This window comes from Elgaria multicarinata, chromosome 19 (genome assembly GCF_023053635.1).
Source record: "Elgaria multicarinata webbii isolate HBS135686 ecotype San Diego chromosome 19, rElgMul1.1.pri, whole genome shotgun sequence".
NCBI classification, from domain to species: domain Eukaryota; kingdom Metazoa; phylum Chordata; class Lepidosauria; order Squamata; family Anguidae; genus Elgaria; species Elgaria multicarinata.
In genome coordinates, this window is record NC_086189.1 from 5,903,020 (window position 1) to 6,044,019 (window position 141,000).

General features: G+C 52.2%; 1 protein-coding gene across 2 annotated transcripts; it reads left to right on the forward strand.

Moving 5' to 3' along the window:
- The first annotated feature begins 2,149 nt into the window (after positions 1 to 2,149).
- Positions 2,150 to 113,619, forward strand: NR6A1 (nuclear receptor subfamily 6 group A member 1). 2 transcript variants are annotated; one of them, XM_063144488.1, is made up of 11 exons: positions 2,150 to 2,172; positions 29,124 to 29,165; positions 36,384 to 36,440; positions 94,108 to 94,338; positions 100,867 to 100,922; positions 103,475 to 103,632; positions 103,799 to 104,029; positions 104,238 to 104,492; positions 109,456 to 109,577; positions 111,771 to 111,923; positions 113,203 to 113,619. In XM_063144488.1, exons 3-11 carry the CDS (start codon positions 36,401 to 36,403, stop codon positions 113,289 to 113,291), a joined length of 1,335 nt encoding a protein of 444 aa, XP_063000558.1. In that variant the 5' UTR covers positions 2,150 to 2,172; positions 29,124 to 29,165; positions 36,384 to 36,400; the 3' UTR covers positions 113,292 to 113,619. The 2 variants fall into 2 exon arrangements, with proteins under 2 accessions (XP_063000558.1, XP_063000559.1); XM_063144489.1 differs by having other exon boundaries at positions 103,802 to 104,029.
- Positions 113,620 to 141,000: the final 27,381 nt, after the last annotated feature.

Sequence of the window (141,000 nt, forward strand, 5' to 3'; positions counted from 1 at the left end):
CAATGAACAGGAATGTATTTTTTTTAAAAAAAGGAAGGGAAAATGACACATCACATTTTTTAAAAAAATAATATTTTGTTCCTTACAGAAAACATGTGTACTCTTCTCAGTAAGCTGCCTTGGTAGTATGATGGTATACTCAAGGGAAGGTTATTGAATGCTATAGATAAAAAGAAATAAAGCACCATTCTTTATAAGTCTACTCAAAGGGAAATCCCTTTTGAGTTCAATGGGGATTACTCCCAGGTAAGTGGGAAAAGGATTTCAGCTGAACAGTGCAATCGTATTCATGCTTACTCAGATGTATCATGGAGTTCAATGAGATTTACATCGGACTGAGCTCGACTTGACAGACTGAGAACGCAGCTCAATGAAAATGTCGACCCAGGGTGTGGCAGCTGTGAAAAAGCCAAATGCTGTGTCCTGTGTAATTAGGAGAGGAATTGAAAATAAAATGGCCAATACCGTACTGAGGGAAGGTTGCAACAGCTGGGATTGTTTAGCTTGGAAAAAGCTGAGCAAGGGGAGAATTAACAGAGGTGTACAAAATGATGCCTGGCGTGGAGAATGTGGTCAGGGAGACATTTTTCTCCCTCTCTCAAAATACTAGAACCCCAAAGGGGTCATATCCCATGAAGCTGATGGGTGGGAAATTCAGGACAGATCAAAGGAAGGACTTCTTCACACAGCGCAGAGTCAAACTAAGGAATTCACTTCCACAAGACCTAGTGATGGCCGTCAGGGTGGCTTTAAATGGGGTAAGACAAATTTCTGGAGGAGAAGGCTATCAATGGCTATTAGTCTGGATGGTTCTGTGCTACTGCCAGTATCAGAGGCAGTGTGCCTATGTACCCCAGTATCTGGGGAACATGGGTGGGATGGTACTTTTGCACTCCTGCCCTGATTGTGGGTTTCCTGTGGACCAGTATGCTGGATTATATGGAACCGTGGTCTGATCCAGCACGGCTCTTCTTATATTCTTCTTGCAGTCTAAGCAATAGGTTTAGATTGTGTCCTAAATGTATTGGGTCCTAAAAGTGTTAAATGGATGGTTGGTGATGTGAAATATCTTAAGTAAGTAACATTTGCAGGGGCGAATGGAACCAAATCAACCCGAAGAGCTTCCTAGAAGATGAAATGTTCTAAAGAAGCAATGATTGATAAATTGTTAGCCAAACGGGTGCTGAACCTATTTTGGGGATTGGGTTCAGCACCTTGGATAGCTCTTTTAGAGGTTCTGTTGGTTCTGGCTAAAACCCAGAATGGAATCACCACCCCACCACAATCGAAGCCACCAGCCGCCACTGACAGCGTCCCCCAGGACGAAACTCCCGCGCGGAAGAATATTCATGAGCAGCGGGCGATGAATATTCACGAAGGGGGCGCGGCCTTGTGGGGGAGCGTCGCTCGTCCCGCCTTGCGAGGGCGACGCTTGGGAGAGCCCATTGCCCTCCGTCGAAGGAGGGGGGGACAGATGGTGAAAAGAAGAACGCGGCGTTATTCCACAGCGGGACCCAGACTTGGCTGAGTGATGCAGCCATGCTGAAAAGTTCCTGAAGGTCGGTCGGTAGGAAGGAAGGAGGTACGACGGGCGTTTTGCCTTTCCTTTCCTTTCCCCCTCGCGGTCAGAGAGATGGTTCCTCCCTCGCCGCGGACTACGTTTCCCGGCATGCTAAGGAGGCGGGGAACATCTCCGCGCGTGCGCAGAGCAGGGGCAGCCGCGAGAGGGGCGTGAGGTGCGCTGCTCCTGCCGGCCGCTCAGTCAGTCAGTCAGTGCCGGCGGCGACGGCGGCAGCAGCAGCAGCAGCAGCAGCGGCGGGGCGAGCGGGCTTGGCGTGCGCCGTCGGTCCGTCGTGAGGGTCGCCTCAGCAGCGGACGCGCCGGCCGAGCGAGAGCGGCGGAGAAGGAGGCGAGGCGGCGGCGGCGGCGGCGATGGGCGCTCGGGGCGGCGGGCGCAGGGTGGTCCTGGCCGGGCCGCCGCCGCCACCGCTGCTGCCTTCGCCGCCCTCGTGACCGCCATGGAGCTGGAGCCCGAGCCGCCGCCCGGCACGGCAGGCGGAGGAGGGGGAGGAGGACGGAGGCCGCTCCCGCCGCCGCCGCCCCCCCCTCCCCCGCCGCCGCCGCCCCCCACGGGACACCCTCTGCCGCCCCCCCCACCGCCGCCCCTGAACGGTAGGTGGGCGCTTCTTCGCGGGGGGGGGAGTCAGCGACCACCACCCCATAACAAGATAGGAGACACCCCCCTCGCAACCCACCTCGGGGTGGGGGGCGGCGAGGAGGAAAAGGAGCTCCAACACCCCCCCTTTCCTGCCCCTCCTGCTATCTTCCTTTGTGGGGTTCAGCCTCGGAGCCCCCTGGAGTCGCCGCCCTGCTTCGGGGGGGGGGTGCAGAGCAGAGGAGAGCAGCTGCTCGGGGGTGGGGACCCTCCACCTTCCTCCCCTGGTTTCCCCCTCCCTCCTTCCCAAACCAGGGCTGGAGTCTCTCCCCCCCCCCACGCCTTGCCAGGGGTCCCTCCCCTTCTTCTCCCCTGCCTCTGGTGGGGTCCCCCTGCCGCCTCTCCTGCCTCTGCTAGAGGAGGTAACGGCGGTGGTGAAGACCCTTCCCCCCTCCAATTGCCGCCTTCCCCCCTCTCCCAATCTTGACTGGGAGCCCCCTCCCCACTTCCTTCTCTGTCAGCTGATGGAGCCGAAGACCCCCTTTTCCTTCCTTCATTCCTTCCCCCCCCCCCAAAGTCTTGGCTTGGATCCTTCTCCCCGCTTATTGCTCTGTCACCTGGTGGAGGCGGAAAGACCCCCTTTTCCTTCTATCGCTCCCCCCCAACTCTTGGCTGGAGATTTCGGCCCCCACTCTTGGCCGGGATCCCCCTCCCCACTTCTTCCTCTGTCAGCTGCTTGAGTTGGTAGGGGCAAAGACCCCCCTTTTCCCCTTCCTCCCCCCCACTCCAAATCTTGACTGGGACCCCCCTCCCGACCTTTCCTTTCTCTTGTCAGCATCTCAGAGACCCCTCTCTCGTCCCCCCCCTTTCCCCTCCTGCTGCTGCTTCTCCCCTTTTCAATTATGCAGGGTGTGGCGTGGGTGGGGGGTTATTCCACTGTAAATGGGGCTCCCCCACCCCTGCCCCATCCTTCCCTCCCTTTGAAGGCTCCTTCTTCCTCCTGGAGCCACTTCCTCTCCCAGCCGGCCAGTGATCAATCTCCCAGTCTCAATGGCGTTTTGAATATTTTATAACACCGGGATTCTTCGACTCTCCCTCTGCTTGAAAGGCAGGAGGGATCAATAAAAAATCCTCCATACAAATGCAAGGAGACCTATATTGTTATGGGAAACTTTGCTGGGAAACGGAAAGGAATAAATATCTCCCTCCCCAAACAAAACTACCCCTTTTACCACCCCTAGCTGCCTCCCTCCTTTCTTTTCTCTTCTTTCTCTTCCCTCTCCCCTTTCTAAAACCTCTTGTGGCGTGTTTTGCAACACAGATGAGCTCTTTCTTTTAAAATCCTGAGTTCTATTATCTGTGTTGTAATTCAACTCCAACTAGATTTTGAAGATTCCTCTCTGTCGCTCTCCCACTTAGGCTCTCTCACTTAGGTAATCGAAATCAACGAAGTTTAAACTTAAATCTGCTGCTCCACAGTTACCCCGATCCAAAACACCCACTATGCTTGTATCATTTTTTTTTCTTTTTCTGCAGTGGGACAGAGTAGTATTGAAAAGGAGCTTGTGATTTAGGTGATCAGGACTGTGCACGAAATAGTAGTGGTTGCTTGCTAGCCTAAACTGGGTGGGGGCTAGGGAGAGGCTACATTTGGTGCTAGCAAGAGGAAATGTGGTTTTCTGGCTTTTCCAGGAGAACTGGAACTCGCATGGCAGTTGCTTGTGCCGGCACTTTTTCCTACTGGCTTTTAATTGCACTTTCAGCCCAGTGCTGTGCATCTTTCTAGGGAGGTCAGCTTCGTTGTGGCCAGTGGGTCTCACTCCTTTGTAAGTGTGTTTAGGATTGCAGCCTTACTCTAGCTGTAAAGGTGCTTAAAATGGTTCCGTTGCACGTTGAGTTCTACAGCTACTTCAGCTGCTTCTGCGCTTTGGTTATACCCAGCATAATTCTGTCTTTGAAAGGTTGGCGTGCTTAATATTTTGCACTTGAATTATTGTAAACTGCCATAAATTAGACTACCTTTTAATGCTCTTTCACTGTCTAGGCATAAAGTTAATTGAAATGGTACAATGATGGTTAAAATGAGGACTTTTAAATTGACTCTTCAAGCTCCTAAGGCTTTAAGAGATGCATTTGTGCTGGCTGCACTTTCATTCACAATCTCCCAGTTTCCAACCTCAATGTTGTGTTTTCGGTTGAATTTTCTCGGGATGCCATGCAAAACAGTTCTTCCCCGCTCTTAAAGAATACATAAACTTGAGTATTTCTGGCGTCTTATTGAAGGACAAGGCGCCCATGTAACAGGGCCTTTCCCCTGACAAGTGCACTGTTTGGGGCAGGCATTCGATAGTATTTCAAAAGGATGATGTAACCACCTATTAGTTTGTTGCTTGCCCTAAAATGTGAAATGCTTGCAAAGTATTGAGACATGCATGGCTTGGTCTTCAGTCTTTCTAAAATCCTAACAGGAGGGGAGATATCCACTTGCCATAGGGACAGAACCAACATCAGTAGGCTCTTCAGCACTCAATAAAGGTGTTAGGCTAGGCTGGGGTGGAAGCAATTCCTGGCCTCAGATGCCAGCATGGAAGCCCAAAACCTGAACTGTAGCAGTTTTCCATAGCCTTTCCTATAAAACAGCCACTAAAGGTTCACTAAATAAGGTAACTTATGCGTTCCAGTTTGTCACCCTGCCACTCCCTGCCTGGGCTCACATGATGTTGGTTGCACTCTTGTTCCCTTAAATAAATGTCACCTTTGCAATGAGTCCCTTGATGGCTGGCTGGAACCATTTCTGTGTGTTGGTTCTTCACAAGAGCGGGATGCCTACGTGTAAGTTCCCATTTCCGAGTTGCACGTAGTTAGCAAGGCAATGCTCTCCGTTTCGCACAGGCCTCCATTCTCTTTGCTGCCTCCTGTTAAGAGTGCAAAGTTAAAGCTACTGTGCTGCTCACGGAGAGCATTCAAGGCCCAGTCTCCCGCCCTTCCCTTTTTTGGGTGAGTGTGTGTGGGGTGGTGGTGGTATTTTGCCACCGTAAATGTCAATTTCTCCACTCTCTGAATGTTGTCTCTTTAAGAATATGCTTGAACGCAGAGAGAGGGGAGGCCTAGGCTCAGAGGAGTTATATAACAAAATAGTTGGTTATCTTATGTATCTAGTCTCCTGTTTTAGGCGATATGTCGGATCAAAAGGCACATAAGGAACGTGGCTTTCGGCACAGGCTTCTGCCTCATAGCTGCTGCCGAGTAATTGACGGGCTGAAAGTGAAGGCCCTGCTCATGTTTTAGTGAGATTAAACCAATTTAGTACTGGTTTATCTGAAGCGCCTTTTATCGCCTTTTATTTACAGAAACATAACAATAACTTTGGTCATTTTGTGCTCTTGCATACTGCTTTTCTTCTTGCAAGCAATCATTGAGGTGGCTTGGAACAGTCAATGCAGTTGGGAAAGTTACCATTCGGAGAACGCTCGTTCTAGAATTTGCTATCACAAGCCTGACTGAAGCAGACATCTGGAAAATTATGTCCAAGCGAGGCTTCCTTTGGTCATACTGAGGGTCCATCTAGTCCAGCACTCCGTTCACACAGTGGCCCACTAGCTGTCGGCCAGGGACCAACAAAGCATGACATGGTGCGACAGCACTCTCCAACCCATGTTCCCCAGCAAGGTGTACACAGGCTTACTGCCTCAGATACTGGATGTAGCATATAACCATCAGGGCTAGTAGTAGCCCTTGATAGCCTTCTCCAGGAATTTATCCAACCCCCTTTTAAAGCCACCCAAATGGTCTACATCACTACATCTTGTGGTAGTGAATTCCATAATTTAACTATGCACTGTGTGCAGTTGTACATCCCTTTCTCTGTCCTAAATCTCCCACCAATCAGCTTCATGGGAGGACCCCTTTGGGTTCTAGTATTTTGAGACAGGGAAAAAAATGTCTCCCTATCCACATTCTCCACACCAGGCATAATTTTGTACACCTCTAGCAGATCTCCCCCTTAGCCTCCTTTTCCCCCAAGCTAATCCCAGCTGTAGCAACCTTCCTTCATAGGGGAGATGCTTCCTCCCCTGGATCACTTTAGTTGACCTTTTCTGCACTTTTTCCAGCTCTATAATATCCTTTTTTAGGTGTGGTGACCAGGACGGCACACCGTATTCTAAGTATGATCACACCATAGATTTGTGTAAAGGCAGTATACGATTCCTTTTCTTATAATGCCTGACATAGAGTTTGCTGTCTTTGCACCAGCCACACGCTGGGGTGGACATTTTCATCGAGCTGTTCACAGCAGTGGTGGGCAACTGGTTTCTCTCCAGATGCTTCGGCCTACAATTCCCGTTAGCCTGAGCCAGCACAGCCAATAGTGAGGAATCATGGGAATTGTAGGCCAAGGCTTCTAGAGGACCACGAATTGCCCACCCCTGCTCATAATATTTGGGTGATGCTATTCACAGGAATGTAAATATGGTGGTAGTTAATGTCTCGGGTTCAGAGATCCTGGCCCGGTTTGCATGATCACAGGGGTGGTTAACCAGTCCCCGTAGCTGATTAACCATCCTGTGTGTACTGGCTAATTTTATGGAATTACCCTCATCGGGCACAGGTTCGCATGTTTAAACCCGGTAAAAGTGGCTTGTTGGGGTGGATAACAAATGACCCAGAACCCATGGCCTGCGGTAGGGTTGTGGAGTGGTTTGTTAACCACCTCAACAAGCCACCCTTACTGGGTTCAGATGGCACGAAAAGCCATGGCAGTGGTGTGTCAGTTTGGTGCTTGTGGGTGATCACACGAACCAGTTCATTGTGTTCCGGCTGCTTGTTGCTTGTGCTCTTTCTCTCCCTTCGTTTTGCGCAGACAACTCTCCCATGTATAGGATTCTTCAGTTTGCACAGACCATAAGGGAGGTGCATCCCATGATCCCCAGTAGAGACCAGGAGGCTTCCGGCAGTTCCTCTGTGGGGTTGTTAAGCAATGTGTTCTGGGCACGTTCTTGTATGCCTGCAAGTTTTGTGACAGATTAGTGCGTTCTTGCTATGAAGTGTAAGCTATGAAATATACTGACCCTGTTAACCCTCCTGTCTGCTGGGTGGCTGCCCGAGGCACAGGAGCCCTGCCTGGAGGGACGAGCTGGTAACCTTACATGTTTTTTTTTTGTTTCTAGGGAGTGGTAGATCAGGATCTCCTTGCCATACTCTTGTATGATCTGGATTCAGCTGGCCTTAGAATAGGACTCTGAAGGGGCAGGCAGCAAAGACATCCCTGTGCTGCGAGGACTCTCCTTCCATCCCTTTGTGTATTAGAAACAGTGCATAAAGGGATTCTAACCTCTGCTTGCAACTGTGCCTGAGGACTTGCAAGAAGCAAGGTCATGGCTGGCTGTACCGCTGGGGTTGATGGGTTGGGGACGTTGTGGTGTTGCACATGTTGTGATGCAGGGTGGGTGGATGTCTTTGTCTGTGCTGAGGCCGTGTCTGCCGGCACAGTCCCCGATTGGAGGGCTTCCACGGTGGTATGAACATGCCTGCTTTTTTACACTGTTTTGGGATTTCTTCAAGTGATGTGTGTTCTTTTCTCCTCCTGGGCTGAGCATGTATAGGATAGAGTGGCTGTTCTGCTCGTGTGCCGGTCTATCTCCCCTTCTCCTTCCCTTTTTTGTGCATTTTGTGAGGGGAGGGGAAGGGCCTGCAATTTGTACAAATTTTGGCCAAACTTGCATAAATTGCGCAAATTTGGCTGTCGTTTGCACAAATTCCAGAATCTTCCGAAACAAAAATGCGCAAATGCCTGGTAAATCTGCAAACTGACCTGACTCCCTGCAGATCGAGTCGGACGTCACAGTGGGAACTAAACAAAATCCAGGTACAAAGCCTAGATGGATCCTGAATGGACATTCTCTGACATCCTGAATTGGAATATAGCATGGTTCAGCGGAAGGTCAATCTGGACCTACTAATACATCTCTGCATGATTTGCAAGAGATGGAGAAGGATTTTCCCAGTTTAAAACTAGCAACAATGCCTTTTACCACCTAGATTAAGCTGTTGAAATGAAGGTAAGCTTGGGGTAGCCAGAAATGGATGTTTGTGTGTGAGGCCTGTGAGCTCAGTTTTGTTCTGGTAGTGGAAACGAATCCCTAGGTTTAGAAGCACCCTGCTCTTGAATTCTGAGTCTACCTCTTCTGCACCTGGTTCTGGTTGGCTGTAAAAAGAAAACGTAGAGCCAGCAATAGTGAAGTCTCCCAACCTCTGGAATATGGGATTGCTCAGCCCATCTCTCCCACTTTGAAATCAGTGGGACTTAAAAGTGCTTAACGTGGACCTGATGCTGCCATTTTTACTTATTCCATGTATTGGCATTCTTGCATTTGGGACTGTCGTACTGATAACCGTAGAGCCCAGTCCAGCTCCTTAAGATCAATGGAGTCTTAACTTGGGCTTCAGCAGGGTGGTGATTTACCTGCTGTGCTCAGGCTGGTCCTAAATGATGTCTCCATCAAGCATTGTTTGACTTCTGAGGAGGGGGCTTGGTTTTGAAAAGTAGCTTTTGGAAGCCGTTTTATCTTGTGCAAACTGTGGAGAAGATTGTTTTCCTCTTTGTGTACAATGGGAATCCTCTAATTCTTAGGCTCAAAATCAGCTGCTGCTTGCATTCAAAGGAATATAAGAATCCTGCAGTGCAATCCTATGCAAATTTAGTCTGAAGACAGGCCCATTATGTTTAGTGGAACATGCATAAAATTGTATTCCTAGTTAATACTGCGCAGAGGGGAAAATTGCAGGTCTCGCTTACTTTCATTCATTCATTCGCTACACTTTTATACCGCCCAATAGCCGAAGCTCTCTGGGCGGTTCACAAAAATTAAAACCACAATAAAACTTCCAGTATATACATGTAACTATGTAACATACTCTGGTGGTTACATACAGAATGGTAAGCCAGGATTACTGGTGAATTCTGGCTTAACCAGAAATGGTTTTCTCTCTGTGTGTGGTCCAAACTTGGGATCTTGGCTTGTTGCTCCCAAGCAAGCCAGTGTTTCTTGGCTTATATAAATGCTGCCTTGTTTGGAAGCAACAAGCCAGGATCCTGGATTTGGACAACACATGCATAAAACCATTTCTTGGTTTTTAAGTCATGCATGCTAGTGGGAGAAGCCAAGTAGGTGCAAAATAATGTCTTGAGTCCATTCCATTTGGGGATTCACAGTATGGTGGGATTCATCAGCAATCGTGGCTGGCTTTTCCGTGCAACCATTGCTGTGGGTAGATGAGTATGCAAGGTAAGTAGACATCATAGGGGCAATTCTCCTGGAAATATTTTAGTTCAGTGCTTTTCCCTGGGGCAAAATGTGTATTTAATAGTTATGCTGTATCTCTGTAGTAAAGATAGATGGACTTTCCAGTTTATTCCACTACTGCTTTCAGTAGTTTTTCTTTTCTTTTCTGAATACTGGTGAAAAGGTGGACCAAGAAATGGAACACTGACATGTCATCTCAGGTGTTGTTGTTTTTTAAAAAAAAGAAAATTAAGAAAGCATATCAGTTTAATTTGGTTTCTTCTTGCGCTGAAAAAGGCATTAATTAGCTCTTGTCCGTGAAATGGAAGAATGACGCTTCACATTTTTTAAAGGCAAAGCTGATCCCTGATAAAATGGCCAAGGAGCCTCCCTTCATTGTCTGTCTTCCCAAATCTCCTTGTGGGGTTTGAGACAAGGAATTTTTCAAAAAGTACATTGGCTCTTTCAGGAGTGGGGGGAAAAAAGGCAAAAGTGTTCCCAACTTTGTGGGCATATTTGTGATTTGGTGGTCTGCTTGCATTGATAAGGTATGGGGATTTTTTTTTAATTTAAAAGTGGTTTTCAAGGGTGATCCTGTTGATAAACTGATTGTTCAGATAAAGGCTTTTAGAAGAGTAATTGCTAATTCTAATTAACATCCATTTGCATAAAGGGCAGGCTCAGGGGTTCATTCCGCCTGCAGCAGCTGAGCTGAAGTGAATTCTTTGCTTTCAGCTGTCCTAAAGTAGCCTTTTGAAACTCTGCTGGGACCCTTAAACCACAATGCCTCTTGCTTTGGGAGCTTTAATTGAGAATCCGTAGGTGGGACTCCCGAGGGTGGTTTTGTTGCTAGTAAGATAAAGGGAAAAGACAGTTCGCTGTGAACCTTTTCCATGTGGATCATGGTAGAGTTTCATCCACTATTGTTACATTTCTCTTTACTCTGCCTAATCTAGGTGTAGGGGGCAAGTTAAAATAGTTGGAAAGAGAAGCAGTTTGAAGCATGCAAAAGATGAACTCAGGACAGACAATTTGGCTCTCCCTTCACAGCACTGTGTGGGACCTCCTTGCTCACGTGCTTGTGGGGTGAACAGTTTTTTAGCTGTGTATATTTACTGTTTTTATACTGTATGCTTATTGATATAGAGATCTTGTTGATATAGGGCAGGATATAAATGTTTTAAATAAATGAATAAATAAATAAGGCTATTTCCTCCTGGGAAAGATCTGGGGGAAAACAAGGCCTGCCAAAAATGGCTCCATTTTGTATTTTGCAGTGAGCACGTGTCGCTGTAGAACCTTGTTTGGTGAATGCACTCCTACAGAATTTGGATAGAGGCACTTTGCTCTCCTGCTAATGCATGCTGCATTGGAGGGACCCTTGGGCCCAAATCAAGCCCCTCCAGTTGGGTGGAAACTGCAGATGGCAACGGAGAACGCTTTCCTTTTTTCTCTGGGTGGCTTGGAGTGTGACAGTTTCGTGGGGCTGGTAGAGCTGTGAGCTGGTATAATATTTCTGTAATTAAAAGCGCCTTGGCGGAGATAATTCTTTATGGGAAACTAATGCAGGTGTTTGCTTTCTTTGAATCTTGAACTAGCTAATACCCTGGAAGACAGAAACAAACTTCAAAGTGATCTTGATAGGCTGGAGTGCTGGGCTGAAAACAACAGAATGAAATTTAATAGCGATAAATGCCAAGTTCTACATTTAGGGAATAGAAACCAAACGCACAGTTACAAGATGGGGGACACTTGGCTCAGCGATACTATAAACGAGAAAGATCTTGGAATTGTTGTAGATCGCAAGCTGAATATGAGCCAACAGTGTGATGTGGCTGCAAGAAAGGCAAATGCTATTTTGGGCTGCATTAATAGAAGTATAGCTTCCAAATCACGTGAGGTACTGGTTCCTCTCTATTCGGCCCTGGTTAGGCCTCATCTAGAGTATTGCATCCAGTTCTGGGCTCCACAATTCAAGAAGGACGCAGCGTGTTCAGAGGAGGGCAACCAGGATGATCAGGGGTCTGGAAACAAAGCCCTATGAAGAGAGACTGAAAGAACTGGGCATGTTTAGCCTGGAGAAGAGAAGATTGAGGGGAGACGTGATAGCACTCTTCAAATACTTAAAAGGTTGTCACACAGAGGAGGGCCAGGATCTCTTCTCGATCCTCCCAGAGTGCAGGACACGGAATAACGGGCTCAAGTTAAAGGAAGCCAGATTCCAGCTGGACATCAGGAAAAACTTCCTGACTGTTAGAGCAGTGCGACAATGGAATCAGTTACCTAGGGAGGTGGTGGGCTCTCCCACACTAGAGGCCTTCAAGAGGCAGCTGGACACCCATCTATCAGGGATGCTTTAGGGTGGATTCCTGCATTGAGCAGGGGGTTGGACTTGATGGCCTTGTAGGCCCCTTCCAACTCTGCGATTCTATGATTCTATGCCTGCTGTCCATGTGAGTCTGAATGGTCTGAATGGTTTGTCTTTAGGGATCTTTTGCTTGCTAAACGCTCCCTAGGAGTCCCAGAGAAGGTTCTTACGACTCCTGTATCTGAAGAAGAAATCATCTGGTAGATTTATTTCAGTATTGCATAGCTGATTGTGGTGCTTAACTTTAAGAAAAGAAATATTCTTTTGCTGTTGCTACTGCTGCTTATAGGAATATATTACAACCTTTTCAGGATATGCTGATTTGGTCATGACACTTCTAAAGTTCTGTGACAAAGCTGTGTGTGCTTGTGTGGATGCTTTGTGGCTGCCTCTATGGTTATATGTTGGCATAATGATCCCACAGGGAAAGGGTCTGAGGAGATTTCCATAGTGTCCGTGTCGCATCTGATCATAGTTCTATCCAAGAAGGTTAATAAATCCATATAACTTAAGTGTACTTCATGAGTGAAATTGTGTTTCCCTCAGTGCTGACCAGGCTGTAGGGTTACTATTTATTTTCCTTCGCTGTAAAAGGATCCCAGAGTCAATTATAATACAAGTCAATAATAAGACAGCCCTTGCCTTTACAGTAACAATCTAAAAGATATAGCATGAAAGGAAAAGGGCCCGGCAGGGAGGAGGAAATAAGCAAGTTCGGGCACTAATTCTTAGTTGCAGCTTCTTTCTAGCAGAGACGAGGGACGCTCTCTCTCTAACTGTCCCTTCTCTGGCCCAATTGATGGGGACTGGTGGATCGTACCTTTATCATGAGGATCTACCTGGGAGACATGGGGAGCAGCCCTTCAGCTCTGCAGACCCCACCTCTGAGGTTAGATTATCTCAATGTCAATAGCATTAATACTGTGATTGGAGCAATGGGAAGATGAAATGTAAAACCATCCTATTACTGCAAAGTGGCTCTGCCATTATGTAGAGTTTCATGCAGCGGCCTGGTGAATTAAATGTGATGTGATCTAACAGAGATATTGTGTGTCAAAATAGAAGGTGTCATTACAAAGCCTTGGGGGCGTGGGAGAGAAAGAGAGAGATCAAAGCTGCCTTATGCATTTTGTGGGACCAGCCCTACAAGGTGGAGTGGAACCTTCCTCCCCCTCCCTCCCACAGTAGATTGCAGTTCTGTGCCCTAGAGACAAAATCTGTGCAGAAATTGTTGGTTAGGATTCTGCCAGCAAAATCCAGGCTCTCCAGACTCTGGGTGCATTGGAAAAGTGAATTAGTTGGCCAGAGGGGCTGAGGAACTTCAGGGCCTCTTTTTAGATTTCCTCACTGCTGGCAGCACTAACTCTTCTGGTTCCTGGACCTTCCCAAGGCACCTCTGTTCCCTAAAAGCCTGTCACTGTTCTGGGTGGGATCGGGGTGGGGGGAAGCTGTAGTTGTTGCATGGAGGGGGTTGCAGTTCACTACTTATGTGCCAGTCCCATGTGCGTGTGTACACACACAAGCAGTGTTATAAAGCAATGGTGGGCAGACATCAAGCTTACTAAATCTATTTTGGCTGTGTTCAGAAGACACCCTAAAACCATGGCTTTAACCACAAGTGGTTAAGCCAGAAAGCCGGGCTGTGTTCAGAAGACACCTTAAACCATGGATTTAACCATGGCGGTTAAGCCTTTTTGCCTTTTTCACCACGGTTAAAGCTATGGTTTAAGGTGTCTCCTGAACACAGCCTGGCTTTCTGGCTTAACCACCATGGTTAAAGCTGTGGTTTAAGGTGTCTTCTGAACAGGGCCTTCGTGTTTTGCTAGAACCGTGAGGTCTAACAACTAGTGCCACGTGAGCTCAGGGCTCCCAGCTACCTTTAGAATTAAAGTACAGGGTGCCTGTGAGCACATGCACAGCCCAGGGATTTGTTTTCAGTACCAGAACGGAACTCACTGTCCTTTCAAACACAAGTTTGATTTTATTAGAATGTAAGCCTATGCGGCAGGGTTTTGCTATTTTATTGTTTTACTCTGCACAGCACCACGTACACTGTTGGTGCTATATAAATAATAATAATAATAATAATAATAATAATAATAATAATAAGTCCTTTCCTAGTTTCCTTGCCAGCATCTTAATATCAGCAGCTTAACTATTTTTATAAACTATTTTTACCTATTTTTTTTTAGTTGTGGGTTGCTCTTGTTAAACCATACGAAGTCAAACTCTTGCCAATCTATTGCAGATCATCCAGGGATTTTCCAGGAGAGCCTGACTCCCCTTCTTATCACCCCTTTTTGTAAAAAAAGAAAAGAAAAAAGCGTAACCAGGAGCTCTTCCAAACTGCCAAAGGGCGTGGGGGGATTATGCTGATGGAAGGGGGGGGGTCTGAGTTTGCAGGGGTGTGTGTGTTCTCAGGGGCTCAGCAAGGGTGGTGTGACCCACAGGATGTAAGGATAGACCTTTGCTTGGGTGTGGGCCTATGTATGATATTGACCAGGCAGAAAGTACTGGAAAAACATTCTGGACAAGCTCCCCTTCTCCTTGTTTTGCAAGCCCGGACAGGCGAGGGTCTTATCGCTGGCCTCATTTGCAAACACAATAAAAGCTATTGGGACGTGACACGGAGGTATTTACTGCTCGGAGCCAGGAGTGAAACCAAAGCAATGTCCAGGATGCTGGAGCGGGCGAGGGAATTCCCTTGGTCAGTCTGTGTGGCCTCTTGTTCGAAGCCTGGGACCGGCGGCTTGGGGCTGCCTGACCTGTGATGTGTTTGGAACTTGGTTCTCCAGCAGCAGGACGGGTGCTCGATTCAGCCGCAGATTGCGGCGTGGCCGTTTCGGCCTACCTGAAAATACATTTAAACGCTGCGCAAAACGGACCAGAAAGATGCAGTTGTCTTCTCTGCTGAATTGACTTTGGGATAGTACAGAAAACAAAACCACGTCTTTCACAGGGCTTTTCGTACTTCTGGTTTTATCCCTGGCAAGTGGCAGGAAGGTAGGTAGCCCAGCCCTGAGTTTGGGCCAGGGTCGTTTTGGGTATTCCTGGCCTCCCACTCTCAATTCTACAGCTGGAGCTGTGCATGACAGAAGACCGCCGTCTCTTGCATATGGGGGCTGAGAGCCTGAAGAGTGATTGAAACAGAGGTGGAATGCAAGGCGCGATAAGGGTGAGGCCTGTGATTTGGGTTTTCCGGAAAAAAATTGCATTGGATTCCCCCCCCCCCCTGGAAAATTTTCATGCGGTCATTTGCATCAGAAGGTTTGCAGATGCCCTAGAGAGGCATTTAATTGAGCGTGTTTATTTTACTTATATTAGTAAACAACAGCATCCCCCATGTTAATCTTTGGTCCCAATAAACCTGATCATTTTAACCCGAAATAATTGAGAGAGAGAAATTAAACCACACTTAGGCTGCAATCCTATGCATGCTTAGACAAAGAAAAAGTTGTGCAACTCCCAGTATTCCCCAGACACTATGGAGAATCCTGGGAGTTGTAAGACATTTTTCTTGGCTAAACACAGATAGGATTATGCCTTAACGTGATTGAAATGTTGTATTATATAGGGATTTTTATTAGAAAATCTGTAAGAATTTAAATATAATAGCATGTACTTGCCTTACATTGTTTAAATTTAAGAGAACCCCCCTGCCAAGGTACTAAAACCTGTTGACTCACTAATAAGTTATAGCAACGCAAAGAACTCTGCATGAAATGCCAATAACCACTCATCTGTTTCAGTGGAGTTCAACTCTCTCAGACTAAGGTTTTTGGGGCGCCTTCAGTTTTGCTGTTGCTACTTATTGGTTCCATTTCGCACCGAGGCATACATGTATTTCAATGGCCTACATGTATCCCCTCACATACCTGCTAGGGATAATCATCTGAAAAGCATTAATTACAAGACTGTATTTGCAGCTGGCGGCCATTCATGGTTACTAATAAACTTACGTCATGGGCGTTTTTCTGTGGAAAAATAAAGCACCGGGGAAAATTCCTCCCCACATCACTGAATAAAGGCTGCTCTGTATGTTGCACATAAGGAAATTTATTCATTTATTACATTTTTATACCGCCCAATAGCCGAAATGTTGCCTCTCGGCACGGCGGTTGATGAGTAGCTTTGCTTCTCACCTGTGCAGATGCTCGGTGGATGATGAGGAAACAATTGAACCAGGTGTTGCTCTTTGAGTGTAAAGAGCAAACCCTGAATCATCATGAAAAGCCTCAGAATGGCCTTGAGCAAGAGCTGTCAGGAAGTGCGTTTATTGTTTTTGTTCTCCGGAGAAAAGAGTGAAGGAAGTAGAGGTTCCTGCTGCAGTAGGGAAAATCTAAAGAAGCAGCCTTGGGGTGAACCCTGGATCAGGAATGAGGGCCAGTTTTTCTGCTCCTCACTCCTCTGAGGGTGTCTTTGAGTTCGGTGTAGCCTGAGACACTGAGACCATATATATAGGAATTCTTGGGAGTTGAGTAAGACAGTGCTTGGGTCAAAAAGGTCTGGTGCTGGCAACGCCACAGCAGCGGTGCCTACCTGCGGCCAGTCCCTAAATGTGCATTGCTGGCTCTTGATGTGTGGTTGTGAAATATGACCAACTGCTGTGTTGGGCTGTGCAATGCACTCTCGGCGACTGAATCGCGTGTTTCGTGCATTGAGGAATTTCAAGTATCTTGCAGCCCTGGGAGAACTCACGGTAGTATAGAGAAGTGCTTGGTCCTTCCAAACTGGGAAGATGCCCTTCTAAACTCTCTTCCTTCCCCATCTCATCTCTAAGTGGCATTCTGAAGACGAGAGGCTTGTCGGCTCCTTCTCTGTGTAGCATCACTTTCGGAAGCTACAGAAGCCTTAATTCAGTACACAATGACTCTCTCTGAAATCAGGTGCTGTTACGGATTTGACCTTTCCTGAGTGTTTTCAATCGATAGTCCCAGTATTTAGGAAACTTTTGGCTGCCGTTTAAGTACTCAGACCTGATCAATACACTTCAAGCAAAATGTACACCCAAAATTGTTTTAGGAGGATCCAATTTTGGTTTGTACTAACAAGAACGAGTAAAGGAAAATCTTGAGCCATTTTTTGTTTTTATTAGAAATATACTTGTGGCATAACATCAAAAAGTAACTTGCATATAAAAACATTTTTTTTTTGCTGTTAAACAGCATCACTAAAGATCCTTAGATTTGAACAATTTAAAAAGGAGAGATCTCATTTTAAGTACCATGTTCTTCATTCAGTAGTAAATAGGCTGTTCAGCTGGCAGGTACATAGGACTTTTGAGCACCTAATAAGAAGCTCCATCATTTTCAAAACACATTTATACAATTTTGTGAAGAAGTTAGCTCAAAGCTCATATGCGTGTTCAGAGGAGGGCAACCAGGATGATCAGGGGTCTGGAAACAAAGCCCTATGAAGAGAGACTGAAACAACTGGGCATGTTTAGCCTGGAGAAGAGAAGATTGAGGGGAGACATGAGAGCACTCTTCAAATACTTGAAAGGTTGTCACCCAGAGGAGGGCCAGGATCTCTTCTCGATCCTCCCAGAGTGCAGGACACGGAATAACGGGCTCAAGTTAAAGGAAGCCAGATTCCAGCTGGACATCAGGAAAAACTTCCTGACTGTTAGAGCAGTACGACAATGGAATCAGTTACCTAGGGAGGTTGTGGGCTCTCCCACACTAGAGGCCTTCAAGAGGCAGCTGGACAGCCATCTGTCAGGGATGCTTTAGGGTGGATTCCTGCATTGAGCAGGGGGTTGGACTCGATGGCCTTGTAGACCCCTTCCGGCTCTGCTATTCTATGATCTACTGTCTCGTAAATTAGGGCTCACTGTCTTAATTTGATATTAAACGTTCCTAAAAAAAACTAGGCATACATGTACATCTTTCAGACTAGATAAGACCAATTTTGAATTCTACCCATGAGAAGATAACTCCTTACTCAAAATTTGCCGATTAAACCCAAGTCTATGCATTTTCTAGAAGTCTGTATATCAAGCTTTTTGATGTGTATAGCCTATGCAATATTTTTGGCTCGTTAATTGATAAGGGAAGTACACATTCAAGTACACCATGGACCCAGAACCATACATTTTCAACGCTGTTTGTTACTCAATGTTTTGGGTCAAGTGATAGGGCTTTAAGTCAATATTTTCTCTTTGGAATACCATCCAGGTCAACTTGACCATTGTTTTTTATGCTAGTTATCCAGAATTCATTTTGAACCTGCTTGTGAAACTCTTACCCTTCCTTTAATATAATCACTGCTTTTTACTTATTTACATTTTCAAATTCTTAATAATTATTGAACATTTGGCACTTCATAATAAGACATCACATTGTTTTTAAGAGATGTGGGTTAGCATTCCCCCCCCCCAATTATCTTCCCAGCAAGTCCAGTAAAACAAAACCAGCTATTTCCTAAAACCCAGGACTGAAGGGATTAGATTAGATTTTTATTATGTGGTCACAGACCCAATAAAAGCAATACCAAGGACTGAAGGGAGCAATTTTTCCTCTGGGAAATTTAAGTGGTTGAGGGAGGAAAATTCCAGTTGGAGGTCCTCACTATCTAGGGCAGACTTTGAGTGGAAATGCTTCAGACTGTCATTCCCTGAACTTGTTCCCAATGCCAGTGCTCAGCCTGGAGAACATGGGATAGGATCCAGAAGTCTTTGAGCATGTGCAGAGTATTTTCTTCACCCCTGATAGATCACAGTTAGCCTGCAGGTGTCTGGGATTAAGGGAAGGGTTTTCTGGATTGACAGAATGACTTCCTGGCTATCGAGTTGAGGATTCCTCACTTTAGAAATTGATCACTAACCTGCTCCTTCATGGCTTTGAACTGTTGCTCTATTGATGACCGGTAAGCTTGGAAAACTTGCTGTAATGATGGGGCTCGTCTGTCTTGCTTTGTAGACTGGGAGCAGCAGTAAAACTAAGCCAAGTGGAGCAGCCCACAATCTCACATGTTCTAGCTGTTCAGTCTCATCCGCTTATTAACTTAAATGAGTTTACCTTGTGCAGAAAATCAAACAGCGTGTCCCTGGCCCAATGTTGTGTTGATCCAGTGAAGTATGGGGTCATGGAACAATTCAGGAATTGGGCCTCTCTATTTTCAGCGATGCTTCCACTTACCTGCCCTACAAAAGACATCTTAAAAATGCTTTAGGACAGAAGTAGACAGCTTGGTGCCCTCCAGGTGTTGGGGACAGATCTGTTATCACATCCTATCCCCTTACCTTCCGACCACCATCTTCAGACCCCTGCCTGTGTCTCTGGCTTCGACTTTGGGGTTGGGTAGTTCCCTTCAGCTCTTGCGGTCTCAGCCATTGCACCCAGTCCTGACTGTGATCCCAGTAATTTTCTCTGAGTTTGCCTCTGCCCTAAGCTCAGCCCTGTTAAAACTCTGTTTCCCATGCCATTCTCGGTATTGGGATTGATTCCACTAGCGGTCCGTTCAATTTCTGTCTCTTCTATATCGACACTATCACAGCTGCTTTGGTTACCAACTCCATCTGGCCCTCGTCTTCAATATCAATGCTCTCAATCCAGACTCAAGCTGTATTGTGTTTACATCCTGCCTTGATGATGTTCGGCCTGCCGGCAGTAGTCCCAAGACCCTCAGCACCACCAACTATCAGTTCTTCAGGGAAACGGGCACAGAGGACACCTTCATCCTCAGGTGTGCTGGTAGGGGATCAAAGACCCTTATTTCCTACAGATGATGTTTTCCCTGACGCTGAACAGGTGTGTACGTCTGCGTTGCTCAAGTTGGATATGAAACAAGCCCTATCTGGTTGATGACCCTGTTTTCCAGGCTGGGCACTCAGGGGCAAATGCACCTGTAACCATCCCGCTGTTGCTTGTAGTCTGTGTGCAGTGAAAGGATCGTGGCAAAAGCCATTGTCAGTGCCACCCACCTCCCTTAAACCTGAAAAATTTGTTCTGGGTTCCCAAGGATCTGTGCAGTTTTCTCTTCTGCTATCCAGCACCGAGTTCCATGACTGTGGAGCCATCTTGGGAAATAGACCACAACAGACCAGGAGGGGTGGAAACTTGATTCCATCGGTAGGACGCTTTATTTCACACCATTGCTTTCTGTGTCTCAAGCTACCGGGCAGGTATGGCCTGCTACCAGTTATTCTTTTGGGACAGGAATACTTGGCAGTGCTGTTGACTGAACCTGGGACCTTCAGCATGCAAAGCAGGTGGTCTAGCACTGGGCCAAGTCTCTTCCTTTTCCATTGATCCCTCTGGTTCTTGGAGATCCCAAAGAGCTTTATGTGCAGCGTTGGGCTGTGCTTTCACTTGGCCTCTGCAGCATGTTGTCAAACCTGTCCTAAGCCAGCAGGGCAGTCTCCTTTGGAAGCGTAGTATAGTGGGAGAAGGGAACAGAGTGCCCGGGTAGGTTGAGCAAGATTAGGTCATCACTGCAAGCTGCATTCAAGCGGATTCCTACATTGTTCTGTTCTTCTGCATAGTCACTCCATGGCTGAAGACTAGCCTTAAAAACTTACCTGGTAGCCATAAGCAAGTAGGAATTCCGTGCAGGCAGCTCACTTGGTTGAATGGGTTTATTTTAACTAGCCTGCTGTTAGTCCCTTAGCAGGCTGATCTCTTCCAGGCATTGCCTTGCAAGGCTGCCAGTGTGATGTTCTCGCATGATTCTCGCAACTTTGTACCAGGGGACGTCCTCACGGGCACCCTCCTATCCCTGTTACTGTGCTACTCAGTGGGGATGGCCCCTTTGAGACTTTGGGTTGAGCTTCTAGGTGGCAGCTGTATAAGAATTGCAGCCTCAGGAAACCGAGCCACGTTGTCACCTTGGCTGTTGACTTGGAGCACAGCGTCTGCTCTATGTGGGACCCTGGACAAAAGTGTATTTGTTTCCCAGCTGTAACTCAAGCCTGTTTTCATTCTTGCAGGGCCCCTTTCAGGATAGCCACCAAGCCTTCCTCTGCTCTTGGTCTCTTTGCCCTGTGCAGTATCAAGCCTGCCTGTCTCATTCTCTCCCGAATGGGCCGGCCCATTGTGCCTTGTTCTTTCATTGTCATTGTTCAAAGGGGCAAAAGATGTTCTGTGTCTGAACACAGATTCTGGCCAGTGTGGGGGCAGCAGGACAGTTGGCCTGGCGCTCGGATGACAGGGGCAGGCCCTGCACTGCTGGCCAAGCGAAACTTGGGCCACCTGTGATGAGTGGAGGAAGCAAGAGCCCTCTGTTTTGACCTCTGGCAGGTAACCGAGGAAAAGATGCTGAGCAAAGGACGTTGCGTGTGAACATGAGCTGGCTCAGATGCATGGAAGTCCCTGGGATTAGAATTTTTCATTCCGCCCTCTTAGTTTTGAAAATAGTGGACAAAAACATTGGCACAGCTTGGCTACCCAGAAGTCAGTTCCACCGTCCTTTGCAGAGCTACCAATGGGTATAAACCAAGGCCAGGTGACGTGTTTGCCGGGGAGGGATGTATGGAAGGAGGCATTTCATGAGCCAGGGGAAACTGCTGCTGTTTTGGGTTGCACAACTCTGTGTGCGAAGCGAATGTTTGCGCACGCTTGCATAGATGTGCTGGAACGTCCAGCTGCCTACACTTGGCTTCCCTGTCGTGCTGACCGCTGTGCATTATTGCAGGTCTTTCAAAATAGTTGCCCTTGAAGATGCACGTAGGCCAGCTTGGGGGTGGGTGGGGGTGGGTTGGATTGGCGCTCACAGGAGGCTGCCCAGAATGAACCTGGGTTTGGTTTTATGGCTCTTATCAAAGGAAAACACAAGCCCTGCCCCGGCGCTTCGGGCGCTGCGTTCCGTTCCTGCTGGAATCTGTGCAGGCTTTTCAGGTTCGGGATCCCTTTGGATTGTTTCCCGGTGGGGCTGTGGGGGTCTTGGCTTTCTTGTCCCAAGAGCGCGTCCCGCTCCCTTGCTTTGGGCACTTGGCGTTTAATTAGGCCGCCTGGCTTCCCCTCCTATTCCTGCGGCTGCTGGCCGTGAGCGTGCAAGCCTGACCTGCAGGTCAGTTTTCAGCGGCGTGCTCAGGCCGCCTCGTAAAGAGGAAAGATTTGAATGATAGCCTGAGTGATGACTTAATCAGGCTTTCCACACTGTGTACGTGCGGGGACAGCAGCTGCAGCAATTCCGGACGGAGAGCAGCAGCCAGGCTCTCTGGGAAAGCCCTTTACTACTTACTTGATTTCTGGTTTTGACGTTTTTCTACTGCCTTTCCACAAAAATTGCCAAGGCGGTGTACTTAAAAAGCATAAAATTCAACAATGAATCTGTGCTAAAGCAGTTAAACCAATGTTAAACCCCCTGAAAGCAATTTAAAAAGCCAGATTCAAAAGAAGATATTTATTTGAAATACTTCTATACCTTTTTCCCCAAGGCAGTGTGCACCAAAGCACCTGAAATAGCAATATTAAAAGTAACTTGAAATCAACTCTTGCAAAAATGTTTGAAGATACCAGTAGGTGCCACAGCCAGAAAAGACCTCCCATTATTAATTACCGTATTTCTTCGATTGTAAGACGCCTTCGATTGTAAGACGCACACTAATTTCAGTACCACCAACAGAAAAAAAAACCCTAAGACTCACCCGCGATTCTAAGACGCACCCCATTTTTAGAGATGTTTATATGGGGAAAAAAGTGCCTCTTAGAATGGAAGAAATAGGGTATATAGATTTGTGAAGGCTTCCAAGGGCGATCTTAAAAGAATGACTTTGCAGATTCTGTATATTAAAACAAATAATAAAATAAAAAAACAAACCCCCACACTGTCAACTTGGTGGGTTTTATCTTAACTCCCCCCCCACCCCAAACATGCAACAATGGCTTCTAGAGTTCACCATGGCAAGTGTTTGAGAATGAGATACTCAACAATGAGGCCCTCAAGAGACATTGAAAATCTCAGATTGTGTCTGCTCAGCACAAAGGTGCCCGTGGGATTGTGACATTAAAATCCAGATTTTGTGCTTCAGGACTTGAGCTGTGTTGATGTACATTTCTAGGCTGTTGGCTGCCACCGTGACTGTGTCGGTGGGTTTTGCCTTAACTCTCCCCCTGCACCCACCCCAAACTCCCACAACAGCAGTGGTTGCTTGTGTTGGGCCGTTCGGAGTTTGTTGCTAGAAATGGAATGAGTCACGGCAGCAAGCGTGGTCTCCTCCGGTGTGAACGTGAGGTGGCGATAGCAGCTGACCGGGGTGGGGGGGAGAAGAAGACTTTTTTCTCCCCACCTGTGCCTAGGAAACATTGGAATTCCTCCCAAATCAAGCTCAGTTTGGTTTGGTTGCTGCCTTAACACTCTGATCTGCTCGTAAAGTTTGGGTAATCTCCCCAAAACAGAAGGCAAAATCTCTCTGAGGATTATGCCATGTGTCTGATTAACGAGTTGCGTTTCTGCCCCGAAATCTCTGGGGCGAAAGGTTGGAGAGGTGCCATCTTTGTTGTCACTCTATACCAACTTTCCCCAACTCTATGGTCTATGCCATAGAGTCTGTGAGCTTCTCTAAGTTCGGGCCATGGGGACGTTGCTTGAGACATTCACGTCTTGACTGGGACCCTTCGGGATCGATCCTTCGACTTTCTCAAACGTATGTGTCAGTGGTGTTTCTGCTACGAAAACAGCCATTTCGAAGAGAAATCTGAGTGAGCTATGCGACCACTGAGAAACCGCATGGTTTTGATGCTTCCTGGCCCTTTACTCGTCCCCATAGGTTGGTCACTGAGCAGAAGAAGGGCTGATAGTATGGGGGAGAAACAGCCTGGATTGCTTTGTCTCCTGTGCTTTCATCCACACCATCTCTTAAATCCATGGCATCTGATGGTCCCTAGTAGCTATTTTGCTGGTGAAGCTTTAGAGATTCAACCCAGAACTACTCCTTGGAGGGCCTGCTTCTGTTCTTTTGATCTGTGGATTCTTCCATTGCGCCTTACGGAACGTAACCACTGGCATTCCTTGGGCACCAGTTTCTCTGTTAGATTCTCTTGTTGGCTTTGCAGAGACACAGTGGCGCTTAAATGAGGCACACCCTCTTCACAAAAGGGCCAATTTCTGTTGTGTGCCAGTTTCTGCTCACGCAACGCTTGCATTCGTCTTTTAAGGTGCGAAAGGAGTCCTCGTTCTTGCTCCGACGGATGAGCACAGCTACGTTGCATTCTATGCACGCAGGCTAGGGTTTGCTGTTGGGGTCGCATGGCATTGTTTGCCCTGTTCCAGGAGCCAGGCCTGGCTTCAGAACGGTGCCGTTTAAAAAGCAGTGTTTTCCATTGAGGGTGCGGGGGTCCCATCCGAAGGGTGTTCCAGGTTTCCTTGCTACGTGGTGGCTGCAAAACTCCTGCTTCCTTCTTCTGTGGCTTTCCTCTTTATCAGCAGGCCCTTTGTAGACGAGTCCTCTAATAATCCAGGGATTTTCAAGGAGTGCTGAATAGGGGCAACAGAGCTTAGAAGCATATTTCCTGGGAGTCCATCCTGTGTACAGAGCAGAGACTGCCTGGCCGCTCTTAAGCACCTGAGACTCTGGGCACCTTCCCCAACTTGAAAGGTGCTGCCAATATGTCTTATCCAGCCTGTGTGCCAAATTGGACTTGCTGGTTCTGTGAATAGTGGGCTTTGGAGAAGTGCAAAACAAGCCTTGCAAATCCTTACTTCTGTAAGCTTATTTTATTTACCAGAGGTCTAGAAACAAAGCCCTATGAAGAGAGACTGAAAGAACTGGGCATGTTTAGCCTGGAGAATAGGAGATTGAGGGGAGACATGATAGCACTCTTCAAATACTTAAAAGGTTGTCACACAGAGGAGGGCCAGGATCTCTTCTCGATCCTCCCAGAGTGCAGGACACGGAATAACGGGATCAAGTTAAAGGAAGCCAGATTCCAGCTGGACATCAGGAAAAACTTCCTGACTGTTAGAGCAGTACGACAATGGAATCAGTTACCTAGGGAGGTTGTGGGCTGTCCCACACTGGAGGCCTTCAAGAGGCAGCTGGACAACCATCTGTCAGGGATGCTTTAGGGTGGATTCCTGCATTGAGCAGGGGGTTGGACTCGATGGCCTTGTAGGCCCCTTCCAACTCTGCTATTCTATGATTCTATGATTTATTGTAAGCCCTTTTACTCTGCTCTTCGGCGGAAAGGGCTCCTGCAAGGCTTGTGTAAGCTCAGTAGCAAACAAGACAGCCTTTGCCTTTCAGTCTAAAGACATGACTTGGAAAGGGAGAGGGAAACAGGCAAACTCAAACACTGGCTCTTAGTTTTACAAAGTTCTTAAAAATCACCATTAGGGAGAGGAGCCAGCCTGCTTCCTGTACCTACCTCTGCTTCGACCATGTGGAACGGCAGGTAAAAGAAGCCCCATAGCCCTGACGCACTGCTACTTTGCTGAACTTTTGGCGCGGCTTCTTCACGGCCTGATCCCACCTGACCTGGGATTGCATAGCGAACGTGATGATCTTGTCCTGGTGCCGTGTGCAGCCGGTTGGATTCAGCAGCGCAATAACTGTGTGAGGGCCAGCCGGGCCCTCGCGTTGGGCCTCACACTGAAGAGACCTTGTTGCCAGTGCTTGGCTCTTGACCCACTGGTGGCCCTGCATCTGCCGTTGCCCTTAGACAGCTGTGGTGGCACAATAGGCGTGGCTAGTAGTGGCCAAATCAGGATGCCCTTCTAAATGCACGTTCCTATCTCCATTCTCCCACCTCTAACCAACACAAGACTGGATCAGGACAAGGGGGTTACACCCACTTCTCCACCCACTCACTTGCAAACGCCAAAGAGGGTGCTTTCCCCGCCCCGGGGCAAACGGTTTAGCAAGGAGTGGACCCTCGCCAATTTTGGCTGAGCACTGCTGCCTAGCACGATCGTTGTCTGTGTTCCTAGCTTTGATGTCCTTCCCTCCTCTTTGCAGAAGACAGGCTTCCTGACGTGCCCTTTGCTCCTGCACGATCCATGGATTTGAAGGACTCTTTCCAAAAGCTCTTTAGGCCCTCTCCTGTTGTGCAGCGTCTTTGCAGAGCTCAGCTGCTCTCAGCCTTTCCCCCTGCTGAAGCATGTATGTGCCGTGTAGGATTTGGGTGATTAGTACTTAAGACCTGTCTGGATCAGGAGTGCTACAGAAGACGACATGTGTTTAGGTTGCGCGGGAGGTAGCAAGCAGCTGAAACAGGGTGTCTGTTCCGAGTGTTCATGAATGTTTTACTCTGTACAGCACCATGTACATTGATGGTGCTATATAAATAAATAAATAAATAATAATAATAATAGAATCATAGAACAGCAGAGTTGGAAGGGGCCTACAAGGCCATCCAGTCCAACCCCCCACTCAATGCAGGAATCCACCCTAAAGCATCCCTGACAGAGGGTTGTCCAGCTGCCTCTTGAAGGCCTCTAGTGTGGGAGAGGCCACAACCTCACCAGGCAACTGATTCCATTGTCGTACTGCTCTAACAGTCAGGAAGTTTTTCCTGATGTCCAGCTGGAATCTGGCTTCCTTTAACTTGAGCCCGTTATTCCGTGTCCTGCCCTATGGGAGGATCGAGAAGAGATCCTGGCCCTCCTCTGTGTGACAACCTTTTAAGTCCTTGAAGAGTGCTCTCATGTCTCCCCTCAATCTTCTCTTCTCCAGGCTAAACATGCCCTGTTCTTTCAGTCTCTCTTCATAGGGCTTTGTTTCCAGACCCCTGATCATCCTCGTTGCCCTCCATAATGAAGAAGGGCTGGATGCTGTTTGGCGTCTTGTGGAGCGGTTGGCAGCCCAGAATTATCACCATCAATTATTGCATTTCTAAAGCGCTCTGGGCGGTTTACCAAGATTAAAAACCATTAAAATACATTATGCAAAGTGTAAAACCATTTATATAAAAACATATTGACAGGCAGCACGTGTACAGACAACATATCTAAAATGATTTTATTTATTACATTTCTATACCGCCCAATAGCTGAAACTTTCTGGGCGGTTCGCAAAAATTAAAACCATGAAGAGCATAATAAAACAACCAACAATTTAAAAACACAAATACAAAATACAATATAAAAAGCACGACCAGGATAAAACCACACAGCAAAAATGGATATAGGTTAGAATATGAAATTAAAATAGCAGAGTTTAAATTTAAGTTAAATTAAGTGTTAAAATACTGAGAAAATAAAAAGGTCTTCAGCTGGTGCTGAAAGGAAAACAATGTAGGCGCCAGGCGAACCTCTCTGGGGAGCTCGTTCCACAGCCAGGATGCCACAGCAGAGAAAGCCCTCCTCCTAGTAGCCACCTTACTCACTTTCTTCGGATTTTGAACGATCAACCATAAGACAAATTCAGGACCTGCCTAGAAGCTCTTCCTATGCTGCCAAATGCTTGAGAGAAGAGAAAGGTCTTAATATGGTGCCGAAAATATGATGTAGGCGCCACACGGGTATTGTCAGGGGAGATCGTTCCATAATTGTGGGGCCACCACTGAGAAGCCCCCCCCCCTCTTGTTGCCATGTTCCAGGCTTCCCTCTGATGCTGAATGAAGTGTACGGGTAGATTCCTGTTGGGAGAGGCGGCCTGTCAGGAATTGGTGATCTGGCTGTCATTGCGGTAGACAAAGAAGAGGACCGCTTTGCCCCCAAAGTTGGCTCCAGAAATACACACCTCCTTTGTTGGCTTAAGCCCTTTTGGCAAGAGAGGCAGAAGAGGAGTGTAACTGATGGATGCTGCTGGGTCACCTTCCCCAGCCTGGTGGTGGCCTCCAGGTGTATTGGACTGCAGCTCCCAGAGTTCTTAGTCAGGATGGCCACTCTCCCTGTGTGTAGGTGAGTCCTTTCCCGTTTAGCTTGCCCTGCCGCCTTCCTGCAGTGGGGCAGCCGAAACGGAAGGGGACTTGCCCTTGTCCATTGGAGAAGCAAAGGGGACATGGCCATTTCTCTTTGGTGGGCCCTGTCTCTTTCCCCCATTGTGGGAAGGAGATGCCCCCCACCTCTGAAGATGGGGTGGAGCTGACCTAATCGCTGTTATTCTCCATCGGAGGAGTGGCTGGGGGTAGTTCCACACAGGTTCGCTGAATGCAAGGCCTCTTCCATCGGGACAGCCCACACACAGCGGAAGCTGGTCCCTGACTCTTCTCCAGGCAGAAGATCCACCAGCCTTTGGGCCAGGGAGCAAGTGACCATCAGGTGGCCATGGCTGCAGCCTGTGGTGGGCTGAGTGGTGGGTGGTGGTCATCTGAGCCCCCCACCCAAAAGTAGTTCTGCAAATAATGCCTGTCGTGGATAATTCTTGGCGCTTTGTGCCATTTGCGTTCTTGTCTGAAAGGCGGGTTTGGGAGTGCAGTGGCTGGTCTGGCAGCCTTAGGAGCCTAGTTTTTTGCCCCCTTAGCCTCACTAAGTGTGCTGAGCTCTTAAAATGAGTCCTGGAAGCTGCCTTATTCTGGGTCGGACCCTTGGTCTGTCTAGCCCAGTATTGTGGACACAGACTGGCAGCAGTGCCTCTCCAGGGTTTCAGGTGGGATTCTTTCCTTGCCCTACCTGGAGAAGCTGTGGATCAAACCTAGATCTTCTGCATGCCAAGGATGTGCTCTGTCACACTGAGCTACGGCCCGTCTCCTGCTTTGCCCTACAAGAGTGAAGGAAGCTTTGCGTGATATGGGAGCATCGGACCTGTGCCTTGCCTCACCCCCCCCCAAGCCCCACTGTGAGGATTAGGGTGCCATTTTCCAGAGTTGGGTTAGTACAGGGCTGCTTAGGAGCCTCGGCTTGAGCATCCAGATCAAACCCTCTCCTTTTGACCACAGTGCAGTGGCTGGCCATGGTTCTCACCTTTTACCTGCGTTGCTGAAAACTGCATCTAAACCACTTTGGGAGCAACGTGGATTCATGCACCGACCCGTTTTCAAAATGCCCAGCTGTTCTTTTAGGTTCAGTCCTCGGTAGGAAAGTAGGAAGTCCTCCACTGGGTGGGATTTGATGTTCTGGGCTGGCAGTTGCTAGTCCTGTTTTCCAGGAGAAGTGCCCGTGGGCATGCAGCCCTCTCTGTCGCCACATCCCCAGCTCCTCCTGTGGGTCCTTCTAGATGCTCTTCCCAATATGCCGCCTTCCTTTCTACACCCCTGCAACCCCACCCCACCCCACCCCCAATTTGCATTTCTCTTTCGCTGGATGCCGTCTCCATCAGCGCTGTTTTCAGTATGGGGGCAAGCAGAGAGCCTTGGGCAGCAGGTGTACACCTGAAATGATGGCAGCCATCGCTCACTTTGACACAGGGGAAGGAAAACAATGGCTTTTTACGCCGACGGCGAGGCAAGTAGTCTTCTTATCAGCACTTAGCAAGGCTGCCTTTCTTCTCTTTCAGGCTTCTGCCGCGAGCCTCCATCAGAGCACGATCTACCTTCCGGTAAGTGTGAACACACCCTTCTCCTTCCTCTTCCTCCTGTCCCTTTCTTTTAGTTTGGGAATTTGGGTTTGAATGGTATGGATGTCTGTGGGGAGCGACTTAAATGATTCACCCACCCACAGCAAAGCTGCTCTTTCCTCCTTGCTCTGTAAGGTGGAAGATCTCCCATTTCAAATTTCTTTCTTTCATAGAATCATAGAATAGTAGAGTTGGAAGGGGCCTATAAGGCCATTGAGTCCAGCCCCCTGCTCAATGCAGGAATCCTTTATTTATTTATTTATTTATTTATTTATTGTATTTCTAAAAACACAAATGTAAAAGTACAACCAGAATAAAACCACGCAGCAATGCAGAGCTTTAAAATACAGATTCAAAACAGCCAAGTTAAAAGACTAAGAAGGCAAAATGTTAAAATACTGGGAAAATAAAAAGAAGTCTTCGCCTGGTGTCAAAAACCTAGGCGCCAGGCGAATCTCTCTGGGGAGCTCATTCCACAGCCGAGGTGCCACAGCAGAGAAGGCCCTGCTCCTGGTAGCCCCCTGCCTCACTTTCTTTGGCAGGAGCTCATGGAGAAGGACCCCTGAAGATGACCTTAGGGTCCGTGCAGGTACATATGAGAAGAGGCGTTCCTTCAGATAGCCTGGCCCCAAGCTGTTTAGGGCTTTGAATATTAATACCAGCACTTTGAATTGGGTCTGGATCTGGACTGGCAGCCAGTGACCAAATGCCTGTCTATGCCATCCTTCCCCCAACCTGGTGGTCTTCCAGATGTGTCGAGGCTGCAATCCCCATCACCGCTGCCACAAGCTTTGGGCTGTGCTGGCTTGGAATGATGGGAGTTGGTGTAATCCCAGCACATCTGGAAGGGTCGTTTTTATCTCCCCCTCCCTCCCCCCCAGTTAGAAATAGCCTCCTGGACCTCTTATCTGCCTTGCTGATGCTATCGGGGCCCACTAAAGCTCCTTGCAATGCCTTCCTTGGCCAGATCCACTGATTACATTGTCTTCAGTTCAACAGAGAGATACGCCTGGAATTTCAAACGATCAGCAAACGTGAGCCACCCAGCCACCTCAGATCGCGGGGTGGGGGTGGCGCTTGGACCCTGGACCCTGAGATATCCCCGGGTGGGCCAAAGCCTGGCTCCAGCTGGAGCCTTCAAAGTCAACTGCTCTGTCACAGGTTCAGGCTAAGTTCATTTCTGTGGAGGGGCACCTCCATCACCCCCCCCTCCCATTAGCATAAGCCCAGGGACAAGGCCAGTCAAAGGTCAGCAGAAGTTCAGGCCAGGGCAACCTCTTCCACCCCTGGCGTGTTCCCAAATAGCCCCAATCCTGCAGTGCTGGCCCAACTTTTCTTCTCTGCCCGTGTTTACTATATAGCTGTAAACCTCAAAAGAGCAAGGCGTGACCCAAGGGGAGTTGGAGCTGCAGGGCCGGAGAAGAATAGGTGGCCATTGTGAACTTAAAAACAGGAGAAATAATTGATTTATGTTATGGTACCCAATTAGGCTGTAAAGTAGGAAGCTCTTTTAAAGCCACCCCGTGGCTTTGCGGCAGCGGAGAGGACTCACCCCAATAAAGGTCGCCAGCTCCACGGGCTAAATTATTAATTCCTTTCATGCCACTCAGGCCTTGTAAACAGTACATAATACAAGACAACAATTGACGCCGTTCACTTATTGGCCGGAGGAAAGGGCAAAGGGCAAAGAGCCACACTGGCAACAGCTGGTCTTCAGAGTCAAGCTGACTTTTGTTCTCTCTTTCTCTCTCTCTTTTTTACGGCCGGCCGTTTTCCCCGATTTTTGCAGACTCTAAATTTCTCCCTCTCGGGGCGGAAAGCACAGGGAACGCCCGCCTCGTGCGCGTTTAGGGCGGCTCGCGCATCGGCCCTGCGGAGGCCGCCGGGTTTTGAACGCCGGACACGTCCTGTGACGAACGGGCCGTGTGTGCCCTTGGGAGTTCAGTTCTGCTGCAAGGGAGAGTAAACGTGGTTTTGAAGCGCCGCTCTTGGAAGAGCTGAGCGTGCCGCCCCCGGCCAGTCGGCCCCCTCGGTGTTCGTCCCGTTTCCCTTTTCCCTTCAGGGAGCTTACATAGCGTGCAGCGGTTTTTGCTCAGTTTTCCTAGGAAGTCCACAGGTGTGTGTGACCGTTCCAAGTGGCTCGTCTTTCCCCATCTCATGTTGTGGATGGCTTTTTTTGGGGGGGGAGGGGGCAAAGTCTCTTCCTACCATCTGGCAGAATCCACCAGCAGCTGGCCCCTCTTCTTGCAAACAGCAGCAGGTAACCTCTGGAGGGCCATCTGTTGACCGATGTTATTGGGGCTTCTTTGAAGGCCGGCAGAGTTGACCCTGTGCCAACTCCAACATTGGGATGGGGCCATTGGGCCTCGGCTGCCCCTGCAAACCCGAGTGAGCCCTTCCGTGCTGCAAATAAAGCGGTTGTACGAAGACGGCTGCATGGAGCCCGAGGACCTCTTGAACCACAAAACCTTTACGCTTTTTAGGAGGCAAACGTTGCCGAGCCCCCAAGAGCCCACGCCTTAAGTTGCACTCCAGGATATGTTCTGGAAATGCATCCGTTTCAGAGCCGCTTTCCGGTTGGCTTGGCTCCAAGCATCACCCACCCTGAGCAATAATAATAATAATAATAATAATAATTATTATTTATGGAGCGCTTTATTACAAAGCGTTGTACGTAAAATACAGGCCAGCGGGGCACTTTTTTTGTCAACAGTTTATAATTTTTTTTAAAAAAAATACAATAAATGCAACAATTCCAATTGAATCAAAGAATATAACAAAAACTTAAAAGCCCGTACAAAATATGTAGTGGCCACCACAAGGGCCATCAGCATGCTCTACCTCAGGAACAGCCAACCCACCTCCTCTGTTCAAAAAGGAAGGTTTTGAAACAATTCTTCAATGCCTCCAGCTAACCGCAGTGCCAGGGGGAGTGAATTCCACAGCTGTGGGACAAGGTCCTAGAATGCCCGATACCAGGACACCACGATCCATGAGGTAGAACAGGTCAGGAGGGCCTGACCCATGGATCTGGTGGCCCGTCCCAGGACAAAAGGGTGGAAAGGTAAACTGGGCAGTGCCAACATGGGGACTTAAAGGCCAGGATCAAGATCTTAAATCTTTGTGGGCTGTAGGGTTACTCAAATGAGTGAGGGACTAGAGGTGTCAAGTGGCTATTGTGGCCAGTAGAGAGGGACCAGTAGCTTAGTCAACAGCTGGCCCAGATTTCATACCTGCAGCACATAAGATATAGCAGGAAGTGAGGCGTGTTGTGTTCTCTGCCCCTTGGAGAGCTTCTTTAGAGTTCTGGCTGAAACCTGGAGCGGATTTGCCGCCCCACTGACATCGGAGCCCCCAGTGGAGGGAGGGGCAATTTCTTCCCAGCAGTAGCACGACACTTTCTCCATTCGTGGAAGCGCTTTTTTCCTTGTGTCTTCAACTGAATGGGGACTGCGGAATGGCGGTGCTTGGAGATTAAAGTGTCTGCCCGTCTGTCTCTTTAACGCCGAAAAGAACCCCAAGTTTGGTGAGGCTTGGTTTCCGGGCACCTGCCCCCGGTTAAATAATGCCAGCGCAATTCTTGCGTAGCACATTTTGGGCCTTTGCGGCCAGTTATTTTATCATAACTTGGTTCTGAAGCTGAGGCACGATCTCCTATGGTTCGGAAAGGAAAGCATGGACAGCTACTGTTAATCTTTTTGCTGCGGGGCTCTTCAGCTAGGTAGAACTGCAAATGGGCCTGTGCGAGATCCGGAGTTCCCCTAATGCCCAGCAGGACCTCGCTTTCTCTTTCCAGTGGGGATAGCCATGGCAGCCTGTTGCAGCAAAAACAACCGAGTCCTGTCGCTCCTTACAGGTGCATTTATTGCACCATGGGTTTTTGTGGACAGAGTCCACTTCATCGGATGTAACTTCCCTTCGAACGTTCATCACTTCCTCTTGAAAAGGCGCGTGCAGGGGGGCGGCAGGGGGGCTCTTGGCTCAGCTGAGCTCGTGTTCTCAGCTCCATGGCTCCGTCTTCAGTTGTTTGTACTGGGGACTTCCTTCTGATAAGGTTCTTCTGAAGGCGGCTCCAGGCCAGCGGGGCCCATGCCCTTCTTGATCTGCTTGTGCCATCTTCTGCGGGAGGATCAGTCATTTCGCAAGACTGGGGTTGAGGGATTCTGTGCAGACTGCAAGATGTGGCTACGTGCGTGAACTTAAACAGACCCTTTCCCTCTCCCGGTCGAAACTAAACCCTCAGGACCAGGATGGGATAATTGTGGGCAATAAAAATTAGATTGAGAAAAGGGGATAAAATCAGTGGAAGATAAAGCTTGAGCGAGATACTAATTATCTGTTAAAGCAGCAGGAAAAATGTTGTGATTAACTTCAAAAAAAGCACATTTCGGAGGTTCACCAGCTTGTGCCGTTCTAGAGGCAGCATGAGAACCTTTTGTTTCCACTATAGGCCAATTGCAGCGTGGATTTCAGTCCATATCTTTATGCTCCAGTGGGTGCCTTTTACCTGTGCTGAGCCTTCACAAGAAGAGGACCAGCTGCCAGAGTGTCTAGGAGTGCGTTAGGGAACATTTGTGGCAATAATTTAATATAGTCCAACCTATATGAATTGCCCTCAAGATCATAGAATCATAGAATAGCAGAGTTGGAAGGGGCCTATAAGGCCATTGAGGCCAACCCCCCTGCTCATTGCAGGAATCTACCTTAAAGCATACCTGACAGATGGTCATCCAGCTGCCTCTTGAATGCCTTTAGTGTGGGAGAGCCCACAACCTCCCTAGGCAATTGGTTCCATTGTTGTACTGCTCTGACAGGAAGTTTTTCCTGATGTCCAGCCAGAATCTGGCTTCCTGTAGCTTGAACCCACTATACCGTATCCTACACTCTGGGAGGATCGAGAAGAGATCCTGGCCCTCCTCTGTGTGACAACCTTTTAAGTATTTGAAGAGTGCTCTCATGTCTCCCCTTCATCTTCTCTTCTCCAGGCTCAACATGCCCAGTTCTTTCAGTCTCTCTTCATAGGGCTTTGTTTCTAGACCTCTGAGCATCCTGGTTGCCCTCTTCTGAACACACTCCAGCTTGTCTGCGTCCTTCTTGAATTGTGGAGCCCAGAACTGGATGCAATACTCTAGATGAGGCCTAACCAGGGCCGAATAGAGGGGAACCAGTACCTCACGTGATTTGGAAGCTATATTTCTATTAATGCAGCGCAAAATAGCACTTGCTTTTTTTGCAGCTACATCCACTGTTGAGTCATATTCAGCTTGTGATCTACAACAATTCCAAGATCCTTCTCGTTTGTAGTATTGCTGAGCCAAGTATCCCCCATCTTGTAACTGTGCATTTGGTTTCTGTTTCCTAGGTGTAGAAGTTGGCATTTCTCCCTATTAAATTTTATTCTGTTGTTTTCAGCCCAGCACTCCAGCCTATCAAGATCATTTTGAAGTTTGTTTCTGTCTTCCAGGGTATTAGCTATCCCACTCAATTTTGTGTCATCTGCAAATTTGATCAGCGTTCCCTGCACCTCCTTGTCCAAATCATTAATAAAAATGTTGAAGAGCACTGGGCCCAGGACTGAGCCCTGCGGCACCCCACTCGTTGCCTCTCCCCAGTATGAGAAGGTTCCATTGATAAGTACTCTTTGAGTCCGATTCTGTAGCCAACTGTGAATCCACCTAATAGTTGTTCCATCTAGCCCACTTTTAGCTAGTTTGTTAATCAGAATGTCATGGGGCACTTGATATTCTGGAGATACTGGAGATAACCAAATAGCCACCAGGACTAGTAGCCTTGGTAGCCTTCGCCCCCATGAATTTATTTTAACCCCTTTTTAAAGCTGTCCAAATTGGTGGCCATCGCTACATCTTGTGGTAGTGAGTGCTATAGTTTAGCTATGCACGGTATGAAGAGGGACTTCTGTTTTATCTGTCCTGAATCTCCCACCAGTCAGCTTCAGGGGATGTGACCCTGTTGGGTTCTAGTATTATGAGGGTGGGGGGAATGTCTCTCTATCCACAGCAGAAGGGAAACACACTGTGGCTTTTGCCATCAGGCAGGGAACCTTGAGCCACTGGGAGGCTGCACCCTGCTGCTTCCCAGCTGTAACAACAAAGGATGGGGGAATCAAGGTATCCCAGAGAAGGAGCAGTTTTAGGGTGCTCGTTTCCCCTTCCCTGCCAGAAAGAACACCCAGATTCCCCATCTATCAGTTGTCCCCGGACAACAGCAGTCAAAGGAAGGAACGCTTTGGCCCCATCAACCGACCAAAGGAACAAGAGGAGGGCAACCAGGATGTTCAGGGGTCTGGAAACAAAGCCCTATGAAGAGAGACTGAAAGAACTGGGCATGTTTAGCCTGGAGAAGAGAAGACTGAGAGGAGGCATGATACCACACTTCAAATACTTGAAAGGTTGTCACACAGAGGAGGGCCAGGATCTCTTCTCGATCCTCCCAGAGTGCAGGACACGGAATAACGGGCTCAAGTTACAGGAAGCCAGATTCCGGCTGGACATCAGGAAAAACGTCCTGACTGTTAGAGCAGTACGACAATGGAACCAGTTACTTAGGGAGGTTGTGGGCTCTCCCACACTGGAGGCCTTCAAGAGGCAGCTGGACAACCCTCTGTCAGGGATGCTTTAGGGTGGATTCCTGCATTGAGCAGGGGGTTGGACTCGACGGCCTTGTAGGCCCCTTCCAACTCTGCTATTCTATGATTCTATGATTTTAAGAGCCCCAAAATGCATTAAAATGGCCGCTTATAGCTCTCCACTTTGACATGGCCTCCTCTCCCCCCCCCTCCACTCCCCTTCCCTTGCGTGTGTTGTCTTTTTAGTGTGTGAGCCTGTGGCAGGGCCTGTCTCTCTCTCTCTCTCTCTCTCTCTAATTGATATGAGCCACTTCGGGTTAAAACTGCAGAAAACGAATATCTGCTGCAAAGACCATGCGAAGATCAAGGAGGAAGAATTCAGCTTCCTTTTGAGTTGCTGTAATATGGAAAGTATTCCAGAGAGGCTGGAGGTAGACATTTAAAACGGGCATCACTCCAAGATTCATTCGGCCAGTATTCCTGACTTAGAGTGACGTGTGATTGTCGCCAATTGGGAGAGCAAGGGAGAGGAAGTTAGGTGAATTTTCCTAACTCCGTTGGACAGAAAGATTCTATTTTTTAAAAGTGTTTAAAACTCCCCCTTCTCTTCCTAGTTACAGATGTTGAACAGATGAACTCCTCTTCTCCTGTGCTTCCCCTGAACACTGGCAGTAAGTATCACCTTTTTCTTTCACCTGGAAGAACCAATAGGATCTCTGTGTCCATGTGTTGTGAGTGCGGTGGAAACGAAATGCAACTTCCACAGTGATGCCTTGAAAAAAAGAAATGCGTTAAGAAATGTCCTTTGTCCTGACAATGCAAACCATTCCGAAGACTCTGCCCAGCCTCCTTAAGGTTCTAGGGTGTCTCCCACCCACCCACCCCCCGGCCCTGGTAATTTAATCAATTCTTGAAATCCTGCATTGGTTGTAGCAGGCATCTCTGGTCTCTCATCTTGTTTATTTATCCATCTGACGGTGGCCATCCACTAGGTGGCAGGCAGCCTTGACAAAGATGGAAGCTTGTAGTCCCAAAACCGCATCTGAGGGATGGTTCCAATTCTTGTAGTTCCTTCCCCACAGCCAGATAAATCCCTTGATTTGTTTTGGGGTCTTATTGTAAATGACACAATGGGGATAGGATTTCCCTGGAAAGGCAACGCTCGTTCTTACACTGTATTCATCAGGTTTCAACGTTGGGTTGTTTTTTTTTAGCTTGGAAAAAAGGTGAGTAAAGGGGGTATGATAGAGGTGTGCAAAATGATGCGTGATGTGGAGAAAGTGGAGAGGGGTTTCCTCTTTGTCTTCTAATTCTAGAACCCAACAGGGTCACCCCATGGACCTGAACGGTGGGAGATTCAGGACAGGTGAAAGAAAGGACTTCTTCACACCTTGAACTGTGGAATTGGCTACCGCAAGGTGTAGTGAGGGCCACTCACATGGACGGCTTGAGAAGATGATTAGACTCAGGGAGCCATCAATTGCTCCTACTCGTGATGGTTGTACATTACCTCCAGTGTCAGAGGTAGTCTGCCTCTATTCCGGTGGTTGCTGGGGAACACCATTGGGATGGCGCGACGGCACTCATGTCCTGCTTGTGGGCTTCCCATTGGGTCATCTGGTTGGCCAGTGTGTGAACAGAATTCTGGACAAGTTAGCCCTTTGGTGTGGTCCAGCATGGCTCTTCTTCTGTTCTCATGACCCCAAGAAATTTCCCTGTAGGCTCTGTGAGTGGGTGACAGCCTCCAGCCTCTCTGACAGAAGCTGGTGAAAGGAGAACAGGATGGAGGTTTGTAAAATTATACATAGCGAGGGGGAGACTTTTCTCAGGACTGGAACACCCAGCAGAGTGGATCAGCATGAGGTTCAAAACGGACCACAAAAGACCATTTCAACCGGCTCATAACTTACAGAATTGGTGATGGACAGATAGCTTTTTTATCCAAAACATATTTAGGCAAAAAAAAGTCCTATAATTCCCAGCGTTCCCCAGCCAGCACAGTTGTAGGACATTTCCCCAATTGTAGGACTTTTTTTCCCCTGGGGTGGGGCTCTGTTTCCTTCATGCCCTTATTGTTGGGCTTCTCAGAAGCCTCTGGTGAGCTGCTGGTGGTCCGATCCAGCAGGGCCACTCTGTTTGGTTTTGGTGGCTTCTGTTCTAGCAGGCCAGTCCTCATAAAGGGACCTGGAATGGGTTGTGACTGCAGCTCAGTAGGGTGACAGATGCTATCAGGATTCTTTTGTGGGGCAGAGTTAGCCTGAGATTTTGAAAGGGGCTAGTCATGTTAAGATAAATATCCTCTTCGGGTTTAGGTATTTACAGATAAGTCGAGAAGCTGAAGCCCTTTAACGTGTCTCCTGCATTCCAGGTCGTTCTTGCGTGTTGCCAAAGTGTCTGTAAGCGGGTGACCCTTTGCGCTGATCTGTGTAAAGTCAACACACTTCAGTCCAGTAAAGCAGCAGCCTGAAATGTGTCTCGTACAAGTTGACTCTATTAAGTTCTGCTTGGACTTCCTTTGCTAGCTGGGTGGCCATCCTTCCACTCATGTCCTTTGCTGCACACGCATGCATACCTTAAAACAAAGCTATTTTTTTTAAAAAAAAATCTGATTTATACTACCGTACATCCTATGCTAAGAGCTCAGAGCAGTCAAGGATACTGCATAGCTTGCAGTCTTAGGCGAGACCATTCATAGTTTCTATGGAATGCCTATGCAAAAGATTTTCAGTAACAATTTACAATAACTGATAATGTTGCAAAATAATAATTACACTTCCTGATGTAATTTTACAAACCTCCATCCTGTTCTCCCCTCGCCAGATTCTGTCTCAAAATACTAGAACCCAGTGGGGTCATCCCATGAAGCTGGTTGGTGGGAGATCCAGGACAAATAAAAGGAAGGACTTCTTCACACAGCGCATGGTTAAATTATGGAAGTCGCTACCACAGGATGTAGTGATGGCCACCAATCTGGATGGCTTCAAATGGGGGTTGGATGAATTCCTGGAGGAGAAGGCTATCAATGGCTACTAGCCCTGATGGTTGTGTGCTATCTCTAGTATTTGAGGCAGTAAGCCTGTGTGCACCAGTTGCTGGGGAACATGGGTGGGAGGGTGCTGTTGCATCTGCTTGTTCATCCCTGGTTGGCCACTGTGTGAACAGAGTGCTGGACTAGATGGACCCTTGGTCTGATCCAGCCTGGCACGTCCTATGTTCTTATGTCAAAGAAGTTGCAGAGGCTCACCCATTCAGGAAGCGTAATTATTATTTTGCAGCATTATCAGTTATTGTAAATCGTTACTGAACATGTTAGGACTACAGGAGCACCTGATGAAGACTTTATAGAGTCAAAACTGAAACACACCAGGGTACTGTAGACATAACTGCTTTGTGGGTCCCTGGCCGACAGCTGGTTGGCCCCTGTGTGAACAGAGTGCTGGACTAGATGGACCCTTGGTCTGACCCAGCCTCAGGGCTCTTCTCGTGTTCTTAACTGATATAAGTGGTTTTGAAATAGACCAGCAGAATTGATATAGTCATTTTGAAATTCTGACTGATTGTTTTATCACTGGCCTCATCTACACCAAGCAGGATATTGCACTATGAAAGCGGTATATAAAAGGCAGGAGCCACACGACTGCTTTATAGCAGTATTGAAGTGCTCTGACAACTGTTGGGGCCCATGGACCCATGGACCCATACCATATCTCACTTTCCTCCTGCTATATCCTGCCTTTTATATACTGCTTTCATACCGCTTCCATAGTGCAATATCCTGCTTGGTGTAGATGAGGCTATTGTAAACCAATTGACACAATCATACCTATTATAAATTTCGTAACTACCGTATTTCTTCGATTCTAAGACGCACCCAATTTTTAGAGATGTTTATTTGGGGGGAAAAGTGTGTCTTAGAATCGAAGAAATCCTACTTCCCTCACCGCCCAGCCAACCTCCTCCCTGCCCTCCGTGCTTTCTTCTAATGGTTGTCTCCTTTTCTTTTCCCCCTCTGTGCGAGAAGAAGGGGGGGGGCGTAGAAGCAAAGAGTAAAGAATATTTTTGGGCGGGGAGAGAGAGGAGAAGACGCGATTAAGGAGCTAAAACGCTTAACTCTCCAGTCCCGCATCTATCAGGGTACGCAGTCACAAAGCATGACTACACGCGAGTAAGTCCTCGCTGGCATGGCTGGCGGCTGCTGCAGGAGCTTCCTCTTTTGGAGGCCTGCCTGTACGAGGAGGAGAGAAGACGACTGGAGCTGCCGCGTGAGAGCAGCTTCGGCGGAGCAGCACTTTTTTGGCCTCTGGGCACAGGTTTTTCTGCGGGCGTGAGGAGTTCCAGGCTCCACTCGGGGCACGTGCTTCCCAGCGCGGCGGTTGGGGGGGGGCACCCGGTGCTTTGGGTGGGGGTGAGCCTCCTGACTCTTGGAGCCGCGTGTCTTCCGGGCACGGCTCACGAGGGCTGCACGGGGCGCGCTGTAGGCCCCAATCACCCTGCAAAGTGATCTCAAAAAGCCATATTTGCATCTACCATATTGCTTCGATTCTAAGACGCCATCGATTCGAAGATGCACTCCATTTTTAGAGCTGTTTATTTGGGGGGGGGGGAAGTGCATCTTAGAATCTAAGAAATACGGTAACTGGCCTAGTGCTGTTCTGTAGGTCTCCCACACCTGGAGTGTTTGTATTGTCAGTATTACCATGGGGTGCCACCAAAGCCAGCATCCCTATAGAAAATAATCTTCTTTTTCTTCTCCTCCTTGTCTTCTCTCTGCATGCTCCCAAGCATGACTTAGCAGCTCTTACCTTCTGGAGGGCAGGGGAGGAAATACCGCAAAATGATCACTGCCTTTCCATAAGGCAAGAGGCCCTCATGGTTAGAGTAGCAGTGGGCGCGTGGGGGGACTGGATTTAGCCGCCATAACAGTGTCGGAGCATACGTTGAGTGCTCTGCCCTCAGTCTAATTGGACTTGGGCAGCTGGGCTGAGGTTTGCCGCATGCTCTCGGAGGAGGAGAAAATCCCTCCCCGTCAGTGTCTTTCCGCCTCGTCAGCGTCTTTGTTGTGATCTGGTCCGCAGTTTGCATTCATTGGTCAGAGGGCTGAACTGAACCTGAAACCCACCGACAGCAATGAATGTTGATTGCAGCCATTAGCTGAACAAGAAGACCCCCTTGCCTTCCCAGCTCCAGGCCTCTCTGTGGCGTCCCGCTCAGTCCTACGGGGCCACGGCGCTTCCACGAACCGTTTTTGGCAACGTATTTAGACCCAACGTGTTTTATTTCCTTGCAAAATTGGTCTTTACTAGCCGAGCAATACGGAGGTAGTGCCAGCGGTGGAGTCTAGCTCGAAGGCACATGTTGCTGTGCCACGCTGCGATGGTGGCTGGTGGCTCGGATGCCAGTGGGGTGGTGAATCCACTGCGGGGCTCCGTCAGAAACTCTAAAGGAGCTACCACAAGATGTGGCGATGGCCACCAATCTAGATGGCTTTAAAAGGGGGTTGGATAAATTCCTGGAGGCAAAGGCTATCCAGGGCTACTAGCCCTGATGGTTGTGTGCTACCTTCAGTATCTGAGGCAGTAAGCCTGGGTGCACCAGTTGCTGGGGAACATAGGTGGGAGGGTGCTGTTGCACCATGTCCTGCTTTGTTGGTCCCTGGCCGACAGCTGGTTGGCCACTGTGTGAACAGAGTGCTGGACTGGATGGACCCTTGGTCTGATCCAGCAAGGCTCTTCTGATGTCCTTATGCTACCTATCCAAGGGATGGAGCATGAACCTCACTTCGAAGCGCCTTGGTTTTGACTGAAACCCGGAGCGGATTCACGGCCCCACTGACATTGGAGCCACCAGCCTTCACTGCTACTCTGCAAGCTGCGTGTACCCTCATGTACACAACTGGGACTTTACAGCTAGTGGTGGGATGTGTGAGAAGGATGGAGTCGCTTCTGCTTGCCCGTCCAAGACCCATACTTGCCCGCCTGCTCTGGCAACCGACCTTGCTTCCTTAAGGAAATCTAGCTTGCATTAGACTCTTGCCAGGGCCTGGGGATGAAAAGCAGAGGCCACTTTCTCCTTTGCAAGGAGGTCAGCCAGAGCAAAAGCTGCCCTTTTGCCTGCCCCTGGTTTGGAACAGGGGTTGTGGGGTGTGTGTGCATGAAAAACCCTGGGCGTGGGGTACATTATGAGCAAATTGGAAGCTGCCACGAGCAAAGAGAAAAGGGCTCCTCTCAGCTTGATGTGCATTTTTCTTAACGCTGGTTTGCTTGAGAACCTCTGGTGGATATTTTCAGAAGCCAAGCGCATTGCGTGATGGGGCCCCAGTGCAGCTCCGCCTCGGGGGGGTGGGGGTGGGAGCCAGCCCAGGTGGCCGGCTGGGGAGGTGGCCGGTACTGAGGCAGGATGCTCCTTTAGACCCACATCTCTGCCGCACGCTTCAGAGTGAACTTCGGACAATGCATTTAAATAGTACGCAAATCCAGCGGAAGTTGATCCTTGAACAGCAATCTCATTTTGTGCTACGCTCCCCCTCTGAGCAAAGGTTCTCCTTGGGTCTGCAGATCGTAGAGTGGGATGGAAGCTGGTATGGGGGTGTCAAACTCAGCCTCCTGAACCAAATCCATCCCTCTGGGGTTTCGCAGGTGGCCACCCCCCCTTCCCACAACTGCCAATCCTTTGATGGTTTCTCATTCTAAAGGGCTTACTTATTTGCAGCGTAAGAGTATCAGCCTAAAATATGCCGGTCTCCTTGGTCTTTGTGCCCTTACTTCCTTTCTGACACTGGAAAGCCCCCCCCCCTTTGAAATTTAATTCAGCCCTGGGCACAAAGAGGTATGCCACGCCTGGGCTAGTGGATCAGGCTGCCAGCGCTTCCAGTGTCTTCCCACGGCTGGGTGCAGCTTGGGAGCTCAAGCGCTGCGAGGCCAGCGTCACGACTGAGTCCGCAAACCTTGCGCCATGGGGCCGCCGTCGTTTTCCCCATATGTCTGCGATAAACCTCAAGGTACAGTCAACGGTCGATGGTTTACTCTTGATTTCAAACTCACCGACAGCGTTGAATGTTCGCTGAAGCTATCCTTCTGTCTGGTGGAGCTGTTTCTGCCCCGCTCATCCGGCACTGAGAACGCTGGATGGGGGTCACATGAACCTGAACATTAAGTACCCCCAATCCCCGGTTGCACCCGCAGCTCAAACTAACTTGGGCAGCTTTGCTTTTAAGAGAAAGTGCATGATTTTCAGCTGTGTGCAAGGTAGCGCTTTCCTTTTTTAACTGGCGAAACGTTTTGCCTTCCAACTAACCGGCTATCATCGCACCTTTCTAGGAAGACGGCTTTTTGCTGTTCCTCATCTTAGGTGTTCTCCCACGTCGTCTTTGGCACCGGAGAAGAGGCGGCTTGCGGATGTGTTTGGGGCTTACGCATTTCATCGTGGCCAAGTCAAGCTAGTGGCTACCCTGCCACCCACGGGCGTGCCGTGGGCCCCTGCCCTCTGCGGCAAGGCGTGCTGGAAAGAGAACAGACCAAATGGAGCTGATTAGAGGCAGGGAGAACATGGCAGGTCCGTCACACAACCTACGTGCACCTGCCCGTCACAGCAGGCCAGCAGTTGTGCTACCCAGCAGAATAGGAGGCCTTATTTCAGGTGACCGTGGTGGATGTGCGAGATTGTTGCCACCTTATGGGAGGAATTGTAGCTCAGTGGTCAAGCACATGATCTGCCTGCAGGAGGACCCAGGTTCCAGTGGAGGCTCTGATGTCAGCGGCGCGGGGAATCCGCTCCAGGTTGCAGTTGAAACCAGCCAGAACTCTAAAAGGAGCTATCCAAGGTGCTTCCGACTGAAACCTGGAACGGATGCCCCGCCCTTCTGACAGAGCACTTTGGATAGCTACCAAAAAAAAAAAAAAAAAAAAAAAAAAAAAAATGGGGGAAACCCTATATTTTCCACCAGGGTTATTCCCTCCCTGGGTCCTCCACCCCCTTAGCCCTCCACATCTAACTTCCAACAAAAGCTGGCTTTGTAGTGATCGCTGTGTTCTGTAGCTGTTCAGGAATTGTAACGATTCATTTGCGTGACTGCAAGGGAATTAATTTCAGAGCAGCTTCCCTTGCGTTTGAGCATGCCCAGGGGGTTTATTTGGGGAGGGGTGGGCTTTCAGAGGCAATGAAATCCGCTTGCCCGGATCAGGGATGCAGGGTGCTCATGGATGAGCCGAAGCCGCCTCTCACGGTGCTTGTTTTCACCCCTCCCTTAGGTACAAAAGCAGCACAACTTACTTGTGAGTAGGTGCGCAAGCTGCTTGAACAGAGGGGCCTCTAGCTGAGTGGCAGAGACCCTACTTTGCAAGCAGAAGGTCCCAGATCCGATCCCAGCATCTCCAGGTAGAACAGGTAAAGAATCCTGCCTGAAACCCTGGAAAGCCACTGCTGCTGCTGCCAGTCCGTGTCGACGATACTGGGCTAGATGGACCAAGGGACTGACTCAGTATAGCGCTGCTTCCAAAGTTCTTACATTGTTTCAGGTGGTTTACTTGTGTTGCCAAGTGCACCTTGATGTTTGGGGACCTTTCTCTTGGGATGTGTACCCAAATATTCCAAGGGGAGAAAAAGTTCTTTGGGGGGGAAAAAAAAGAGTCCTGACGTTCCTGGCACAAACCCCCAGAAGTAGAGCCTTCCTGATGGGAACCATCCGGGGCCAGGCGCAGAGCTGGTGAAACAGCTGGTGCGGACTTTTTAAGACCTTTCCGTGCCGTCCGCGTACGTGCAAATCCCCTCCTCCTTCCAGGAACGTCCCAGGAGAAGGAAAAACTCACCCCTCCTTGGCCATAAATTCACATCCTTGAAATCCTGCTGGCTTTTTCACGGCTGCAAAGCGGAGCCAAGCATTCCTTGGGGGAGCCCAGCTCCACCCAGCACTGGTGAGCCCTCTCTCTCCATTGCCTTCTCAGTGTCTGGATGCCTTCAGTGTTTCGAGAGTGAGCATTGCTGCTGCCAACAGATTCTGAACTCGCCCGGCTCATGTAATCTTCTACATTAATGGGTAGACGGAGTCCCAGTATTGGAAAAAAAGGTGGGAAATAATAATAAATAATAATAATAATAATGGGCATTGCTTCACATTCAAAAGTTATTCTTTTTTTCTGATGGCGCTGCCCAAGTTAAGGACCTGTTCCAGCACCGTGGTGGCTTAAGATTTCAAGGGTTCGCCTTCTCTTGTTGGCTTTTTCGAGTCTGGCGTGTCCCAGCGGTGCGGGCTGCTGTTACAATAGGACGGGGCCTAAAACAGGGCCTTTGGCAGCCTGCAGCAGTGTTGGCTCCGAGCCGCGATTTCCTCGTGAGCCAAGTCGTGTAGGTCTCTCTGATGCCAAGGCGGCTGCTTAGGCAGAGGCGAAATGGGATTTCATTGTGGGGGATTCCCTCTGTAGTAAACCCCGGCGACGAAGGCCCCTTTTCTCTCCGACGAGGCCGTGCGGCAGCGTTTCATCCTCTTTCGAGATGCGGCAGAGCTCCTCGGGGACAAGGCGGCGCGAGTAGTGCTGGAACGACGGGCCTCCGGTGCGAACGGGAGCCCTGGGATGTGCTCTCAGCTTTCGTCCTTGTTCGTTAGGGAACGCGAGCGGATTTAAAAAGCCACCAAATCCTTCCGGGCCTTGTGCCAACTCTGTACAGGGTTCCCAGTGAAGGAATGGCAGGGTAACGCGCAGCCCGCTGCAGCTGCCAACATTCACTGGTTTTAATTTCCTTGCCAGCACCTCCACTTTGAATATTTTCCCTTCCTTAAGTGCCGTGTTACAATCGCGCATTCTTATCAGATTGGGCTGGGAGAGAGACAAAGGGGAGCCTTATTTTAAGAACGAGTTCCGTGGAAGCAGGAGCCTGGCCCGTAGCCAGATATTTGGGGAGGGGGGGGGTCGCAAAGGCTACTCATGAGCAGGGGAGGCTGGTGGCTCTGATGTCAGTGGGGCGGTGAATCCGCTCCGGGTTTCAGCCAGAACCAATAGGTTCTTTAGAGTTCTGACTGGTTCTGGCTGAAACCTGGAGCGGATTCACCGCCCCACTGACACTGGAGCCCTTTGGAGAGCTGCTTTAGAGTTCTGACTGGTTCTGGCTGAAACCCGGAGCTGATTCACCGCCCCACTGACATTGGAGCCCTTTGGAGAGCTGCTTTAGAGTTCTGACTGGTTCTGGCTGAAACCCGGAGCTGATTCACCGCCCCACTGACATTGGAGCCCTTTGGAGAGCTGCTTTAGAGTTCTGACTGGTTCTGGCTGAAACCCGGAGCGAATTCACTGCCCCACTGACACCGGAGCCTCCAGCCTCCTCTGCTCATGCCAGGAAAGGGAGGGGCCGGAATTAAGTCCGTTTGAGGCCTCAAGAACCAAAATACATCAAATTAAATTTTATTTTTATTTCATGTAAATGGAATTGGATTTTAACAGGTCCCTGTAAGAGCTCTGCTTACACCCACCTTGGTCTGAACAAGCCCAGTATCCTGCTCCCACAGTGGTCAGGCAGAACTCACCCAGGCCCTAAATTCCAGGGTGCCCGAGGACAGGCCACATCACAGCAGAGAGGTTAGGTCTGTTCAGTATGGCATCATCTTACTGAACAATTCCTGTAGTTCGGTAAACAAAAACTTGCGACTTCATCAGTAGTGATAATTTCCTCTCCCTCTATTTTTGAGGTAGGTACCTGCAAGGCCTCTAAACAGTTAGAGTGCAGGGTGGGTAGCCTGTGATCCTCCAGATGATGTTGGACTACAACCCCCACCGTACCTGACCAATGGCCATGCTTGGCTGGGGCAGGTGGGAGTCGGAGCCCAACGTCATCTGTGGGGCCACAGGTTTCCTGTCCCCGAGCGAGAAGAATGTCTATTGTGGAGAAGCGGACCCGTGTCATTCCAAATTCCTTCTTGAAAACCGCATCTGAGCATGTTTTCGGTTAATGGGGGGTGGGCATCCAAGAGAATCCCTGCTAGGATCCGTGATTAAAGCAGAGCACGTCTTTCAACCGTCCCCTGCCTATTTCGCGAAGCCCATGCGTGTAGTTTTTTAAAAAAATGCTAGCTTGGCCTATTGCTGGTTATTCAGGGAGAAATGATCTGCTTACAACCATACTATGAGCTCTTCAGATTGTTTGGGGATAGGGTTCAAAGTTGAGGCAGAGGGAGAAGGCAACGAACCAGCGATTTAATTACTAAAAAGAGAGCGGCCAGATCTATGCAAATCATGCCCTCTCATATCAGGTGGATGTGTGTGGTTCTTGGGTAGTGCGGAAAAAGGCACTCTACACATGCCCGGGGGTACTCTCTTCAGCCGCTTGCAGACCTGACAGTATTATGTCATTGAATTTATTCTTGGGTCGCGGTTATTTAGCGCACCCCCCTCCAAAAGAAAAAGATTGTCCTCTTCAACCCTTCAGCCCTAATCTCAGCTCTCGGGGTTAGTGAGGAGAGGGGCTTGACTTGCTCATTGGCGAGTAAAAGGCATTCTGCATGTGCTCAGAGGCGCACATTCCTTTTCACAGCTAAGGTGGATTGAGTAAAAACAGGGCTGAGATTGGACTATGCATGGTGTGGAGAATGTGGACAGGGAGACATTTTTCTCCCTCTCTCAAAATACTAGAACCCAGTGGGGTCATCCCATGAAACTGATTGGTGAGAGATCCAGGACAAATGAGAGGAAGGACTTCTTCACACAGCGCAGAGTTAAACTATGGAATTCCCTGCCACAAGATGTAGTGATGGCCGCCAATCTGGATGGCTTTCAAAGGGGGCTGGATAAATTCCTGGAGGCAAACACTATCCATGGCTACTAGCCTTGATGGTTGTGTGCTGTCTCCAGTATCCGAGGCAGTAAGCCTGTGTGCACCAGTTGCTGGGGAACATGGGTGGGAGGGTGCTGTTGCACCATGTCCTACTTCTTCATCCCTGGCCGATGGCTGGTTGGCCACTGTGTGAACAGAGTGCTGGACTAGATGGACCCTCGGTCTGATCCAGCATCAGGGCTCTTCTTATGTTCTTATGGATGCTATTACCCCCCCCCTTTTACTTTTTGCTTCCATGGCCCAATTGATTCCTGTGGCAAATTCTTCCCTGTAGACAGAGGGGGAGGAACCCACATTGAATAGTTCTCGCTCAGTTTTTCTGTCCAACTGCTGTCCCTCATCCCTGCTGACGTCAAGTGGGGGAGAGGAAGCAACTGAGACAGGAGGAAGGGGTCAGGAAGAGCCGGGGCTTCCACAATAACCTCAGCAAGGGGGTAACTGATGCTGAGGAGGTGGGTGGAATTCACACCACACTTCCCCCCTCTCCTATTCTGTGTGTCAAGAATATGATTGTAGACTGTAAGACGGCACAAATAATAGTTACATAAATACATCTCTTGAGATATGTGTGTGTGTTAAAGGAAGCTCGGAATTCAAAGCAGGGCTTCTTTTTGAGGCTCTGAAGTGGTGGAGGGGGCAAATTGCTCCCTGGCTTGGCCTGGCTGAAAGAGGCCCATCCCTCTTGAGTCGCACTCCTCGTGTGACTCTCCATGCTATTGTGGAAGGTGATTTGGAAGAAAGGGAAAGTGCTATGTTGGCCCCACCCCACTCCCTTCCAAACTTTTGGACAGCATAAGGTTGGGGAAGGCTGCTCTAGAGGAATCCACAGAGTTTCTCTGCAAGGGAGGGGTGGTGGGGGTGGTGCTTTGCCAGAAAGGGAGGCCCCACTTTGCAAACTCTGATGCGCCTTCACTACATTGCACGTCCAAGGTGGCGAAACGGAGTTGGCTTTTCTGGGGGTGGGGGAGAGTGGCAATGGAGGGAAGTGTGGAAAGATGGCTTGAGCAGGGAGAGGCCGTGCTGGCCTCAGTGGGCAGGACTTGTCCCTCCACCACCGCAACAGCGCCGCTGCACGGATTCTCTTGGAATACCATATTTGAGCCTTAGGTCTGGGAGCTACCTTCTATAAAATCCTGCTATTGGTCTATCTCTAGCCCGGTATTGGCTTCTCTGGTGCTAAGTTGGGGAAGGCTGTTCTAGGCTGACGGACAGCAGCACTCCAAGGTCCCAGGTGGGCGTCTTTCCCAGACCTACCTGGAGATGCTGTGAGTTGATCCTGGGACCTTTGCCATGCAAAGCAGCTTTGCTCTCTGCCACTGAGCTACGACAATTTCCCAAGTTTTGGTTGTTGTTTCATCCTGATCTCATCTGACAGTTTCTAGCGAATACACCAGTGTCTATGGTGTAGGGGCTCCCTCTTCCTTTAAACCTCCTCCATAGAAATCCCTGATCCCAATAGGCTAGAGCAGAGGTAGGCCACCCCCTGCCCTCCAGATCTTTTGGACGACCGCTTACATCATCCCTGACCTTTGGCTGGGCTGGCTAGAAACTTCTGGAGGGCACCAGGTTGCCTTCCCCAGGGCTAGAAGATGAATTCAGCTGTTGACTACTTGGTTTGTTTAGTGCAGGGATGCGGCCTTCCAGATGTTGTTGGACTGTAGCTCCCAGTATTACCATTGCGTACACTGGCTCGGGCTGGTGAGAGTTGCTGCGGTCCAACAGCAGCTGGAAGGCCGGATGTCGCCCACCACTGGTTTAGTGCAATGCATACCAGAGCACCCCTAAGCTGAGTCCCACTTCCCAGGCGTTGTGCCATGCGTGAGCCAAGAGCTCTCAAGCGTCACCTTCAGCGACTCCGCAATCTGTGAGGCTCAAAATGGACGCTGTGGATCACGGAATCTGCCGTTCTGGCGCTGGGAGCTGCCAGCTCCGCTGTAGTTGTTTCACAGGCCGAAGCCACAATCGTACAAATTGCAGTGTACCAAAAGCCTGCCCCTCTTTTCTCTCCCAGCACCACCCCTGCTGCCCAAAGGTGAAACCTCCCAGAGAAACCGGAGCAGCCCATGCGTCCGGGTGAGAGAACGCGCAAGCGGAGGAAAGGGGGCCCTACGGAAGGGGCTCGGTGGGGTGGTGGGCTCAGGTGCCCTGGCCATCGGCCCCAGTTGGCCAACAGAGAGCGTGGCCTCCCAGGGAGTAAGGATAGTGCCTGGAAAAGTGGAGCAAGCGGTAGGAAGAGTGGCAAAGGACACGTCTGGCTCGCAACGTAGGGTCCAGCCCTGTGGTGCCTTTTGGGGGACGCCGCAGCTCCAGTTTGAGGGGGCACACCCCTGGCTCACACGGGAGGCAAATAGTTGAGAGAAGGCCTGTCTTGTTCCTCGGACGCCGCCCAAATAGATGGCGGTGGGGATGATGCTCAAATGCATTTCCAGCTCTTGGGCTTTGGCAACGTATCTGCCCAAGCGGCCTGCCGTCCAGGCCAATTCCAGTGCTAGACCTGCCTCGTTTGAGCAGTAGACTCGGCTCACAGAATGGCTAGGTCAGCTGGTGCGCCTGTGATGGAGGCTTTGGGTGGACGTCCCGCCCCACAGAGCCCCATCTTTGCCCCCTGCCCCATTACCCCGCGACACACCCGCTTTCCCGAACCAAGGGGACTAACCTCTTAGATGGAAGATTTGCTGCATTGGTGTCGGCCTAGTGCGGCATCCCTTCTTGGCTCTTCTCGTAAGCAACTGTGCTGCTGTTTCCTCCGGCAAAAATAAATAAAAATGAAGGCAGGCAGAGAGGCCAGCTGGTTGCCGTTCAGGATTTCCGACCGTAGAGAAGCACAAGGAAGAGTCAAGTTCGTCACCTTGGCCAGTCCTGCTTCCGTCCTCAGGTTTGTTTAGAGAGACTATGAGGCCATCGCCTCTGCCAAAGTCTGCCCTTGCCTGGGTGACTGGTCCAAAAGTGAGCCCCACCCAGAGGCAGCCTTTCAGCATCCACTCCGGTGCCCTCAGTACGGCAAAGGCAGAATCTGTCCAACAGAATAGACTTCTTCCTCTGCATACAAAGTTCCAGCGTACCGTGGGAGCAGCAGAAATCCAGGGGGGTTGTGGCCTCTGCCTTTCCGGGAGGTGTCCACTTCGAGCGCCCTTCCCTGTGGTCAGAAAAATGTATTGTGAATCATTCCAGCATCAACTGGGCTTAAACTGATATTCAAAAATTAAATGTTGTGTTCTTGTGAGGGCCAGAAAGTGTTTGCATGCCCATGATTTTTGGGGGAGCAGGGGCAAGTGGAAGGAAAGAGAAATGAATCATATCATAGAATCATAGAATAGCAGAGCCAGAAGGGGCCTACAAGGCCATCCACTCCAACCTCCTGCTCAATACAGGAATCCACCCTAAAGCATCCCCGACAGATTATTATTATTATTATTATTTATTTATTTATATAGCACCATCAATGTACAATGTACCCTGCCGCATAGGCTTACAATCTCCAGCTGCCTCTTGAAGGCCTCTAGTGTGGGAGAGCCCACCACCTCCCTAGGTAACTGATTCCATTGTTGTACTGCTCTAACAGGAAGTTTTTCCTGATGTCCAGCTGGAATCTGGCGTCCTTTAACTTGAGCCCGTTATTCCATGTCTTGCACTCTGGGAGGATCGAGAAGAGATCCTGGCTCTCCTCTGTGTGACAACCTTTTAAGTATTTGAAGAGTGCTCACATGTCTCCCCTCAGTCTTCTCTTCTCCAGGCTAAACATGACCAGTTCTTTCAGTCTCTCTTCATAGAGCTTTGTTTCCAGACCCCTGATCATCCTGGTCCATGAGGAGATGAACAGGTTAGGTTATACCCTAGTTTAGAGCAGGGACCGTTATCCTTGCCTTCTTTCAATTCCTAAGTTGTATTCTGGCGCCCAGTAATAAGGAACTTTGTCTTACACATCACACAATTTTGGCAACTGTTAACATCCATAAAGAAAAGACAGCTGTTCTGTCCACCCCCACCTCCACCCATCACCCAGTTATGCAGAATGCATGATGAGCTATGAAACAGACTTCCACCTGCCCTTTCATATACTCTTCCTTTGCATTTGGCTTTTTGTACAGTTAGCCTCATCTTGAGTATTGCTTCCAGTTCTGGGCGCCACACTTCAAGAAGGACGCAGACAAGCTGGAGCGTGTTCAGATGAGGGCAACCAGGATGATCAGGGGTCTGGAAACAAAGCCCTATGAGGAGAGACTGAAAGAACTGGGCATGTTTAGCCTGGAGAAGAGAAGATTGAGGGGAGACATGAAAGCACTCTAAAAGGACTTAAAAGGTTGTCACACAGAGGAGGGCCAGGATCTCTTCTCGATCATCCCAGAGTGCAGGACACGGAATAACGGGCTCAAGTTAAAGGAAGCCAGATTCCGGCTGGACATCAGGAAAAACTTCCTGACTGTTAGAGCAGTACGACAATGGAACCAATAACCTAGGGAGGTGGTGGGCTCTCCCGCACTAGAGGCATTCAGGAGGCAGCTGGACAACCATCTGTCAGGGATGCTTTAAGGTGGATTCCTGCATTGAGCAGGGGGTTGGACTCGATGGCCTTAGGGGCCCCTTCCAGCTCTACTATGATTCTATGATTTTAAGTGCAAGAGCAGAGACACCTGGGCCTTTGTTCCCTAGTACCACCACACAGGGGTTACCTGTAGAGCAAAGGTAGGCGATCTTTTTAGGCTCATGGACACATTTGTCATTTTTGGGCGGAGAACTGAGGGTGCATTTGGGCCCGTGGGCATTTCTTTTTGGGATTCTCTCTTGCCCCATACCTCTTGCTGGGATTCTTTTTACTTGCCGCATCCCCTGCTGTGATTTCTGTACAGGCTGCAGACAGCACCACCACCCACAAAATAATGCGGGGCACTGTGGTCCCAGTGATGGATTCCACCCTGCCCTCCCTTGCAGGCATTCCATGGGCCAGTGTGGGCAGTTGCTGGTTCCACACAAGGGTGGTCTTGACAAATCGGGTGCCCACTCCAAGTTTCCCATAGAGGGGTCTACTTGTGCCATTATGAACAAAGTTCAAGGATGTCTCATTTATGGGTCCCACCTTGCAGCAGGCTTTCCCAAACTGGCATCATAAAAACCTAAGAACATCAGAAGTGCCCTGATGCTGGATCAGACCGAGGGTCCATCTAGCCCAGCACTCTGTTCACACAGTGGCCAAGCAGCCATCGGCTAGGGATGAAGAAGCAGGACATGGTGCAACAGCACCCTCCTGCCCATGTTCCCCAGCAACTTCTTCTAGATGTGTTTGACTTCAATGCCCAGAATCATATGCTGGCTGTGGGATTCTGGGAGCTGTAGTCCAACACATCCGGGGGGGGGGGACCAGGTCAGGGGAGCCTCTTGCACCCCAGCATTCATTCCACGGCTGTGAAACAGTGGGTCCCAAGCTTCTCCGTGCCTTCCATTGGGTGTTGACTGGAAGACCTGGGCCTGCCTTCACGTTTGGCTTGTCCACGTGGTTTGCATAGGATTTCCTCTCTTCCTTCTTTCCGAATGACACTCTCCTCTGAATCGGTGCCAGAACAGCAGCCGGCTGCATGCCGAGCGAGCGTTATTGGCCGTTCCGTTTTGGGGAGCCAAGACCTCTCCTGGCTTCAACCGGAATAAAGCTCTAACGCTTGATGAAGTATTGTGAGGAGCAGCGGCGGCGGCAGCTGGCGTCGCCTCTGCGGTGTCCGTCACGCGGTTGCCCGAAAAGAGGGTGACCCAAAGGAGCATGCGGCGGGACTCGTTTCCTGCAGTGTCTCGTTGCATTTTGTTCTTCTTCGCGGTCTCTGTGCGCATTTCTGCCTGTTTTCAGATTGCTTCATTTTTGACATGCAGAACCAGTGTCCCCCAGATGTGTTGGATTACAACTCCCATCACAAAACTGGCTCACAAATCCCATTCACATTCGCCTTCTTTAATGGTGTGAAAAGCTTCACGGAGGGACACCCTGAGGCAGCGCCATATCCTTGTGTTTTCAGTAAAACCAACAGCGCAGGCTTTGCCTAAATCTAGGTCACAGTGACAGATGACCTCTGCGTGGTCCGGGTGCTTCATGGGGGCTGTCTAATCTGCTTGGCGAGTCCTAGCCAGACATCATTCCTAATTGACCTTGATATTCAGTGAACAGAAAGGGAAGCTAAAGCTGCACAATAGGAATCCGTCCCAGAACCTACAGCAGCTGTGATCTTATTACCAATATTTTTCTGACGATTGCTTAAACCTCCACCTAGAATTTGCAGGCAGGGATGCCCACCCCCCACCCCAGCAAATCTGGCACTGTGAGAGCATCCTGGAATTCCAGTTCCGTATCCCCATGTACAAGAGAGAAACAAAGCGAAACCAGGCTAGACCAAGGGGGACCCAACCTTTTGGGAACCCTGGGCACATTTGGAATTTGAGACCCTTGGGCAAAGCTATTTTGCATCCCGAGAACGTGTTTCTCGCCTTCAGATGCTCACCTCATTCTGCTTTTTCCTTTTGCTGGATCAGGCCGTGTGTCTGTTATTGTCCAGCATTCTCGATTTCCAACCGTGGCTAGTCACGAGCCCTGAAAAACTCACAGGGGCTGAGCGGTTGCATGATCATGACAGCTACTCATTCCCAGTATCTAACTATTAGAGATAGACTACCTCTGATTTGGAAGGTTCTGTTATAAAGCCTCCCAAGCCAGTGTCTCTCATCTCACCTTCCACGTGTAGTATTTTTTTCACACAATGAAAAAAGGGTTTCTTCTTGTGAATAAGGACTCCTCCTCCTCCTCCGCACCATTCATTAGTCTGATTACATGATCCTGGCTTCTGACACGCTTCAGAGAAAGAGGATTTCCCCCTGTCTACCACAGAGGCCGGTTGTCCCATTGTTGAATTGCTCTCAGCTTGTTTCTTCTCTTCCTTCCGCTGCTGAGTTGTGGAGCGATGTTTAGCTTTTCTCTTTCGGTGCTCCAAGGGGCGATGCCAGGGCCTGGAGTTCGGTTCCCTGTCTGTTCACATTTTGCTCTCTCTCCTCCTCCTCTGTGCCATCTACCCTCCGGGGCTCCTTTCAAAACTGTTGGCTAACTGCAGACCAAAGCGCCATAATCTTGAAGAGGCCCAATTGCTCCTCCCTAAGCAAGCCATTAGTCCCAGCGTGTGCCTGAATGCTGTGCTTTGGGCCACTGCACTGTTCCGCCAGCCATGCTCCGAATACCTGCTTTTGCGTTGAAGGTGTCCTTCAATTTGTGTCCTCAAAGAGCACTGCACCGTGACACACATCTGGTGTAGTACCTGGGGCAGTGCTGCTGTACCGGCTGCCGCCATTACCAGGTGTGGAATTGGGGAAGGAGCAGATCTCCTGCATGTATTTCTCTGGGCCACTCCACCATCATGGAACACCTGATGGTCTTGACAGATACCTAACATAATCCTAGAATCCTAGGATAGTGGAATTGGAAGGGGCCTATAAGGCCATTGAGTCCAACCCGCTGCTCAATGCAGGAAACCACCTTAACCACCTGACCGATGGCTGTCCAGCTGCCTCTTGAAGGCCTCTAATGTGGGAGAGCCCACCACCTCCCTAGGTAACTGGTTCCATTGTCGTACTGCTCTAACAGTCAGGAAGTTTTTCCTGATGCCCAGGCAGAATCTGGCTTCCTTTAACTTGAGCCCGTTATTCCGTGTCCTGCACTCTGGGAGGATCGAGAAGAGATCTTGGCCCTCCCCTGTGTGGCAACCTTTCAAGTATTTGAAGAGTGCTATCATGTCTCCCCTCAGTTTTCTGTGCTCCAGGCTAAACAGGCCCAGTTCTTTCAGTCTCTCCTTATAGGGCTTTGTTTCCAGACCCCTGATCGTCTTCATTGCCTCCTCTGAACCCCCTCCAACTCTGTGTCGCCCAGAGCTAGACACGGTACTCACGATGAGGCCTAACCAGTGCCGAATAGAGGGGAACCAGTACTTCGTGTGATTTGGAAGCCTTACTTCTTTCTAGTAATCCAGCCCAAAATAGCATTTGCTTTTTTTGCAGCCACATCACACTGTTGGCTCATATTCAGCTTGTGATCTACAACGATTCCAAGATCCTTCCCGTTTGTAGTATTGCTGAGCCAAGTATCCCCCGCCTTGTAACTGTGCATTTGGTGTAGAACTTGGCATTTATCCCTATTAAATTTCATTCTGTTGTTTTCAGCCCAGCGCTCCAGCCTAATCAGTGTTTTTAACAAGATGGTGGATGATGGTTAGTGTTTGTCTGCCTGTTCTGTCTTGCCACGTGCCTCTCTAGCTTTGTCAATGCATCTTCCTAGCACCAGGATGTGTCTGGGTCACGTTCGCCTGCGTTGCTGAAGCTGCACCAGTTCTCTTATCTCGGCCTTTTATAAATCAGGTGCTGCACGTGCATCTCTCTATTTTTTTTTTAATCTTCCGCATCAGGTCCCAAACAGCTGCCGGCCGCAAGAGGCGGCTTTGGCTCTGGGCGGAATGTCGGAATGGTATTCCAGGCCCCAGTTCCCGACGGCCTGCACAGCCTCGGATCAGCCGAACAAAAGCAGCCCATCTTCTATTTTGGGACGATCGGAATAACGTTGGGCTGTGGGGCGCGAGCCGGAACGCGGACGTGTTCTTGGCTTGCCTCGACAGCTGTTGGCAAATGAAACGCTTTGGGGGAATGAAAGACTCGCCTTGAGTCGTCGGCGCTCTTGTGCCAAAACACGAGCGCTCCGCTAACCTTCCGATGTCGCTCGCACGTGGAAGCGTCGCTTTCGGTATTTCTTCAGGGCACGTGGATTTCTCTGTCGCTCAGGGATTCTTATTCCTTCTCCCGGGGTATCTGCTGTTCGCCACAGGATACAGAATCTAGTCCCGTATTATCCAGTCTGCTCGGCCAGTGAGGTCGCCTGTGCTCTAAGCTAAACTCGGGTTAAACTCTCCTTTGGTGGCTTCTGTCTCTGCGGCAGGAACGGTCCGTCTTGCTCCCGCTCATTCCCACGCGAGGCCCAGCCGGGGAAGGCTGCTCAGCAAAGCCGGGTGGGGACCCCTTCCCGCCGTGGAATGGGAAGGGGGCGTAGAGGAGGACTGGTGGGCAGGGGCCCCCATACCTGTCGTCAAGGATCTTTTGCATTCGCCACTCCAAAGCCAAGCAGCGCAGGGCGGTCTGTGCTCTCCGTAGCGATTCTGCTGAGCACGCCACTTGATACTTTCAGCCATCAAGCGATGTGGGCATATACATAAGCGCCTGTGTGGACCAGCTCCAAGTCAAAGGGGAGCGGCTGGTTCCCAGAATAGCTTTTCTTTTTAAAGGGCAAGATGGCCGGCCTACGTATACGAAATATCTCGGCATCTGTTAGGTCTCCTTACCTTGTAGCCTGCTTCGTTGGGGCTTTTTACTGGGGTGGAGGTCTAAAGTTAGCCTTATGTCAGGCCACCCTGAAAAAATGTATTTGGGGGACGGGATGCACATAAATAAACATTCTGTGGCAGGAGCTGCTGACCATAAAGTCCCTTCGGAAGAGACTTCAGATCTAGAAAGAGCCTAGCAAAACCCAAGAGCTGCCTTACAGCGGAGTCTTCTCCAGCCTGGTGTGTTGGACTGCAGCTCCCATGGAGGGCATCCATTTTGCTGAAAGCCGTTCTAGTGCCTGGTATTAACCTACTGAATGGGAGCTTTTTGCATCAAAAAAGGACACGTACATTTGGAAGCCTCTGTCTGCTTTTTCCCGGGTACATTTTCTACGGGGTCAGCGTCCTGCCTAGAGAAGGGAGGGCTGTGAAATGGGTTCAAGGAGCAAGGAGCTTCCCCCGGTGGCAGGGGATCGGGGCCTTTGCAGGCAGGGCGGGCTCAACCAACTGGATCCTTTGGGCCAGAGTATTTCTCACTTTGTAGCGTGCCTGAAAGATGCTTAGGTTGATATTGACCTTTCAGGTGCTCAGTGAAATTCAGTGGGTGAGTCTGCGGGTCCCCCCCCCCCCGATAAAATGCAGAATCAAGGTGCAAATTGAAGGCAATGTAAATACCGTTGTGTTAGTCTGATTCTGGTTCTGCCAGGTCCCAGTCGTCAATCAGATCCTTTTGGTTACCAAAATGAATCCAATTGATGACTGGGGACCCGGCAGCACCAGAATCCCAGAGTAATGCAGCCACAGAGAGACTGAATGCAAAACGGAGGCATTCCTGCCCTTGGTAGCTAGTACAGCGGCCTTAGTTCTCTACTGTGGCATGAGATGGTTAAAAACAACAACAACATCATGGCCTAACCTGGTCCTACCTCACAGGGTTGTTGTGAGGATAAATGGGGATGAGGGAAGAGCCAAGCCTTGGGAGGAAAGGTAGGTTGTAGATGCGATAAAAGAAACACAGCTTGTCAGCTTGTACTAAGGGCGCAAAGATGAAATGAAAATAGCTTAGAGGCAATGCATTGGATGATTGCTTTGATTGAAAAGGGATGGCTGAGTCACGGTTGGCTTGCAGGACTGGCTGTAGCAGCGTTGCCCATCCTGATGTCCTCCAGGTATGTTCCAACACACCTGGAAGGCACCACGTTGGGCTACAGAGATTTGTTAAGTGCAGAGCTAAGGCATGCAGCGTACAAGCACTGGAGAGTTTCTCCCACCAAATTGGAATTCTGTCTGCTTGGGGCTGCCCCACCAGTCCTGAGAAGCAGTTCTTCAAGTTGGAGGAGCGCAGCGCCGGCAACCAGCCCCAAGAGGAAGAACTTGCATTTTGGACACTGCTGAAATCGCTTGGATATTTCTCCCAGAGTAACGCCAAAGGACACCCTTTAGTCTCCTGCCAACTAATAATGATTTGAGCTGCTCTAATGGCCCCTGCCATTTTTACGTGTCTGCTATCTACTCCCCCACCCCAAATAAATGCCTTTGCTGCTTTTCAGATTCTAGAGCAGCTGCAGCAAGAATTGGACCTCTTGGCTTACATCCCATGGGAAGCTCCGGGGACATGCAGGATATACAACGTGCCTAAATATTTGCCTGACCAAGCTAGGTTTATTCATTTATTTATTGCACAGGTCAGAAAAAAAAAAAGGAAAGCAAGGCCAGAGCAAGGAGGTTCCAACGTTAGGACAACATTTTAGTATTTCCTTGAAATGTGCCTCCGTTACAGATAGGGATGGACAAATCTCTGTTTCGTTTTCTGCCATGGTTGCGTTTTTCCTGAGAGCAAGTGCATTCTATTCCATTTCCATATCAGTTTGGGGATGTGGTTGTTTTTTTAATAAGCGCACACAAAAATGCATACCCATTTTTGTGCGCGTTTTCACGTGCACAAAAATTTGCACGCCTTGCATTTTTGCAAGCATTTCCCATCATTGCAGGCATTGTGTCATTCATTTCCCCCACCCCGTGCACAGAGTTTTGCATGCATGTTCTTCTGTGGTACACTTTTTTGCGTGCCTGTTTTGATCGGAGAACAGCATTACAAAATTTGGACAAGTCTGGAATCCAAAGAGGAATTCCGTTCTGATTTCCATAATAATTCGGAAACTGCGAATTAGAGTGGTTCACCTTAAAATGCAAACCAAACAAACTTTGTCTCCTGTCTACAGAGCCTGCCTCTGCTTTCTGCTTGCTTTCTCTTTTGTGGGTTTGCTGGGGTGTAAATTCAACAGGACATGCAGTAGGTTGGACTTTTCAAACTTTCCTTTGCAACAACGCCTGGAGATTATATTCCAGCAGCAAAAAATGAGCTACTAACCGTGTTTGGCTGATGGGATGCGGCCAGCCTGGCAGGTGGGGGTGAAGGTTGGGCGGCTGGATCCTTAATGCTGTTTCTGCTTTACTCTTCCTCCTTTGAAATGTCATTTCATATTTCCTCTTCAGAAAGCCGAGCATGCATGAATGAGAGGGGGAGACTGAGACGGTAGTGCTGGAGTGTTTCTTTTGCTTAGTTTTGCTTTGCACGAGGGCCGCCGTGCCCCAAACACTCCTTTGATTGACCTGTGGCTATTCGTTTCCATCAACAAAGTTCTCTTCTGAATTCGCACGCGCGGCAGAATGTGCAAATGAGGCCATTTGTAATAACCTTTTTAAAAAACATTACTTTCCCCCCGTAGTGGATGCTGCCCTGCACATGAACCCCCCCCAAGCTTTTAAATGGCTGTGGCACAAGGGGAAACGCCTAGATTTCTGCCACGTTGAGATTCTTTTACACCATGCGAACTTCAGCCCACGTGGAGGGGTGGTTCTTCTTGGCAGCAGGCCCTCCCAGCGGGTATGTCCTGTGCCAATAAAGCCGTGACCCTCTCGGCCGCAGCCGGCAGCCGTGCCTCTTACGCGAGGGGGTGGGGTGTCGGTGGCACAGTTGAGTGGAGCAGATCTACCCAGGGTGCCTCCGAAAGCTATAATTTCCTGTTTGCCGAGTCCCCCACGAGTCACGCTGTCGCCACCGTCGCTGTACTCTTTGTGCTCCACGGCTTGTGCCTGAGAACTAACAAATCTCTATTGTCCGGTGGGTCGAATAGTGGCTGGGCCGAAAGAATTGCTGTCTGGTTTCTATTCAAATCCAGGTAGCCGGAGATATGAATGGACTTTCTCAAAGGGCTCTGCGCGCCACCTCTGCTCGGCTCAGAGGCTGCAAACCACGCCGGGGAGCCTGCGTCCAGGCGGCCGTTCCATTTTGGTTTCGGCCCTTTGCTTTCCTGGCGCTAATCTCTGCTCTCACTCTGTTGTTGCTTCCACTTCCAGCACGGCAGGGTTGCTTTTTAAAATGCCCCCCCCCCCGGCTTCCTAAAATGGAGCTGTGTTTGCCCCATAACACCCCAAGCATATCCCAATAAATGTGATGCAGCATGCTGGAATGGGAGGGGTCAGGGGAGAAGCAGAGGAAAGGCTGGGGGTGGAATCTGGGGGTGGGGGATGATGATCCCGTTTTAGATTCTAGAGTTGTGGCATATGGGTGCAACGGGGGTGAATTCAGCATAAAATGAAGAGCGGAACAGCTTTGTCAGTGAAGGCGGATTATGATGGAGAAGAGCAGGAAGGTTCATACTACTTTAATGATAGAATCTAAGTGGGTGGGGAGTTATGGAGCATTAAACAGTGGCGACTCGTGTGCTACTGCCCCCCACCCCACCCCCAATTGTAGTATGCTTGCAAGGCAAGCTGCCCTGGGGAATTGTCTGTTGGACACCGAAGCAAAACACTTCCCTTCCCATGGTGGCTGGCCGGCCGCGATTCCAGCCCCCATCTTATGGAATACAATTCGTTGTTTTCCCCCAGGCACGGTGTCTTTTCCTCCTGAGAAAATGGAATGCGGTTTGCGGTGCGGGAAAGTTTTTTTGGGGGTGGGTGGGTGGTTCCTCCTGCAGCGTGAAAACTGTGGCCGTCGCTTGTCGGGCAGCATTCAAAGGTGCGTCCCGACTCCGAAGGGATGGTGTTTGGGGAGCAACCAGCCCAGTTTGGCAGAGCGAGCGCCCCAAAGCGTGTTTTTCAATGGACGCTGTTCCGCGCCGTCCGGAGCAGCCGGCCAGCCGGCAAGCCATGTGTTGGACTCCGTCTACTGGAACAGTGTCGGGCCGCGCAGAAAGGCAAGAATTCCGCAACCTGCACAAAGGCAGCTCAGGCCCCCGCCGGGCAGCAAGGGGCCTGCCCAAGGCTACACGCTCCTTGCTGGGGACTGCCCCGTGGCCATTCTGGAAAAAGAACCCCTCTCCCCACTCCTTGCTGGAAAGGGGTTACTGATCCACTCACTTTCTGAAGATCTCTGGGGTGGCCAGGCACCTTAGCTTCCCGATCTGCCTGCCAGACGCCAGGTAGGCCACGAGAAAACCCTTTCCTGCTTCTTTCTGCCTTAAAACTCAGCCCGCTTTGTAAGCAGCCGTGTGCGGATTGTGAGAGTTAGACAAAAGCAGGCGCGACTGGAGTGGGGGGGCGGCGATGGTGGAGGGGAGACAGCTTGGGGGCACTTCCTGTCACTCAGCCCTTCCAGCCCACGGACCTTCTGCATCCCTTTGCCTCCCTCCTCGTCCTCCTGAGCAACCGTGGCTTCGAACCGATTTCCCCCCGGTGCCACAAGGGTGCCTCTCGGGCGGCGCATTCCTTCAGACAGCACAAAGCGGCGCAGCTGGGGGAAAATGGCTGGCATTTTCCGAAGCCTGTCGCGGCTGCACGCATGAGCACCTCGCCCACCCATTCTCTCCCCCCTCACCCCCCCCCCCCGCCCAGCAGCTGGCTGACCTGTCTCGTCCGCGGCTGGCCTCCGGAGCGACCTGGACTGTCTGGTTTGGGCTCACGTCTTTGTCCGCCGTGTCTGGCTCAGTTCCTCCCCCTTCTCTGTTTGCTTCCACTTGCCCTTCAGGCTACACAGGCATTAGGTTTCATCAAGGATTTCCGCAGAATAAAAACTTCAAACGCCGTGGAATTCTTTAAAGTATTTCCCCTCCCCAAATTAAAAATAAAATAAAATAGTACACCAGACCAAACACCGAAGTCCCCGTTTGCTGATCTAAGAAAAACGCGATTTGCCAGGCACTCCTTTGGAGAATTCATCAGAGCTTCCCCGCGTTTGTGGCTCTCTCCAGCTGTGTTATATTATGAGATGTGTATAAAAAGCTTCTGTTGTGAGAGAACAAAGGAGCACGTGCAGAAATGAGTCCAGAAGAAAATGTACTGACAGTATTTCAGTGCCTGGCACTCACTCTCTCTCTCTGTCTCTAAGCCAGTTCAGATCAAATCAGGATTCAAGAGAGGATTAAAATTCTTACCTAGGAATAGAAAACGGAGGAGTCTGGAACTGCAATCCGACAGACTTTTTGTGGGGCGGGGGGAGATGGGGGGAGGTAGTTGAATCTTTTGTCCCAAAAAAGTTGCAGCCGGCGGAGAGGAATGGGGGTGTGGAAGCGGCAAAGACCCATTCCTGCAGCCCGGCACAGCATCGAAAGTGTAGAAGCCGCCCTGGGCGAAGATTCGGCGCTGGGCTCCGCTTGAGAAACGCGGCTGTAAGTTTTCTCCTCGAACAGCGGAGGCTCTTGTATAGCCGGGCAGGCTAGACAGGCAATTGAACTACTCCAGATTTCCTCCCAGCCCTGTCTGCCCCGCTTGAATTGAACTATATATGACCCAGATGATAGACAGAAGCAAATCCCGTCATGTGCGGGGCTGGGACTCCGCCGATTTGCTGAGCCGCGGCGGGGCTGGGGGTGTGCCTCCTGATTGGGCCATTGCTGGAGTGCTGAAATGTGAAGCTCCCGAGTGTTCAAAGGCTGTAATTCAGCTGCCTGGCTGTTTGGGTGTCTCCTTGTCTTCGCCGGGGAGGGGGGCTGGAGCGCTTGCCTGTTTTTGTTTGCTTGGGCTGGGGCTGTCTGAGCTGAGACACCTGTCTCCCTCTCTCCCGCTGCTGGGGAGGACAGTGTCTCTTCCCAAAAGCCTCCGGGGAGGCTGAGACGCGCCCCCCCCCCAGACTTCAGCAAAGGGTGTCAGTCGATGCAGCTTTCTCTCCTAACCGCTGTGATGCAAGTAGGCCCTGCGGTCGAGAGCATTCGGACAGCGCTTTTTAACGTTGGAAGAGACAAATGCGCAGGAGTGCAGCTCATTCTCCGTTGCTAACGGGCCTTTCCGGGTGCTCTTCTTTTGGGGGGGCAAGAAAACGCCTTTAGTTGCTGTGAGTAATCTAGTAACTTTCCAGCAGAAAAAAATCTCCCCCCCCCCAGCCTTTCCATATTTCTTTCCTTCCTTTTTCCTTTGATATCCCGCCATCATGGTACTCCAAAGATGGTGTAACGGGGTTCCCGGATGCCCCCCCCCCATCCAAGCGCTGACCAGACCCAGACCTGCTGAGCTGCATCGTGTCTGCCGCAGGCCACACCCCGGGAACAGGTGCATCAGATCAAATTGCCCCTGCCCCTGCATTCTGTCTCCAGTGGGGATGGCCATCGCTGGGAAATCCAACCCTTTTTGGGCTCGCCAAATTTTTGCGGCCACCCCAGCTCAGCTTGTATTCGCGAGCCAAGCCAGGGGGTTGTTCCCAAAATCTGGGAACTTTTTCAAGTTTGGGATTTGTTTTTTTGCAATTCGGGCAAATTGCAGCCACAATTTATGCAAATTCCGACTGCAGTATATGCAGACTACGCGAACCGTGGCCAGAATTTGCGTGATTCGCGCCCACAGCTTGTGCAAATTATGGTTGAAATTTGCACGATTTGCTTTTAACACGAATAAAAAATGCTTGGAAATGCATGAGCTGGCCCGGCTTGAGTTGGGCCGGCTTGCGAGCCCGTGTCGGGGGGCCGGGGATAACTAAAGCTCAGTAAGCTTCACCCCCCCTCCCCCAGATAGATTCCTCCGACGTCCCTTGTCTCCAGTCATGGCCAGCCAGGGATCTCTTGGGCAAACTGTGCTGCTGGTGGTCTGTGGAGTGTTGCCATCCTGCTTTCAGCACTGGTGCTTAATGGCCATTTCTCCATTTCTCTTTGAGTGGATGCAGATGCCCTGGGGACTTAAATGAGAGGTACGGGGACAGGGTTTCTAATGCCCCTCTGTCACTTGCACCTCTTCAGCTTGGGGTCTGAAGTTTTCCTGCCCAAAGAATCCTTTGGGGCAAAAGGAGTATTCCCTAAGCCACTCAAATAATGATGCAGGGAGGGGGATTTACCTGTTTCCAACCCAATTACCCAAACTTCTGGTCCAGCATGCAGCAGCCGAAGTTCTAATCAGAGCCAGGCTTTTTGAGCATGTAATTCTGTTATACGTACCCCTGACCCTGTTGAAAATGCTGTTGTCATTATAAAAGAAAATGGGGGACGCGAATACTTTGCTGCCGAATTTTGGTGGCAAACCAGTATGGAGCCTTAAAGTGACAAATTTACTTCAAAGACAAGCTAAATCTGTCCCTTCTAACCTCTGTAGCGTTTTGCCACCGAAATTTGGCAGGAAATGTCCGATTCCCCCCCCCCCCTCAGTTCTTTTGCAACTTTACTGCTGAATTTTGGCAGCACAGCTGCAGCTGAAATACAGTCCTCTGGGGGGCGGGAGGGAAGCGGGCCCCTGACCCTCAAAGTCGCCCACCCCTGTTGTGTCAGCCACACCGACTCTCCATCCATTTCTGAGCCCAATTCCTATTGTTTCTTATGGCTTCTAAACGGGAGTCTCACTTGCCACCTTCGCTACGGTGAGTGTGGCAAGAGGAGCCCCAGCGTTCCTCCCTGCCTTGGATGTGAGGCGAGGGCAGACTCAGTTCTCACAGTTGTGATGGGCTTTGGAGCACCCAGCACCATGGCCGCTAAGATCCCTGCCATCTCTCAGCTTCAAGCTAGAGTGGATGGTTGGGATTGGACCATTTGGGTGGCGGGCGGCTCACTGCCATCAGTCGTACAGGTACCCCCGACAGTTCCTGCTGACCACTAAGCCTCTCCTACGCCAGGATGGGCCTTGGGTCGGATGTGCCTAAGAAGACAAAAACCAAGGACTCCTCCACCTCAGTGGAAAAGAGCAAGCGAATGAAAAAGGAGCGAAAGGACAGTCATTTCAGGGAGTCGATACCGTATACCCGATGGCGGTGTAGACCAGAGGAAGGAGGGATGGTACTGAGATACTGGTGAGCAATAGGTGGGTGGGTCAAGGCTGAAGGGCTGGTGTCAATGGCCAGAAAAAGAAGTCTTCTTTGTAATGGCGGCAAGCTCGATTCAGGGATCAGCTGTGCTGTCAACACAGTTGATACCGATGCCTGTGAGACGTACCTCTCCGCCATTACTGGAGTCTCCAATCCCTGGGTTGGATAAGATGCAGAAGACCTTGGTTCGTCCAGCAACGTGCAAATCATAACTCGCGTTAAGTAAGCCACCTTGAGCTTAGGCATTGGACAGGCGGGGACATACATAGTTTAATAAAACACAGTCGCACAAACAAGCCGGTTACTGTGGGCTAGCGTTTGCCCTGCTTCTGAATTCCACCAGTGAGGTCAAGGGGATTCAGTTGCTGGGCAAGTTTGAGTCTCCCGGCGACGGAATCCGGAGGCGCTGCTGTTTGGGCAGTTTAAGCTGTGGGCAGAGGCAGCAGCGCCACTGTCAGCTAGCGCCTGCCCTGACCTCACTGGGGACGAGCGGCTCATCTCTTCTTGCTCGCGTGCAAATCCTCTTGGCCCGCTTTTTAAAATTTGATATTCGCTAGTTTAGAGGCTTCAACTGCTGTCATGGCCGTGTGCTACTTCCCAGGGAGCAAGCCAGGATGTCTTCTCTGCTCCTCACCAATTCATGCATGCTCTTTCTTTGCTTTCCCGTGGGGGGGGGGGGGAGAAGAGAAAATAGAAAAGAAATTCTTGGCAGACTGTGTGCAGGTGAAGGTAGGTATACGTGGGTGGAGGAAATCCCCCCATCCTCTCCTACGTAAGGCTACTCCTGCACCTAGTAAATGGGAATGGGATATGGAGTTGCGGATACCGGATCTGATATAGTGCTAAGAATAGCAATTCCCCCCCGTTTCGTTTGGAAAGAACTGGCGTCTTCTTTGCAAACTCCCTCTGGGGTGCAGCCCTTTCCCTTCATTTCCTGCTGGAATTCTGCACGTTGTCTTCCCCCCACCCACACCCACACAACCTCCTCCAGTTTCTGCCTTTACAGTAGCAGAGAGAATTATAAACGTAATGAGAAAAAACGCAAAATAGCTGGCGAGGGGGGTAGCGGGTGGAAAGCTGGAGCACGTTATTCTACAGGATGCTTTAAAGCAGTGGTTCCTAGAATTGGTGGTCCGTGGACCCCAGGGGGTCCACGTGACCCACCCAGGGGGGTCTGTGGCACCATTCACATATTAGCTCTACAAGGTCTGCATTTTAATAAAAGAAAACACGCTCAAAGTTGATCCAGAGTTGAGATTAAAAGTAGGAAATATTGAACCGGATGTGGAAGAGATTGTTTGGGACAAAAAGAGGCATGATTTCTCCCATCGCATTTAGGTTAGTAGCTGCTCGACAGGTCATAATTTGTTCAACTGTAAACTAGACGTTAGTAAAATTAAATTCGTCTTTATATTCCTAATGAAATCATTGTTATTTTTGCATGGTAATATCACAAATATCATAAATGTTATGGTCTGTTTTTTTTTTTAGTATACCTAAAATCCTTTGCTTATTAGGGGCTACCCCTTATTTTCTCCAAAAAAATTGCTTCGCACAGGTAACTGCTATAGAGATAACATTTTCAAAAGTAGGGGGTCCATGGCTTGGCATTTAAAAAACAAGGGGTTCGCGGTACTTAGCTAATTGGGAACCACTGCTTGAAAGGATACGAAATTAATAAAGCGAAGGGCCCTTTGATGGATTTTTAACCTCCTGTACACTTTTGATGTGCGATTCCAGTTCTCTGAGCGCATCGTAGTACAAGCAGATTATGTCCGTTGGCTGCTGGTGGACCAGTATCTTCTGGAACCCATAAGAACGAGAGGCCACATCGGTTAATGGCATATGAATAGCTAGGTTGGGCCAATGCAGCCATTCCCAGCTCCATTTTGAATGTGCCAGATTTCGTACTCCTTTGGCAGATGCGCCAGCTGCGGTCCTCGATCTCGACCTGTCGCTCGGAGCCGCGAGGCCTCCCGACGAGGCCGCTTCCACTTTTAATCCCGTGTGACAGTTGGGGGCTGCCGCTCTCGTCAGCTTCTCCGAATGCTGGCTCTCCGGATTTATGTCCCGGCTTTCTGGGCCACTGGGAAAGTAGGTCATCGTACAGCATTTGTCAGCTGCGGTAGGTGAAAGTCGCTTTCGTTTATGGAATGCAGCGGATGCGTCTCGGTGGCACCCCAGCCCTGCTGGATTACCGGCTCTTCTGCTGCAAACCGGGTTCATTTTGCCCGACCACGGCTGGCGTGATCCCGTCCTCCTTAATGGGGAACCCTCTTCTGCTGGCACAGTACCTGGCTGAGGGCAGGGCTTGGCTGTCCCTGGTGGACTCCTGCCCCACCGTATGGAAGCCCTTGTTAGAACAGCCTCTATCTTTCAAAAACATGAGCCATCTGAGGAGAGGCAGCCTGGGTTTTCGGCGCCTTGCCCAGTGGAGGCTGGTGGGTCTGATATCAGTAAGTTGTTGAATCTGCTTCGGGTTTCAGTCCGAAGCAGTCCAGGGGCTCAACTACACCTAGGGCCCTTTCAAGAGGGGGGAGGGATGATCACGACGTTTTCTGCTTCAGCAATCGTCCCTCACAGGGCACACGCCAGTAAGTTTCCCCGCAATTTAAGGAGAGCCATTCTGGGGCGAATTTCCCCCCCTGGCTCTTGCGCAAGAGCAGAGCTGCGATCCTGCGCAAATATGAGCTTTCTTTTAAACACACGCACGCACATTCTCGTTGCTGAAAGACCCTGAGGCCCATCCAGAATGTGTCGACAATGCTGTCCCCCTCACCCCCGATACCCATAGGCACAGCTGGTCGCTGAGCCCCGCTACTCATGAGGAACAGCAACCGCTTTGCGAGGGGAGGGCACGCCAGCCGCGCACCTCGGGATTTTTGCAAGAGTGGGAGAAAAGCTGTCATCGATACCCCGGGAAAACTGAGGGGTCGTCTCCAGATCACCGCGGGATGAGCTCAGCGTCATGTGGCGTGCTAGGGGCGACCTCGATACGATTCTGGAATAAACGGCTGGTGTGGATGAAGCCCAGGTTTCAGTCCGAAGCAGCCAAAGATGGTTTCTCTTCCACTCCTTTCCATAGAATCATAGAATCGCAGAGTTGGATGGGGCCTACAAGGCCATTGAGTCCAACCCCCTGCTCAATGCAGGAATCCACCCTAAAGCATCCCTGACAGAGGGTTGTCCAGCTGCCTCTTGAAGGCCTCTAGTGTGGGAGAGCCCACCACCTCCCTAGGTAACTGGTTCCATTGTCGTACTGCTCTAACAATCAGGAAGTTTTTCCTGATGTCCAGCCGGAATCTGGCTTCCTGTAACTTGAGCCCGTTATTCCGTGTCCTGCACTCTGGGAGGATCGAGAAGAGATCCTGGCCCTCCTCTGTGTGACAACCTTTCAAGTATTTGAAGAGTGCTCTCTTGTCTCCCCTCAGTCTTCTTTTCTCCAGGCTAAACATGCCCAGTTCTTTCAGTCTCTCTTCATAGGGCTTTGTTTCCAGACCCCTGATCATCCTGGTTGCCCTCCTCTGAACACGCTCCAGCTTTGCTGAAGTCAAGATATATGATGTCCACAGCATTCCCACAGTCCACAAGGGAGGTTAACCTATCAAAAAATGAGATCAAATTAGTCTGGCAGGATTTGTTCCTGACAAACCCATGTTGGCTTCTAGTGATCACCGCATTGATGTCAAGGTGTTTACAGATTGACTTCTTTATAATCTGCTCCAGAATTTTCCCAGGGATGGATGTCAGACTGACTGGTCTGTAGTTCCCAGGCTCCTCCTTTTTGCCCTTTTTTCCATCCTCCTGATTTTGGCTCTCTTTGTAAGTGACTGCCAAAGGTCTGAAAATGTACATGTTGAGAGTAGGGGGAAGTTGATGGCATCTCTTCCTCCTCTGTAAACAGACCTCTAGGAATCAAGGGCAGGCTGGCCTCTCCGAAAACGAAGGTCGGACGACTGAATGTTCGCATTTTACTGAATGGATTTGAGGTACCAGCCATGGCGGCTTCTGCAGCGAGGAAAGATAATTGTGGCTGTTCCCGTTATAGCTTTTGCGGTCTTCGGGGAGCGCAGAAGGGCTGGCCACGTGGCCCTGCTCCTGCTGCCCGGCAACCCCCGCCCATTTTGAAGTCCCATCTATCCAAAGAAACATTTCTCTTTGGCCACTCAATATTTCAGCCTCCCAAACATGCCGGATCTCTAGCGCAAAGATACAGGCCAAAATGTTGCGGTGGAAAGTAAGCTGCGTCTCACAAAGGCCGGAGGGGAAAATCCTGACTTGTCGTCTTTGCTGCAGTCTGCAAAGCTAGCTTAGGAACCTGCCCTGTACGGAGTCAGCCCCTTGGTCCATTGAGCCTGATTTTGTCGACACTGACTGGCAGCAGCGCCCCTCCAGGGTTTCAGGTGGGATTCCTTTCCTCGCCCTACCTGGAGATGCCGGGTATCGAACCTGGGACCTTCTGCATGGAAAGCATGTGCTCTATCACACTGAGCTATGGGCCCTCCCATAACTTTCTGATCAGCGACAGGCAGCCATCAGCCCTGACTGGCCTGAGCTAAAGCCTCTGTATTGTGCTTCTTGCTAGGAGCCAAGCAGAACCATTGATTGGACCCTGCTGATCACATTGGGGGAAGCGGGTTTGCTGTGTTGCAGCAAGATCTTGCCCAGAATGGTTTTTAACCCATGCAGCCCAGGAACTTTCTGCCTCGAGTGCTTCCAGACCACAGCAGCGTCGCACCACATGTTCCATGCTGGGTCAGACTGAGGGTCAATCTAGTCCAGCACTCTGTTCTCACAGTGGCCAAACAGCTGTTGACCAGAGACCAACAAAGCAGGACATGGTGCAACAGCACCCTCCTACCCATGTTCCCCAGCAACTGGTGTACATAGGCTTACTGCCTCAGATACTGGAGGTAGCAGATAACCATCAGGGCTAGTAGCCATTGATAGCCTTCTCCTCCAGGAAGTTATCCAACCCCCTTTTAAAGCCAACCAAATTGGTGGCCATCACAACATCTTGTGGTAGTGAATTCCATAGTTTAACTCTGCGCTGTGTGAAGAAGGGCTTCCTTTTCTCTGTCCTGAATCCCCCACCATTCAGCTTCATGGGATGACCCCGTTGGGTTCTAGTATTTTGAGAGAGGGAGACAAATGTCTCCCTTTCCACATTCTCCGCACCAGGCATAATTTTGTACACCTCTATCATGTCTTTCCTTAGCTTCCTTTTTGCCAAGCTAAACAATCCCAGCTGTTGCAACCTTCCCTCCTAGGGGAGATGCTCCAGCCCCTGAATCATTTTAGTTGCCCTTTTTTAGGTGTGGTGACCAGAACTGTACACAGGTCTGGGTCCTAGTGCAGCTCTACTGGTCTTGCTTTAGTCATCACATTTTTATCCCACCCTTCCTCCATGGAGCTCAGCACAATAAACAGTTCTCTCCCCCCACCCTCATATTATCCTCTGTAAAAGCAGCTTTCCCCAACCTGGTGCTCTCCAGGTTGGACTACAGCACCCGCCCTCAGGACCACTTTACAACTGTGATCAGGCAGGCCCCATATGCTTCTGATGTTCATACAACCCGTCTCTTCACACGGGCTTCCCCTGAGGTGTGACCCCAGCCAGTTCTGTCCCGTAGCACATAGCTGCACGTGCAGTTTCCCTGCTGGCTTTTTTTTAAAAAATCATTGTGTTGTTTTATATTTTGTTGTTGTGTCAATGGTATTACATTTTTTTGTTCGCTGCTTTTGACACCTCCGAGGAAAACAGGATGCCCGTCTGAAAAATAAATAATTGACTCCCAGCTGTTGTGTGTCTTTAAAAGAGGGTTGGATAAATTCCTGGAGAAGGCTATCAATAGCTACTAGTTGTGATGGCAATGTGCTAACTCTAGTAGCAGAGGCAATAAGCCTAAGTACTCCAGTTGCTGGGGAACATGGGCAGGAGGGTTCTGTTGCACTGTGTCCTGCTTGTGGGTTCTCGGCTGACAGTTGGTTGGCCACTGTAGAAACACAGCGCTGGACGAGATGGACGGTTGGTTTGATCCAGTAAGGTCCTCCTCTTCTTATGTCATGTTGGCTGGGGCTGATGGGACACGTTCAGCCCATCTGGAGGGCCCCCCATTTGGGCTAGGCTAGTCCTTCTCAAACTTGGGAGAGGTAACGAGTGGGGTGCCGCAGGGCTCAGTCCTGGGCCCAGTGCTCTTCAACATTTTTATTAATGATTTGGACGAGGAGGTGCAGGGAACGCTAACCAAATTTGCAGATGACACAAAATTGGGTGGGATAGCTAATACCCTGGAAGACAGAAACAAACTTCAAAGTGATCTTGATAGGCTGGAGTGCTGGGCTGAAAACAACAGGATGAAATTTAATAGGGAGAAATGCCAAGTTCTACATCTAGGAAAAAGAAACCAAATGCACAGTTACAAGATGGGGGACACTTGGCTCAGCAATACTACAAACGAGAAGGATCTTGGAATTGTTGTAGATCGCAAGCTGAATATGAGCCAACAGTGCGATATGGCTGCAAGAAAGGCAAATGCTATTTTGGGCTGCATTAATAGAAGTATAGCTTCCAAATCACGTGAGGTACTGGTTCCTCTCTATTCGGCCCTGGTTAGGCCTCATTTAGAGTATTGCATCCAGTTCTGGGCTCCACAATTCAAGAAGGACGCAGACAAGCTGGAGCGTGTTCAGAGGAGGGCAACCAGGATGATCAGGGGTCCGGAAACAAAGCCCTATGAAGAGAGACTGAAAGAACTGGGCCTGTTTAGCCTGGAGAAGAGAAGATGGAGGGGAGACATGAGAGCACTCTTCAAATACTTAAAAGGTTGTCACACAGAGGAGGGCCAGGATCTCTTCTCGATCCTCCCAGAGTGCAGGACACGGAATAACGGGCTCAAGTGACAGGAAGCCAGATTCCAGCTGGACATCAGGAAAAACTTCCTGACTGTTAGAGCAGCACGACAATGGAACCAGTTACCTAGGGAGGTTGTGGGCTCTCCCACACTAGAGGCCTTCAAGAGGCAGCTGGACAAGCATCTGTCAGGGATGCTTTAGGGTGGATTCCTGCACTGAGTGGGGGGTTGGACTCGATGGCCTTGTAGGCCCCTTCCAACTCTGCTATTCTATGATGTGCATCATGGGGTCGTTGTCGGGATGCTCTCGCAGGGTTGTGACTCCGCTCTGCTATCTGGCAGCGCTTCCCGTGCGCCACGTCTTGTGCCCCTCGTTCAAGCCTCTTCCGTGCCTCTGTGTGTGTGTGTGTGTGTCTGCTTGCACGCAAGCCTGCCGTTGGCCCTCCAGCCCCCTTTTGAAGGAGGAGAGGGTGCCGCAAAGCGCGGCTTGCCTTTCTTGGGCCTCTGTTGCTCGGCAGCGCTGCAGCAGGAAAGTGGGTCACTGAGCCGGAGCAGCCGAGCCAGAGCAAATGCCACTTAGGACGCAGCACGTTGAGGCAGAAAAAAAGCCCCACAACTCCCAACGTCGGAACGATATTTCCCTTCTAAGCCTTAGCTAACTTCCATTACTATCCTGCTGTGTGCTTTGGTCAAAGTATCTTTGGATGCCTCAAACGCTTTTCATGCGAACCTAAGAAGAGCCCTGTTGGGTCAGTCCAAAAGTCCGTCTAGTTCAGCACTTTGTTCACACAGTGGCCAACCAGCCGTCGACAGAGGACCACAAGCAGGTCATAGCACAACAGCACCCTCCCACCCATGTTCCCCAACCACTGGGTGCACGGGCATGCTGCCTCTGATCCTGGAGATAGCACACAGCCATCAGGCCTAGTAGCCATCGATTGCTTTCCCCTCCTGGAATTTATCCAACCCCCTTTTAAAGCCGTCACAGAGTACATCAACTAAGGGTGCCATCCTATGCATGTTTACACAGAAAAAAAGTCCTACAATCCCTCTTTTCTCTCTCTAAACTTTCATAGGGCTGCAGCCTAAGAGAAACAGCTCAAAATGTTGGCCAAGTCCCAGGTGGGAAAAAAGTCTGGGTGGCTGAGGAACACCCTGGGGTAGGGGTGGAGAACCTCCATGGTCCTCCAGATGTTGCTGGAGTACATCTCTCGCCATCCCCGCCTGGGGCTGAGAGGAGAGGGCTGCCAATTTTGTAGATCAGTGTCTTTTCCTTTTTGTGCCCTACAAACCATGTGACCAGGAGACAGCAAGGCCCAGGTAGCCCTGGAGATTTCTGTGCCTGGAAATTTCCTGCCCCTCCTCTGATTTAATGTTCTGTGACATATTGAGTCTATGTTTTAGCCTTCGGAACTCCGCAGCTGCGGCCTCATTCTCTGCCTCTTGTGAACTCGGCCTCGCAGCCTCTGAAGGCACGGCTATTCTTGGATCACAGCACGATGCCATGTCCGACTGCCCCTGGGTGTGCCGTGGCGAGAAGGAGCCTCTCTCCTCCTCTCTGCTGTATGTGCCAGGGAGTTTGGGGCCATGGAAGGAACGGGTCTCCCAAGCGCCGAAGAGCTGCGCGTGCCTTTGAGAGTGGAGGCCGTCGTCGAGAGAAAGCATCCCTAGCCAAAACTGGGTTTCTGCCCAAGTTCAGTTTGGGCACTCCCAATTGAGGACTGTGCCATTTTGTCTAGGGTGACCATATGAAAAGGAGGACAGGGTTCCTGTATCTTTAACAGTAATGTAGAAAAAGGAATTTCAGCAGGTGTCAATTAAAGAAGGTGAAATTCTCTCTTCATCACAACAGTTAAAGCTACACTAGCTATAGTAGAGTGGCCAGATACAAAAGAGGGCAGGGCTTCTGCAGCTTTAACTGTTGTGATGAAGAGTGAATTTCACCCTCTTCAATTGACACCTGCTGAAATTCCCTTTTCTACATTACTGTTAAAGATACAGGAGCCCTGTCCTCCTTTTCATATGGTCACCCTAATTTTGTCCTTGTGACGTCGCACAGCCAAAGGGCTCCTTGTAGGGTGACCATATGAAAAGGAGGACAGGGCTCCTGTATCTTTTAACAGTTGTACTGAAAAGGGAATTCCAGCAGGTGTCATTTGTATATATGGAGAACCGGATGAAATTCCCTCTTCATCACAACAGGTAAAGCTGCAGGAGCCTTGCCCTCTTTTAAATCTGGTCACTCTAGTATAGCTCCTGCAGCTTTAACTATTGTGATGAAGAGGGAATTTTACCAGGTTCTCCATATATATACAAATGACACCTGCTGAAATTCCCTTTTCAGTACAACTGTTAAAAGATACTGGAGCCTTGTCCTCCTTTTCATATGGTCACCCTACAAGGAGCCCTTTGGCTGTGCGATGTCACAAGGACAAAATGGCACAGTCCTCAATTGGGAGTGCCCAAACTGAACTTGTAATGAAGCATCAGAGTCAAGGAGCTAGGGTGACCCTATGAAAAGGAGGACAGGGCTCCTGTGTCTTTTAACAGTTGTACTGAAAAGGGAATTCCAGCAGGTGTCATTTGTATATATGGGGAACTGGGTGAAATTCCCTCTTCATCACAACAGGTAAAGCTGCAGGAGCCTTGCCCTCTTTTAAATCTGGTCACTCTAGTATAGCTCCTGCAGCTTTAACTATTGTGATGAAGAGGGAATTTTACCAGGTTCTCCATATACATACAAATGACACCTGCTGAAATTCCCTTTTCTACGCAACTGTTAAAGATACAGGAGCCCTGTCCTCCTTTTCATAGGGTCACCCTAGCTCCTTGACTCTGATACTTCATCAGAGACACCCCCAACACACACACTCCGGCCACATGGCCCAGGTCTTCAGAAGAGTCATTTACTTAATATTAAAAAGGGCGTCTGCAGTGGAGGCTGATGACTCTGATGACTGTGGGGCAGTGGATCCGCTCCGGGTTTCAGTCCAAACCAGGTTTGACTGGTTTGTACTGAAACCCGGAGCAGATCCACTGCCCTGCTGACATCAAAGCTGCCGGCCTCCGCTGGGTGAATATAAAGCGTGAGATTTATCACTGTGTGTCATCATTTTCTCGGCAGTGCACCCACCTTGCGTAGAGCTGAGTCCATCTAAGGCAGAGCTTTCCAAACTTTTCATGTTGGCGACACACTTTTTAGACCTGCATCATTTCGCGACACAGTAATTCAGTTTTACTAGCAAACCGGAGGTTAAACTAACCCCTTATAAGAGATACGGACACATACATAAATTGTAATAACGAAATGTATGGGGACACAACATATCTCATGAAAACCTTTCATTTATATTTTTAAAAATATATAATTTGCAAGATAATAACATATATTTCCAAGATTTTTCACATTGAACCGATTTTGTCGAGCTGTGATCGAGCGGCGGTTGAGACGGTGTTCTATCAAAAAACTAGACCCATGGAATTTCTTGAATGCGTCACTTCAGGTGCAGCCGCGTCACAGTAAGTGACGCGGAATCAGCTGTTTCGACCCGATTATGCATCCTGCGCATGCGCAGGACCTGTATGAACCCTCGACCGTGGTGTGCATACACGGATACGACGGAAGGGGAATATACTAGTGCACCATACTAATCGGCACCTTTAAAATAAAATGCATGCAAGTTGGTATTGCATATTTCACATAGACTCAGAGGTTTCTCGTTACGTTCGCGCGACACTCCTACACACTTCAGCTGACACACTAACGTGTCGCAACACACAGTTTGGAAAGCTCTGATCTCTAAGGCAAGGGTGCGGACCCTCAGCACCAAGGGCCCAATCCAGCCCTTAATGGTTTTGTCGTTTCCCAGCTTTTGTGCAGTTTCCCCCCCCCCCCCCGTTCCAAAAGACGGAGATGCAGCCTCCTAACAGTTACTGGTAGTAAGAGCTTTAAGCAGAAATAGGCTGATATTTGGGGGGTTGCCCCCCCTTTTTCCTTGGGTCTCACTGGAATGCGCTCCCCAGGAGCTTCTCCAAAACAGATCCCGGCCCTCGGGGGGGATCTGAGGTTATAGCAGGCGACTGCTTGATGCAAAGCCCAGATTTCATTCCCTTTGGAAGTCTGCCCCCTAAATTCCTGCCTTCGTTTCCGCCCCCTGCGCCCTTTTTCTTTAAGATGTTTGAATCCTCAGCCAAATCAAAAACATGGGAGGAAGCAGGGTTCCAAATGTCACACAGCGCATGTTTAAACTATGGAGTTCACTTCCACAAGACGTTGTGATGGCCACCAATTTGGATGGCTTTAAAAGGGGGTTGGATCAATTCCTGGAGGAGGAGGCTATCAAGGGCTACTAGCCCTGATGGTTGTGTGCTCCCTCCAGTATCCGAGGCAGTAAGCCTGTATGCACCAGTTGCTGGGGAACATGGGTGGGAGGGTGCTGTTGCACCATGTCCTGCTTTGTTGGTCCCTGGTCGACAACTGGTTGGCCACTGTGTGAACAGAGTGCTGGACTAGATGGACCCTTGATCTGATCCAGCAGGGCTCTTCTTAAGTTCTTAATTGCTGTAAGGGAATTCGCACCTTCCCAAAATATCTAGGAACATCACACAGTTGATACCAAAAGGAGCGGAACAAATTGTCTTGCATTTTTTTAAAATTGTGCTTTATTTCTAAAAGGGTGTCTCCTTTGTTTGAAGCCATCCCAAGGGGGCTACTCCCCAGTGGCTATCTGGCATTTAGGGGTGGGGCAGTGGCTAGGTGGCTTTTGTGCTTGCCCCATGCCGAGGGGGCACCGCTTCGTCCATGCTGTCGGGGGTGAGGGTGCAAATAGGTGTGATACAGACCTGCCTACTCAGGTAGCTTTAGCTTCCAGTCAACGCTTATTCCAAGCCATCAGCACCCTAAGGTGGGGCGTGAGTGGGCGTCTGGGGTGAATTTTTTTTTAATGTTCCCGTTAATGGTCTCATGTGCCAAAGGAATTGAGGCTGCTCCCAGAGGAGGACTGCTCAACAGCCTTCTGGAAAGGGACTTAGCAGTGCAGGATTCTTCCTGCTGCATTTTCCAGCAGCGTCCCGTCAAAATGTCCCAGAATGGCACGTGTGTGTTTGTTCCATAGAGCCTCCATCCCTTAAGCTGCATGGCGAATGGCATGTGTTCGATGGAGAGCCCTAGCCGGCCTGTGGTTCTTCTCAAGTCCACGAAAATAAGGGGCGCTTTCAAACAGAAGTCTGCAGGTGTATCTACGCTCCAATCCCAAATGGATGGAATAAGCCTCCCTCTCTCCCAGGGAACTGTGGGAACTGTAGTTTTGCGAGGGGGCTCAGGCTCTCATCAAACTACAGCTCCCAGGAGTCTTGGGTCGAGTGAGGGAGGACAACCCCGGGCAATTAAACTGGCATAAAATCAATACGTCAATATAAGATCATTTATTTATGGTATTTCTGAGTTGCCCCATAACTTGGGTGATGTACAGTTGTATGTGTGGGGACGGGGACGACAAAAGCATGAAAACAAGCGAGCCTATCAAGGACAGCAAATGCAACACAGGCTCAAAATCCCAACAACAACCCAGCAGAGGTAAATCGTAGGGCCAAATGTTGCAGCTATCATAAAAGCAGACTCTTGGATTGTTAAAAGATGTGAAAACAAAATTTAAAAGCCAACAGAATTTGCCTGGCTCCGTTGGGACAAGGACATAGCTTAAACACGCTTCTTTAATGAGACAATTGGGAGGGGGGGCACTTAAAGGTCCCCTCCCCTGTGGGTGCCCCTGCTCACTGCTGCTTGTAATGTAGACATCTCTGTATCCCCCCCCCCCATTGCACCGTGTTTGGGGATGTTGGCTTTTCCTCGTTGCGCCCCCAATTTTAAAGGCAAGCGCCCCTTGGCTGGCTGTGAAGCTTCTGCCCAGGGCCTCCTACGTTCCCTGGTGCTGGTGCAGAAATCAGGAGGCCCTCCCCCGTCCTGGCCAGATGGGCTGGCGGCCCCTTCCCCAAGCGCTACAAGGGGGTTCTTGTGCCTGGCTTGCACAGGCGTCCCTCGGCTGCGTCGCTTGACTGGCTGCAGTCATGGCCTTTCGCTGCGTTTGCTCTCCTCTCTCCTCTCTGCTCTTGTTTTTGCTTCTGTGTGGGAGCCTCTCCGTCTGCCCAGGGCTGCCTCTCTCCCTTTGGGATCTGCCCCCTCCCTGTTTTGCTCAGGGGGGGTCGCAGGGCAGGAGATCTCAAACGGGTTCCGAAATTTCGTCAGGAATGGAAAACGGCAAACGAATCCGGCCCGATGCGTGCTGTCTGTCGGTGGGGAAAAGTCAGCCGGGAGGAGCAGTGGCCACGGACCCAGAGGTCAGGAGAGGCAAAAGGCTGCAGCCAGAGAGGCCGTGTCAAAAAGTAATTAGAGCAGGACAAATGGATTGTGCCGACACATCAGAGGCTGTTATTTCTGTAGGCAGCCCGTAGCGGAGGGTGCTAATGCGAAGTGACAGATCTGGAGCAAAAAACGAGGGTGCTGAGAACACAGGCAGGAGCTGACCAATGGCAGCGCTCGGCAGACCCGGCTTGATGCAACATAATTTGATGACCCGGGAAAGGAACATTTTGGCAGGGGCGGGGGGGGGAGAGGGAAACGGGGACGTTCCTTTGAAAAGTGGATTGCTTACCTTCGGGAGTGGCTCTTTGGGATGCTGGGCTCCCCTCTTCCTGTGACAGAGCGGCTGGGAGGTTGTTCCGAGGGAGGCGGGCGCTGGGCGGTGTCCGGGCCAAACACACCATGAGCCCCTTGGAGATGGTGAAGCTGCTGGAAACACTGAGAGAAGCCATTCTGGAGGAATTCCCACTGCTGCCACCACACCACCACCCTGAGCAGCTCCCAGCATCTGAGCCACACTGGAAATGTTCCAGGGAGGTTCCAGGAGGAGCATCTCTTGCTCTTCAAGGTTCTTACAGGCCAAAGAAGACTGGGCTGTCTCCGTGGCCCTTGACTGCGGACTAAGCCCAGGAAGAGCTTAGCTTGACCACCTCCCTGTGTGGCCAGGGGTGACCCACTTACCGAGGGGTTTAAGCAGACAGGCTCGTCCCTCCCCACCGTAACCAAAGTCTGGCACAGAGTTGAGAATGGGACCGAAGAGTCCTCCCTCTTTGGGGTGTCGACCATCCAGACCCACGCGTGCCCCTTCCCCTCCTGGAAGCAGGCTGCCACATCCGTCCGTGGGGGCTGGCTTGCAAGGCCTTTGGTGCAGACCCAAAGCAGAGGCCCACCTGGCCAGCGGTTCAAGGCGGCGCCCCGGCCTTTCTCATATCGAGCAGAGCAAGGCAAAAGGAACCGAGAGCCGCTGTCTCAGAAGGGTTGGGAGGAAGAAGTCAATAAAGCTCGCAGAATCGGGGGCCTGAATTGAGCAAATGGTCTTCCCCTTTGATACCACAAGTGCCCTGTGTGGGAATGCCCCCCTCCCCTTCCTGTGGCGCTCATGCAGCATGTGCTCTGTCCAAGGACCACTTCTCCATCTTTCAAGGGGCTTTGATGCTCCTGGGAGTGTGGATTGGGCCTCAGAAATATGGGGCAGGGGGCCCATGCCGGCAGTCTTGGCTCCTGTTCTTTCTTATTTATTTTTTTGGTGGTGGGGAACGCTGGGAGTTGTAGGACTTCCTCCTCCTGTCTAAACATGCATAGGATTGCGCCCTCAAAGTGAATTTTGGACCACTGGGAGTCTTGCTCAAGGGGGATTTGGTTGCGGTGTGGATAGTGCTGTCCTTCCAAATGGAGGCTGCGCGCTGGGAGGCTGCATTGGGCTGGAGGAATGAATGGGGTGTTCTACCCAGGCTGTTCGCCTCTGGGTGCTTCCCAGCCACACCCAACCCATCCTGCTCCCCAGTCTGGCAGTTGACCTTCCCCGCTGTCGGGAGTTTTGTGCTTCACCTGCATCCCTCCACGCCGGTGGGCGTTGACACGGATGCGGCGCGTTGAAGCTCAGCACACGTTCATTGTAAGCCTGTGTGCAGTGGGCACTGTTTTATCACCCCATGTTTTTCTCTCTTTTTTAACATCCATTTTTAATTATCGCTTAAAACACTTTCCCAGCTAGAATATTTTAAACACACACACAAAGGTATAGTGCTGTAAGACCACCATGCGATCGTGTTAATTCTCAAAATAAAATGCCGCCCCTGAAACACTGCTCGTTGTCAAAATGGCGGTGACCAGACACGTTTTAAAAAAAGAAATTAGCATTATTGCATTATTGTGTTGCAGCACCATAATACAAAAATTAGCACTATGGTTTTACATCCCCTCCTCTTTTTTTTTTAATGGAAGAGGTGTCTTCTTCTCTAACACCATAATACTAATACATTATTTTTGGTATTGTGGTGCTGTAGTGCTAAAACAGGATAATACAACAATGCTTCTTTTTTTTTTAACAATTGTTATAGCCCTCTGGTCATGTGACCAGAAAAGGGTGTGGGGGATTTTTATTTATAAATTAGCATTATCGTATTATATCCTTCTACCTTTTGGATTTTTTAAAATAATTCTAGCTGGAAAACATTTTAGCAATAATTAAAAGCTTCCTTTTATAGAACGGCGCCCGCCCCAAAGGTTATCATGAGCCCGCGCTGAGTTGGGATAGGTTTGCTTTTTCTGTTATACCGTTGCCCGTGTCAAAAACTTGCCCTTAAAAAAGAAAAAGACAGAAGAGTAGCGATAAAGGCACCTCCTCCTCCTCCCATGTTTTTATGAACAAAGCTTGACTTCCTGCACTATGCAAAATGGCGGAAAGCCCTGGAAATACAGAGTAGCCATGACGAGACGACGGTGGGCGTCTGGATGCCCCATTAAAAGCGCACGATGGAAACACGACGATTCCACGCTGCAGCCACAGTATGGGAGCATCTCAGCCATCTCTTGTTGTCTTCTGCACCTCTGCGTGTGAACGGGAAGAGTGGAGGCTTGATTGGTTCTCTGCGGCGGCTTCAGAAAACGGGTCTTGTCTCTCAGTGGTGCCTTTTGCTGGCTCCTGTTTCTCTGTAAGTCCACCTTTGTTCCCCGGCTGCCCGCTGCTGCCCCCTGCTGCCCAGCCAGCGGGACTACCGCTTGCGTTTGGCCGGCGGACCGCGGACAAACTGGTTTCCCCCCCAGGCTGGACAATTGTGGCTGACAGTTGTATGCCTTATCTCTGCTCAAAGGACGAGTACCTGCCTGCCTTGCCTCTCGCTGCTTGGTCCGTGGAGCACCGTCCGTGTCTCCCAAGGCCTGTTGGGATCTATTCCCCCCACCCACCCCCGAGCCGAAGCCCACCGGGCGTAAACACTCCAGTGCCCTCGCTTTTAAGGCGTCCGGCAGCTGTAAAGAACCATTAGTCAACCGCAGGCTTGTCGAAATCAAGATGAACCAGGGTGCGTTGTACAAAGACCCAACAAGGCAGACTGGCTCAGGGCCCGCTGAAACCGGCGTTACGTTCCTCCTGCCCCGAACGCTTGTGCAGAAGCCAGCAACGGGCTTTAAAGGGGAGACTTTCTCCCCCACGTGGGAGCGGTCGTGGGGTGAGACTCCGGCCCACTTCCCGGAGTCCTGCCTGGAAGACCGCTCTGCATGGGATCCAAACCAGCAGGTCTCCCGGCCCTCATCATGGCATCTCTTGGACCTGGTGGGATGGACCCCAGTAGGTTTTGGTGTGTTTGCAGGAAAGCGCAGGAATTCCATTTGAGTAAAGCACTCCAGCAGGCTGCGGCCAGCTTCCCAGTTAAATCCCATGGTGGGGAGAGGCTGCTGGGCGGAAAGCGCTTGGCCGGGCTGTTCCCCCGCCCTGAGAGACCCGTCATTTATCAGGGATGCTCAGCCCTTTCTGGAAGCTCCTTGTAATTAGCAGGATTAGGTCCTTAGGCAGATTAGGTCGGCCGTCTTGAAGTAAAACCATGATTGCTGGTTGTCTTCTTATTCATACGGTGTCACCAAGGGACTGTGGAGCAGCCCTACCCAACCTGGCACCCTCTAGATGTGTGGTGCCAGAACTCCCAGAATCCCCCAGCCAGCTGGCTGGGGGATTCTGGGAGTTGTGTCACAAGACGTTTGGAGGGTGCCAGGTTGCTGTACAGTAACCGAAGCAAAAAGAAATGCCTCTGCCAGAGGTACATAGATACCTGTTCTCTCTTATTTAATTTTTGTTTTTATAAAATTAAAATTAAATAAAAGGCAAGGTCCCAGCCCCTATGATCACAGCCTGAATTCCGTCAGAGGGCAGAGAGTGGAGCAGGAAGCGAACGTGTATCCGTTTGTGCTCAGGCGCTGTTTCAGATGCGGACAGGGAAGGGCTGCAGCTCAGCGGCGGAGCTCCTGCTTCGTATGCCAAAGCTCACCCTTCCACCCACCCCGGCATCGGACTGGGGGAAAAACCCGCCTAAAACCCTGGAGGAAAGGTTTCAGATTTCAGCTAAACTTTAGGAGAAACTTCCTGTCAATGGGAATTAGCTGACAGTGAAACGGACTGCTGGTCAGTTCTCTATCGATGTTGGCTTTTAAGCGCTCTGTCTTTTGCAGGGTTCCTACACAGAGCATCGGGGTTGGGATATGTGACCTCTAAGGGCCCTTTCTCTGATCGTTTCCCCACTCCACCCCCCACCCCCGCCAGTATGGCCAAATTCTGGCTGCCAGCCATTGGGACCCCAACCCTCCTGAGAGCTCCTGGAGGAGACGCTGCTTTTCTCCCTGGATCTTTGTGGCAGGAGCATATTTATTATTTCATTTTATTTGTTGCATTTCTATGCCGCCCAATAGCCGAAGCTGAAGCGATTCCAGCCCAGTGGCGGAGTGAACCAGCCCACCATTCTGCCCACACGTGCCCCAGAGCTTTGGCCGGACGGCTTACAACCGCAGCTTCAGGCCTCCCTCCCATCCCTCTCCACTGGCTTGCTGCCCCGGCCCAGCGAGAATTCGTCCCCCGCGGAACATTTCGGCCGTTACGAACAGGGCTTCCATGTCGCCTGTAGATTCGAACCCCCACTTGCTTTCTCTCTTGCCTCTGGTCCGACGGCTGGCGGATCGGAAGTGGTTCACGAGGGCGTTTCAGAATCAGGCTGCATTTCCCCCCTCTCTGGTTTGGGGATCTCTCGCCTTTGCCTCGCTGCACGAGGCAAGGGCGGCTGGGGGAGCGCTGAGAAACTCTGGTTCAGGCACTGGGGGTGGGTGGGGAGCTCCAACCAGGCCTTCTCTCTTCCTCTCCCCAAGCCAAGAGTAATGCAACAACAGCATTACTCTCGGCTTAATCATCTCGCAGGCTGTCCTTCCGTGCCGCTTTATCCTGGCCTCAGCTGGTGAGGCCAGGCCTGTAAACCGAGAACCGCCGGCCCCATTGGTCGGCTTAGCAAATATTGGCCATCCAATGGCAAGGCGCCCCCCCCCCCGATAAATCACTGACCCACCCTTTTCCAAGGGTCCCGCTGCCGTGTGGAATGCTTTGGGAGGGGCCGTGTTTTGGCTTAGCCAGAGGAAGGCCGGGAGGGAGGCGTCTTTGGCCGGCGCATGATGCGAACCGGGCCCTCCGCCTCTGCGCCGCTGCGAGGGCCGTCGGCCTCTTGGCAGCTGGGGACCTCGGGCTCCCCCAGCTGATTCCTCTCCGCCCCCTCGGCTCCGCGGCGCAAGGGTCAGGTCCGCCGTTTCGTTGACATGCCTCGCCAGCCGGCCCGGCCCAGCGTCGGGTTGCTCTCTTGAAGGCGGCTGAGCCAGAGGCCAGCTTTATGGAAGGTAACTGGGGTGGAGGTGGGGAGGTGGTTTTGCATGCACCAAGTGCCTTTTCGCTGTGGGTGTGAGTGGGTGGCCGGCTGGCCCATACTGGAGGTGTGCTTGATCCAGAAGCATTTGCTTTCGTGGGCTGCATCTGAGCTGCCATGCAAGACCCCAGAAACAAGGGTGTGGGGGGCCTGGGCATATTGAGACGTGTCCTTCCTTCCTTCCTTCCTTCCTTCCTTCCTTCTTTTCGCACCGAGGCAGCCCCAAGGCTGTGTGTTCGGGGCCTGGATGACTTGGACCACAAGTGAGTGAACAGGCTGCTGGACTCGATGGACCCTTGCTCTGACCCAGCGTGGTTCTTCTCATGTTGGCCTGATGAGTGAGAAGGGCAGGAGGTTTTTTTTAAAAAAGAAATGTCTTGGGAATAACAGGGTGTCGCAGGTGTCCTTCAGGGGTGTTCTCCACTCCGGCTGAAAGAGAGGCAAAGGATCTTTCCCCTTCAGAAGCGCCTGGATGCATGTGCGTGCGTCCGCTGAGGATGAATGGACTCGGGGAGCAGCCAGCCCAGCACTGTCTGTCTGTCAGGGTGATGCTTCTCCGAGCACCGCTGCATCCAGCCCGCTGGTGCCCGGAATGCAGCCTGGCTAGAGAGGGTTGCGCTCTGCCTTGCTGGGCTCCGGCACGCCTCCTCCTCCTCCTCCTCCTCCTCCTCCACGGAGTCCCCGCAAGTTGTGACCTTAGGGCTTGAACTTTTGGGTCACGTGACCAGCCTGTAAACTGACCTGCGAGGGAGGACGGCTGTTGTGTCCGAAGCGGAGCGGCGAGGGACCGACCCACCGGCCACGGGCCAGCTGGGCAGGCGAAGGCCCCGGCTCCCGGCCCTCTTCATGGCTGCTCCCGAGCCCTCCAGCGAACGTGGCGGAGCATGAAATGGAGACATGGGAAGGTAAAGGCCTGGAAGGGGGAAAGCGGCCGGGCTCGGAGGAGCACACGGGGCAGGGTGGTGGTGGGGGGGAGGATGGGCCCGGGTCTCCAGGCTGCCTTCCCCTGGCTTTGAAACCGGTCAGAAGTCCCCCACCCCTCCTCTGCGTTTGCGTTTTCCAGCGGCTGCAAAGGCTTCAGAGCGTCTTTAGCAAGTGTGCCTGGCTTGCTTGCCTTTCGTTTTTGTTCCCTGTGAATTGTTTGGGAAAGCTTTATTTTCGTCCTCTCCCAAACAGTTTGGGAAAGCTTTATTTTCGTCCTCCCTCACCCCCCCACCCCCCACCCCGGTGCCAGGTTTATAGGTTTGCACGGACAGCGATCGATCGCGTCCTCAGAGAGGAGCTTGCGGATAGTTTAACAGCGTGAGCTTGCAAAAACAACGAAACCCCTCCCCAATTGTCCTCTGCTGGTAGGTTTCCCTCCTTGCTTAAGGACCCTGAATTGGAGGAGGTGAAAGAGGAGGAGGAGGAGGAGGAGGAGGCGGCAGCAGCAGTATTAATTGCTTTTGTTTGTGCCTGGGCCTGGTGGGGGCTTCTGGCTGCTGCCTTGCGGCTTCTCCAACCCCCCCCCCCCGGCCCTGTTTTGCTTTCTTCTTTCACACATAGGCCTGCACAAGAGCCCCTGGGAACAGCACTTTCTCCTCTAGTGAACTGTTTTCAGGTGGTTGTGGGGTGTGCGGGTTTAAATGGGTCCAAATAAGCGTTACCAGGTTCTCCCTAAAGTCCAGAAAGAAACCAAAGGGCAAAGCTGAAACCGCAACTGGGCCTTAGGGCACTGAGGATTCCGCAAGAAGGGAAACGGGCCGTGTGTGTACGAGGGGCATCATCCATTCAGGGCCGTCTCAGAGGCCCGCTGATGGATGTGGCTTGCTCTAGGGACAGCCTCCTGTCTCAGGTGAGGCCAACTTTGCACGGGGAGGCAGTTTTGGAAGTCTTTATGGATGAGAATTCGGAGGATATCGGGGCTCTCGCCCTTCCTCCGGTGTTTCTCCGGTTGCGGGGACGGGGATGGCTTTCCCACACAGCGTTGACTCCTTGGACTCCTCGTTTGCCCGTGAGCTCCGGGAAGAGGATTTCGGAGACTTGTGTGCCGGGAGAGATAACTCCCGAGCGCCGCACGTGCGTTTCGCCACACGGCTGTCCGGTTTGTGCAAGTGGTTTAAAGGCCTCTGACTTGAAAACAGCCACGCCAGGGCCGCCACGCCCACGGGCGGAGTGAAATAGGAGAGCTGCAAGGAATCCCTCCCCGCCGTGGGCCGCCGGTCCGGGGAGAATCCGGCATGCCTGCTGAGTCCCAAAGGGGTGGGTTGAGGGGATGTCCCTCTAAAACAAGGCAAAGGACTTCTCTCCCGGCCTGGGATTTCTGGACGCCTCCTGCGATTTGCAGCCAGGAGTACAAAGATTAGCAGCAGCGAGTTTTGCAAAGAGGGAGAGACCTTTTTTGGGGGGCTGGCTCGGGCGTTCATCTTCCCAGCTGGGCCTGAGAAGCCTGTTTTGGTTCACAGGGGGTTAATGCTGTGGACTGGCCCAGGAGCAGGCAGCAATCTGGCTTTTCAGCCTTGTCACTCACCAAGCAGGAAGCCGGGATTTCTTAAGCTCTTTCGCCCCCCCCCCTTCCCTCCTCCTCCAGGATGGGGGTTGGGAAAGAGATCGTTGTGGGGCTGCCGGCCATTGTGAGGTGGCCCTGGATGGAGAAAGAGCCCTGGGCAGGAAGCGTTTCTTTCCCAGATTAAATTCCAGCAGATCTACGAAGGGAGAGAGGGATCCCACCCCACCCCCCCACCCCAAACACCAGCCGTCTCCTGGAGGGTCTTTCTCAAGAGAGGCAGATGGGAAAGCTTGCAGAAGAGGTTGTGGGCTGGGGAAGCGTTTAGGAAAAGTGTGCTCGTCTTCCAGAGGGAACCTGGGACTGGTGTTCGGAGTGCCTGCTTTCAAACAGTGGTTTTTTCGGCTGCCTGTTAGCCCCTCAAAACGATGGAAGTTTGAGAGGGAGGCACGGTATGGAAGAAGAGGCTGTGTGTGTGTGTGTGTTGCGTGGTGGTGGGGGAACCCAAAGCCGTCACGTGTGGAAGCTGGCTTACGTTTACGTAAGTCTTGACACACAACAGCAGACGGCCATCTTTCCAATATGGGTACTGCTCAGAGGGGCAGCATGAGTGGCACTTGTGTTCCCCCCCCCCCATAACAGCCTTCCCCAGATGGCCCTCCGGATCTGTGTGGACTACAACTCCCAGCACCCCCAGCCAGATGGCTGGGGGTGCTGGGAGTTGTAGTCCACACAGATCCAGAGGGCCACCGGGTTGGGGAAGGCTATTCTGTGGTATCTGCTACATTCCCCGGGTTGAATTCACTTGTGCCCCACCTGGATGGCTAGTTCTGTTTGGATGGCCAGTTGCCGGCTTCCCAGGAGAATAGCTCTCAAAGTTGGGCCCTTTGGGGGCTTGGGGGGCATGCATTCTTTGAAAGCATGCCCCCCACCCACCCCAAACCACAGGATGAAGGGAGAGAAGTTACAAAAGCAGCTGGGCTTGGGAACGTGTGTGTGTGTGCGTGTGCTGAATATTGAGTCAAATATTCGTTTTTGTGTGTGCATCCTGTTCTGAAATCCTCTTTTGGATGAAGGCATGGTCTATTTAATAAATACATAAATAAGCAAGCAACAAGCTTTTTTTGGGCTTGCTCTTGCCATATTTACGAGAGAGAGAGAGAGAGAGAGAGAGAGAGAGAGAGAGAGAGAGAGAGAGAGAATGCTTCATAACTACATCAAACGTTACCCTAATATGCTAACTTTTAAGAATGTGAAATGCATTAACAAAAGTCCAGGTTCGCCGAGTAAATATTGCATGCATTTGAATGTTTCTCTTGTCTGCCTCTTCTTCCTCCTTCTCCAGCTTTAAAAAAGCACACACAGCCCAACCCCCGTGGCTTCAAAATGTCCGGAAATTCTACATCAGCAGAGTTAGTAGGTGGGACCAGGCTAAAGGCTTTTTCTCAGGGGCCTCCCAAGTGTTTCTCCCTCTCCCAAAATACTAGAACCTAGCGGGGGTCCTCCCATGAAGCTGATTGGTGGGAGACTCAGGACAGATCAAAGGAAGGACTTCTTCACACAGCGCAGAGTTAAATTATGGAATTCACAACCACAAGTTGTAGCGATGGCCACCAAAATGGTTGGCTTTAAAAGGGGGTTGGATAAATTCCTGGGGGCAGAGGCTATCCATGGCTACTAGCCCTGATGGTTGTGTGATACCTCCAGTATTTGAAGCAGTAAGCCTGTGTGCACCAGTTGGTGGGGAACATGGGTGGGAGGGTGCTGTTGCATCACGTTCTGCTTGTTCATCCCTGGCCGACAGCTGATCAGCCACTGTGTGAACAGAGTGCTGGGCTAGATGGACCCTCGGTCTGATCCAGCATCAGGGTTCTTCTTACGTTGCTTTCCTGTCCGGTTTCTTTGCTCTTAGTCTGTCCTCCAACGGTTGTACCTTTCCTTCCTTCCCACTCGGTGTCATCCAACAGGCCACCGCCTTCTCAGTCCATTCCTTGGCTGGGCTCTGCTCACCTCCTGAAATTCTGGCCTCTAAGAAATCGGGGCGTCTCCGGTGCCGAAGCAGCCCTCTTCATGGAGGCCCTAAAACCAGCGTGGGGGAGGGGAGCGTCGCTTCATTTATTGGGACCCAGCCCCCACTTCTCCTGATGAGCGCCGGAGTTCCTGTCCACTTGGACTTTCTGAAGCCGCTGCTCTGCAGGGCTGACAGCTGATTGCGGGATGTAAATCGCAAAAGAGCCAGGCCTTTCAGAGCGCTGCGAGAACACATCCGAAGGCCCTGCTCTTCTGCTGCTGTAGAAGCCCTCGCGTGAGGCCTGCCAGGATAGCCACAATAGGGACATGGGGAACGAACGAGACAGAGCTCAAACGTGGAATCCCCCCCGGGCTGCGGAGCTGGAATTGCTGCTGCGGCGTCTCTTTCTGTGTGCCCGGGGTAGGGAACGGAAGGTCAGGTTTCTGACCTCCTTGCTCAGAGGTGGGAACGCGTTGGATGTTCCTGAGCGTGTGGGCCGTGGTCTGCTAGCACAGCTGGGACCGTTTGAACTGCCCCAGAGTCCAGCGCGTAACCCAGCTCTGGCCTAGGAGCAAACTATAAGAGCAGTACAGCCGGCAGCGGATAGAACTTCTCAGTCGCTCCCCAGCACCATGCGATGGATGGGAAGGAAAGGCGGCCTGCGCCCCCTTCGGTCGTGAGAGGCCCGTGTGCAGTTGGTTGCGCTCTTCGCCGCCACGTGGCTTTGTCCATTCCGTGGCCTGGCCCCGCCTGCTCAGGTGGGAGCCGTTCCGGCTTGACCTGGCCGGCGTTGCCACCGCTTCCTGAAAATGCGATGCTGCCGTCCACCGGCCTCCTTCTGGCACAACTTTGTCGGATCCACCTGCATGGTTTAGGAGCACAGCTCCCTGACCTGTGAAAAGCGCCCGTGCCGCCCTCTGCTGTGGAGCTGTGGAGTGGGGAGGCTGGTGGGTGGTGCCGGGTGTTTCCGCCTGCCCGCTTCCTCTCTGATAAAATCCCCCGTCCTGACTGATCTCATCCGAGCCGAGAGCGTTGAGAAGAGGCGTGATTGGGGACGTGTGCGCTGGCGGCCAGTCCGGGCTTAGAGGGCGAGCCGCTGTGGTCGGATGTGCCGAGCGCATCTCTAACACTGTACATCTGGGCTTAAGCGCACGGTGGTGCGTATAACTTTTTTCCTTACCTTGCATGAGAAGTGCGGACGATGCGATTTGGGTCTGTCAACTGTTGATGCATTATCATGCCGTTCTTCTTTAAAACGTGAAGGAAACTATGCAAGGGAGAGTCTAGGCCCCGAGCCTGCACGCGTGTCAGAGAGTTGAATGCCCGTCGGGCTACTTTCAGGAGCCCCTTTGAATTGCATTGCAGCCTCCCCCATTCTGGGGCTCACCTGCTGTGTCAGCTACAACTCTGGGGATGATAGGAATTGTAGTCCAAAGGCACCAGGTTAGGGATAGTTGGTATACACTTGCCCAACTATTAAGACCTGCCGAGGGGGGGTCTCTTCTGCGTCCCCCCCTTGGGAGCTGTCCGTTATGTGGAGACACTTCTCAGCTGTGGCACCCTAGTTACGGAATGATGCCATATTGGCTTCATTTCAGCGCCAAGTTAAGGGTTAACTATTCACCCAGGCCACTGGGGTCTCATTAACCATCACTTGCCTCTGATTTACTATTGCTGGTTTTATATACTGGACTTTGGTTTATTATTGCTTTATTTTATTTTTTGTTCGGTTGCTTTTATTGATGACCTCCCGCCGTGAGATCCATTGATATGGGGTGGGCTAGAAATAGTTCAATTTGCAAATAAATGGAAAATATACTGTGCATGGCCTAGCCATCACAACCACTAAAACCACGGTTCTCTTTCATATGTAATGTAAGAATCTTCTGGGCTTGAGCGGCAGCTGGGAAGTTTGCCCGTCTTTTGCCATAGCAGCCATTTCCTAATCGAGGGCCCAGCCGCCGCCGTTTGCAGCCATTTTGGGGGAGAACGAAGCCAACGCGCTTGTCCCATCACCGCTGAACGGGACAGGAAAACTTCCCCCATTCCCCAAGCTTCTCTCTGGCCGGACTTGCTCGGCTCCAAAGCAGGGCCGCTTCCAAACCGGCACGTCGGAGAAGAGCGCAACGCAGCTGCCAACTAATGCCAAAGTTGTCGCCTTTTTAAGCCCACGCTGGAGCTGATGCAAACCTCAAGCTTCAGTCCCGCGGCAACGAACGGAGAGGTCACGGCTACCTCTGCCATGGCCATTTTGCAAAGCGATCACGTTGAAAACCTCGGAAGTCAGGAGCTGCCGCCCTCTCCGGCCGCTGCGGTTTGTCCGGGGGACCATCAGGGCTACGACGGCGTTTGGGGCCACTGCTGTGCTTTTCCGGGCTGGCAGTCGGCTTTTCAGGCCTCAGCCTGGTGGGTCCATGGGGGTGGCCTATATGGAGACTTTTGCAAGTTGGACTTGGCCCAGTCTGAAAATATAACCCCGTTAACAGCAAGCAAGCCTGGTACTGGTGCCATTCCTTCCTGTTCTCTGCCAGTCTATTTTTTATTATTTATTTATTTATTGCATTTATTAAGTTTCTACACTGCCCAGTGGCTGGAACTCTTTGATTTTCACTCCAGCAGCACTGAGGGTTGGTTCGAGTTCACCTGTGCTTTGGAAGCGATTTCTTCGTCAAGGCCTTTGGTGCGTTAGGTTCGTTTTCCTTTTCCCCACGTCCTTCAACTGGCCTAAAAGCCACCCTGACCAGCCCATACTGGGACTGGGGCACCTCCTCTGCTCTCTGCCTTGCCTCCACCCTCACCAACGCTGCCTTGGCATCTCTCCCGTTGTGGGCTTCAGTGCAGCAAACCCCTTTCTTTGCGCCCCGAATGATGGGGAATAGCTCCTGAGTCACCCCTGCTTGGCCAGGGGGGGATTTATGGCTGGCTGGCTGGGGTGGGGTGGAGTGGGGTGGGAAGGAAAAGGCCAGTAGATTGCAGAGGAGTCAAATCCCACCCGGACAGGACTGCTAATCCCCCACTTTTCTGTGGTCATCCGATAACTAAAGACCGAGATTATGCAACTCGTGATTGCAAAGTCTGTTTGGTAGCTGCTCTTAAAGTTGAGATACTTGGGGCAGACGGGGGGGTGGGATCTTGGGAGAATAGAAGGGGGCCATCCTGTAGGTGAGGGCTCCCTTTATCCCCTGTATTTTATGCCAGACTTCCCCAACCTCAGGCCCTCCAGTTGTGTTGGATTGCAAATCCCTGTTCGGAAAACCCGCACAACTGAATGGCCTTTTCCGACTTGTTGCCTTCTGGATGTGTCGGAACTGCAACTCCCAGCATGCAGTTCAAACACATCTGCAGGATGTCCAGGCTGATGGATGCCATTGAAGCGAGGATGCTGGTTCAAAACGCCCATCTTTTGCGGACTACATCTCCTCCAAAGCTCTTGGTAGGAGGTTCCCCCTATCTCCGCCTCCTCTCTTTTCCCACTCATTTTGTTTCGGAGTCGTCCACAGCAGGCGATGGACGCCAGAGCACCCACCGGATGCTTTGGACTGCTGACCCGGTACGCCGTCCCTTGGCTCTCTTCGTCCCCATCTGGCCATTGAAAACAGGCCGGTTCCACCATGCCACGCTGTCCTACATGCAATGCTGTTTGTTTCCTGGTGATTAAAACGCTCTTTGGGGATTCGGTTTGGCTTGGCCCTGTCCCTCTGCAGGCAGCCGGCCATTTCAGGGGCTCCCTCAGGGCGGCTGTTTCTCCCACTGGGCTGGGAATAATTCTGTGGACTCAGCAATGCTCCCTGGAGAAAGCAAGTGAGAGCGTGGAACTGGGGCGTTGCAGAAGAGGCTGTCCTGTGCTAGTCTTTTCCCTGACTGGGGAGGAGGGCCGCTGCCTGCCACGGAGCGAGGCTGTGGGTGCCGCTGGACTCTGGCTGTGAGCCGCCCCCCTCCAACTCCCCGCGCGAAGCGAGGTTTCAGACTCTCGGCGCGCAACGTCGCTTCCTTTGGCCTTCCATCGCGGTTCGGCACGCCTTTGGGTCTGACGTCTCTGTCTCCGGCAATTACCACACGGCCCCCTCCCCAGAGCCCTCAGCCTGATTCTGTCTCAGCGGTCACGGCGAAGCTGGGAGACGCCGTACGGAAAGGTGACAGCTCTGCTCTCCGGCAGGGCCCTGCTCGCGTTCCATCCAGGAGCTGCCTCGTTAAGTTCGGGGAGACGGGCTCGGAGGAGACGGATGCCGTTTTGCCCTCGCCTGATTGCCGTTTTGCAAGAATCCGCCTTCAGTCTCCTCCCTGCCTTCCCTCCCCTGTATTTTTGTCAACCGCTCAGCAAAGGTTTTGCTGACACTTCTAACGGGAAGAGAAAGAGGCAGCCAGCAGGAGCGAGGACGCTTGCAGGCATGAAAGCACTTCTGTATTTATGTCAGTTTGCCCTGGAAGCATATTTGGGCTAAAATTTCTTTGCTTTGTTACCTTGGGGGAGGTTTTTTCCCCCTCTCCCTCTCCCTTTACTGCTAGTTATCCCCCCTCCTGTTCTTCCTCCACAGGCCTCAACTCATTCCCCGGTTCTTATACTTGTGCACAAAGCCCTAAACAACTTGGGACCAGGATACCTGAGAGAACGCCTTCTCCCCTACCAACCTGCCCGGGCACTGAGGTCATCCGAGGGCCTGCTCCTGGTGGTTCCACATCGACCCATCCTCCGATGGGAGTCCACCAGGGGAAGAGCCTTCAGCGTGGTGGCCCCCCTCCTCTGGAATTCCCTGCCTCTGGAGGTCAGGCAGGCGCCAACTTTGTATTCCTTTCGGCGCCTCCTGAAAGCATCGTTATTCCAAGAAGCCTTTCCTTAATGACCAGCCACGGTTTACTGTACATTTTGCATCTTTTAAAATCTATTTTAAAGTGTTTTATTCTGTTTTTATTTTATCTTGTACACCGCTCCGAAATTTTGAATGGGGAAAGGAAAGGAAAGGAACCTCTCGTGCAAGCACTTGAGTCATTGCTGACTCCTAGAGGGGCGCCTGCTTTCGCTGACGTTTTCTTGGCAGTCTTTGTAGCAGGGTGGTTTGCCATTGCCTTCCCCAGTCGCAGTTACCTTTCCCCCAGCTAGCTGGGTACTCATTTTACCGACCTCGGGAGGATGGAAGGCTGAGTTGACCTGAGCCGGCTGCCTGAGAACCAGCTTCCGCTGGGATCGAACTCAGGCCGTGGGGAGAGTTTCGGCTGCAGTAACTGCCACTTACCACTCTGTGCCTCATGAGGCTTTTGAATGGAGAGCAGTATATAAATATTGTAAATTAATTAATTAATAAATAAATAACAAATAAACCCTTGGGAAAACCTCACCGTGTCCTGCTTTGTTGGTCCCTGGCCGATGGCTGGTTGGCCACTGTGTGAACAGAGTGCTGGACTAGATGGATCCTTAGTCTGATCCAGCATCAGGGCTCTTCTGATGTTCTTACGTTCTTACCCTTTGGCCTTCCCGGTGCCATTCCCTGCCGCCCATCAGCTGAGCGCATCCTGGCTGGACATCAGGAAAAACTTCCTGACTGTTAGAGCAGTACGACAATGGAACCAGTGACCTAGGGAGGTGGTGGGCTCTCCCACACTAGAGGCCTTCAAGAGGCAGCTGGACAACCATCTGTCAGGGATGCTTTAGGGTGGATTCCTGCATTGAGCAGGGGGTTGGACTCAATGGCTTCATAGGCCCATTCCAACTTTACTATTCTGTGATTCTTATCTGCGTAGAACTGCCCCACTGGCCTCCAACTGGGCCAGAGTCCAGGGCTGGTTGCCTGGCAAGGGCAAAGGATCCTTCCCCCAGCCGTGCCTCCCTCCCTCCCTCCCGGCTTACCTGTGGCTGTTTCCCCTTCCTCCTGCAGATGACCGGGTGGACCAGCGCACCTGCCTGATCTGTGGCGACCGAGCGACGGGCCTGCACTACGGCATCATTTCGTGCGAGGGCTGCAAGGGCTTCTTCAAGCGGAGCATCTGCAACAAGCGGGTCTACCGATGCAGCCGCGACAAGAACTGCGTCATGTCCCGCAAGCAGCGCAACAGGTGTCAGTACTGCCGGCTGCTCAAGTGCCTCCAGATGGGGATGAACCGGAAAGGTACCCTCGCAGGGCCCAGCGCTGGCGGGGCGGAGGGCGGGAGAGGGCTCAGGATCAATTCCCAGTACGACGGGCCCAGTTTGATTCCAGTTTCCGGCTTCCTAATTCCACCTTCTCCCACCTCGGGCCCTCCAGGTGTGCTGGACTTCAACTCCCAGCATGCCCCAGCCAGCTGGCTGGGGCATGCTGGGAGTTGAAGTCCAGCATACCTGGAGGGCCCGAGGTGGGAGAAGGGTGTTGTATTCATAGATTTCCCTGAACAAGCAAGCTTACTAATCGCTCACTATCATCAACCGAGCTGTTGCAGGGAGACGTTGTAAAACAAAGCGTTTAGTTCGGGGCTGTTTCTGCCACCTGTGTAAGGACAAATCACGTGAGGTCCTGGTTCCTCTCTATTGGCCCTGGTTAGGCCTCATCTAGAGTATTGCATCCAGTTCTGGGCTGCAAAAAAAGCAAATGGTATTTTGGGCTGCATTAATAGAGGTATAGCTTCCAAATCACGTGAGGTACTGGTTCCCCTCTATTCGGCCCTGGTTAGGCCTCATCTAGAGTATTGCATTCAGTTCTGGGCTCCACAATTCAAGAAGGACGCAGACAAGCTGGAGCGTGTTCAGAGGAGGGCAACCAGGATGATCAGGGGTCTGGTAACAAAGCCCTATGAAGAGAGACTGAAAGAGCTGGGCATGTTTAGCCTGGAGAAGAGAAGATTGAGGGGGAGACATGAGAGCACTCTTCAAATACTTCAAAGGTTGTCACTCAGAGGAGGGCCAGGATCTCTTCTCGATCCTCCCAGAGTGCAGGACACGGAATAATGGGCTCAAGTTAAAGGAAGCCAGATTCCAGCTGGACATCAGGAAAAACTTCCTGACTGTTAGAGCAGTGCGACAATGGAATCAGTTACCTAGGGAGGTTGTGGGCTCTCCCACCCTAGAGGCCTTCAAGAGGCAGCTGGACAACCATCTGTCAGGGATGCTTTAGGGTGGATTCCTGCATTGAGCGTGGGGTTGGACTCGATGGCCTTGTAGGCCCCTTCCAACTCTACTAGTCTATGATTCTATGATTCTATGACACCAAGCAAGATCACTTACTTGAAGACTAAGTACTAAGAGACTAGCTAGACCTAAGGTTTATCCCTGGATCGTCCAGGGGTCAAACCTGTTCATCTAGGTGACACATAGGGGATCCAGTGCTCAGGCAGCGGGGAACCCTGCATGATCCCAGGATAAACCTTAGGTCTAGCTGTGGCCTATGAGCACAGACTTTAATACATTTGTATTACGTTCAGCTATCGTTTCAAACCAGCTCATGTTTTCAGGGACACCTAATGCAACTGAAACACTAGTAAGTTCGTTTATTTTATCTCCCTGGCTCCTAGAAATTTTAACTTCTGATCTCTCCACCAGAGGCCACTCTGGTCAGAGGCACCTCAGTAGCCATGTTGGAGACCTTTTGGAAAATGAACTTTCGGGGAAGGTGTCTATGGAAGAAGGAGCACAAAGGAAGAGATTTGGTTGATTTGTTTCCAGTTAGTCTCTCCCCCTACACACACACACACATACACACACACACACACACACACACACCCTTTCCTTCCCTTCCCTCGAAGCAGCTGCACATCGCACTGACGCGGAGGTGTTTGTGAACATTCCGTGCCTCGCAGGAGGTCGGCAATGGTTGTGGACCTCAGAGGCAGCCTGGCATAAGGCGTTTCGCCTTACTGGAAGCCCGTAGAGCTGGGTGTCAGTCGGATCCCCATAGAGAGGGCCGGTTTCTGCCCTCTCTCCTATGATGCCTGTCTGTGAGAATCCAAGACCGCCGTTTGAACGGTTATGTCATGTGGTGCAAGGAAAGAGGCTTGTTTGGAACCAGTGGCACACAGTTGAAAGGGTGCTGGGACACCAGGTAGCAACGCCTACTCCTTTCCCTGCAATACCATGGTGTCATTTGCTCTGTGTGGGTACAAGAAAGAACCAGTGGGCATTGCACATCGCTTGAGGCAGTATCCCCACGCCACCCACTGAACGTTCAGCTTGTCTGAGGTGCAGACAAGCACCCAGTGGCTCAACGGAGCCATCTTAACTCCCCCAGCCAACTTGGAACACTTACCTTAATTTCCACTCCAGGGGACTTCAGGCTTTGCTCTGAGTGCTTGTCCTCACTAGCCCTCAACAGCAACAACAGCCTTTCGGTGGCGGCTCCGCGCAGTGGAACTCCCTCATCAAGGCCCACCTCCAAAGCCATCTCAGGCTTTCTAGAAGGGAGGCCAAATTGGTTTCGTTTCAGTTGGATTTGCGTTTGGGGGGTGGGGGCGTGAAAGGGGTGTTAATTGAAAGCCTGGCTCACATTTCTGACAGCTCTTTTGAAAGGTGTAGTGGTGGCCACCCATTTGGATTACTTTAAAAGGGGGTTAGACGAATTTCTGGAGGAGGAGAAGGCTATCAGTGGCTACTAGTCCTGATAGCTATGTGCTACCTCCACAAACATAAGAACTTAAGAACATAAGAAGAGCCCTGCTGGATCAGACCAGGGGTCCATCTAGTCCGGCACTCTGTTCACACAATGGCCCACCAGCCGTTGGCCAGGGACCAACAAAGCAGGACATGGTGCAACAGCACCCTCCCACCCATGTTCCCCAGCAACAGGTGCACACAGGCTTATTGCCTCGAATACTGGAGAAGATAGCACACAACCATCAGGGCTAGTAGCCCCTGATAGCCTCCTCCTCTTCCTCCTCCTCCAACCCCCTTTTAAAGCCATCACTATCATCTCGTGGTAGTGAGTTCCATAGTTTAACTCTGCGCTGTGTGAAGAAGTCCGTCCTTTTATTTGTCCTGAATCTTCCACCAGTCAGCTTCATGGGGTGATCAGAGACAGTATATCTTTGTGAACCAGTTGCTGGGGAAGATGGGTGAGAGGGTGCTATTGTCCCTGTGTCCTGCTTGTGGGTCCCTAGCCAACAGCTGGCTGGCCATTGTGTGAACAGAGCGCTGGACTAGATGGGCCCTTGGTCTGATGCAGCCTCAGGGCCCTTCTTCCGGTCTCACTTCTATTGCCGATCCGTGCTTTGTGTGTGATGTGAGTTGGGTTCCTCGGTTAGCCGCCCTGAGAGCTCTTTTTGAGCCTTGTTTGGTGGGACGGAAGCTTGGAAGCAAATGCATCGCTCCTTGTGGGAGGAGGAGGAGAGTTAGTGACATGATTCCAGTTGGCCCGAGCATTTGGGGTCGTGGGTGAGGCGGAGGGGGATGCAGTCTTCGCTCCTTCGGGGTTCGGCAGCCCAGGCCCCTTTTGCAGCTCAGCGCCGCCGTTGTGAGGAGGGCTTCGTGGCCCTCTTAGGTTGGAAGGACCGGCTGTTCCGCGGAGGAAGGAAGGCGGGAAGGAAGGAGGAGGAGGAGGGATTTGTGTGTGCATGGAAGAGGCATAGACAGAGTGAGCGCGACCCCTTCCGGGCACGGGCGAGAAACGCAGGCTGGATTCCCAAAGGAAGAAGTCGTGCCTCGTGCCTCCGTTTCATCCCCGCATCTCATTCATCACAATTCTGTATCGCCGGACAGCCAAAGCTCACTAGGCAGTTCACCAAGATTAAAGCTTTAAAAATGCAATAAAAGGTATGAAATATTTCTAAAAAGCATTTAAATGCTTTTTTTAACCATCAGCAATAAGAAATCCCAGGAGCCGTTCAGTAGCCTTGTCAAATGCCTGGGAGTAGTCTTAACCTGGCGCTGGAAAAAATGACGATGTTGGCACCAGGCGGACCTCACTGGGGAGAGCGTTCTGTAACACGGGGGGCGGGGACACCACCGAAAAGACCATTTCCCTTTTGGCCATTCCCCAAACTTCCCTGTTTCACCTTCGCCTGACAAAAACATTTAGAGACTTTATTTGCTTCCCAAACGGAATTCCTGCAGTTCACGAAAGACTCACAAGCTCCTTGTGGTGGAATCCAGCACATCCGTTTGGTTCAGGGTGTGTGTGTGTGTGTGTGTGAATGAATGAGATGCCCTTTATCAGCGTGGGCATGTCAGGGCAGGGGGAATGTGATGCTGGTGACAGGCAGACAACCCATGCGTGGCTCTCGCAGCTAATCTTACTAAGAAAAGAGGTTTGGAAGGGGGTCTAGGTTTGGCTGTCCCAGAATGTGCTAGCTCCTATCATAGAATCATAGAATAGCAGAGTTGGAAGGGGCCTACAAGGCCATCGAGTCCAACCCCCTGCTCAGTGCAGGAATCCACCCTAAAGCATCCCTGACAGATGGCTGTCCAGCTGCCTCTTGAAGGCCTCCAGTGTGGGAGAGCCCACAACTTCACTAGGCAACTGATTCCATTGTCGTACTGCTCTAACAGTCAGGAAGTTTTTCCTGATGTCCAGCTGGAATCTGGGAATGATGGGTATTGCAGTCCCAACACCACTAGAGATTGGGGGAGGGGGGCATATTCATAGGCTCTTCCCAGAGGGGCTGACCTGCCAGCCAACCTTGTTACCTTCTTATGGCCACCGGCTGAAGATCTTTTCTTAATTTACCCAGAGCATATAAATTGGGCCGATGTTTTACCTTAATTGTGTTTTGGGAGGTGGGGAGTGAAGTGGTTTTGACGTCTGCCAGCGTTCTGTTGTGGTCTTGTCCTAATTCAATCTGTTTCTGGATTTTAATGTCGAGCTGCTCCGGAGACCCTTCTGGGGCTGAAGAGTGGGGTGTAAATACCCGTAAATAAATACAAATGAATCACTGCCTTCTTTCCCAAGCCTGGGGACTCCAGCTGCCTCCTGGGACAGCTGACAGCCAGCAGCAGCTCTTAAGTCTAGCCACTAGAGGGAGCCCTGGTGGCACCCAACGGTGGCCCAGAAGGAGGAATGTAGGTTTTAGGAACTGGATGATGATGATGATGATGATGATGATGATGATGATGATGATGATCCCATTCCCGCTGCAGCTGGTGGGAATGTTTCTCGGATCCCATCGCCTTAGGCCAGGTGTTACTGGATTCTTTCCTTTCCTTCCTCCACACACCTCACTTTGTAAAGCAGACTAACTAGGGTGACCATATGAAAAGGAGGACAGGGCTCCTGTGTCTTTATCTGTTGTATTGAAAAGGGAATTTCAGCAGGAGTTATTTGTATATATGGAGAACCTGGTGAAATTCCCTCTTCATCACAGTAGTTCAAGCTGCCCTCTTTTAAATCTGGTCACTCTAGTATAGCTCCTGCAGCTTTAACTGTTGTGATGAAGAGGGAATTTCACCAGGTTCCCCATATATACAAACGACACCTGCTGAAATTCCCTTTTCTATGCAACTGTTAAAGATACAGGAGCCCGGTCCTCCTTTTCATAGGGTCACCCTAAGATTGACAGGTTGATTTGTGCAAACGCCTGTCTTGTCGTCCTTAACCCCCCCCCCCAGTGTGTTCCAGGTTGACTGGCCCGCCGCCTTTAATTGCTGAAAGCACTATTTATGCACTTAAGCTTGCTCAACATGTTCTTTACATGGCGCGTGGCATTTCTACACTTGCATAAGTTGCAAAACTGATCCCGCTGGGGGTGGGTGGGTCGTGACGTCCCAGGCTCCAGCCAGTCAGTGCTGCACCTGGCCAAGCCTTACGCTGCCGACAGGCACAGCTGGATCCGCTTGGCCTGATAGAGAGGGTATGTGTTCTATTTAAGCCTGTGAGCTCAGCTTCTATGGAGGCTCCCGTCTCCCAAATCCGGTTTCATGCCCCGTTTTAGGCTGCCATCCTCTATCCACTTATCTGGGATAAATAAATATGAGAGTGATTTCTGAGTAGATATGCTTAGTATTGCTCTGCTGTGCAAAACTATTTCTCATAAGGACTAGAAACCTACATTAAAAGTCAGAAAGCTTTTATTTGCAGGCTGAAACGACACATTCCATATCATATGTCACTACTCCTGGAATGCCTGTCTGTCCTTCCAGCGTTCTCAGGCTGCAGTGCTGTGTGTGCTTCAGATGGCTTGGATTACAAGTCCCATTGTTCCCAGCCAACATGGCTGTCGGGGAATGGTGGGAGTTGCAGTCCAAGCCATTTCGTGCACCTCTAAAGCCCGGAGGTAAAATCCAACAGAAATCCTACTTAAATGAATGGGACTTGTCAACCTAAATTTTCAGTAGAGAGCTTCAGCTATTGGGTGGTATAGAAGTGAAATAAATAATATTCATAACTTCAGTCCCATTCGTTTCAATGGGACTACTCTAAGAAGGACTTCAGTTGGATTTTACTTGGAGCACTTTAGATCTCACGGCCCCACAGGGGCTGGGTGTCGGTCCCACCCACCAAGCACCTCAGGGAGGGGCAAAGGGGAGGTGTCAGGCCACGATCCCTGAGGCTGAGGCTATCCGCTGCAGCCGCCGATCCTTCTCCAGCTGCTTGGACTTGTCCTCGGTGGGACGTTGGGGGCGGGTGGGGGGGAATCCTCTCAGCACCATCAGGATATGTGCTCTCTCGTACTGGCCCCAAGTGTTGTCAGAGTTTTCCTGGGCCAGTTCCTGACCGGTTGTGTTTTCCCCTCGCTCTCAGCAATCCGCGAAGACGGCATGCCTGGAGGCAGGAACAAGAGCATTGGACCTGTCCAGGTGAGCTCCCCGTTGGGTGCGCGCAGCCCGGCGGCTTTTGCCTGTCTTTCGTCTCTCGCCATGCCTGGCTGTGCCGGCGAAGGGGGCTCCCAAGACGCTCGGATTCCGTCATGCTGGGCGTGAGCCAAAGACGAGGGTCTTCGCCTTGCTTTGCTTTCAGGGGAACTCAACGAGGGCAAACGTGACCTGGATTTGCACGTGGTCTGTTGGAGGGTGGCGGTGGGTTGATCGAGGGGTGGGTGGGCAGTGCACTTTTCATTGGGGGAAGGGGTTGTCTATTTCTGCAACTTCCTGGTCGCATCCTGACCGCTGCACATCAGCATCATTTGGGATGGCCTTGGTAGGAAGGGCTGCTGGTCCTGGGGGCAAGTGTGCATTTCCCTGAGCGCTGCACAGTGAGAATGGTTGGGGAGGGGGTGCACCAGGCCCACCCTTGCATTCCAGCCCGGCTGTCCCTCGCTGGCTCTGGGCATTCGCCGTCCATCCCCTCCACCCCAGGAGCAAGCCTCCCACCTGCCCTAAGCCAGCCTAAGCCTTTCAGTCCCTGCCGAGTTCTCCGTAAATCTCCCCGCGACCGGAGCGCAATTTCTGGAGTTGTCTCAAGCAGGGGCACCCAGTAAATGTCTGGCTGATGGATGGGCCGGCTTGTCTGGAGATGTCTTGTAAAATGCCGGGTAATTCAGCCCAATCGCTTCTGCCACACGAGTGAGAAATGATGGCCGCTTTCCAGATGGCCGCTCGGGGAGGCGAGGGCTGGCCGCTTGCCTCTGGCTTTAATACGGAGGCGGCGTAACGCCCAAATGGTCTTGCGGAACGGCGCTTTCCGGGGCCTCTTGCCAAGAAAATGCACGCGGCCCCTGAGGAGCTCTAATCCTTCCACCCGCGAGAAATGCTGCTGTTTTCGTCCGCAAGGCACAGTCTTAACTTCCCGGTAATAAGCTGCCCTGCAGAGTAAATCCCTAGTATCCCCTTCCCAGGACTCACAGCATCTTCGTAAACGGGGTCTCCAGTCTTGTTCTTTTGGAGGGAGCTGTGAAGAGTCAGCAGCCCTCTGACTTCTTATTGCTCCGTTTGAGCCGTTTCCGGCCTGCGTTTGATCCGCATGGTCACCTACAAACTAGCCCAAAGTCCGGAGAAGCAAGATCGCCCATCAATAAGCTATGCAATAGAAGGAGCACGCGTCGGCGGGGGACAAATTGCCAGGAACTAGCAGGAAAAATCAGCAAAATAGATCTTCGAAAACCCAGCTGTCAGGGCACCACATTATTATTATTATTATTATTATTATTAGTATTAGTATTAGTATTAGTATTAGTATTAGTATTAGTATACCACCCCATAGCTGAAGCTCTCTGGGCGGTTTACATAATATTTAGACACTTAAAAACAATATACAAAAATTAAAAACCACAAAAACGTACAATATACACATACATTTAAAACCACTATAACATCTTTAAAAACTATGAGCCTAAAAAACCCCAGACCCAGGCTCATCCCATATTGCTAAATGCCTGGGAGAAGAGAAAAGTCTTGACCTGGCACCGAAAAGATTACAATGTCGGCACCAAGCAGGCCTCGTCAGGGAGATCGTTCCAGAGTCTGGAGGCCACCACCGAAAAGGCCCTGTCTTTTGGGGGAGGGAGGGCTAGAAACCAACTGGACGTCTGTGAGGTTGTCTCCAAACTGGAGGTCCATTCCCTGAGCCGCCGGCTCCTGTCAACATCCCAGCAGCTGTGTCTGAGCCAGGCGGGGCCTCTGTGGTCTTTGAGAAAAGCCCCATCTGGAGTGACCACGTCCACGTGTTTCCCACCACTGACCTTCCACCCTTAGCTTGTAAAAGGTTCTCTTGGCCCCCCTAGTGGTCGGTGAGCTCACGTCCTATGGGGGGCACCCCCGTTCATAAGGAGTGGGACTTCTCTTCCGAGACCGGCCGGCAGCTCCTCTGTCCGGTCTGGATTAAACCTCGGCCTTCATCCGATCCCTTACTGACCACAACGAATCCCCTGCAGAAAGTGGCCACCGTCACAACCTGGAAGCCAGAGCCCGCGGTCGATTGGGAAACCTCTAGGACCGCCTTCCCCAACCTGGAGCCCTCCTCCCCGGGGATTGTGGGAGTTGTATCCCCACAGTTCTGGAGGGACCCAGGTTGGGGAAGGTTCCAGAGCTTGGTCCCTTTTGGACGGGAGGTGGAGCCACTGGAGGCTGGGGCCCAGGGCCAGGGTTGGTGGGACGGAGCTCCTCAAACCAGCAAAAGTATGGCAGGAACATACCAGGCAGGAACCTGGCAGGACCACTGCCGCCACGTCCTCTGGCTTAGAAGCTCGTCCCGCGCCCCACGAACCCTGGGGCCGCTCGTTGGAGGGGCAGAGCGGAGTTGCCCTTGACGCCGGGCCTGGTGAAACCGAAGCTCCGCCCGTGTCTCGGAGAAATCCTTCAGCCGCAGGACCCGATCCCGGTCCTGCTCCCAGAGAAGCGCGCTGTCTCGGTCCCGGAGGCTAGAGAGCCGCCTCAGCCAGCCCCGAGTGTCGTCTTTCCCTTCCCTCCGTCAGATTTCCGAGGAAGAAATTGAGCGGATCATGTCTGGGCAAGAATTCGAGGGGGAGGCCAACATCTCGTGGAGCAACAACGGAGACAGTGACAACAGCTCCCCGGGCAACGGGGTGTCCGAGAGCAACCAGCCCTCCCCGGTCTCCACCCCGTCGTCAAGGTGGGACTCTGAGAGGGCCAGATGTTGGCGCAGCTGGCAGGGGGAGGGGCGGAGGCGAGGCAGCTCTGGCCTGCGTGACATCCCAGCCCTCGGCTCGGGACGGCGGCCTCCGCTGGCCGCCTCCCGACGCCCCTCCCGCCTCCCGACGCCCCTCCGCCTCTTCCAGTAGGTCTGTGGAGCTGAACGGATTTACTGCACTCAGGGATCAGTATGTGGGGACGCCGGTGGCCGCGCCCTACCAGTACCTTCCGCACCTTCTGAGCTGCCCGGCTCACTCGGCCCTGCTGCCGCCCCAGCCCCGGAGCCTCGACCCCCAGTCCCACGGCCTCCTCATCAGCCAGCTGGTGTCTGCAGAGGACCTGGCGCCCCTGGGCACCCCCATGTTGATCGAAGACGGGTGAGTGCTCTGGCGGCAGCTGGGCGGGGTGGGTGGGTGTCCGTGTCCTGGCCGGCTCGGCTTTTGGCCGCGGGCCTTTCTCCGGCTCGGGCGGGGCTCCCTGCAGGTCTCGCCACCACCGGGGGCGGGCCACCCTCAGCGGCTGCCCGCCCGCCCGCCTCTCCCCCATCACAGCCCCTCTCCCTCGGCCCCTCGGGGGTCTCCGCAGGTACAAAGTGACTCAGGCCGAGCTCTTTGCGCTGCTGTGCCGGCTGGCGGACGAGCTGCTCTTCCGTCAGATCGGCTGGGTCAAGAAGCTGCCGTTCTTCTGCGAGTTGTCCATCAAGGACTACACCTGCCTCCTGAGCGCCACCTGGCAAGAGCTGATCCTGCTCACCTCGCTCACCGTGTACAGCAAGCAAATCTTCGGCGACCTGGCCGACGTCACCTCCAAGTACTCCCCCTCGGACGACGAGCTGCACAGGTGAGAGAGGGGGGACGGAGCGGAGGCGGCCCTGGCCGGGGGCCCGGCCTTTGCTTGGCCGCTGGGCCTGGGGGCGTGGGGGGGGGCGGTCACTTCGGGGGAACACCAGGTGTCACGCCAGTTTTGCCAGGTTGGGGGGGGGCCCTCACTCAAGCAAGCCGTGCTCCACGCCCAAGCACAGTCGGTTTGCGACGCTTAAATGCCGCTAAATACAATGAAATCTCTCAGCGCTTCGTAATAAATGTTAAAATCACGTCCGAAATGTAATATTAAAAACACGGCATTAGAAATACTTCCACTTGCAATAAAAGCAATGCGAGGAGTGGCATGATTAACTCGAGGACAGCCCAGGGAAGGCTGGGCGAACAGGCGTGTATTTGGGAGGCATTTGAAAGACGCCACATTTTCTGCCTCCCGAGCTGCACGAGGGAGGGTTTTTCCAGGGGGGCGGGGCCACCACCAGGAAGGCCTGCAGGGCGACGTTCCGTTGGTTCCAGAATGACCAGCAAGGCCTCCTCTGCTGATCTCAAAGGCCACCTGGATGTGTATAAGGGAAGGCGGCCTGGTCCCAAGGTGTGTAGAGCTTTGTGTGACGATAACGTAACCTTGTACGTGGCTCGGTAGCTAATAGGCCGCCTGTGCAGTTCTTTTAACACAGATGTTACGTGGGCAGAGCTGGGTGTCCCAGTGAGCACTCTAGCTGCTGCGTTCTGCACTAGGTTCCGCTTCTGAACCGCGCACAAGGGCAGCCCCACACCGAGCACATTGCTGTAGTCTAACCGTGAGGTTACCAGTGCGTGGATCACCGTGGCTAGGCTGTCTCTATCCAGGAATGGGCGCGGTTGGCGCACCGACCAAAGTTCCCCCACTTTCAGCTCCCCGAGAACAGAGCGCTTCAGACCCGTTATCTCAGTGACACTGACAACAGCCTGGTGAAGCAGGCCAGGATTCTTCAACCCATACCATAGAATCATAGAATAGCAGAGTTGGAAGGGGCCTACAAGGCCATCGAGTCCAACCCCCTGCTCAATGCAGGAATCCACCCGAAAGCATCCCTGACAGATGGTTGTCCAGCTGCCTCTTGAAGGCCTCTAGGGTGGGAGAGCCCACAACCTCCCTTGGTAGCTGATTCCACCGTCGCACTGCTCTAACAGTCAGGAAGCTTTTCCTGATGTCCAGCCGGAATCTGGCTTCCTTTAACTTGAGCCCGTTATTCCGTGTCCTGCACTCTGGGAGGATCGAGAAGAGATCCTGGCCCTCCTCTGGGTGACAACCTTTTAAGTATTTGAAGAGTGCTATCATGTCTCCCCTCAATCTTCTCTTCTCCAGGCTAAACATGCCCAGTTCTTTCAGTCTCTCTTCATAGGGCTTTGTTTCTAGACCTCTGATCATCCTGGTTGCCCTCTTCTGAACACGCTCCAGCTTGTCTGCGTCCTTCTTGAATTGTGGAGCCCAGAACTGGACGCAATACATTAGAGGAGGGAGGGGCTGAGGTCGAGATTCACCCCTCCCCTCCCCCCGGGCACCCAATTCTCAGGACATGGAAGAGCTGGATACACCAAACTCTTCACCGCTGTGTCCCACACCGGGAGCAGACGACAGGCCAAAGCGAAGCCCGCCCTGGCTTTCAGTCCTGCCTCTGCGGCAAAGCCGTCGTCAGGCCCGGGGGGACCTCTCCTTCCGGGAACAATCGCCCTGCCTTTCCCAGAGGTTCCCCGGAGTGTGTGAAGCAGGGGGGCTGATGCTGCCCCCCCTGAAGAGACCCTTTCTGAGCCTCCTGCCTGGAGAGGAGGAGGAGGACAGCTGGCGAGCCAAGTTGTGCGGAGGGTGGGGGCGTAACTGTGTCCCCCCCCACGCACATCTCAGAGTGCAGGACACGGAATAACGGGCTTAAGTTAAAGGAAGCCAGATTCCAGCTGGACGTCAGGAAAAACTTCCTGACTGTTAGAGCAGTGTGACAGTGGAATTAGTTACCTAGGGAGGTTGCGGGCTCTCCCACACTAGAGGCCTTCAAGGGGCAGCCGGACAACCCTCTGTCAGGGATGCTTTAGGGTGGATTCCTGCATTGAGCAGGGGGTTGGACTCGATGGCCTTGTAGGCCCCTTCCAACGCTGCTATTCTATGATTCTATGCAAGCCTGGTCGGGGCAGTTCCCCGCAAGGGAGTGCCCGCTCGCCTGCTTGCCTGCCTGCCACCTCCAGGCATTTCAAAAGGAAGGCCGGGATCACAAAACACAAGATCCCCCCACCCTCAGGGTCAGAGGTGGGGATTGTTTTCTGTGGCATAAATTTGAGCCGCCCGGTGATGCGCCTGACACCGGCCAAGACACACGGCCAGCGGCTGCTCCGGCTGACCCGGCTGCTCGTGAATCAGAGGAGAAGGGAGGCCTTCTGCAGGGCCAGGATGCTTCGCTTGGATAGCAGCGCAGGACAGCCGAGGGCAGGGGTCTCCCTCCCCACGGCCCAAATCACCCGGCTCGGCCTGCCGCACTGCCTGACCCGTGGAGTTTTGGGGAGCCCGGCAGGCCTTTTAACGTTGGCCACCTCTTTTCTGCCCTTTCCTTTCAGGGCTCCCAGTTTAGAACGTGTCAGCCAGGGCCAAAATCACGATGCAGAAGGTGTCTTGTGTCCAGCTGTGCATCCTTGAGCATCCCGGGGCGCTTGGCTCCTGTGGTTCTGCGGAGTGTGGGGGCGTAACTGTGTCCCCCCCACGCACATCTGTCCCTGTGTGACTCCTTTTCCCAGTCTTCCTCCTTCATCCTTGACCTGCGACAGTTTCTGCTGCCTTGAAACTCCGACCCTCTCCCTAAATCAAGCCTTGCCTCTTGTCCTTTTCTCTCCCTCCGCCCCAGCTCTGCCTCTGCAATTTTGCACTGAGTCTATATCGCCTTTCCCACCTAATCAGCCTCTTATCGGGAATGGCGTTTAGCATCCCCTTGTTGCACTGGCCGGGGGGCTCCTAGCAGGGCGGCCATTTTCAGAGGCGGCTCCCCGCGAAGCAGGGAGGAGGCCAGGCACCAGAGCCGGCACAGGGGCTGCTTCCCATGTTGCGCTTTCCAGGGCCCGGCCGGACAGAGTGCCTGGGAAGGAGGCGCCGGCACTCCACGCTCACCGACGCCTCCTGCTTTCCGGCCGAGGGCGAGGCGGAGCGCTCCAGGCTGCTTTCATCACGTCCAAAATTGCTTTCCTGCAGAGCTGACCCGTAGTTCAAGCTCCTTTGATTTCTCCCCTGGGCTTCTCTTCCTTGCGTGGGGAGAGGCTGGCAAGACACAGCGAGAGGCAGCCCCATCCCTCGTCCAGCCAGGCCTTAGGACCCGGGAGGACGTGGGCCACCACCGGGCAGGGCAGGGCGGCTCTGGATGCTGTGAGCCTGAGAGGCCGCGGGATTCCCCAGCCCAAATCGATGGCTTCAGATATCCCGCGGCTGGCTGGCTGGCTGGCGGGTGTGTCTGTGAATGGCAGAGCAGAGAGCTCCGGACCGCCTGGACTTTCTCCCCCTGCCCTCTGGGATGACCTTCCGCCACTTGGTGCCCTCCGGATATCGGCTCCCATCGTCCCCAGTCAGCATGGCCTTGGGCTGGGGAGGGGAGGGGCTGTAGCCCCAACAGATCCATCGGGCAACAGGTTAGAGGCAAGGCTGCCGTGTGGCACGGCCGTGCGTAGGACAGGCGCTGCTGGATTTGCAGCAAACGGGGCAGCCATGCGATTGGACAGCGTGAGGGGCATGCTGGGTGAGGAGAGACCAACCTGGGCTTCCCAGCTGTATCCTGAATCCCTCTGTTTGGGGCTGGAGATTCACACCTCGCCTGTCTTCGGAGGTGCTCAGAGGAGCCATTGCGAGTTCTTAAAATCATAGAATCATAAAATAGCAGAGTTGGAAGGGGCCTATAAGGCCATCAAGTCCAACCCCCTGCTCAATGCAGGAATCCACCCTAAAGCATCCCTGCCAGATGGTTGTCCAGCTGCCCCTTGAAGGTCTCTAGTGTGGGAGAGCCTGGCTGCCTCCCTTCAGGGGATGGGGAGGGCAGGGGGGCAGGTCCCTAAATGCTCCCAGTATTATGTAGAAGTGGGGAGCTGCCGGACCTCAGTGGTGCAGCCCCTGCTTTGCATGCAGAAGGTCCCAGGTTCGAATCCTGACATCTCCAGGTAGGGCAGGGAAGACTCTGTCTGTCAGGGATGCTTTAGGGTGGACCCCTGCATTGAGCAGGGGGTTGGACTCGATGGCCTTAGAGGCCCCTTCCAGCTCTACTATTCTAGGATTCTGTGATTCTATGACTCCCTCCTGAAACCCTGGAGAGTTGCTGCTACCAGACAGTGTTGCCAATACTGGGCGAGAGGGACCAAGCGCCTGACTGTATTTGGCCGCTTCCAGTGTTCCAGTGTTCTTGTTTATGTCCGGCCTTTATTCAGACTCCATGAGGACTGGGATCTTGCTTCCTTTCCTGGGGAGGCCTGTAGCTCCGTGGCAGAGCCCCTGCTTTGCATGCAGAAGGTCCCAGGTTCAATCGCCGGCATCTCCAGGCAGGGTTAGGAAAGAATCCTGCTCGGAGAGTTGCTGCCAGTCCATGTCAGCCGTATTGGGCTACCCAGAGCAAGGCAAATTCCGACGCGGCTCCCCAAAGGTGACGGCGGTGCTCTGTCCGTGCGACTTCGCCAACGCCTAGAGCTGGCCGTGGCGGGCCTTTGCATCTGCCTCTCTACAGATGTGCTGGAACTCCAAATCCCATCTTCCTCGATGGGGCTGGGCCCCGCCCGCTCTCTGCGAGGTTCTGGGTGTGTGAAACGGAAGCTGTGCGCACGGCAGGCGCCCCACTTTGAGCGGCAGGCCTCGCTCCCCCCACCCGGCGCCTCCTGCGAAAGGGGGCCGATGGCCAGTGACGGGGGAAGCTCTGCCTGAGACCTTCAGGCTCTGGAGCTCCCCCTGGGCTTACCTGACGCGGAGCTCCGTTCCTCCCGCCTGGCAGGTTTAGCGAAGAGGGGATGGAGGTGATGGAGCGGCTCATCTACCTGTACCGCAAGTTCAGCCAGCTGAAAGTCAGCAACGAGGAGTACGCCTGCATGAAAGCCATCAACTTCCTCAATCAAGGTGAGGGGGGGAAAGGGGGCCCTTTCCTCTGTGCTCCCCCAGCAGTCACTGCCGCTGCACAAACCACGTCCTTCTGTCCCCGGCAGCAGGATTGGGGCCGGGGCCGGTGACTGAAGGAACTGCCCGGAAAAGGCTGGTGTGTGTGTGTGTGTGTGTGTGTGTGCGGATGGCAGATGAAGCCGCCTCCCCCAAAATGGGAGTTCCCCTCATTTTTGCACCCTTTGTGGGAATTCCGGGCCAAGGAAGAAACTTGAAATCGGGCTCACTCTCCACCTGTCCAAGGTTTGGCGGGGCAGGGAGATGTTTTAAATCAGTGGTTCCCAAACTTTTTCAGGTAACTGCCCCCTTGGTTCCACAAACTCATGCCCAGTGCCCCCTGCGTGCGGCCCCTTTAAATGGGAAGCACCCACCGCAGGCTTGCCGAGGGAGGGAGGGAAAAGAGACGGAACGCCTCTGTTTTGCAGCCGACGTGGCGGGGCACACCAAGCAGGGTATGTCTCTTCATTAGCGTTTTGGTGCTTTTGAAACATTTCAATTCACCGTTAAAAGGACTCTTCTTAAACGGTATTAATCCATGTGTGGAGTCTTCCCCTAGATGGCTTGGGACCAAACTACCTTCTCCCATAAAAATGTCCCGAGGTTTTAAGAACTTCTGGAGAGGTGCTTCTCGGAAAAGACCGCCTCGAGCACTCCCCTGCCTCCCCCTTGCATCTTAACGCCCCCCTATGCAATCCCGGTACCGCCCACTTTGGGAACCACTGTTTTAAATAGACGTGCTAGTTCTGGTGGGTGTGGGGGGGCAGTGCTTTCTCTGGTCTCCCCAGACCACCTCCTGTTGCTGCTTTTATGCTCAGGGAGTGTGTCACTGAGCCTGGGCCCTGTTGTGCCATTTGCACGGCACACACTCCCTGTCTATGAAGCCGGCCGGTGGGGTGCTCTGGGGTGCATTGTTTGTTTGGGGGTGTGGGGTGTGTGTGTGTGGGTTCTTACCTCTCGCCCTGATTGGGGAGCCATGGGGGCCCAGCACTGCCATAGATTTGGCTCCCTCCAGGATGGCTGTCTCCCTCACCCCACCCGTGATGATCTGGGACAGTCGTCCGTTTGGCAAATGGCAGAATCGGCCCCAGGAAATCATAGCTGAGTGGTTTTTTGGGAGGGGAAGAATCCTTCCTTCCTTCCCTGCCCTGAGTGGCTTTTTTTGGTGGTGGTGGTGGTGGTGGTATTATTATTATTATTATTATTATTATTATTATTATTATTATTATTAGTATCCCACCTTTTGCCCAATACTGGGCCTCAAGGCGGTCTTACAAAGTTTAAAACATACATTTTAAAACATAGAAAAAGAAATAAAAAAAAAGTTTAAAATACACAACAAAATTATAAGTCATTAACATAGGCGGAGGACCAGATTATTCTCCAAAGGCCTGCTGGAACAAACAAGTTTTCGCCTGCTTCCGAAAGCCCATCAAGGAGGGAGCCAGCCTAGCTTCCCCAGGAAGAGAGTTCCAGAGCACCGGAGCAGCCACCGAGAAGGCCCTTTGCCATGTTCCCACCAAGGGCACCTGTGAAGATGGTGGGACTGAAAGAAGGGCTTCTCCAGAAGATCTCAAAGCTCATAAGGGAGAAGACGGTCTTTCAAATAACCTGGACCCGAGCCATATAGGGCTTTATAGGTCATAACCAGCACTTTGAATTGTGCTCGGAAACCGACTGGAAGCCAGTGGAGCTGTTTTAACAGGGGACTTGTCTGCTCCCTGTAACCAGCCCCGGTCAACAATCTGGCTGGAGCTCTTTGAACCAGCTGGAGTTTCCGAACACTCTTCAAAGGCAGCCCCACGTAGAGCGCGTTACAGTAATCCAATCGGGATGTAACTAAGGCATGTGTCACCGTGGCCAGGTCCGACATCTCTAGGAACGGGCGCGGCTGGCGCACGAGCTTTAACTGTGCAAATGAACTCCTGGCCACTGCCGAAACCTGGGCATCCAGACTCAGGGCTGAATCCAGAAGTACACCCAAGCTGCGGACCTGCATCTTCAGGGGGAGTGTAACCCCATCCAACACAAGCTGAATCCCTATTCCCTGCTCTGCCTTTTGACTTTGGTATTGCAGCTGCTGGCTGGGCCAGGGCGTGGGGTGTGGCTGCCCCATCTCTTACTCACAGGGGGCGGGGGGCTTCCTTTCCCATCCAGACATCCGAGGCTTGACAAACACGTCCCAACTGGAGCAGCTGAACAAACGCTACTGGTACGTCTGCCAGGATTTCATGGAGTTCAAGTACCCGCATCAGCCCAACCGCTTCCCGGACCTGATGATGTGTCTGCCGGAGATCCGATACATTGCGGGTGAGGAGCCGGTCCCCGGCGGGCCTTCCAGCGTCGGGAGGCTCGGAGGAAGATCGGGACAGGAGGGGCCGCTTTTTTGGGGGGGGCGCCTCTCCTCCTGCCAGAGTGCAGGGCGTCCCTTCCACAATGACATCCAGGGGAGGCGGGGGCTGCCGGCTTTCTAGCCCCCACTCAGCCATGGAAGCCCACTGGGCGACTTTGGGCCAGTCACAGCCTCTCAGCTCAACCCACCTCACAGGGTTGTTGTTGTGAGGAACAAATGGAGCGGAGGATTATGTATGCTGCTTTGGGTTTCTTGGGGGACAAAACGGTGGGATATAAATAAATATGTAAGAGACTAGGCATCAAGGCTAGGCTGCAGCCACCAGCTGCCAAAGGCCCCAAAGTGTCTGGAGGTGGGTGTCCAGTCCCCCTCCTTGTCTCCCTGACGAGGCTGTTGCTCACCGCATTCCCGGTCCGGGCGGCCCGTCGTCTTCCGTGAGCCGAGGGCTTACTTGCCAGAGGGGGTGGTTTTAACCAAATGTTTTGGCAAGTGAGAGATCAAATGTTTGAAAGCCAACGGAGTCCAATGAAATACGCCCCCCCTTCCTCCTCGCCGGCCTCTGGCTTCTCTGGCCACTGCTCTGTGCCACTTTAACTCCTGGCTCCCCCCTCTAGCACCGGCCTTGCATTAGCCTTAGGGGCCGTGGCTCTGTGATAGAGCACCACGTGCTTTGGATGTAGAAGGTCTCCGGTTCGATCCCCGGCGGTGTCTCCAGGTGGAGCTAGGAAAGGCTCATGAAGAGTTCCCAGAGAGCCGCTGCTGCCGGTCAGTGTCAAGCGTCTGACTCGGTATCGGGCAGCTCTCCAGGTCCCTACAGACCCAGTGTGTGTCCCGTGATCTCGCTACCCCAAGACGCAGCGATGGCGACCAATTTTGGATGGCTTCCAAAGGGGGTTGGATAAATCCCTGGGGGAGGAGGAGGAGGAGGCGGCTCCCCGTGGCTACTAGTCCTCCTGGTAGCTATCTCCAGGATTGGAGACAGTAAGCAGGGGTAGACCAGTTGCTGGGGAACATGGGCGGGGGAATGTTGTAATTGCACTCAGCTTGTGGCCTTCCCATTGGGGCGGCTGGTCGGCCACTGCAGACGAGATGGGCCCCTGTTGCGGCCGTTCGCCCTCAGGGCACGCCATCTCGGTGAGTGGCCTTTCCACCCTCCCCCCACCCCTCTTGGGAGACCGTGGCAGGCGTGCGCCCTCGGCCGTGGGGCAACAGCTCAAGGGTTTCTTTCCTCGGCAGGAAAAATGGTGAACGTCCCGTTGGAGCAGCTGCCCCTGCTGTTTAAGGCTGTCCTGCACTCCTGCAAGGCCGGCGTGAGCAAAGAGTGAGCGAGCGGCAACCCTCCCTCTGGCACCTCCAGCAAGGGGAGAGAGGAGGAGGAGGAAGAGGAGGAGGAGGCGCCTGCAGCCGAGGCCAGGGGGACGGCTGTGGCCGGGCCGGGAATCGCCTTGCCGCTGTAGCGAGAATCCTTTGGGGTGGGCTTGGGGGTTCGTTTTGTTTTTGGTGTGTGTGTTTTTTACTCCTTTCCTATAATATTTATTTCACGACAGAGTTGAATGTAGGATCTTCAACCCCGTGCACGGCGTCCTGTCCGAAGGCGCCCCATTGCGCCCGCTCTCTCGCAGTTTACAGAACGTGAAGACGCGCGTGACAGTGTTTTAGGGTTAGAGCATTTGTACTGGGGTGGGGGTGGGGGTGGGGGGTGGGCTGGGCGGGGGGCCCACGACGACTAAGACTACCTCAAGGAGAAGGAGCTGTTTCCACGCTTTTCTGTGGGTCACGCCCACGGACTTCATCCCACCCGGCAATTGACCGTCCAGGGCGGCCAGGGTCTCCCCTCCCCTAGAGAGGGTGCCAAGCGGCTGGGCGGCCGCAGCCCCTGCCTTCCCCCTTCTCTTCCTCGAGAGCCCCCCGGGGGCCTCTCCAGGCAGCCCCTCCAAACCCTCCCCTCCCTCCCCATGCTCCAGACCCGGCGGCCATGTGCCCTTACCTCCCTGCGTATTACAAGGCGTTGGCCGCCCCGCAGTCCGGGGGCTCCGTCCTCAATTGTTTCCCACTCTCCCCATAGATGGGAGGGCTGTGCCAGTCGAGCAACGGGCGTGACCCTCAGAGCCCCCCCCCCGCCCTGCCAACTCGTGGGGGAAGAGGCTCTGAGCTGCCCCGGATGGGCTCCGGGTTCTGTTGTCCTCCGCCCCCTTGTGGCTGCCAAGATGGACCCTCCTTCGCATGGGGCAGCATAGCCCGTTTCCCAGAGGCCCACAGCAACCGCTGCTTCCCGAGGAGTGTCTGTGGGGGGACGGGGGGAGCTTCCTCCCCCGACTCCCTTTTTAAACTTTATTTTTAAACTACCTGAAGCTCCTCAGAGAGGAAAGAGCACGTACGGTCCGTTGTCTTCGGCACGCGCCTCTTCCCCGGCCCATTGCATTGCACCCCCACCACGCACACGCCCCTACCACCTTTGAACACACTGACACTGCCCCCCCCATTTAACACACTTGGCACGTCTCTAGGGGAGAGCCTGACGCCGGCCGATCTAGGGAAGGTGCGCGGGTGAGCCGGGCCGCTGGCCGAGAGCCGGGACCCCAAAGGCAGGAGCAACGGCGGCCGCCCCCCCTGTCGACGGGACTCGCGTGTCTCCCCGGCCTGGCGCCAGGCCTCTTGGGCCTTGTGGTGGCGTTCGCTTCGGGGCGCTCTCCCTGGGCTGTTCCCCCCTCCCCTCCCCTCCCCTCCCCGGCCTCTCTTTGCTAACCTTCCCTCGCAACAGTGTTGCTGCTGCTACTGCTGATTCCAGCAAGGTGAAACGGGTAACGGCGACCGCCGGGGCCAGCTGGCGTCCGGCGTGGCTCTGTGGATCCCCCAGACTGGTGCTGCGGCCCCTTCGCTTCCCGTTGGTCCAAAACAGCGGGGGGGGGGGTGTATTTTTTTTTATTTTAAAGTCTCAGGAAGTCCCTTCTGCTTCGACACGATATACCTCAAAGGGCGGCGGGGAAACGCGAATATGTCCCCCACCTGCCCTGTCTGTCTGTCTGTCTGTCTGTCTGTCCGTCCGTCCGTCCGTCCGTCCGTCCCGTCCCGTCTGTGTTTGCGAAACTAGAAAGTGCTGCCTGCCGGAACATGGGTGTTGTCGTTACGATTAATTTTTGCAAAAAAGAGCTGTCCACGATTCCTCCGATGACGACGTGGCCTTCTGGCTCGCTTCCGCGTGCTTCGCAGGGGGACGTCTGCCGCACAGACCGAAAACTGTCCCTTCTCAGCCGTTGCATAGGAGTCGGCTTTGAAACGCGGAGATCTGCGGCCCTGGGATTTTCAGAAGCCTGCCCCCACCCCACCCCCAATATTTCAAAGGTGTCTTAGGAGGCAGGCGCCTCAGGCTTGAGCTGTTAGTGGGGGGTGGGGTGGGGGGGTGGGGTAACCGTTCGCCGGCCATTGTGTAAGCCCATTTCCCTCGGTGCGAAGCGGCATCCTCCCTTGACAAAAGCTGTGTTTATACCTGGGAGCAGAAAAGCCAAGCTGTATCCAGGCACGAGCCAGAGGCTAATGTAAGCGAGCCAGAAGGTAACTCCCCGGGCTGCCATTAATGCCTCCTGCAACCAAGTCTGCGAACGACTTGGGGGTTTGAAACAGGGTAAAGTGAATGTAATGCGTTGCGGACTCAGGTATTATGTGAAGAAAATAGGAATGTAGCTAGAGGCGTAGAGACCCTAGGGTCACCCACTAGATGGATTTGTGAATTTGGTTTGAAGGACACCCTACAAAGGTTGGAATTCTCTTTCTGAGCCTCCTTTCACTCAGCGCTCGTTTTGCAAGGGGGGGGGATGTAATAATTTGATGCTTAATGCCGGGGACGGGGGGGGGGGTGGCCAGGCTCCGACCAGCGGGGTGGGAGGGGGGGGAGCTGGAGGTGTTCATTATCAGTGTCCTCTTCCTCCGAGGGATCATTGGGCCTCTGGCATTGAACAACCCACTTGCCATAGCAAGGTTCCCAGTAGACCTTCTAAAGCAGGCTTTTGGGGAAATTTTAACCCTAGTTTTGAAAGAGGGAGAGGGAGAGGGAGACGAACCCCCCCCCCCACAACACACACCGTCCCAGGAAAAGCAGCAACAGCTGCTTCCACAGAATTGAGCCCACATTGCGAGCTGCTCCTGTGGCTTTGGACCCCAAACGCCTCTCCGCCTAATTCGCCCCCCCCCCCAGCAACCCTTTCCAGAAGCTGAGCAGGGAAACCGAATTCCCCCTTTCGTCCTCCAAGTCCGGTCCTTCAAACCAACCTCTCTTTTTTTATTATTTTATTTTTCGTTGTTGCCGTTTATAAACTTGAACTTTTTATCTTTTTAATATTTTATTTTCTAAAAGGAAAACAACCCCCCCCAAAAAAAAAAAAATGAAAAAAAATATGGAAGAGCGAGGCGGACGTGAGGAAGAGGAGGAGGAGGGACGGGGCGCCCTTCCTCTCTCCGGCCGGCCCTCGCGTCTGTAGCTCCGCAAAACACAACAGGGTCTGCAGAGACCAAGACGGTGGCATCTCTTTCCCTTTTCTTTTCTATCTCTCGGGCTTTGATGCGGCAATCAGTCCTGCCCCACGGTGGGGGGTCCGGGAGGGGGGCAGGAAGCAGGAGTACGAGCTAGCAGGTGTTTTTTTTAAAAAAAAAATTAGATGACGAGTCATCCGTCTGAAGGGACGCCCCGTCCAGCGGTGGTGGCACTGGCGATCCGCGGCGTTTCTCCAGGTTCTCCGTGTGTGCCCTTCGCGCTGCCCACGGAAACTCAGGGATATGTATTTATATTGAACCCGGAGAAACGCCAACGCTGCCACCACCCTCTCCTGGCTCGTTTGGAGCTTTCCTGCCCTTTTTGAGATGCGTTGGGTAGCCGAGCGGGCTGAATTGCCCCAAACGGGCCTGGGGCAAAGACGGCCCCAGCTGGGCTCGCACCGGCCCGTGTGGTGCCCCCCACCCCACCCCACCCCGTTGACCTCAACTGAGCCGCCTTCTGTGATAGATGCATTTTTCTTTCCTATGTATGAAAATGTCTTGTACTAGTTGTTGATAACATTATTGACTCAATTTCCATAACAAAACTACCTCTTGTGTGGCACCCTGTTTATCATCTCAAAAGGGATTATGTGAAAAAAACGAAGCATTTTTCTGCCCCCTTTTCTTTCAAAGAACAAAAAAACCCAAAATTTCTGAGTGGAAATGCCGTCTTTCGGCCGTGTGTGTTTATGCCGGTGGTCGCTGTTTCTCCAGCTCTTTTTGCGGAGTGGTGGCTTCTCCCTGTTGGCCAATTGCCATCTTTGGCCCTGGGTGGTAGGGGGGGCGGTTGTCTCCCAAGGGTGCAGGCTGCATGAGGCACCCATACATAGTCTTCACCGCAGCTGAGGGCGTTGCAATCCAACCCATCTGTAGGGCGTTAGGGTGAGGAACCGTGTAAATCCAGAGGCAAAGAGTAGGTTGCTCTTGACAATTTCACCACAGAGCTGCAGTAGTGCGTGCATGCACACACACACGCACGCACGCACGCAGCCTCACACCACTGCTTAAGAACATCAGAAGAGCCCTGCTGGATCAGACCAAGGGTCCGTCTAGTCCAGCACTCTGTTCACACAGTGGCTAACCAGCCATTGGCCAGGGATGAACAAGGCAGGACATGGTGCAACAGCACCCTCCCACCCATGTTCCCCAGCAACTGGTGCACACAGGCTTACTGCCTTGAATACTGGAGGCAGCACACAACCATCAGGGCTAGGAGCCATTGATAGCCTTCACCTCCAGCAATTTATCCAGCCCCCTTTAAAGCCATCCAAAGTGGTGGCCATCACTACATCTTGTGGTAGTGAGTTCCATAATTTAACTCTGCGCTGTGTGAAGAAGTCCTTCCTTTTATTTGTCCTGCATCTCCCACCATTCAGCTTCATGGGATGACCCCTTTGGGTCCTAGTATTTTGAGAGAGGGAGAAAAATGTCTCCCTCTCCACATTCTCCGCACCAGGCATCGTTTTGTACACCTCTGTCCTGTCTCCCCTCAGCCTCCTTTTTTCCAAGCTAAACAATCCCAGCTGTTGCAACCTTCCCTCCTAGGGGAGATGCTCCGGACCCTTGATCATTTTAGTTGCCCTTTTGCAAGCTCTGTAATACCCTTTTTTAGGTGTGGTGATCAGCACCGTACACGGTATTCTCAGCGTGCTTCCTTTTGAAATGGCTGGGTATCCTGATGGTTCACTCACAACTCATTTGTTGCTTCCTTTCTGTGCTCCTTGGTTGTGGTGTTCACCACCACCACGTTTACACACACACAGACAGGCACATGTGGGCAGCAGATGCTGCTGCCGCTGGGTATTGCCTGGACCGCCCCGGACTCCCCCGCGGGGCCTGCCCGCGTGCAGGTGCCGACCCAAACCCAAACACGCCATCTTGTCTCCTGCCCCCGCAGGGCCCCTCTGGCCCCCAACCGGTTTCCGCTGGCTTTCGGGCTCCCCCGGCCAGCACCAAGAGCAGCAGCAGCAGCAGCAGCGCCCCCTTGACCAGACTGTTCGAAATGCATTTTTTTCCCATAATCCCTTGACATAAATCAGGAAGAGCAGGGTGTCACTGCAACATAACAAATAGTGAATGTGTAGCTGTTATGTTTTAACAGGCTTTTGGAGCTGGAGTCTCGGGGCAGGCCGTGGGGCGGGGTGGGGCGCCGCTGTCCTCTCCGGAGCCGTTTCCCTCCTGAGACGCTCTGACCAAAGGAACGTGGCCCCCGGCCCCGCTGGCCCGCCTGCCTCGGCTCCAAAGTTCCGCTCTGTGACTTGACTACCTGTGGAAATGTGACCAATAAGTGTTGAACGCATGTTTAGCGAGTGTTAGATATTTGAACTAATAAATGTGAACGGTTCTGCACTGCCCGGCTCTCTGGTGTCTTTCGTTCCAGCATCCCTCGGGTGCGCTGGCCCACTTGCCCTTGCAAGTGTGTGTGTGTGTGTGAATGTGAATGTGAATGTGAGTGTGTGTGTGTTTTGCTCTGGGGCAGAATAGCCTGCACAGGCCCAAAGGCTAGGGATGCAGTTGGCCCCCTGGATTCAGCCCTTGCCGTACGGGACCATGAAAGCCTTCAGAGGTGGGGGGTCCCCTTGGGCTGCTCCTGTTCCAAATTCCTTGGCCATCCTGAACAGGATTCCACCTGGGCTTTGATGCGTTGGGCGAACGCAGCAGATGAGCGAGGGGGCTGTCCTTTTTGTTCGGAGGTGTGAAAGAAGTGGATTCTTCTAGCCCCCGAAGCATGTGCCTTTTGCCTTAATAGCTGCTGCAAAGCAAGAAATAATAACCTACTTATTTATTTAGTTTGCCCCCCCTCCCCCCCAAAAAACCCCTAACAAGCAAACAAGCCAAAATAAAAAACAGCCTTGACCAGTGCACTGTGGAGGGAAATGAGGAATCAATTAAAGATCTCTCGTGTCAGAAGAGAGCGGCGAGGCGGAGCGTTGTATATTTAGATTTCTATACATCCTGGAGTGCCTGCATCAGGGGGCCATTCAGCCGGGAGCGAGCTGTGCACTCACAAAGGCATTGTGCGCGTGTTTGCGCCGAGAAGGCAGCGGCGTCGCCGAAGTGAGCAGCTGCGCCCTGCCCAGGGTGGCTTCCCCGAAGGCCGAGTCAACGGCCCGCCGGACTCTGCTTACTCCTTCTGAGCGTTTTTGTGTCCAAGAACGCCCAGCTGCCCCCAGCCAGGCATTTAATTTCCCCAGGAATGAAGAGTTGCCCTCGTGTCACTTGCAGTACATTTATTTATTACCGCACTTCTGCCCTGCCTTTTTCTCTCTTGCCAGGAACCCTGAAGCAGCTTACATGGGCTATCTCCTCTTGACTTTAGCCTCAGCAACCCTGTGAGGCGGGGTTACGGTCAGTGAGAGTCAATGGCAGGCCCAAAGTCACCTGATGAGCTTCCTGGCCAACCGGGGACAAGGACATCAGTGTCCTGGGCCACACTCTAATGCTCCGATCTCTACCCCACACTGGCTGTAAAACCTTCCATTCGTGAGATTACGCCCTTCTGCAACCTGGTGCCCCCCAGGTGTGTTGGACTGAGGGGAGACATGATAGCACTCTTCAAATACTTAAAAGGTTGTCATACAGAGGAGGGCCAGGATCTCTTCTCGTTCCTCCCAGAGTGCAGGACACGGAATAACGGGCTCAAGTTAAAGGAAGCCAGATTCCAGCTGGACATCAGGAAAAACTTCCTGACTGTTAGAGCAGTACGACAATGGAATCAGTTACCTAGGGAGGTGGTGGGCTCTCCCACACAAGAGTCATTCAAGAGGCAGCTGGACAACCATCTGTCAGGGATGCTTTAGGGTGGATTCCTGCATTGAGCAGGGGGTTGAACTCGATGGCCTTGTAGGCCCCTTCCAACTGCTATTCTATGATTCTATGACTACAGTCCCCACAACCCCAGCCAGCCAGGTGCTAAGACCTGCAGCAGAGGCAGAGCAGTCTAGGAGACAGACAGACCTCCTGCACTGCCCATCACGGCCGTTGCCATCTTTGCCAGGAAGCACGGCCCGGTCCGCGGAATGAAGGACTGGTACATTCAACGCTGCAAAGCATGGCCTCTGCAGAGCAACCCATAGAAATTTGGATGGCTTTAAAAGGGGGTTGGGTAAATTCCTGGAGGAGGAGAAGGCTCTCAATGGCTCCTAGCCCTGATGGTTGTGTGCTCCCTCCGGTACTCGAGGCAGTAAGCCTGTGCGCACCAGTTGCTGGGGAACCTGGGTGGGAGGGTGCTGTTGCACTGTGTCCTGCTTGTGCGACAACCACTGATCAGCTACTGTGTGACCAGAGTGCTGGACTAGATGGACCCTTGGTCTGATCCAGCCTCAGGGCTCTTCTTCTGTTCTTCTGTCCCTACCCGCATCCTCGCTTTAAACCTCTCATTACTCCCTTCTCTCCGCTGGGTGGGAGGGTGCTGTTGCATCACACCCTGCTTTGCGGGTCCTTGGTGTACAGCTGGTTGGCCCCTGTGTGAACAAAGTGCTGGACTAGATGGACCCTTGGTCTGACCCAGCAGGGCTCTTCTTCAGTTCTTACGCTCAGCCCCACGACCATCCTTCTTGTGACAGGTGGTAAGCTGCACAGATCCTCTGAACCAATGATGGGTTGGCAGGGGGTGGCGATGGACCGCTCATAAGACTATAAGAGCCCTGCTGGATCAGGCCAAGGGTCCATCTAGTCCTGCACTCTGTTCACACAGTGGCCAACCAGCTGCCCACAGAAACCCACAAGCAGGACGGGAGCGTAACAGCCACCTCCCGCCCATGTTCCCTGGCAACTGGTGTACATAGGTCTACGGTCTCTGATTCTGGAGGTAGCCGTCGATCGCCTTCTCCTCCAGAAACGGAACCTTTTAAAGCCATCCAAATTGGCGCCCGTTACTACGTCTCGTTTAACAGTGTGCTGCATGAGAAGAAGTCCTTCCTTTGATCTCTCCTGAATCTCCCACCCATCCGCTTTATGGGAGGACCCCTTTGGGTTCTAGTTTTATGAGAGAGGGAGATAAAGGTCTCCTTATCCACCTTCTCCGCAGGTCACTTTGCTTGCACCGGTGCCACCCCTTTAGGCAGTGTCTGCCTTCACTAACCCTGTGGCCTCCAGATGTTTTGGACTTCATCTCAAGACAGACAGTGCAGTGTAGCGGTTAGAGTATCAGACTGGGAATCGGGAGGTGGGGTTCTAGCCTCCACTGGGCCATGAAGCTCGCTGGGTGACTTTGGGCCGGTCACTGCCTCTCGGACTTTACCTACCTTGCAGGGTTGTTGAGAGGAGGAAGACCATGTAAGCTGCCCTGGGTTCCTTGCAAGAGGCGGGGAAAAGGCAGGGTATAGATACAATTATAAAATAAAAATGAGGTGTAAGAAGAGTTGTTGTTGTTGTTGTTGTTGTTGTTGTTGTTGTTGTTATTATTATTATTATTATTATTATTTGTATCCTGCCTTTTTCCCAATGCTGGGCCTCAAGGCGGCCTTACAAAGTTTAAAATATACATGGGGGGGGGGGGAGGGAAACAAAACCATAAACAATTAAAAAATACACAACAAAATTATAAGACATTAACATAGAGGGAGGGCTGGATTATTCTCCAAAGGCCTGCTGGAACTAAAAAGTTTTCGCCTGCTTCCGAAAGCCCATCAAGGAGGGAGCCAGCCTAGCTTCCCCAGGAAGAGAGTTCCAGAGTACCGGAGCAGCCACCGAGAAGGCCCTCTCCCATGTTCCCACCAAGCCGCCTGTGAAGATGGTGGGACTGAAAGAAGGGCTTCTCCAGAAGATCTCAAAGTACGGGCAGGCTCATAAGGGAGGATACGTTCTTTCAAATAACCTGGACCTGGGCCATATAGGGCTTTATAGGTCATAACCAGCACTTTGAATTGGGCCCGGAAACAGACTGGAAGCCAGTGGAGCTGTTTTAACAGGGAAGTTGTCTGCTCCCTGTAACCAGCCCTGCTGCAGCTCTTTGAACCAGCTGGAGTTTCCGAACACTCTTCAAAAGCAGCCCTACGTAGAGCATGTTACAGTAATCCAGTCGGGATGTAACTAAGGCATGTGTCACCGTGGCCAGGTCCAACAGCTCTAGGAACGGGCGTAGCTGGCGCACGAGCTTTAACTGTGCAAATGCACTCCTGGCCACTGCCGAAACCTGGGCATCCAGACTCAGGGCTGAATCCAGAAGTACACCCAAGCTGCGGACCTGTGTCTTCAGGGGGAGTGTGACCCCATCCAACACAAGCTGAATCCCCATTCCCTGATCTGCCTTTCGACTGACCAGGAGCACCTCTGTCTTATCTGGATTAAGCTTCAATTTGTTCGCCCTCATCCAATCCATTACTGCCAATAAACACTGGTTTAGCACAGAAACTGCTTCCTTGGAATTGGGTGGAAAGGAGTAGTAGAGTTGGGTGTCATCGGCGTACTGGTGGCACCGCACCCCACAACTCCGGATAACCTCTCCCAACGGTTTCATGTATATGTTAAATAGCATGGGGGACAAAACAGAGCCCTGAGCGACTCCACAGGCCAATGGCCAAGGAGTCGAACAGGAGTCCCCCAGTACCACCTTCTGGGTCCGTCCATCCAGGAAGGAATGGAGCCACTGTAAAACAGTGCCTCCAAGACCCATCCCAGCAAGGCGGCCCAGAAGGATACCATGGTCAATGGTATCGAACGCCGCTGAGAGGTCCAGCAGAACCAGCAGGGACACACTCCCCCTGTCCAGTTCCCGGCGAAGATCATCCACCAAGGCGACCAAAGCTGTTTCTGTCCCATAACCAGGCCTGAAGCCAGATTGAAATGGATCTAGATAATCCGTCTCATCCAGGAATCCCTGGAGCTGGGAGGCCACCACACGCTCCAATACCTTGCCCAAAAATGGGATGTTGGAGACTGGCCGGTAGTTATCCAATACAGTGGGGGCCAAGGAGGGCTTTTTCAGTGTGGGTCTTACCACTGCCTCCTTCAAACAGGCTGGGACCCTTCCTTGGCGAAGGGAGGCATTGACCACTCCGCTTACCCACTCGGCCAGTCCCCCTCTGGCAGCTTTTATAAGCCAGGAAGGGCAAGGATCTAGTATACACGTGGTGGCTCTCACCAATCCAAGGACCCTGTCCACATCATCGGACTGTGCAAATTGAAAGGTATCCAATAATACTGGACAAGCAGGTGTCAAAGTTACATCCACTGGCCTCGGAGCCACCAGCCTCTGCTGCCAAAATGGATGCAGGGACTTTGTTCTTGACTCCTCCATGCATTGGAAACTTCGCCCATCTTGAACTGCCCCCAACAGCCCGGTCTTTCAGAAATGGTTCCCCTGACAACCAGGTCTCCATCAAAGCCATCGCCATGGCGATGCAGGTTCTCTGTGCTTCTCCCAGCCCCACATGTGCCTGCCCCCCTCACTTGGCCGAGGCACCCCCAAACGCAGAACACAGCAACCTCGGCCTCTCCTGTCCAAAGCCGTCCGTCCTCCTTTGGTCCTGGTGCAGAAGCGAGTCGCCTTCCGTTCAAAGGTCCCTTCCCGGGGCACCGTTCTGGGAAGTCCCCGGATGCTAGAAAACTAGAAGGGGGGGGAGAGCACCCTCTTGCATCCTGCCCTCTGCCCCTTCACCAATTTGGTACCCACCAGATGTGCTGGGCTACAACCCACCATCCTTGAGTTATTTGGGGTTGGATTTTTTTGTTTTTGTTTTTGAGGATAACAGTCGGAACGGAGAGCCTGTTGTCTCTTAGCAGAACATACGGCTGTTCAGGGGCAGACCTGTAGCTGAACAGGAGGGCGTCCCCACCCAACCCACCCCGGCACGTGCACACACACAGTTTCTCTGTTTATGCATTGAGTCACCCGGCTTCTGCATTGCTGTTGAGAAAAATGTGGGTCCTCGTGCCAAGAACTGAGAGGGAACCCCATTTCCCAGCCACTTCTGTGGGGGGGGGGGCAGTGCAAGTCCTGGGCAACACTGGGTTTTTTTATATATTATTTGATCAAGGTCAACGTCATTTTGCAATCCGCAGTGAATATTGCGACGTCCGAATTCTGCTTTTGGCCTTGAGACGCGAAGGCGGCATCTGGGCCTGCACCTTTGAACTGTCTCCACCCATTCTCCCTTGATGCCGAGAGGCCCCACCCCACCCCAAATATACCCCCCTTCAAATCCCTTTCCCCCTTTACTATGAAACCTTCGATCTGTATCCCCCACTGACTCGATGCTTAAGTACGTGCCACTTGACCTTCCCCAACCTGGGGCCCTTCAGGTGCTTTGGACTTCAGTGCCCATCAGCCCCAGCCAGCAGGGCCAAGGGACAGAAATCCTGGGAGTTGTAATCCAAAACGTCGGGTGGCCACCAGGCGAGAGAAATTGGAACTGGCCTTTGATTTGCGCCACGTCCTCTTCCTGTATGGCCGGAAAAATTGTGGCCTTCCAGATTTTGTGGCATTACAGCTCCCATCACCCATCTCTTGGCCATGCTTGCTGGGGCTGATGGGAGTTGGAGGAGCTGTGTACACAGACTGAGGTTGCTGTATGAATGCATTCTTGAGCGTGGCTGGCGGTCTTCCCTTTCCCCCGTGGGTTTGCCTTCGTGACCCATCCCTGCTCTTAGGGGCGGGCGGAGGAGGCAGTGCCACCCCAGCGGGGGCCGCCCCAGCTTTTGCCACCCTGTGCTCCTTACTAGCTTGCTTCGCGCAGACGGCAACAGCCACTGTTGCACCACCGTCGCGGGACGTGGCACAATGGTTTACTGCCGAAGGCCGCCTGGCCTGTGCTTCCCCAAGCCGGAGAAGAACAAATCACACTGTCACCAGCGTCAGCCGCGTTAACCTGATCTTTGGTGGATCACCAAATGTCAACATTGCCTGGAACATCCATTATCGGGCCCAAGGACTCAACTCGCGGCGTTTGTCAGGCTGTTCTGTCACCGGCTCATCCTCTGACCTTCAGGGGCGGGGGGAGAGAGGCAGCCTGAAGGGGGGGTCCTGTCCCCCCCACACTTCACCCCAGCCAGCACTATCACCTGGCCAGGTTCCTTCCGGACAAGGTCTGGTTTATTTTGGGCATCTCGTCCCACGTTTTAATGACGATAATCCGAAGTCCACCTTCCTCCAAGCTTGCGCTGCCCAGATGTTTGGGATTACAACTCCCATCACCGTGATTGCAGGGTATGCTGGCTGAGGTACATGGGCGCTGTAGTCCAAAAGCATCTGGAGGGTGCCAGGTTGGGTGGGTGTTCTGCCAGCGATAATGGCAGCAAATTGGAGAGGGAGGGATGGAGGGGCATCTCCTACGCAGCTCGCTTTGGTGAGGTGGTCCTTAACGGCATCCTGTTTACACGCAGTGCTGTTGGATCCGGAGGACTGCCAGGTTTGTTTTGTAAGTCCGATGTGAAATTGGATTTATTCCATTGCCACCCCAGCTTTTTCTTTCCCTCTTGCTCCTCCTCCATTGTATCCTCGCAATGTTCCCAGCCACGCTGGGAATGATGGGAGTTGTAGTCCAACACATCTGGAGTGCAGCAGGCTGGGGTAGGCTAAAGTATTCGCTCCCAATGAGAGAGATGTCCATCGCAGCCTTAGATTGGGCGGTGAGATTTGTGCCATGTCCTCTTCTTCTCTGGCCCTCCAGATTCTGTGGCCCTCCAGCTCCCATCATCCCTGTCCCTTGGCCATGCTGGCTGGGGCTGATGGGAGTTGGAGGAGCCGTGTGCACAGAGGGAGATTGCTGTTTGAATGCGTCCTTAAGCATGCCTGGCATTCTCCTTTCCCCTCTTCTCCTCCTCCTCCATCTTAGCCTCACAACGTTCCCAGGCACTCTGGGAATGATGGGAGTTGTAGTCCAACACATCTGAAAGGCAGCAGGTTGGCGTTGGCTGCTGAATTCACTCCCAGTAAGAGAGGGGTCCCTTGCAGCAGCCACTGCGCTACTTAAGGCCTGAGAGGAAGTGGGCCTTACTGCAGGGGTTCCCAACCCCTGGGCCACGGACCGGTACCGGCCCATGGCCTGTTAGGAACTGGGCTGCGCAGGTGAGCTGCTTTCACCCCCCCACCCCCCGCACCCGGAAGTCGCTGGGAGAGCGACTTCCGGGTGCGCTGTTCCGAAGCTGCCTGCCCCAGTGTCCTGGCTTCGCTTCGGTTGGGTGCCCAGCCGAAGCGAAGCTAGGACGCTGGAGTGGGGGCGGGGCGGGGGTTTTCTCCCCCAAAAACCATCCCCTCAACACACGCACCCCCGATCCGTGGAAAAATGGTCTTCCACGAAACCGGTCCCTGGTGCCCAAAAGGTTGGGGACTGCTGCCTTACTGCACACCAGAGGCCGCCGGTTTGAACCCAGCTTGGTCCAGCTGCTGGCAGCGGCCAAGAGGACACCAGACCCCGTGGCACGGGACTAGCCAAGAGGCCTGGGCTCCCTCGGAAGGCAGGCCACCGCCACGCACAGGGCATGGCCGTTCTGCCGAGGAGGGCCAGCAGGCCGACGCATGCGCGCAGAGCCCAAGGCTATGGCGTCCGGAGGGCTTGTGCACACACACACCCGGCCCTTATCGGCGCAAGGTCCCGGAGTCAGGGACCCAGGCAAGGAAGGATCCTCGCAAGCCGTCGGGGTGGGCCCACACCTGCCGCGGGCCACGTTCCAGGAACGTGGCGGAGGCGAGAGTCTCCAACCCCGCTGCAGATAACCGGGAGGGGATGGAGATAGGGGCGCCTTATCGGGCTGCCTCTGGGGCTTTGTGAAATATCAAGGCTGCAGGGAAGTGGATCTGGCCAGGGCCTCCGCCACGAGGCTTTCGGCAGCCTCCCAGGGGCGGCTGGAAGAGCCGTGCTCACCCTCAGCCGCCCAGGGCTCTCCATGCACAGAGCGCTTTCCCCTTCCGCAGCTGAGAGGATGCAGCTCAGGGCAGGGCTGGCTCCAGAGTTCAAGCCCCCCCCAATGGACCCCCCCCTTCCCTCAGGGAGTCCTCCTCCTCCTCCCCGCCATTGTCCCTGGCTGCAATTTCTCCTCCTCCTCCTCCTCCTCCTCCTCCTCCTCCTCCTCCTCCTCCTCCTCCTCTTCCTCACCATGGGTCCCTCTTGCTTGCTTGGCAGCCAGGAAGCCCGCAGGCCGTAGCATCTCACCACTGCCGTGGTCTGGGCTGGAGGAGGAGGAGCAAGTCCAGGGGGGCGCTGGTCAGTGGGCCCCTGGCTGGCTGTGGGCCCTCAGCACCTACCCTCGGCGCCGGCCCTGCTCCGTGGTAGAACTCCTGCTTCCGCAAACTGCCCGACCCCATCCGTGGCTCCCGGGATCCCCTGCAGAAATGCAATGGCTGCAGATGTCCAGCTGTCCTGCCTCCTGCCTCCTGACCCCCACAGGTGCCTGGATCAATGGGGCAGAGGAAAAGAGGGTCACGGCCCTATGCTGCAGGTCAAAGGACTCCTTTGCTGCTGGGCCGGCCCCCAGTGTCTTAGCTCGTGTGCTGCTCCTTCTTATCCCCACGCACTCCCCCCCCCCTTGAATCCTAGGGCATCTAGATTCTTGCCAACTATTTGGGAGGGGGGGGGGGGAGTCCAGCATTTTAACAGACTCCGCCGCCACTTCCTGCAGCCTACCCAAGCAGAACCCAGGAGAGCTTCACCACATTTCCCCTAGCGCTCGAACCAGTGAGCCAAGCTGCGTGCGGGAGACGGATGCAGACAGCCCCCGGAGCATGGCCCAAGTAGGAGCCCGGCCCTTCTGCTAAGGCTTAAATAAACAAAACAAAACACGCCGCCCCAGAATTGTAACCCTTGGATCAAGAACAATATGGAGCATAGCCTCTGAGCATGGGCAGAGTGTTATCTCTCAGTCCCAGTTGGGAAAGCGCAGCCTACAGCACCTATCCTTCCCTGCTCCCCTTTCCCAAACAAACCCCTGGTAGCCATGACCTGAGTCCAACCCCGGTTGGCAGAGGGGGCTTTTTCGACATCTGCACAGCCAGCCAAGTCCTTGGGAAGAAGGGGGGGGAGCACCCAAGGTCGGCACACACGTCTTTGCCGCTGCCCCCCCCCCCCACTACACGCTCTCTGTCGTTGCCCAAAATAGCAGGCGGCTCACGGGCCGGGCCGAGGAAGTAGCCACTTTGCCCAGGAGCCGTTCCTGCTCTTGCGTTCTGGCCTGCGCAGCTGAGACGGCCCAGCCTGCCCGGCCAAGGCCTTGAACCTGCCCGAGATTTATTTCTCCTGACATTGGCACCGGCTCCGAACATCTGGCATTCGGCTGATAATTGCCTGTGCTGCAGCCGGAAGCTCTCTCTCTCTCTCTCTCTCTCTCTCTCTCTCCTTTCTCTCTCTCTCTCTCTCTCTCCCCTTTCTCTCTCCCTCTTCTTTCTCTCTCTCTCTGTCTCCTCTCTCTCTTTTCTTTCTCTCTCTCTCTCTGTCTCTCTTCTCTCTCTCTCTTCTTTCTCTCTCTGACTCTCTCTTCCTTCTCTCTCTATCTGTCTCTCTTCTCGCTCTCTTCTTTCTCTCTCTGACTCTCTTCTTTCTCTCTCCCTCTTCTTTCTCTCTCTCTGTCTGTCTCTCTTCTCTCTCTTTTCTTTCTCTCTCTCTGACTCTCTCTCTTTCTCTCTTTCTGACTGTCTCTCTTCTCTCTCTCTCTCTCTCTCTCTTTTCTTTCTCTCTCTCTGACTCTCTCTCTTTCTCTCTCTCTCCTCTCTTCTTTCTCTCTCTCTTCGCTCTCTTTCTCTCCTCTCTCTCTCTCTCTCCTCTCTTCTTTCTCTCTCTCTCTCTCCTCTCTTCTTTCTCTCCTCTCTCTCTCTCTCAGCTCCTTTCAGATGGGCAGCAAAAGCAGGAGGCCTTGAGGAGGCATGGAGGGCTTTCTGGCCAAGATGCAAAACAGCCCGGTGGCCCCGCTGCGTGGAAGCTGGCCACGGCACTCTGCACGCCCTCGGAGGCATGCCGCCTCCAAGCCAGAATGCCAAGCGAAGCCATAGAGCAAGAGCCTGGGTCGACGTGTGACATCTCAGTCCCTGTCGAAGAGGCGCCGCGGGTCCAAAATCCCCAAATGAACCCTGAAACAGAAACTGGGGCAAGCCCAGGCCAACTGGACCGGAAGACTCCTGTCAGGGGCACCCAGCTGGCCAGAGAATGGGACGTGGGGCGGGGACCCTGGGGTCCAAAATGGACACAGATGGGGCAGACGGCCTTCCTTCCTCGGAGCCTTCAGCCCCTGATGACTGGGTTGGGGGGGGCAGGGTTGGAGGGCAGCAAAGGAGCACTCCTCTCCCCAGATAGGGCTGCTGCTTGAACCTTGAATTGCCGTCGCCCGGCACGCGGCTGCAACGCGCCGGTTGCTTAGCGACAAATTCATTTCTTGGGCTGGCGAGGAGGGGGGTGGAGGGGACGGTCTTGTGGTCCCCCCCCCCCCAAACACACACAGCTCAAAGGCTGCAGAGCACACTGATGCTGCCCTGGAGGTGAAGATGGAGATCGAAAATTGGATGCATCAGTCTGACGCCTCCATCGCGGTTGGGACTGAGCTCCGTTCCCCATCTTCTACCTGCTGCAGGGCCCCAATTCTCCATGGACCGCGAGGGTGGGCAACTCCTGGCCTGTCGGATGCTTTGGCCCACCCCTCCCCTAACCTCAGTGGTGAAAGATCATGGGAGTTGTGGGCCAAACATCTGGAGTGCCACATGTTGCCCGTTCCCTGCCCCTCTTCCCGGCCACCTTTGCAGTTTGGTGGCTCCCAACACCCCCCCCCCTCAGATCTTCCTCTCGCTAAATGTCTTCCCCACTGCCCAAACTTACCCCTCTCTTCCCTCATAGAAGACATCCGTTCCTGTTAACATTCTGTTACTGCCCTTCTCGCCGGCGGATTGGGCTGCGGCCGGCATTCCGTAGAGCAGCCCAGCCAATGGCTGCAGGTGGGCGGGGGGAGGAGGGAGGCCTATTAACAGGCAGAAAGAGGCAGTGTTTAAGCAGTGTTTTGCATCAAACCGACTGTCGTAACACCCAGCAGAGAGGTGCAGTCAAGGCTGCAATAGGACCCGGTGGCAGAGCAGAGCAGAGGCCCAGCGGATGGGCTTCTTGGCCGAAGGCATTCCACAAAATGCATCGATCCCAAACTGAGTAACTGTCTTGAACCCGGGTCCTATTTCTCGGGGTGGGGTGGGGTGACCTTTTGAGAGAAACGGGACGGTCTTTCAAATAAGGGTATTTGAAGCGCAATCCAAAAACCATATTGTGCATGATTGGTTTTATACACGGCTTTGGGATTTTTTCCCCTAATGAAAAGTAGGTAATAAAATGTATATATCTTATGTATGAATAAATAAATATGTGTATTCAGATGAAGTTTACTCCCAGGATATAGAAAAGCAGCTCTATTTACAACCATCCAGACCATAGTTTGGAGGCAGGAGATATGTTTTACATGCAAGGGGTCCCAGGTTCAATTTATTTATTATTTATTTGTTACATTTATAGGCTGCCTTTACAGGTATATTGCCCAAGGTTGCTCCATGTATGGCTGGAAAAGGAACCTTGGAGAACCACAGGCAGGCAGTGTAGGCTGGGGGAATATGGGGGTTGTAGTCCAGCACATGTAGAGGCTACCAGGCTGGTGTGGACATTACTGAGCAAAGTGGTAAAACGCAACTTCCTACGTCCCTATTTAAATCAGTCTTTATCGAGAACCATCAGGACTGGAATTTTGAAATGTTGTTTGAAGAAAGGCTAGAGCTCAAGAATTGCATTGCAAGGCGGGGGGGGGGGGGGTCACAGGTTCAAATCCAGGTAGGGCTGAAAAGACCCACAAGAAGGACATGGGCACAATAGCAACGCCCGCTCATGATACTAGAACCCAATGAGGCTGATTGGTGGAAGATCCAGGACAGATCAAAGGAAGTCCTTCTTCTCACACAGCACACAGTTAAACTAGGGAACTCACTGCCACATGATGTAGTGGTGGCCACCATTTTGAATGGCTTGAAATGGGGATTGGACAGATTCCTGGAGGAGAAGGTTCTCCGTAGGTACTAGGCCTCACGGTTCTGTGCTACCTCCAGTATCTGAGGCAGTATGCCTATATTCACCAGTAGCTGGGGAACATGGGTGGGAGGCTGCTGTTGTGGGTTTCCGTGGGCAGCTGGTTGGCCACTGTGTGAACAGAAGGCTGGACTAGATGGACCCTCGGTCTGATCCAGCAGGGCTCTTACGTTCCCCAGCAACTGACGCATGGTACCTTCAATACATGAGGGGATGTGGAGCCCTCAGGACTCGTAGCCATTGATAGCCATAGAATCATAGAATAGCAGAGTTGGAAGGGGCCTACAAGGCCATCGAGTCCAACCCCCTGCTCAATGCAGGAATCCACCCTAAAGCATCCCTGACAGATGGTTGTCCAGCTGCCTCTTGAAGGCCTCCAGTGTGGGACAGCCCACAACCTCCCTAGGTAACTGGTTCCATTGTCATACTGCTCTAACAGTCAGGAAGTTTTTCCTGATGTCCAGCCGGAATCTGGCTTCCTTTAACTTGAGCCCGTTATTCCGTGTCCTGCACTCTGGGAGGATCGAGAAGAGATCCTGGCCCTCCTCTGTGTGACAACCTTTTAAGTATTTGAAGAGTGCTCTCATGTCTCCCCTCAATCTTCTCTTCTCCAGGCTAAACATGCCCAGTTCTTTCAGTCTCTCTTCATAGGGCTTTGTTTCCAGACCCCTGATCATCCTGGTTGCCCTCCTCTGAACACGCTCCAGCTTGTCTGCGTCCTTCTTGAATTGTGGAGCCTAGAACTGGACGCAATACTCTAGATGAGGCCTAACCAGGGCCGAATAGAGAGGAACCAGTACATCACGTGATCTGGAAGCTCTACTTCTATTAATGCAGCCCAAAATAGCATTTGCCTTTCTTGCAGCCCTATCGCACTGTTGGCTCATATTCAGCTTGCGATCTACAACAATAGATTGCTCTTTAAAGCCATCCAAATTGGTGGCCTTCACTTCATGTTGTGGTAGCGAATTCCATCGCTTAACAAAGGAGTCCTTCTTTTGATCTGTCCTGGATCTCCCAGCTCTCAGCTTCATGTGAGGACCCCGTTGGGTTCTAGCATTATGACAGAGGGAGCAAAATGTCCACCTTACCAGGCATAGTTTTGTACACCTCTGTCCTGTGTACAGAATTCTGCACACCTCTATCCTTTGTACAAAATGTTGTACACCTCTGTCCTTTTTCACCACAACGACCCCTTCCTCCACCAAAACACAGCTCCAATCCTCTGTATGTTGCTTCCCTGCTATTTGGACCACTTCTGTTTTAATCCCGTTGACTGCTTTTATACCATTTTCTTACCTTGGTTTCAATTCGTTCCCCTATAATTTGAATGTCTTGTTTTTTTCCGGAAGCTTCCCTCTGTGTCCTGTCAAAGGGCGGGGGTATGAATCCAATTCACAAAAATGGATCAATGAATGAAGATGCTTTGGGACCTTCGGCTGAATATAGAGATGTTTAAGGGCTGACTTTACACACCCTTCTTTGGACATCGCAGCTGAAGAAAGACACTGACAATGTGGAGCGTGTCCAGAGGAGGGCGACAGAGAGCGGACTTTCCCATCTTGTGGCTCTCCAGATGTATTGGAACTGCAACTTCCACAATTCCCTACAATTCCCAGGACTCCTCTGGGAAATGCTGGGCATTGTAGGGAATTATGGGAGTTCCCATAAACTGGGGAAGGCTGACATAGTTGATGAAGAAAAAGTTGAAAGGTCTGGGCATGTTTAATTGGAAGAGGAGGCCGTTCGGTAGCCATCTTGAAATATTTGAAGGCCTGCCACATCGACAAAATAAGTGAATTCATCTTCCGTCGAAACGACAGGAATGGGAATTTGACTAAACATCAGGAAACACATCTTTCTGATGGTAGCAACTGTTTGATAGTGGAACAGACTACCTCAGAAGGTGTGTGTGTGTGTGTGTGGGTGTTTCTCCTTCACCAGTGGGACGTCCACTCACTCTAGCCCCTGCTTGAAGACTCCTGCGGAGAACTTCCCACACTTCTAGGTCATTGGCTTTGTTGTCCAACTGCTCTTATCATTAAAGAGTTTCTACAAGAGTGAGTTTCTTGCACCGGCTAGGGGATTGACTACATGACCTTTGAAGTCCCCCGAAGGAAGAAGTGTGCAACAACGTCACTACAAATGGTGATATTTTGGGCCTCCGCTATTAGTCCCAACACATGCCACCGCTACGGTTTCAGCGGTCACTCCTCAAGTCCTCCGGGAGGTGGTGGGCTCACCTTGACATTCCGGGGGCCTTCCCAAGTCATGGTCACCACCACCGCACTGGAGATGCCCACGTGGTGAGACTTCCCTGCATCCAATTGTCCCCTGCAAGCCCACCCAGAACGCAAAGTGCTTTTTAGGCAAATTCAGGAAGAGCCGAGTCAAGAAACACGCCAAAGACGCCCCGGAGCACTGAGCACCTGTCAAAATGGGTCAGTGCCGTCTACATGGATGGCTGCACTGGTTCAACCAATCCAGATTAAACCAGACAGGAACCAGTTTCTATCTCGCAACAGTGCACGGGTGGGTGGAGCACCCCTCTGCCTTGGGGGAGACCTTGTTAAGGCCCAGCCGGGTCAGCTAATAAATCAGACTCGATTCCTTTTCCTCCCTTACTTTTTTAATGAGCCCCTTCTCTGGGCACACATGCCCCCCCTCCCCAAACATCCTTTAGCAAGTTCTCTTCTCCTGTTGCTTTATCTATGTTAAAGGTCCCACTTTATCTTTCCAGCTGCCACATTCTGATGTTGGTTTATGAACGCTGTTTTGTATCTTAATTTTTTTTCTCTCTCTTCCTTTCGGGACGCCGTCACGTGGCCCCGGAGAAAGCCAATGAGGCAACTACTCTGATCCCATCTTGGCCACCATTTGGAGGCGGGGAACGGCCGAGGGTCCGGCAGAGGCTGCGGTTCCTAGGATGAGGGTGCCCACCTTGAGACCCCCGTGCAAGGGAGACCTGTAGGATCCAAAACACGCATGCACGTCCTTTCCATGCGGCACCATCCGGATTAAGACCCGTCCAAGGATTTGGCTGGTGGCCACTTCCCACTCCTGAGGGCACCAGTGGGAGTGCCCGGCTACTCCGGCCGTGTGGATCGAGAGAAAGAATAAGAGGCATTTCCCAAGTAAGTGATTTATCGTGGGCACAGGCAAGGTCACTGCAATAGTTGTGCGTCTTTCCACCTCTGGGACAATCCCTCGTCTCTGACTCGGGGTAAGAAGGGCTGGGACTCCGTGGCAGCGTAGCCCCTGCTGCCTCTCTCTGCATTTATCTGGGTGCTTGGAATATCAACATACTGAATTGGGAGGAGATATACGGGTGGCACCCCTTGCCAACCTGCGTTCGCTTCCCACGCAACCCGGGTTTGTTTTTCTGAAGTTCCAGCAAGGCCGGCCCGGCCGGGTCAGGCCTGTGGGGAGGATGACCTGCTTGGCTGCCTCTCCTCCTACTTAGGCACCGATCCTCTCTTCTCCAAATAGCAGGGTGTTTTATTTTTTAGGACACAAGCTGCAGAAGCGTTCTGTGTTCCAAGATTCAGCTCCACAACTTGTGTCTGGGAGAAAAGGGTGCCCCTGAACATGAGCAGAGTCCCTTCGCCCTGGCTGCAGAATCACCACAAATAACTTTCCCAGGCTGGGGCTTCCAGAAACCACAACAGGTCTGGGGCATCTCAGCTTGGGATGTAGCCTCTTGAAAAAGGCATTGGGGGGCAGGGGGCTTTAAACTAACCTGTGTTCATCCAAAAATACTGGGGACCAGGCCTGGTTCTGGGACCATTCCCGATCCATTCGGGTCCCCTTCGCCTTTTTCTTTTCAGGGTGTTTCTCAGCTGCCCTCACCCGCAGCCTCTCCTCGTTTTAAAGAAAAATGGAGCAGCGCCAGCCAGGAGTGGATTGCATTTTACTTTATCATATGAGCCTTCCCCAGGCTAGGTGAGAAATGCTGTCCAAAGCAGAGCGGGTCCCAAACCGAGTCCCAAAGTGAAGGCTGTTTAGAATCACAGAGTTGATGGAGTCCCTAGAGGCCATCTAGTCTGACCTGCTGCTCGATACCGCAGCAGCAGGCCTAACTGATGGATCTCTAGCCCCTGCTTGAAGACCTCCTGTGGAGAACCTCCCGACCTTTCTAGGTCGTTGGCTCTGTTGTCCAACTGCTCTTATCATTAAGGAGTTTCTCCTAATGTTCAACCGAAATCTACCCACATGCAACTTAAGCACATTAGATCTCGTCTTGCCCTTGGGGCAGCAGAGAAACAAGCCTTTGCCCTCTTCTGTGTGACAGTCCTTCAGGGACTGGAAGAGGGCTTCCATGTCTACTGACCTCCAGGCTGAACATTACTAGCTTTTCTCATAGGGCTTATTTTCTATGCCCCTCACCATCTCTGTGGCCCTCCTCTAACCCCATTCCAATTTGTCCGCATCCTTCTTAAAAGTGCAGCACCCAGAACTGGGCACACTGCTCCAGACGAAGTCTGACACGTGAAGAATAAAGCAGAACATTATTTCTCGTGATTCGGGAGCTTGGGTTCTTCTCATGAAGCCTAGAATTCCATTAGACTTTTTCGCAGCTGCATCACACTGTTGGCTCACACTGAGCTTGTGATCGACTGCATATGTACTACCGCTGAGCCAGGTATCCCTCACCGTAAACTTTTAGTTACGGGCGAGGATTGTCCTAAATGAAGGGCTTCACATTTCTCTGCTGAATGCATTTTGCAAGTTTCGGCCCAGTTTTCCTTTCTGTCAAGGTCAACGTTAGTTGTATTCCTGTCTTCTGTTTTGTGCCATTCGCAAATGTGATCAGGATTCACTCCACCCCTTCATCTAAGCCACGGACAAAAATATCGATTTCCCAACAAGTTCCAAAATCAGCCCTAAACTGCTCAGTTTGCCTCTCCTTTCCCCAATCTCAGATGAGGGGAGAGAACCAACTCATGGCACCCAGTCTATGTTCAGAGGCATTTTTGCCATGGTTAGCAGCACTGCTTTTCTCTGTTTTAATGTGGGCATTCTATTGAAAGGCCTACTGCTCTCTCTGCAGCAGCCTTTCTCACTTGCTAAGCAAATGCAGCCATAGCCCTAAGGCCCCTCCATGGGTGATCATAGAATCATAGAATAGTAGAGTTGGAAGGGACCTATAAGGCCATCGAGTCCAACCCCCTGCTCAAGGCAGGAATCCACCTTGAAGCATCCCTGACAGATGGCTGTCCAGCTGCCTCTTGAAGACCTCTAGTGTGGGAGAGCCCACAACTTCCCTAGGTAAATGGTTCCATTATGGTACTGCTCTAACAGTCAGGGAGTTTTTCCTGATGGCTCGCCGGAATCTGGCTTCCTGTAACTTGAGCCCATTATTCCGTGTTCTGCACTTTGGGATGATCGAGAAGAGATGCTGACCCTCATCCTGCCTACAGCTCTCTGCACATTTGCAGAGTCCATGACCTGTATGACCTCCGCACCTCAGGTCCTGCAGGACAACCGTGGGCGGCCATTTCTCTCCACCGGACAGGTCCAATCACCGGCATTGTTCATAGCCATATTGGGCCAGCAAGAGAGATCCTTGGGCAAGGGGAGGGTGGAGAATCCCTCTTGATGCTGGGCGGAAAGGCACTTTGAAAGGAGCAGAACGCTACAGGAAGTGCCCAGTGTGTGTGTGTGTGTGTGTGTGTGTGTGTGTGTGTCTGAACATTTCACATTATCAGGGGAAAGATACCCTCCCTGCCTGTAAAAAACAAAAAACAAATGGGAAAGAACTCAGCCTAGCAATTTCCCTGATGAGCTAGTTTTCCAAGTTCGGGGTCATTAAAAATCATTCAATGCCTCCAACCTTGGACTGGTGCCGTTCTGGAAAACACTGTTGCTTGTGTGGCTCTGGTTGTTGCCGTTGGTAACTTCAGGGGGAGGCGCCCCCCCACCCATTAAGTGTGCCCTCAACCATTGGCCCTGCAGCTGGGGGGCTGCCTGGAAGGCACCAAGTGGGGAAAGCTGAGCAGAGGGTTTCTTGCACTGGCTGCATTGCTTCCTCCCAGAGCCATTGCAACCTGGGCCCTTTTCACCTGCCTTTGCTTGCTGGAGGGGTAGATGTCAGAGGGGTCCCTACCAGGCTCAGAAGCAGAGAAGAGGGTCCTCTGTTGGGGGGGGGGAGCTTGCAGCAGCCTGGGCGCAAAGGAAGGAGGCCGAGCTATGGAGACCGGCTCCTTTGCAGGGTGTAGCACAAGACTGGTGGAGGCACAAAGGCTGCACACTTGGGGAGCAGCTACGGGTGCGTGTGTCCCCCCTTCCTCCTCCATCTCTTACTCACCTGAGATCCATAGCTTGAGGGGCGGGGGGACGGGGACATTGTCCCTAACCCCCTGGGCAGCCCCACTTTCATGCCTGCTGCCTTCTGGTCCGTCCAGGCTGTCGGTTAGAGCCACTGGCACCAAGGGGGTCCAGAGGAAGATGCGCAGAACCAGGCCTGGCGTCCGCGTGGTGTGGGAGAGTCCTGAGTTAGAGGCATGGCTGTACCACTTCCGTCTGTGCATTGCGGCTTACATACTTAGGACACAATCCTACCGGTGTTTAGACAGAAAAATGAGTCTGTCTAAACCTGCATAGGATTGCGCCTTTGGATTTTATTTTTCTGTCTAAACATGTGTTAGGATTGCGCCTTGCGCCTTGCAGCATCCTCTCCTTGTATGTGCAGGCTTCATTTAAAAATCATCTTCATCATCGCCATCATCATCATCATCATCATCATCTGTGCAAGTAGAAAACTAGCAGAGAAGGAGTGACTTGGCCTGGACGTTTAAGCTGTAGGTTTCGGGGTTTGTTTTGATGTTTTAACCCGGGGAAACATTCCTGCACTCCGGAGTGGGTACAATTCTGTCATCTCATGCTGCTGCTGCCTCAGGCGATCCATTTTGCCGGCCGCCTTTTTGTGCGTGGACACCCAAGGGACAGTGCAAAATCCAGAAAGCAGTGTCAAGATAATCAAAACGCAGTAGAATCTCAGGGTTCTATTGTATTTTGTGTGTGTGCCTGTGTGTGTATACGCACACATATATGGTTCTAGTGTATTTTGGTATCTATTTTGATTTAAATATATATATGTATTTAAAACAAGCTCAAAAGCAGAATGGAGCCCAGATTAAAAACAAGAGGCGGGGCTTAATTTATAAAATGGCCGTTCGTGGGGGGGAGGGGATCTGCCTGGAAGCCCCTCCCCCCGGAATGCTTCCACTCCGCCTCATCCCAGGTTCCTCCTTGGTACTCTGCACATGTTCAGTGGCGATCCCCAGTGGATGGAATTTTGTCCACAGAGAAAGGGGGGTTGAGAGACCCTCCCCCCAGCCCAGGGGGGAGTCCGGGAGAGCGGTCTACCGCGGGGGCTTCTCCCCTGCCACGCCCCCCCCCCCCCCCGTGGCCTCTGGTCCTCCCAGCACTCCAAGTCCCGGCAGTCCAGGGCTCCCCAGCACGAAGCGAACTGGGGGCGGTGGGTAGTGAATTGCCTCCCTCTAAGACAGGCCAGTTACGGCTGGGAAGGGGTTAGAGCCATCTTCCCCAGCCCAGATATGTTGGACTGCAACATCCATCATGCCGCAAAGGGCGGGTTCTAGAAGGAAATTGCGATCCAAGGCTGGTTTAGATGACCTCTGGCCGCCCCGCCGGCGCTCCAGATCTGGGGCGGGTGGGTTGCCGAGCACCGTAGGGTGACACGGGGGGGGGCAGCTGCGCTCCACACTCACCCGCACCCCCCTCCGCCACCTGCCCAGGGTCTCTCCTCTAAGCCAGAGCGGCCCCCTCTTTCCCCCCCCCCCTCCGCCGGCGCGGACACGCGTCCCCGGAGGCGGATCACGTGTGAATGCAACCCGCTCGTTGGGCCAAGCGGGAGTGAAGCCGCTGCAGCGGGCAGGGCCGGAGGAAGGCGAGCAGCGACGGAGCCACCCCACCCCGGTAGAAAACCGGGCGCGATCCTGTGCCGGGAAGGGAGCTGTGCGGAAGGATCGGGGCACCCCCGGGGCAAGCGGCGGAGACCTCCCCCCAGAACGGCTAAAAGGAGAACCCCCTTCTCGCCTTCGCCACCCCCTGCCTCTTTGGGTGCTGAGCGGAAGGGGGGCAGGCGATATCTCCCCTGCCTCCGCCTCAAAATGCCAGGGGGGGGGAATGGATTTTTTGGGGGGTGGGGGTGGGGTTATAGCCCCTCCCTCTCTCCATCACCCGCTTAAACTTCGTGCTGCTATCTTCTTCTTCTTCTTCTTCTTCTTCTTCTTCTTCTTCTTCTTCTTCTTCTTCATCATCATCATCATCATCATCATCATCATCATCATCATCATCTAAAAGTCACCCAAAGGCTTGTTTCAATTTCCTTTGCTTGGAATCCGTTTGGCACCAAGGACGCAAAGCCTGGGAAATTCCGAAGCCGTCCTTCGTATAAATACAGCCACCACAGCCACCGTGTAATAAATATTATAATTGTAATAAATATTGTCACAATTATAATGCAGATTCTAATAACCAGATTTGTGGTGTTGTTGCCGACCGTCCAGAAAGCTTCGGCTCTTGGGCGTTATAGAAGCGTAATAAATAAAGGAATCGTTGAATAAAGGAGTGAATATTCGAATTCTAAATAGATGAATAGTATAAATATTGTAAGATTTATTAGAGATATTGTAAAATGTATGACAGTAATTGCATTATTATGAATAAGCGAATGAATTCTTTCTGAAATTTAACTGGGGCTGAGAAAGGCCCGCGATGGCTGGGGATATTTTACTCGGGAGTAATTCGGCTGGAAAAAATCAGCGCGGCTTCCCAGTGAGGGAGAACCGGGGAAATGGCCACATTTGGTTCCCTTACAGAACGCACCCCCGGTGGCGGTGGTGGGGTTGGTCCCATCACTGGTCTCAGTTGCCCAAGGTGTAAATGAGAAGGGGGGGGCTCCGTGGTGACGGGGCCGCCTCTCTCCCCCCCCCCCCACGCACGCAATCCCCCAAGCCAGGCTGGTAGAGCAAAGAAAAGGGAAAGAAAACCGACGTGAGGTTCTGTGTTCTAATTCTCCCTGCGCACCGAATGCCCAAACCAGCAGGCGCGCTCTCCCCATCCCGGGCACATGGGGTTGGTTTGTTCCCCAACGCCCACCCCAGACAGTATTTTCGGGAGGGGGGCTTCACCTCCCCGCGGCCGCACCCCCTTTTCTGAGGCTGGGGGCTTTTGTCCAGATGAGCCGCGCAGGAAGGAGGTGCGCGAGGAGCGCGTCGGTCCGGGCTGGGCAGGCAGGTAGGCAGGCGCTTGTGGGGTGCCGGAGCCCAGATCGCGCCCCCCCCCGCCTTCCCAGCCATTGCTCGGCGCCTTTGGCTTTGCCGCCTCCCTCTCTCCCCGTTCTCTGTGCGCCCCGTCCGGGCCCAGAGCCGGTGCCAGCGAGCCGGGGCGCGTGTGCGTGGGAGCAAACCCAAACTGGACGGGAGGCTTTCTCCGCTGGGCGTTGGGGAGGGGGGGTGGGCGAAGAGGGGCGGAGCGCTGCCCCTTGGGGGGGTCTGAC

Excerpts from the sequence above, each read along its gene's own strand:
- NR6A1 (XM_063144488.1), top strand. The coding sequence starts at position 36,401 with ATGAACTCCTCTTCTCCTGTGCTTCCCCTGAACACTGGCA. Across the intron at positions 103,633-103,798 it reads GTCTCCACCCCGTCGTCAAG|TAGGTCTGTGGAGCTGAACG; the intron begins GTGGGACTCTGA and ends CGCCTCTTCCAG. Across the intron at positions 109,578-111,770 it reads CATCAACTTCCTCAATCAAG|ACATCCGAGGCTTGACAAAC; the intron begins GTGAGGGGGGGA and ends TTTCCCATCCAG.